The sequence below is a fragment of the Stegostoma tigrinum genome, chromosome 9 (genome assembly GCF_030684315.1).
Source record: "Stegostoma tigrinum isolate sSteTig4 chromosome 9, sSteTig4.hap1, whole genome shotgun sequence".
NCBI lineage: Eukaryota > Metazoa > Chordata > Chondrichthyes > Orectolobiformes > Stegostomatidae > Stegostoma > Stegostoma tigrinum.
In genome coordinates, this window is record NC_081362.1 from 1,717,427 (window position 1) to 1,848,439 (window position 131,013).

The 131,013-nt window shown below is 41.9% G+C and overlaps 2 protein-coding genes across 7 annotated transcripts; both read right to left on the minus strand.

Annotated features, from left to right (window-relative positions):
* Positions 1-2,417: 2,417 nt before the first annotated feature.
* Positions 2,418-77,316, minus strand: vps54 (VPS54 subunit of GARP complex). 4 transcript variants are annotated; one of them, XM_048536377.2, is made up of 24 exons: positions 77,256-77,312; positions 72,236-72,287; positions 67,910-68,078; positions 66,318-66,559; positions 63,088-63,175; positions 61,131-61,165; positions 59,456-59,596; positions 56,176-56,561; positions 53,718-53,841; positions 51,183-51,290; positions 46,234-46,289; positions 45,168-45,264; positions 44,346-44,689; positions 41,692-41,821; positions 27,457-27,620; positions 25,168-25,280; positions 23,569-23,632; positions 18,821-18,926; positions 17,947-18,034; positions 16,061-16,182; positions 14,169-14,249; positions 12,746-12,853; positions 6,075-6,169; positions 2,418-3,362 (listed from the first exon to the last, which is right to left on the minus strand). In XM_048536377.2, the coding sequence occupies exons 2-24, from the start codon at positions 72,272-72,274 to the stop codon at positions 3,257-3,259; spliced, it is 3,006 nt and encodes a 1,001-aa protein (XP_048392334.1). In that variant the 5' UTR covers positions 72,275-72,287; positions 77,256-77,312; the 3' UTR covers positions 2,418-3,256. The 4 variants fall into 4 exon arrangements, with proteins under 4 accessions (XP_048392334.1, XP_048392332.1, XP_048392336.1 ...); XM_048536375.2 differs by having other exon boundaries at positions 27,457-27,638; XM_048536379.2 differs by lacking the exon at positions 72,236-72,287 and having other exon boundaries at positions 27,457-27,638; positions 77,256-77,316.
* Positions 77,317-89,455: 12,139 nt separating this feature from the next.
* Positions 89,456-127,335, minus strand: LOC125455089 (E3 ubiquitin-protein ligase pellino homolog 1). 3 transcript variants are annotated; one of them, XM_048536638.2, is made up of 7 exons: positions 127,211-127,335; positions 103,215-103,378; positions 97,279-97,408; positions 95,018-95,119; positions 92,479-92,676; positions 92,195-92,383; positions 89,456-91,842 (listed from the first exon to the last, which is right to left on the minus strand). In XM_048536638.2, the coding sequence occupies exons 2-7, from the start codon at positions 103,289-103,291 to the stop codon at positions 91,279-91,281; spliced, it is 1,260 nt and encodes a 419-aa protein (XP_048392595.1). In that variant the 5' UTR covers positions 103,292-103,378; positions 127,211-127,335; the 3' UTR covers positions 89,456-91,278. The 3 variants fall into 3 exon arrangements, with proteins under 3 accessions (XP_048392595.1, XP_048392593.1, XP_048392594.1); XM_048536636.2 differs by having other exon boundaries at positions 103,215-103,381; XM_048536637.2 differs by lacking the exon at positions 127,211-127,335 and adding an exon at positions 122,892-123,007 and having other exon boundaries at positions 103,215-103,381.
* Between the last annotated feature and the right edge of the window lie 3,678 nt (positions 127,336-131,013).

Here is a 131,013-nt window from a genome sequence, read left to right on the forward strand (position 1 = left end):
TCACTTAAATGTTGACATATTTAGTAGCTTTGGGCACGGGGCTTTTACTTGGCAATTGAGAATATGAAAACCAGCAGCCTCTATAGGAATTTGCATTGAAAACAAAAATTCACAAAATCTAACTTATTGATTAATCACTTTTTGGAATCCTTCTGGAATGCATTTTTAAAAGCAATTTAAACTTCAGATGGTCGACTGGGTTGATGATGAGGTCAATATCAGCAGAGAGACTGTCCCCTGACACATCACATGAAAACCGGAGCCACATCACGATAGATTTCCGACGAGATTAAAATTGAAATAGCTTTTCACATTAAGCTTTCAGCCACCTACAAGTCAGCAGTTCACTTTGCTGTTTGGCCACAAAGACTGGACATAGAACATTACAGCGCAGTACAGGCCGTTCGGCCCTCGATCTGCGCCAACCTGTGAAACCAAACTGAGGTCCGTCTAACCTATACATTATTTCATTATCATCCACATGTTTATCCAATGACCATCTAAATGCCCTTCAACTTGGCGAGTCTACTACTGTTGCAGGCAGCGAATTCCACGCCCTTCCTGCTCTGAGTGAAGAACCTACCTCTAACATCTGTCCCATGTCTGCCACCCCTCAGTTTAAACAGACATTGGTAAACACAAAAAATGGTAAAGCTGACAGGAGTAAGGAAGGTTGTGAACAGATACAGCAGGATATAGATGTTTTGCAAAGCTGAGCACAAGTTGAAGCGATGCATTTTGAGAGGTCAAATGCAAAAGGAAAGTATACAGCAAACAGCAATACCCTTTAGGAGCATTGTTATACAGAGGGTTTTTGGGCTGCAAGTTCATCGCTCCCTGAAAATGGCAGCACAAGTGGGTAAGGTGGTAAAGAAGGCATTTGGCATGCTGGCCTTCATCAGTCAAGGCACTGAGTATAGAAGTTGGCAAGTCATGTTGCAGCTGTATAAAACTTTAATTAGACCACATTTTGAGTATTGTGTGCAGTCCTGGTCACCACACTATAGGAAGAATGGAGGCTTTGGAGAGGGTGCAAAAAAAAAAGGTCGACCACAATGCTGCCTGGATTGGAGTGTTAGTTGTAAAGAGCGACCGGTCAAACTTGGGTTTTCTTTCACTGGAGCAGGGCTTGAGGGGTGACCGGATAGAAGTGCAGAAAATTATGACAAGCATGGATAAAGTGGAGAGTCTGATCCTTTTTCCCAGGATGCAAATGCCAAATACAAGGGGACGCAGGTTTAAGGTGAGAGCGGGTAAGTTTAAAGAAGATGTGTGAGCAAAGTTTGTTTTTAAAAGACAGGGTGGTATTTGCTTGGTACATGCTGCCAGAGAAAGTGGTGAAGACAACTTTGAAACAGCTGTTAGACACACACACACACACAAGAGCAGGCAGGGGATAGAGGGAAATGGGCCATATACAGGCAGGTGGGGTTAGTTAGAATAGCATCATGGTCAGCACAGACATGATGGGCCAAAGGGCCTGTTCCCATGTTCATTTCTGAATGTGTAATTATAAATGAACTCTTAACTTGAGCACTGAACTTTATTTCCAGTCTGGTAGATTAGATTGGATTCCCTACAGTGTGGAAACAGGCCCTGTGGCCCAACAAGTCCACACTGCCTCTTGAAGAATCCCACCCAGACCCATCCCCCTATAACCCACACACCACTGAACACTACGGGCAATTTAGCATGGCCGATCCACCTGGCCTGCACATCTTTGGACTGTAGGAGGAAACCGGAGCACCCGGAGGAAACCCACACAGACACAGGGAGAAAATGCAAACTCCAGTCGCCCGAGGCTGGAATCGAACCCAGGTCCCTGGTGCTGTGAGGCTGCAGTGCTAACCACTGAGCCACCATGACACCCCAAACCAAAGGTCAGATTGCAGACTTGAAGAGGAAGTAAACTTAGTTTCTTGCTATGTAAATACTGGTCAGGCAATTTTAATTATCAAATCAGAGATTTGCAGACTACGAAAACTTGTATATTCAAAGTGGGAACGAAAAATCATCTTGTTACAAAACTGCAAAACAAAAATCAAAACTAAATAACTTCCATGTAACTTTTATTTTGAGATTTCAAATTAAAAACATCAGGATTGGAGAAATATTACTATTAGATATCAATAAACCCCTCAGCAAGCTTGGATTTAAATTAATTTGTAATAGCAACACTAATGGAGATATGGTTAGTCTTCAGTGCCACCAATGTTTTATTAGGCACTCTCAGAAAATAAGGACCTCACTCCTCACAGCCCAAACTGTAGCTTGTTGCGCTGTAACAGAAATCAGCTGAGGCACTTGACTGTATTGTAGGCATTTACTGCTGACTCTGATTACCAATGGTGCAAACCTCCCACACAACTGACAGAAAATAACCTCAATCCAACACAATTTTATGGAAAGGTCCGAAACAGATAAAATAAGCACATTTTAATCAAACCATTACATAAAAACCCAGTGAGGCATTTTAAACAAAATACTTCCTGTAAGCACATACTTCCAAAGAGAAACTAGAAGCTGCCATTCGACAAAAGAAAATTTGTTAATGTGCCCCAAACAGGGAAATAAGCTTTTATTACAAATATAACATAATTGCTGACTTCTGTTGTTTTAACACAGGTGCACTGATGACAGAGTAGTTAAAAATAAACCCTGAAATACTTTGATTTTAAAGTTGGGTTATCAGCAAGCTGTGGGGTCCAGGAAAATGTACATCTGATGTGCAACCACCACTCCAAAAGATTTTTAAAATCCATAGAAAGGTCTGTAAAAAAATAAAGCTCCTAGATAATTAGCAACCCCACATGGATAAGAAACAACCAATCCATTTTTATGAATTGTTAATGTTGCAAGAATTTACAACTGTTTAAAAGGTATTTTATAAACGGTACCATCATTAGCTATGCTTTTTTTAAACATATAGTGTTATGATTGCACATGAGGTTTAACATACAAATAATCTGATGCAAAGCATCGTTTAGTGCTACAAAGTCTGTCTTCCAGTAAAGCCAGAGGTCATGTACAGTCCTGCATTTGGTCCACAGAAACTTGAGCCTAGGTTGAAAGGTTTGAAAAATGATGACTGATTAGTTGATCCCTGCCATCACAAGGACATTTGCAGCAGCACTCTTCCCAACTTGGTCTTTCGAGATGTGGTTTCAGTGAAGGACTGTCATTACGATTCTCAGGGTAGAAAACCCTAGGATCATCATGAGATACCTTTGTGTGCAGGGTAGCGTTCTTCACAATGTCACCTCTTCGGTTCCCAAATTTCTATCACATTAACGTCCAAATCCTCAAGGCCTTTTAATGCTTGGATGTTTCCAGTGTAAAAAGCAAGATCTGAAGCAACTAGCCTGCAGATAAAACAAATTAAATTCCTGATCATCCTGCCTGTATACAATTCCCACAGCTAGTACATTGTTCAATAATAAATCTTAGAGTGACTCCTCTCACTTCACTTGTGAGAAAATTACCACAATAATCAGGGCTGATTTTAATCTATATGTGAGAAACAGGACAAGTTAGCGAGGGCAGCTTGGATGGTGTGTTCATAATGTGTGTTGGAGACAGTTTCCTGGAGCAGTGTGTTCTAGGGTTGACTGGAGATCATGTTGCACTAGATCAGGTCATGTGAATGAGACAGGATTAATTATGAGGGCATTGTAAAGGCACTCAGAGGGAGCAGACTTCATAAAATGACCATGTTTTCATTCACTTCGAGGGACAGAAAGTGGATCACTCTCAGGTGTTTTAAACTAATGCAAAGCCTGAGCTGGCTAGAACAAACAGGGAAATTAGGTTAAGGGATAAATTTTGTAGAAACAGTGGCAGACTTTTAAAGATATATCTCGGAATACTAAGAAAGGATTTGAGTGAGAAAAAAAGATTCTAAGGGAAGGATGCACACATCTGATTCATCTTGGAAGGGTGAATTTGAATGTCAAATACAGGGTTAATGGCAGGATTCTCGGCAGTGTGGACGAACAGAGGGATTTTGGGGTCCACGTCCATAGATCCTTCAAAGTTGCTACCCAAGTTGATTGGGTTGTAAAGAAGGCGTATGGTGTGTTGGCTTTCATTGGCAGGGGAACTGAGTTTAAGAGCAGTGAGGTTAAGCTGCAGCTCTATAAAACCCTGGTTAGACCACACTTGGAGTATTGTGTTCAGTTCTGATCACCTCATTATACGAAAGATGTGGAAGCTTTAGAGCGGGTGGAGAGGAGATTAACCAGGATGCTGCTTGGAATGGAGGGCAGGTCTTATGAGGAAAGGCTGAGGGAGCTAGGGCTTCTCTCATCGGAGCGAAGGAGGATGAGAGGTGACTTGATAGAGGTGTACAAGATGATGAGAGGCATAGATAGAGTAGATAGTCAGAGACATTTTCCCAGGGTGGAAATGACTATTGCAAGGGGCGTAACTTTAAAGGGATTGGAGGAAGGTATAGGGGAGATGTCAGAGGTAGGTTCTTTACACAGAGCGTGGTGGGCGTGTGGAATGTGCTGCCGGCAGTGGTAGTGGAGTCAGATAATTTAGAGACGTTTAAACGACTCTTGGATCGGCACGTGGAGGATAGTAAAACGTAGGGTATGCAGGGTAGGTTGATCTTAGTGGGATAGTAGGTCGGCACAACACAGTGGGCCGAATGGCCTGTACTATGCCGTACTGCTCTATATTCTCTCTGTGGCCAATGGTAGAAGTTAAGGTTGTATTGAATCAACAGAAAGTTAGTTTAGAGAGTGTCTCAGAAAGTAATGACGGTAAATAAGGAAATGAGCTAATATTTCACATCTTTATCAGTGCAGTGGACACAAAGAACATTAGAGAAATAATAGAAAATCAGAATTAGATCAGGAGCGGGGAACTTTAAACAATTCTAATAACCAGGGAAAGGGTACAGAAAAAAATTATCAGCACGAACATTTGACAAGTCTCTGGCCCTGTTGAATTTCAGATTCAGATGTTAACAGAAGTAACTGCTGAAAGGCTCCACAGAGTAGGCTAGGAGTTTACCCACTGGTGTTTACAAGAATAAGAGGTGATCTTATTGAAATGTAAAAAATCATCAGCTGGTTTGACAGGGATGTTTCCTAGAGTTTCACAGCATGGAAAATGCTCCTTCAGCCCATTGTGTCCATGCTGGTCTTTCTGTGTGTATCTAGAATTAAAGGATGTGGTTTAAAAATACAGTTGCCATTTAAGACAGAAACAGGCAGGAATTCCTTCTCGGAGTTCACTGCACTCCCAGAGCAAGCACTAGAGGCTGGCTTGTTGAATATATTCAAGACTGAATTACACAGGCTTGTTATCAGCGAGGAGAGTGCAGATCAAACCACATTCATATCAGCCACGAACTTATTGAATAGTAAAATGGTCTACATCTGCTCTCAGGATGTAGGTCACCTCAACACCTCTCCATGGCCAACCTTCACACACCCAGAAAAATAATGCTCTTCAATGTCAATTCTTAATTTCATCTCCTCTTATTAAGACATTACAATGAGGAACCCCTAAGAATTAAGTTGGTTCCTTTGGGTACGAGGATGCTGAACAGCATGTTTTAAAAGTTTTCCAAACGTTACTTTGGATTTACTTAAATACCAAAGGCTGGTATCCCAATATAACGAGTAAATCATTCAAAATTAGTTTGTAACAGATGCTGAGCTCAACACTGACGAATTTATTTTTTGTGATAAATCCATTTTCAGTTGCACTAATTGAGCTAAACCAAATTATCACACAAATAGATGGGTGAACTTTTCCGTAACGCAGTAAATTGTATTTTAGTTATTTCTATAAACTGGCCAATTGAATTGGTTCCGGACAGATGCTGCACTCAATGGGATAAGGTTCAAGAAGCAGCTCATTGCCACCTTCTCGAGCACATTATGGGATGAGCTAGGAATTCTGTCCCAATCGGCAGTGTCTACATCACAAGAATAAATTCACTTTAAAAAAATGAGTAAGTTTCAGTTGAAACTCGAAAAAACAACACATCTCAAACTGGAACAAACAATCATCAGTTAGAGTCAAACCAGACACCTCCAAAGCAACATAACTGCACAAACCCATGCAAAGGTCCTCCATCATTCACAACATTTAAACGTGTTAGCTGTCTCTTCAGGTGAAGTTTAAAACTTGAATTGATTCTCAAAAACAGCATCTGGGGAAGGAGACAGATAAAAAGTAGTATGTATTATAGCGATAACTACTGTCAAGAATACTAAGTTAAATCTTTTGCAGAAAGATAGAGTCACACAATTGAGTAAATCCTCAGCATAATATTTGAGATGAGCCGTACCTCCCTCAATGGATATTTGTTGTGTTAAACATTCCTAAAGCAGTTCACCAAAGGACAATGACACATTTAAAACCAATGCCACAATCTTCAGGTCAGCATTCAGCGGATGTTCCTGAACGGCCACTGGGAGGCCAAATAGGAAATTTGTGCTAATAGTTCAAGTCAAGTAGACACTTTGACCCAGTAACACTTAACACCTGATGAAGGAGCGACACTCTGAAAGTTTGTGTTTTCATACAAACTTGTTGGACTATAACCTGGTGTTGTGTGATCTCTGACCTTGTCCACCCCAGTCCAACACCAGCCCCTCCACATCATTTGCCCCAGTAAGCAGCAATGATTCTGAATTCCCTTAGAACTTATTGTAACTGCAGTACTTCAATACTACTTCAACTATTAATAACATGGAATTGGTCATTAAATCCAGAACAACTTTTAAGATTCTTAATCTATTGCTTTATAGTATTTCTTCTTCAAACTATCACGCAGCTTTGACACTGATTTAAAACAACTAAAAAAAAATGACTTACTACAACACATAGATTGTAACTTTCAAGACGGAATTGGAAATCCGGAAAAGGAAATGATTTGCAAGGATATAGGGAAACAGCAAGGGAGCACAACAAGAGTTTTCAAAGAGCTGGTAAAGGCAAAGGGGACGGACAGTTTCCTACACCTCAAATTCCTCTAATGTTATAGAAAATCATGCCTAGTGATTAGCTGAGAATTTTTAAAGCAGTGACACTGTCAAGGAGTTTTATTAAAATAACTGAGTTGATTGGCAGCCCAAGACAGAGAAGTCCTAGAATATTTCAGCAATTTAAGGGTTTAAAAGTTGTTTTGTGGACTAGCTATTGACCACCTGATCTCTACGAGGTTCTGAAACAACATTCAGAATGCCCAGAAATTATGTTATTAGTATAGTGCATCAGTTGAACTTGAATTTTAGAGATAACAAGGTGTGGAGTTGGGTGAACACAGCAGGCCAAGCAGCATCTCAGGAGCACAAAAGCTTACGTTTTGGGCCTAGACCCTTCATCAGAAAAGGGGGATGGAGAGAGGGTTCTGGAATAAATAGGGAGAGAAGGGGTGGCGGACTGAAGATGGAGAGAAAAGAAGATAGGTGGAGAGGAGAAGACAGGTGGAGAGGAGCGTATAGGTGGGGAGGTAGGGAGGGAATAGGTCAGTCCAGGGAGGACGGACAGGTCAAGGGGGTGGGATGAGGTTAGAAGGTAGGAAATGGAGGTGCGGCTTGAGGTGAGAGGAGGGGATAGGTGAGAGGAAGAACAGGTTAGGGAGGCGGGGATGAGCTGGGCTGGTTTTGGAATGCAGTGCGGGGAGGGGAGATTTTGAGGCTGGTGAAATCCACATTGATACCATTGGGCTGCAGGGTTCCCAAGCGGAATATGAGTTGCTGTTCCTACAACCTACGGGTGGCATTGTTGTGGCACAGCAGGAGGCCCAGGATGGACATGTCGTCTAAGGAATGGGAGGGGGAGTTGAAATGGTTCGCAACTGGGAGGTGCAAGAACTTTATTCAGTTTTATGCCGCTCCTCAAATCACTGATTCACTCCATAGTAGCTCAGACCCTAACAACTCTTCCTACTTGCTAACAGATCTGCAGACAGCTTCATCGTTTACGCTGCAGCCCCTCAGCAGCATCCCACCCACACCCCCGACATGCACCATAACCAGAGAAGGATTAGCAAGAATTTCCAGCCCAAGAAATTCCTTAATTCAGGTTTATTGAATACTCGTTGTGTCTCAACTGTATGTCAATGTCACACCAGGTAGTTCATCTGTGAAGCAAGGCTATCAAAGAAATACTTGCAGAGACAGAGATATTTCATATATTTTCCAAAATATCATCTATCACTTGTAGCCACTTCCTTTTCAGACTTCTAGGACGCAGTCATTTAAAGGTTGGGGTTGATTACCCTTCTAGTAGGTTATATCATACAGGCAATGTCTATTTGAGTGAAAGTGTTGATTTAACAAGACCCTAAGTCACAATGCTCATTTGGAGAGTCAGTATAGACAGAATAATAGCCTCCCATCCTGTGAATCTCTGAAAAATATGAGCACCAGTGGACTAAACAGGCTCTCCTGGTGACATGCTTACCTTCATTGCTCAGTCCTTTGAGTATAGGAGTTAGGAAGTCAAGTTAAGGATGTACAGGATACTAGTGAGGCCTCTTCTGGAATACTACTTCCAGTTCTGGTTGTCCAGTTATAGGAAGGATATTATTAAGCTGGAGAGGGTTCAGAAGAGATTTACCGGGATATTGCCAGGAATGAAGAGTTTAAGTTAGAAAAAAAGACTGGAGAAGCTGGGACATTTTTCACTGGCACATAGGAGGCTACCTGATAGAAGTTTATAAAACAATAAGGGGTACAGATAGAGGTGGTGGTGGTGTTTTCTCTTGGATGGGGATTTCAAGATTTTTAGGGAGCACATTTTTAGGGTGAGAGGAGAGAGAGTTAAACAAGACATAAAAGGCAAATTCTTACATAGAGGGTGGTTTCCATTTAGAATGAACTTCCTGAGGAAGTGGTAGATGTGGGCACAATTACAAAGTTTAAAGACATTTGAATAGATAGATGAATAGAAAAGGTTTGGAGGGATATGGGCCAGGAGCAGGCAGGTGGGACTAGTTTAGTTTGGGATTATGGTCAGCATGGACAGGTTGGACTGAAGGGTCTGTTTCTGTGCTGTATGACTCTATAACTGATTAATATTAATATCCCAGTTCACAGTTTGTCTGCTTCTGAGAAAACATTTCAGCAGCCTGAGCTGTTCACAGTTTTCTGGACTTTAGATCTTTGACGCTAGCTTCAAAGCCATCAAGGGCTCCTGTCTCTTTTTCTGTCGAACCGAAAAACTAAACACTTTCTGGGAATGATCTGCCTCTTCTTCTCACAAGTCAGTTTTCCTCTTTCTGTTTCTGACTGCTTTCTCCTTTTCTCTGTGTGTCTGTGCAGTTCACCCACTGCTATTATCCCTTCTCTGTGTCTGCTTCACTTCCATCATGTTGGTACTGTTTTCACATCAAGGACTGCTGGTGACAAACTGGTGTTTTTCACCTTCTAAGAAAATTTTAATGGTTACAATTGATGCAAACTATCAAAACCTCTTTACGAAAGTTAAAAATTAAAAAAAAAATTACAGATTCCACAAACCTTTCAATGTGATTATGCATTTTCCTACTATACAGCTTTCAGAGGTCATCATGATACTACCTGTTTTGGAAGTGTGGGTCTCACCCAAAAGAATGTAAACCCATGCAGCATTGACGTCCCAAGGAATGGGAAAGTAGGTGGCAGAAGATCAATTCTCTTTACCCACACTGCAATTTTCCATAAGTTAAATCACACACTCATCTGCAGATAAAGGTCACGTGTGCAGCAGTTTTGAAATGTGGATTTATACATAATGTAAGATCTTCTTACAGACATGTGCTGTGTTGCATCAGAGTAAGGCATTATCCTGAGTGAGGTACTGACAAGAAATACACAAATAACTCAAGGATAAAATATGCATCATACCAGCCCTCCTTGTGAATAGTGAGAGTTGTTACAGCGCCATACTAGGCTGAATTCGCAACTGCTGAAATTAAATCTTACAAACAAAGTGCATTTAAATGGCTAATTTGGAAAAATGTAAATGCAAACATGGAGACAGCTTTTACTTTGTAATAAAAATACCAATCTTGTTTATGAGAAATGAGAACATTTAGCTTATCTCCACGTTGTGTTATGGAATTCTGCAATTGAACAAACCTATGCTAAACAAATGGCCTCAGGTTACTAGTGTAGATTTAGAATAGTTTCTGTCAGTACAGATTTGATGGGCTAAAGGGCCTCTTCTGTACTGTATAATTTCTATGCATTATTCCATACCTGTGTATAAATATCTGCAACATAGGTATTTAAGGAATAAAAGAATGACGAAAGTAAGATTAGGCCCAATCAAGGATAGTAGTGGGAAGTTGTGTGTGGAGTCAGAGGAGATAGCGGAAGCGCTAAATGAATAGTTTTCAACAGTATTCACTCTAGAAAATGACAATGTCGTCGAGGAGAATACTGAGATACAGGCTACTAGACTAGGTGGGATTGAGGTTCACAAGGAAGAGGTATTAGAAATCCTTCAGAGGGTGAAGATAGATAAGTCCCCTGGGCCGGATGGGATTTATCCTCGGATCCTCTGGGAAGCCAGGGAGGAGATTGTTGAGCCTTCGGCATTGATCTTTAACTCATCATTGTCTACAGGAATAGTGCCAGACAACTGGAGGATAGGAAATGTGGTTCCCCTGTTCAAGAAGGGGAGTACAGACAACCCTGGTAATTATAGACCAGTGAGCCTTACCTCAGTTGTTGGTAAAGTGTTGGAAAAGGCTATAAGGGATAGGATTTATAATCATCTAGAAAAGAATAAATTGATTAGGGGTAGTCAGCACGGTTTTGTGAAGGGAAGGTCGAGCCTCACAAACCTTATTGAGTTCTTTGAGAAGGTGACCAAACAGGTAGATGAGAGTAAACCGGTTGATCTGGTATACATGGATTTCAGCAAGGTGTTCGATAAGGTTCCCCACAGTAGGCTATTGTACAAAACTTGGAGGAATGGAATTGTGGGAGATATAGCAGTTTGGATCGGAAATTGGCTTGCTGAAAGAAGACAGAGGGTGGTAGCTGATGGGAAATGTTCATCCTGGAGACCAGTTACTAGTGGTGTACCGCAAGGGTCAGTGTTGGGTCCACTGCTGTTTGTCATTTTTATAAATGACCTGGATGAGGGCGTAGAAGGATGGGTTAGTAAATTTGCAGACGACACTAAGGTCGGTGGAATTGTGGATAGTGACGAAGGATGCTGTAGGTTGCAGAGAGACATAGATAAGCTGCAGAGCTGGGCTGAGAGGTGGCAAATGAAGTTTAATGCAGACAAGTGAGAGGTGATGCACTTTGGTAGGAATAACCAGAAGGCAAAGTACTGGGCTAATGGTAAGATTCTTAGCAGTGTAGATGAGCAGAGAGATCTCGATGTCCATGTACACAGATCCTTGAAAGTTGCCACCCAGGTTGACAGGGCTGTTAAGAAGGCATACAGTGTTTTAGCTTTTATTAATAGAGGGATCGAGTTCCGGAACCAAGAGGTTATGGTGAAGCTGTACAAAGCTCTGGTGCGGCCGCACTTGGAGTATTGTGTACAGTTCTGGTCATCGCATTATAAGAAAGATGTGGAAGCTTTGGAAAGGGTGCAGAGGAGATTTACTAGGATGTTGCCTGGTATGGAGGGAAGGTCTTACGAGGAAAGGCTGAGGGACTTGAGGCTGTTTTCATTAGAGAGAAGAAGGTTGAGAGGTGACTTAATTGAGACATATAAAATAATCAGAGGGTTAGATAGGGTGGATAGGGAGAGCCTTTTTCCTAGGATGGTGACGGCGAGCACGAGGGGGCATAGCTTTAAATTGAGGGGTGAAAGATATAAGACAGATGTCAGAGGTAGTTTCTTTACTCAGAGAGTAGTAAGGGAATGGAACGCTTTGCTTGCAACGGTAGTAGATTCGCCAATTTTAGGTACATTTAAGTCGTCATTGGATAAGCATATGGACGTACATGGAATAGTGTAGGTTAGATGGGCTTCAGATTGGTATGACAGGTCGGCACAACAGCGAGGGCCAAAGGGCCTGTACTGTGCTGTAATGTTCTATGTTCATCTGATCCCTGAATACTACGGGCAATTTAGCATGGCCAATCCACCAAGCCTGCACATCTTTGGACAGTGGGAGGAAACCGGAGCATCCGGAGGAAACCCATGCAGACACAGGGAGAATGAGCAAACTAGACACAGACGGTGGCCCGAGGCTGGAATTGAACCTGGGTCCCTGGCGCTGTGAGGCTGCAGTGCCAATCACTAAGCCACTGTGTGGCAATATTGGTGGAGGCCAATAAATCCCCAGGGACAGGTAACCTACATCCCAGAGTATTTAAGGAAGTGGCCCTACAAATAGTGTATGCGTTGGTGATCATCTTTCAAGATTTTACAGATTCAAACAGATCCTATGGATTAGATGGTAGCTAATGTGACCGCATTATTTTAAAAAGGTGGTGGAAAGAGAAAAGGGAATTATAGAGCAGTTAATTTGACATTGATGATGGGGAAAATGCTAGAGTCCATCACAGATTTAACAGCAGAGCTCCATCAGTGGAGTGTCACCATCATTAGGGAAAATGAATCAACTATTTAAATTCTGGCATCCAGCAGGAACTAATAGACCAATACAACACTTTGTAAATTGTGTAAAGTAATAAAACAATAATTAAATCTTGCTTCTTCTTGTCAGAAATGAACCATTTGTTATGCTCTTATTTTATGAGCTGTTGTGATGTACAACATTTTGTTGTAGAATAGATACACTGACTACCGAAAAGTGACTGACCTGTGTTTGTTCTGCAGGTAAGACGTCATGTATAGCTTCGTGCATTTTAGCTGTTTGTTTGCAGACATTTCGGAAACAAGCCGATGGTACTGGCGCTTTCACTTCATACTGTAGGCAAAATACAAACAGAACCGTCACTCTCAAGTTAATGCAAATTTACCATGTCTAAGGATACAGGACCATGGAATTGAAATAATCTAATTAACTCTCAGATTTGTTAAACTCTCAGATTTGAAAGGAAAAATTAGCCGGTTTTTCCAGTATACATTATGTAAACGTTTCTCCCAGTCTATGTGCAATTATTCTGTAATCCTCCAGTTTACTGCAACTTCCTTTCTCATTGCGGAAGTGTTTTTACTTTTCCTGCCCACAGAATTTTTACTTCCATTAGTCATTAGAAGACAGCAAAGCTCAATCCTTGGACTGAATTTCCTGCATAGTCATCCTGCATCGTAGAATCTTGCACTCAATCTCATTGCAGTGACACTATTCAATCATACCAAAATAACAAAATATTTCTCAAGGATTCAGACACAAAGATATTGTAGAGTTGGAGGAAAACGTTACCAGCTCTCATTCACAATCTTTACCTGCCATTGCTGATTGGACATTCTCCGAAGGGAAATTTGGGCAAACGCTTCTTTATCCTCAGTGATTTCAAACCCCACTCCCCACAACAGCCCAGATCACATCAATTCCCAGTCTTTCTACCCCCTTCAATCTGTCCAACCTCACCTCCCACATGGAGGACTGCAAGAGTTCGAGGCAGTTCACCGCCAACTGCAACCTTGTCAGCGCTGCGCACTTTCAAAGAACAAATACTAGATTTTTCACCCTCATCGCCCCCCACCCCCAAACTGTACTGCCACAGGGTGCACTAACACTCCAGGTTCTTGCTCATTAATACAGCTTTTACCACACATCCTCATTACCCACCTTCCATATCACCCCAAAGAGCCCAGAACCTCCTGAAAATCACCTAACACTTGAGAAGGAAGGAAAGTAAGCTGCAATTACAGCAAAACCTCACTGGCCATAACAGCCAAGTGCCTAACAGAAATGGGAGTAATCGTGAAGCAGATTCACTGATGGCCCTGTCAGCTAAAGGAGAAAACAAATTAGAAATACCAAGTCTGACCAGAATGTCATAACTGATGCACCCTGTAACAAAAGAGAAACATGAACATATTTCAATTTCTTTATTGTATTCTTTCACAGGATGTGGGAGTCACTGGTTGCTGCAGAATTATGGCCCCCAATCCAAAACACCCTGCAGAAGGTGGTGATGGGGGTGGTGAACAAGTGTCAGGAACCTCTGCAGTCCAGGACTTGGTTTAAATAATATCTAATTAGAATCAAAGCAGACAGTAGATTCTTGAACATAACAAAAATACATCCAGAAAACTAAAGTTGCTAATTTTACCTTAGACAATGTTTTGTCACAGAGGCTATCCATGATTGCAACAAGCTTTGCCAAAATCTCAGATATATGGTCATTATAATCCTTAAAAACAAAAAAAAGTTTGCACTTATTTTACATACACAGATACCGTATGCATCAGAACTAGCTACACAGTGGGCCTAACTTTCTGTTTTGTTGAAAGAGGTCAGAACATCCAATGCTGCTTAGATTTTAGATAAATTTAAAATGGTAGAATGTTAACACATGCAGGGGTCTATGAGAACTACAGGTATACTGCATTTATTTCAACTTCCTCAACAAGAGCACAGACAGGAGACAAAGAGCATGGAAAATTAATGATAATCTGCAGTGAAAGGAAAGTAATATTTCCCTACTGCAGTGCAGTCATCGGAAACCGCAGCAGCGGCTGATCTCATAAACAACTCAAACTCAGTACTAATACTTTGACCTTGATTTCAAAGCAGTAAATACTTCTCAACAGCTCAGAGACCATTAACTGCAGTGAACCTGGAGAAAAATCTCAAGTGATATCAGAGTGTTACTCGTAGTCTCTCAAAACTTCATTGCTTTCCAAAGCCTTTTCCTATTCCTGATTGCATGTAATGTTTTTCTCCCTTCCTAACTCTATACCAAAAAAGAATCAACTTTACATCTTTCAGCAAATAATTTTGCACAATTTTTCAGGATTCCATCAAAAGGAAAAAACAGTTGACAGGCAACATGACATATTATTCAATGAGAAACGTGAAATGTGAAATTAATTTAACTAATATAGGGAAAGACACAGAATGAATAGTCTTGCTGGAAACGATCAATACATGAAGGTCAGAATTAGCTCAGAAGCTCTTGTTACACAATGCAATTCCCATTGGTCACGTGATGAGTAAGGGATAGGTAAGTTATAATTATGGAAAATTTCAATTCACCAACTTTAAACTGGATACAATGCACTGCAAGTGAAGGGGCAGATTCAGCAAATGCATCTCTTCTAAACAATTGCTTCTTGTCCCAATGGATCAGGAGTTTCATGAAGAAACAATCTAGACCCAAGCTTAAAAATTACTGATAGCTGTTAATCCACAAATGATCAAGGTGAACTAAATATTTGCAATATAATTCAAGACTATTACACAATTAGATAGATGCCTGGAAAATCTGTCATTCTGCATCACCTTCACTGTGAAGACTGTCAACTGATGCAATCTACACACTCAAGAATGGGGTACGGATCAACAAAACTATGTCACAAGGAAAAGTACCGAATTATCATGGGGAACCCTAGATACATACATTATTTTTAATGCACAATGTGAGAAAGCAATTAAAAAGTAGAAATCTGAACTACTGAGATGACTAAAATTATGTAAAGTACAATGCATTAGCCAAATCACACTTGGTACTTGTTGCATTCTCCATGAGATATTTATTATTAAACTTTGCAAATGACGTGTACAGACAAGAACAAATAGACTGACCACAATCTTAAGAAAAGCTTGAAGCACTGGGAAATAACATGATTAGTATAGGATCAAATTCAGCCATTAAAATAATAAATTATTATAGAAGTTACATCTTAATAATTATTATTATTCTATTGAACAAGGGGATAAAATTGTAGATGAGTGGAAACTAAAATTAGAATAAATTGTTCAGCAGCATATCAAAGTGGAGAATGTAATTGTCGGCCAGGTCAACCGAATAATATAACGTGAAAAATGCAAAATTAGAAAGTGCAAGTGTGTAGCTCAGAAAAGTCTTTCAGCTTTTCCAATGCTCTTCATTAATCAAATCCAAGGATAAACAGTTGTAAATAATTTTCTTATAACTAATTCCATCTAATATCAAGTTCATATTTAACACATTATGCTTTAGAAGATGCTTAACAATTTTACCTTTGTGATGTGATCAAAGTGCCTCAGCATATTGTATTGCTTTGGCTGTAGCCGAGCTTCAAAGTGCAGCCTAATTTTGGGAATGTAGTGCACAATAAGCTGTAAACAACGAGAGGCAAGAGCTACACAGATAAAATTAAAGAAATGCAAGGTTATTAATGGAAATGTCTAACATTTTAGTGGACATCAAGACAATTTCCATTTAATTCATCACTAATCAGAACCAAACCATTGGACTGAAACATCCAAGCTGGTTCTCGTGTGAAAAAAGTACCAGTCATAATGCTATTGGTTTGTTCCATTTTATTAGCCTTTAGCTAACTTTTGAGCCCATTCTTAAACATTGATGGTCTTGGTTTCACCAGTAATGCTCATAATGCATTCCTCAGGCTCTCAAACTTCAAAGCAAAAGATATCTCTGACTCTCAGGCCTCTTGGAAAACCACTTCTTTCGAAGTACTTTCTTTACTTCTTCATAACTTTTAAACTTCTCTATCAAAACCACTGAATGCCATCTGTCCTGACAAAACAAACAGGACTCGTTTTCCCATATCGTTCTTTGTATCTCCTCAGAAGTCAGCATTTTAGGACATCTACATTTCAGCTTTTGTCCTCACTTAATATCCTTCACATTGTGTTCTAGACAATGCACACAAAACCAATTGTGATTTGACTTCAATTTTATGGCTTTACTGTTGCATCTCCACTTAATACTCCAGACACTGTGCCATCAAACCCAGCTTTGCCCCCAACACACAGCCATCCTCACCCACATCACTTCCTCTCTTCTAAGGAGTTTGATCCACTTTCTCCAGTTCCAAACTTATAGTCTTCTTTGTCGTACTTTATCACAGGTATTGTGCTCAAAACCAAATCATGTGTTTGTCAACATAGTGCAATTCTCTCAGTCTCTGGTTTTTTTAACTTTATCCAGTAAAATGCAGTGTAAATTTAGTCTGGTATTATCTGACGTCTCTCATTCCGTCCAGAGTTACACCTCCCTAAATCTGATTTTAAGATTGGTGCACAGCAACACACCATACAATGTGCAGTAGGTAGAAGTGAAACAAGTCCATAGACATTATGACTTGATTAAATATTTGCATTGGCAAAAATCAGAAGGAATATCTTTCACAGACTGAAAATTGACATTTGTGCTCTGTCACCAAAAACTGACTGATGCGATGAGGTTCTATTAATATGCCTTAATCATACAGCACCTCCCTGTTAAAAGCACACAGTATTGAAACTTTTTGCTGTCGCACTGACCTCAAGGCAGACAAGTATCGTATTTTCTCCCAAATAACACTAAAAAAAAATAAAGGCTGTAGTCAGTGTGGAGGGGTTACAGAGAAGCCACACCAACAGAAAATGTACTGGAGTGCATAGATGACATCTGCTCTTCATAGTAACATGTGCTGTTCCCTTGGGTACTATCAGGACCTACATTAAAGTCACCGTTAGCACTGAGTGAGAATGCAAGAGGGTTAAGTGCTGCTCACTCATCAGCTTACAAGCTTCCCAATTAGTATGTATCAAAGCAAAGTGTGATGATCAGGGAGCTATGATGACAAGGGTCTTAATTATGGGCTTTCCCAGAAATGATAAAAAGTTAGGGAACAAAGGTCTAACCAGATTTTTTAAGCAAGTTCATTTACTGAAATTGAAGAAATGCTTTCTATTGTAAATGCTGTAATCTTCCTTTCATATTCGACATGTCAAAACCATGTCCTTTAAACTCTTTCAAAAGCTGTTCCCATTCTTGATTGGTGTTAAATAAGTGATTCAATGGATTCTGCACCAAAACAAAGCTTCAGTCAAGTCCACTGAATACTTAACAAAAACACAGAAAATCAGCTTGATCAGAGACAGACAAAAAAAAGTACCTAAATTTTTTGTAGTTATTGTTTTCAGTCCTACGACCTGCAATGCGCCTGCTCCGAGAACAAGCTGACAGCTTCGAGAATTAAAATGCTAAAACAAAATAAGTAAAACGCCATAAGTATTTTCTGGAATTGCTCTGAATTTTCATATTTATGCTAGGAACAACATTCCAGGTGGTAACCAATGATACATAAACTATTAATTACAATCCAAAATAATAATGAAGAATTACAAAAGAAAGTTTCATTATAAACATTGAAGAAGGTACAAAAGACCTATTCCAACACCTGTTACAATTGACTCACAAAGAGGTGAGAAAGTTATAAGGAAATATATTTAAGGAAACTGGATATCTGAGTTTGGCCCTCTGGGTTCAATGAACCCCGCAACAGAGGACTGGCATGTTTGTTTTTCTCTGTAAGGAGAAAGTCATCTCAAACTGCTTCCTGACGATCTACCTGTAAGTGGACAGGAATTAGCACTGTTGACTGGACTGAAAGAAAACAGCAGGATATCTCATTCAAGAAATGCAAAACAAAGTCACATCGTTGCCACAGATGCTCAAACTGAACAGAGAATGGTGTGGGTAGGGAAACTTTTAAATCTCTAGTCAATCCATGTTGCTGCAGCTGTGTATCGGTCATTAGCAATTGCAAGTTTTATTCCAGTATAAAGTAAACTTTAGATTAAAGAAAACAAAAGGATTGCCACAAAGAATCACTCTTATTTCTGTCACCTTACTTCTCCACTCTTGTGTACAGCAGCTCACACTTGCCCATGCTATCATACTTTACAAGAACATTGACAAGTTAATCATCCATGGATAGTCTCATGGCTAAGCTACATTATTACAATAAATAGTTTTTAGATAAATACCTTTAATAAATCTGAGAGGCGAGTAAGCATGTCAGTAGTAATGGAAGGAATGTCATCTACACACTGACAGTATTCAAATATTATTCTTATTAACAGCAAAACAGTCCTGTCAAGACAAAAAAATTAAAGAATTATGAACTTTATGTTTACAATCTTAATTGTATACTTTTATAACAAGTCTAACCACATATGTACACTAGACAAGTGTGGTACTATGTTGCTTTATAATCAAATACACCAGAACCCAAGCACGACAAACATACTGCATATTTTTAAGGTGAGAAGAGAGAGATTTAAAATAAAACATGATGAGCAATTTCTTTTTACACAAAGAGTACTTTGTGTGTGGAAAACCTGTCAGAGAAAATGGTGGATACAGGTACAATTACAACATTTAAAAGACATTTGGATGAACAGGAAAGGTTGAGTGTGATATGGGCCAAGTGCAAGCAGGTGGGGTTAGTTTAGCTTGGGATTACGGCCAACATGGACTGGTTGGACAGAAGAGTGTGTTTCCATGCTGAATGACTCTGACAAGGTGCTACAGTGATGCTTACGGACATAGGTTTAAGAATATTGCAGTTCTTAAATTTTAAAGTAGTCCCAAGCATAACCACAGCTGATAAGACGTCAATACATGTATGGTCAGAAAAAATATTCTAATTAGCACACAGTGAGTGTAGTAGCTATCACTAAGGAGAATGTGCTGGGGAAGGTGAAAGGTCTGATGGTGGATAATTCACACAGTGAAGATGGGCTACACCCGAGGTCTGAAAGAGCTAGCTGAGGAAACGGTAGTGGCATTAGTGGTGATCTTTCAGAAATCACTGGAGTTAGGGAGGGTTCCCCGGGATTGGAAAACGACTACGCTAACACCCCATTTAAGGAGGGTGGGGAGGCAGAAGACTCGCCAGTTAATCTGATCCCAGTCACGCGCAAAATTTTAGAGTTCATTGTTAAGGATGAGATTGCAGAGTACTTGAAAGTGTGTGGTAAAACTGGGCTGAGTCAGCAGTGCATTGTCAAATGGAGGTCATGCCTGACAAATCTGTTAAAATTCTTTGAGAGGGTAACAAGCAAGTTCGACAAAGGAGAATGTGAATAATTTGGATTTCAAGGCGGCCTTTGACAAGGTGCCGCACAGAAGGTAGGTAAACAAGAGCACATAGGTCAGTTGCAAGGTACTGGGATTGATAGAGGATTGGCTGATAGGCAGAAGGCAGAGTGTGGGGATAAAAGGATCTTTTCTAGGATGGCAGTCAGTGACAAATGGAGCTGCACAGAGGTCCCTGTTGGGACCATAACTAGTCACATTAAACATTCATGATCTGGATGAAGGAACTGAGGGTATTGTTGCTAGGTTTACAGATGAAGCAATGATAGGCAGGGGGACATAGGAAGTGGGGGTTGCAGATGGACTTGGACAGGCTGGCAGAGTGACCACAGAAGCAGCATGGGAATACAGCATGTTACAGACTACCACAGAGCACTTTTATCATGTTGCTTCTAACATGTTTTATCATGCTGTCATGTTACAGATAGAGCAAATTCAATTCAGGGGGAAAAAAGAAACATTTCTCGATATTGGACAACACGGATGGAAAAGGCCTGCTGCATCAGAAAGGATAGGCTGCTGTGACTCTGGGCAAGGAGCCGTGTTAAAGATTTCTAAGTAATCATTCAGAAGGATCATTTTGTATAAATAAAGCTCTGATAGAAACTTCCAAGACTAGGCTACAGATGAAGGAGGAGCCTTCATTTTATCAAAGATTTCCAATAAAGTCCAGGTTCCAGAGACTGAAGTATGAATAGTTGTTTTGTAATGGAGAACTTGACTATTACTGACAAAGGACACAGTTTGTTGAAGCTTTCTGTTTTGCACTCATCAGGACAATTCACACAAGAATACCAACGGAAGGGGAAGATCCACATTTGCATGCAAGAAAGCAGAGTACTGATTGTTGACAGCTGGTGACTCTGATTGGTGGAGGTGCTGCCATGCAGAATGCACCCTTTAATGCTGACTGACATTTAATTGCCAGGCTTTGATAACATTTTAAAATAGTTTGACTATGATTGGTCAGGGCATTGCCTTGAGAGATGAGCCAAAGTGGTTCAGCTATTTTGTTGAATTGAAACAGGCACATTGCGTGCACATGTTCTTTCTATCTGCATTTCTTGGAAGCTTCATATTTTATTATACAGGACTCTTTCCTTTGCAGACAGAAATAACACATTCTTACACTATGTCTGTTTCAACCCCAACAAAATAAATGACAACCATGTGCTGGTTTGATAAAACAAGTCTTTGTTAAGCAACATGCAGGTTAAAGTATGGCACAGTATCACACTTACACTTCCGACATATATGTTTTAAAAAGGTTAAATTTTCAGTTTTCCATACCTATGCTGACACCAAAGCAATTCCATTTGCTTGTGTCTGCTTCTTCTGAGAATCATGCTGCGGTACTCCAGCAGATTCAGCATTAAAGTTTCCCCAGCACAAGGTACATTCATGTGTTTGGAAAGGTGAAGATCCTGCTCTCTCAGCACCTCAACACACATCATGCTCCCCTCAGTCTCGCTCCTCCACCAACTTGCTTAGGTCCCTCATTTCATTGCTACTTAGCTGGCTGGGTAATCTATACTCAGCTTGCTGCCTGATCCTTGCTCTGTCATCACTTTGGACATTATAAACAACTCTGGTAAAACTGGGAGGCTGTTTCATTACAAATTGCTGGTGAAGTTTGCACTTCATAAGTTATGAACTCCTGTTGCAATAATGTTTAGTTGACTACTGGGCTACCTGTTTAAACTCATCTCTTTATTCCTCAAAAATGGCAATAGTTTTAATGATGTGGGCACTTGCAATAACTAATCACCTAATACAGTAAGACACTGACATTTTCGTGTGAACTATTTACCTTGTTAAATGTATAATATTTTCATCAGTCTGTTATATCTACATTAGCATTACTAAAATATCTTTACTATTTTGTCTGTGGATTATATCAAAAATATATCCAGTCAATCGTGCAGTACATCTCAGAGAAAAATTGTTTTGACAAATATTTTGCGATTGACAGTGAATGGTGGGATGAAAGTATGAATTCCAAGCCTGTGTCCAGTAGGACAATGATTGCTCCAGTTCTGAAGAGTCATACTGGACTTGAAACAATAATCTTGATTTCTCTCCACAGATGTTGCCAGACTTGTTGAGTTTCTCCAAGTCAATGAATGTATTTTAGGGCAGTTTTTAAAAAATTAAGTTGGCAACTGATTTTTGAAATCATAGCAAAGCGTCCCTACAGTGTGGAAACAGGCCCTTCGGCCCAAGAAGTCCACACGGATCCTCCTATAATCCATCCAGTCTACTTTTCCACTGTAAAATTTCAAAACAGCTCTGTGTGAAACATATGGATTGAATTGTGTGATCTGTTTCGGAGAATACAGGATCTTTGAGCCCAGGGTTAACCATTAATAGGCAAATGATGGGTGTTGACAGTACACAAATCACCATGTCAACAGAATGCTCTATGGTTTGCTCCAAACTAAAGACTTATTCACAAAATCTTGATTTAGCTCCATACACCAGGATATTGAATTCAAGCCTAATATAAGAACCACATCACTGAATGTGCAGAAAGTTTTAAAGGAAACTGTAGGAGTGTTGACATTTAAAGTGGTATATTAACCAATTCTGCATAGATTCAGTGATTGTTTTACACCAAAGCTTCCCAAACTATTTCACATTGTGACCCAATTTTATCCTTGAATTTGATGGGGCCCATGCCTAAGAGTGAGGGGCAGGGTGAAGAATTGGATGTAGATGAGAGGGTGAAATATGTGTGACAAAGGTGGTTATAGAATGAAATTATGGAATGAAGGACCTCAAGAGTAAGAAAGGGGGAATGGTAGCTGTTTAATCAGCTGGGAAGTTTAACCAAAAAGTCACTTTGTTTTCCACTGAATTTTTCAAACGTCCAGGATTGCGCAGGGAGGTGATGCCCACTACTTGAAAAACAGGGATTTGAAGGAATCTCGCTACTAATGTTGCAAGAGGTGACTCTTCTTCCAGTCATGATCACCAGTTGGGAAAGCCTTGTTTTACGCACTGTACAATGTTGCTTTTTGTGTAGCTTATTAACTCTGTGTATTACCGTACTCACAAATAAAACAAGCAATATTAGTTTTTTTTTAGAGTGTGGTATTCAGCATCACAATTCAGGAAAAAAGGTAGGGAAAAAAGACAACCTCCAGAGCTTTATATAGTAAATCTGGGGCACTGAGACATAGCAGATAATCCCACCCAAAATACAAATACTAGTTATGAACCTTACAACACCTGTTAATCTGATGGAAGAAAGAACAAAAATGGGGTGGGGGTCACACAATAACGAATTGTATTTACCCAACAACAGTCCGCTGTATAATGAATGCCAATTTACCAACTACTATGATCATGAATGACATTTAACCAATTACAGTTCTCAGTAAACGTGGTACATTTATCTGGCTAAGTGCCATTCATCATATGGAGGACTGTAACTGGGTAATAATTGGCATTTAGCCAATCACAGTCCACAATATAATGAATGGAAATTACTCAACTACAATGTACTACAATGAATAGCACTTACCCAATTACAGTTCACAGTGTGATGAACAGCACATACCCAAATATAGTGTATACTGTAACAACTGGCATTTACCCAATTACAGTTCACACTATAGTAAATGGCACTTACCCGACCACAGCGTATTTCTGCCCATCAACAGACAGAAAATCAGCAGGCTTTCTTTCTTGTGGAACTAAAGAGTAAAAAGATCGTTATTAATCCAAAGAAATGGTCATTTCTATATTTTCCAATTATCTCTACCTGTATGATAAATACCGATCATGCGAAATTGCTTTGTACTTTAAAAACTGCAAATGTTAGAAAGAGATACAAAGTTGAAGCTTTTTGCTTGGCTTGCTTCAGGACTAGAACAGAGGAATTCAAACTGAGAAATAGAGTGTCAGTTTAAACAGCATGAGAAAAGCATTTTGATTTGGTTACATCATAGTTGCCAGCGTGATGTGTCAGGAAGTTTGAACAGGCACTTTTTGTTGGTTAACTGAACTTAGACCAGGCAGGTAGACTCTGGCAGCATTCATTTATTTTTCCTCAATGAGAAAAACTGCAATGTACAGGTATATTGTTGGGACATAGAGCCACCGTACGGGTATATTATGGGACAGAGCCACCGTATGGGAATATTGTGGGACATACAGCCACCGTACGGGTATATTGTGGGACATAGAGCCACCGTACGGGTATATTGTGGGACATAGAGCCACCGTACGGGTATATTGTGGGACATACAGCCACCGTACGGGTATATTGTGGGACATACAGCCCTGCAACAACTTGGTCTGATTCATCTACAGTGTCCCAGCACAGAACATAGAACAGTACAACACAGTACAGGCCCTTCGACCTACGATGTTATGCCGACCTACTATCCTACTAAGATCAATCTACCCTGCATACCCTACATTTTACTATCATCCATATGTCTATCCAAGAGTCGCTTGAAAGTCTCTAAAGTATCTGACTCCACTACCGCTGCTCGCAGCGCATTCCACATGCCCATTACTCTCCACCACTCTCTGTATGAAGAGTTACAATATTAATTAAGTTGCATTATCCTCCAGGCCAGTCCCCCACATCTGTTTTCGTTCTCTTTTAAAACAAGCTGCTATTCAAAGTTTAACTCAACCTCAATTCTCAGTTCCAAACCAAAAAAAGGAGGAAAATAGTGTGTGTACACTTTTACAAATGCAAGGAGACAGATGATTTTACTTTCTTGTATGTGGCTCAGTCTAGTTGAATTCTCAAAATTTTCTAAGTTTTCACATGCTAGCAACAGACATTCAACACTTAAGCCACTTAAAATTCTATAATTATACAGAAATATATTTAGCTGTCTGGTAGCCAAAACGTGATAAGCACTGAAAGGTCAATATCGTGATCAATCAGAGTCAACCTGTGCGTCTGAAATCCAAAAGATCCCAGCAATTAACAATCAATCGTCAACTGCTGCATTCCCCATGGCAACAACTCTACCAATTACAGTCCAATTGCCAACCAATGAGTATACCACTCTCAGACAGTGTAAATGTTGATTTTCCGCTTTCTTGGCATTTCTTGTGAACTGTCTGGATAAGTTCAAGCTGAGAGCTCAATGTTTTTTCAGCAATACACAAAAAAATTCCTTTCCATATTTAGAAGTTTTAAGATTTCCTCCAACAAGAAAGATCTAACAGAAAGCTCTATTTTCTCTCTAATCCACAAAGCACTGACCTGTGGCTTTTTTCTCTGGTAAAGCAATCACTCCATCCTCAATGGAATTGACCAAGTCCTGAAACTCAGCTGGAACTTCAGCCTGTTTCCACCGCTCATTGTCCAACAGAAGACTACAACAAATCAAGAAATGACAGATCAGAAACAGATATATTAAGATTTCCATAATTACACATGTACCTAACTATTTCATAAAGTTATAAATCTGATCTCTATAGGATCATTGCACTTTGATATGACTTCATATATGAAAAGACCAGCTCACTGGAGTTGAGGGGAATCGGAGGATTGTCATAGAAACCAAAAAATTTAACAGAATTATTCAAGGAGGATGTTCCCAATGATGGGGAATCCAAAACCGGGGTGGGATACACAATTAAAGACTGAGATGAAGTGAAGAGAAATCTCTTCACCCAGTCAGTGGGGAGCCTGTGGAATTCTCCGCCACAGGAAGCAATTGAAGCCAGGACATTGGATGTTTTCAAGAAGGACGCAGACATACTTCTGAGGGCCAAAGGAATCAAATGTTTTGGGGGAAGCGGGGGGAAGCAGGAACAAGGTACTGAGTTTGAAGATCAGCCAGAATCATTTTGAATGGCAAAGCCGACTGGAAGGGCTGAATAGCCTATGCTGCTTCTATTTTCTATGATTCCCCGAGCTTATTCCCAGCATGGCAGGACTGTTCCAGGAACAGGGTAACTTTTTCACGTAGAGAGTGGTGCATGTATGAAACGGGTTGCCAGAGGTGGAGGAGGAGGTAGGTATAATCACAATATTTAAAAGGCATCTGCATGTATATATAAATTGGAAGGGTTAGGAGGGATGTAGGCCAAATGATGGCAAATGAGGCTAGGTCAGAGTGGAAAGTCAAGTTAGCTTGCATGAGTTGGACCAAAGGGTTTGTTTCTGTGCTCCAAGAGGGATTAGGCAAACTGGTCTTATACTCTCTACAATTTTTAAAAAATGTGAGATGATCTCATTGAAACTTAAAAAATACTTAAAGGGAACAGGGAGATGCAGGCAAGATGTTACGCTTGGTTGGAACCTGGGGACACAACCTAAACTTAAGGAAGATGCCATTTAGTTTCAAGAGGAGGAGGAATTCTGAGCCTTTGGAATTCTCTCCAATTGAGGGGTGTGGAAGCTCAATCTTTAAAAGACGTTTAAGGTAGAAACTGATAACTTTCTGATGACCAATGGCATACCAGTTTATGGAGTAGGTAAAATGTATTGAAATGTTGACGGGCTGAATGGCCTACTCCTGATCATGTTAATGTAAATAATTTTGAGTAAAAGTTAACAGATAATGGTGGACAGTGAATACTTAACATGAAAAACTGTGCCAAGTGAATCCTTCCTCTCCTACATTGTGCAATGTTCATCACTGAGGGCCAGTACATCGCCCCACTTGCGTTTTACCTGTCTGCTTCCTCAATTTGACATTCTGATTGATAATATTCCCATTCCCTGTTCCTCTTCCCTTACAAATCCATCACTACAGGCTTTTCCAAAAGTAAAGGCAAAATATTAATTTAACTTTGCTGTCATTTCTTTAACTTCCATAAGATCTCCTTTTACACCTTCAATGGATATACCTCTTCACTATTCAATTAAAAAATACCAGGTTTATCATCCTTTAAGATAGCTGTCAGCTCTGCTTCATGCTCTCTTTGCCTTTCTGATTTTTCTTTTGCTTTCCATTTTAGATCACTAATATTAGTTATAATCAGATGTCTCTTAGAACCATCAGAAACAAGAGCAGGAGTAAGCCATTTGGCCCATCACACCTCTCCAACATTTGATAAGAACATGGCTGATCTGAGTGCGCCCTCAATGTCAGTTCCCTGTCTGCCCCCCATAACTCTTGGCATATTTTTTTTAAATCAAAAATCTGCCTGAATGAGCCTTGAATATATTCAAGGAAATTCCCTTCCCCAGAAAGCAAAGACCAAGAACCACTAAGAAGCTCCTTCTCATTGCCAGCTTATATCGGAATTTTTTTATTGTATTCAATTGCATTTCCACATCCCCTCAGGATGTTCAATATCTCAATAAGATCACCTCGCAGCACCCTAGACTCCAACAAATATATAACGAAGTCTCACGTTAGCTTCTGAATTGAGGACGGATCTTCAGACCAATGCCCATGCCAACCTAATACATTTCAGTTAAATTTGTCGGCTCAGCCCTTTTTAGTCTGGGGCTCCTCTAACTTTCATCCAATTTGAAACTCATTTGCGTTGCTTCAGTAATCAGCTCAGACTGCTTTTCCATCCCACCAAGGTTTACCCAAGTTTTGTTTTCCGCTCTTCGTGGAACCGGTTGACAAACTTATTGGCCTGGCTTTGCAGGGCTCCCCGAAGGGACATGCTACGTCTGCTGCATATCTTTTCTGTTTCCTGGACAAACGTTTCCACTGTTCGTGACAGTGCCACAAACTCTGAGGAGTTCAGCTTTTCCAGAAAACCATCCTTAAAAGAAGGGACATTAAAAAAAAACCATGTAAACAACTGAATTAAACAAAGCAAAAACACATTACCACATAACTAACACAAATATTTATCTAATTCCTTCTTGAATTAGCTTCCATTCAACTAAGTTGGTTCTGAGCATTGTATTATCTTTATATGTTATTTAACCTCTATACAGTGGATGGAGCAGCACAGTGGGCTAGCATGATGTTCTTACCATCATAGAATTCCTAAACTGAGAAGAAAAGGCACCAACAAGGCTGAAAAGGTCAGCAAGAACAGGATGATAGCTAATGAATGAAGACTGAAGGTAGCCCCAATGAAATATGTTACCTGTTGGCTATACATGCAGGTGACCTGGAGAAATCAAAACAAACAAGGCTGTTACTGCTTCACTGAAGGTCAGAGAAAGATGAAAATGAGTTCTGAAGAGTCATACCAGACTCAAGATGTTAACTCTGTTTCACTCTCTGAGAAGCTGCCAGACCTGTTGAACTTCTCCAGCTTTCTAGTATCTGTAGAATTTTGCTTTTATAATTGAATATGTTATTTAGTCAAGTCACTGAGAGACAGGAGGGTGTGAGCATAGTGTTTGCAGTCTGAAAAATGAATCAGGAATGTAAAATGGATGACATAAGATGTTGAATAACAATCAGCAATGAACAAACAAACTGAGAGGAATGTGAATTCATGGGGGAATGGCCAGAAATGAGCATTAAAAAATGAAACTCCCTTCTCCACAATAATAGTAAAGTTTCATTGTGAAATGAGTTTAGATGTTTTCAGCCATGTTCTCACCATCTGTAGTTCTACAGTTCAGCACAATGTCAAATTCAATACCTGTAAGCTAATCTTAAACTGGAAATGTATGGCTTCAACTGGCCCAGTACTCAATACAATACAACAGAGGAACTCGTGCTATTTGCTTGTTACTCTTCCCTCCAAACCCCACCCCATCTCTTATGTCCCGGTTAATGTGCTGTCCTGCTCCTTCAGCTTCAATATATTGCTGAAACCAAAGTACGGAGAGAATTGGCATAAACAGAAAACAGAAATACTACTGATTAGTATTTTGTAAAATATAAATGCCCAGTTTTGATACAAAGGTTTATTGACAGGTGCATGTGCATTCTCAATGAAATCAGAAAATGTAGAATTGGAGCTTAGTTGTTTGCAAGTTAATGCAAAGGGTTGAATTAGTCTGAAAATGATCATAAACCATTATTCAGTATCATCAATACTGCAGAGGAATTGAAGAAATTTGCAAATGGAGAACACCAACATAAACAGCCTTAATGTTTTACAATGGGCAAGCACAATAGTGAAACAATATGATATGGCCTTTACCCATGAAGAAGAATATGACTCACTTCAACACAGGTTCCGAATATTTTGGACAATAAAAAAAAACTGTTCACCAGACCATTTAAGTCTAGTCAGCAAACAGAAAGGAAAAAAATAAAAATCTTTAAAAAATTTCAATTTGCAATTTTCCATCCAAAACCAATAGTTCCTTAACAATACATAAATTTGATTTAATTAAGATAAGAAGCACTTACACAGTTCAAGGAAATGAGGATCATTCCAGTAAGTCAATTAAGGAGAAAAGAAATAAGAGGAAGAACAATCTGAGTTTAATCTTCAAAAGGGTGTCTCTTTCAGCATCATTACACCTATCGTTGTTGTTTACAGCATCATCTGACCAGTTTAACAATTCATAAAAAGATAGTGATGATATTAACATTATAAGTGAACATCCCATGGCTAAGCAAGCAAGCAATACATCTCTATAGCTGTATACAGTGCAGGGTTATCCGCAAAACCAGTTTTAGGCAGGTTAGTGGCCTCAGGTTTCTTAGATACTGATAACTGCTTGTAGGATTCATTTGCCTACAGCACTTTCTTTTTATTCATTCATAAGATGAGGGTGTCACTGGCCAGGCAGCATTTATTACCCATCCCTAATTGCCCAGAGGGCACTTACAAGTCAACCACATGTAGGCCAGACCGGATAAGGATGGCCTTTTTCCTTCCCTAAAGGACATTAGTGAAGCCGATGGGTTTTTCCTAGTAATTGACAATGGTTTCATGGTCAACAATAGGCTCTTCATTCCAGATATTTATTAGCTTCAAATTTCATTATCTGCCATGGCAGGATTTGAACCCAGGTCCTCAGAACATTATCCAGGTCTCTGGATTAATAGTCTGGTGATAATACGAGTTGGCTATGGCCTCTCCCAGAAGGCAATATTTAACATTGTTAAAAAGGAAAAATAACGAGTGCAAACGCCCTGTCATCAACAAGAAACAGGAAGCAGGAGTACCACATTGGTCTGTCACTAAAAGTCTAGTTCTCCTGCTGCTCCTCTTTTGTGCTGAGTTGGCACACAGCCAGTATAAAGACCAGCTCAGCAGCTTCATCCTTCACAATTGGTGGAAATGGGTCGAGTGCGTGCCTGGAAAGTTTCAGGTGCATGAAGACAGACAGCAGTTGGGTTAATGAAGACACAGTGGGTAAAATGACAAAGAAAGCATAAAATGACCAATCTCCAAAATCTCAGTATTACCAACGCAGGTAATTTCAGGCCAGGATAGCAGTAGGGTACTTCAGCCTGAGCTCATCGACATTTCTTTTCTTTTTTTTTGTTCTGGTTGGTGTTCCCTTTCTTCTTTTCTCCCAGCCTCAGTGCAGACACAAGGAGCCTTCCTTGGCAGCCCCCTGGCCTGGTGTGGCAAACTCCCAGGCTCCTGCAATGACCACCCAGTGTGGCAGGGCAGCTCCAACCCCCGCTGCCCAACTGGCATGGCAGTCTAGAATGTTGTCCCAGCCTCACGATCCTCTGGGTGAAACTCGGCGTGGTCTGGAACCATGGCAGATTGGAGGTTAAGTTTGGTATGGGATTGGGAGATTGCTGTACTGAACGTTTTACTTCTCTACTCTCTAAGATCTTCTAACTAAAGAAGCTGTACCTAGGTGCCTTTAAAATGAAGATGGCACTGAAGTGGTGAGATACAAACTTTTGACTGTACTCATTGACAACATGTGACAATAAATGTTAAGATGAAGCCTGCTGTCAAAAACGTTTAGGCTGAAATCTACTTTTGTGTATTAGTCGCATAAATTCGGGACATTTGCATGAAGTGATCTTTTAAACTAAGTCAGGGAAAGAAATTAATCAGGAACAAAAACAGAAGTTGCTGGAAAAGCTCAGCACATCTGACAGCATCTGTGACGAGATATCAGAGTTAAGGTCTCGGGACAAGTGACCCTTCTTTATAAATGTTCCGAGAAAGGGCCCCTACAAACATAACATTAACTTTGATTTCTCTCCACAGACACTGCAGATCTGCTGAGCTTTTCCAGCCACTTCTGTTTTTCTTCCTGATTTACAGCATCCGCAGTTCTTTCAGTTTCTAAAGGAAATAATCAGGCAGTGTTCCAGGAAACAAATGAGGAAAGTTGTAGTTAACAGAAGAGAAGGAGTAAGACAACTCTTACTCTGGAGTCACACCGCACTTTTCTGGGAAATTTGAGGCCAGTAAAAGTACCTGGTCCATTCTAAATCAGGAAAGTGCTTCATTTTGACTATGGAGTCTACAGTATGAAATGATTACAACGCCCTGTAATATCAGATGCCCCACTGCAAGTTTCAGTGATATGCATGTGCTAACTTTCCTTTTCTCCTAGCCTACGCACTCTGCCCTTACAGAGTGTGTTGTTTTGTGTTACAACAGGAATTACAAAAACTACTCAATAAGTGCAAGATAATAAAATGTGAGGCTGGATGAACACAGCAGGCCAAGCAGCATCTCAGGAGCACAAAAGCTGACGTTTCGGGCCTAGACCCTTCATCAGAGAGGGGGATGGGGGGAGGGAACTGGAATAAATAGGGAGAGAGGGGGAGGCGGACCGAAGATGGAGAGTAAAGAAGATAGGTGGAGAGGGTGTAGGTGGGGAGGTAGGGAGGGGATAGGTCAGTCCAGGGAAGACGGACAGGTCAAGGAGGTGGGATGAGGTTAGTAGGTAGCTGGGGGTGCGGCTTGGGGTGGGAGGAAGGGATGGGTGAGAGGAAGAACCGGTTAGGGAGGCAGAGACAGGTTGGACTGGTTTTGGGATGCAGTGGGTGGGGGGGAAGAGCTGGGCTGGTTGTGTGGTGCAGTGGGGGGAGGGGATGAACTGGGCTGGCTGAGGGATGCAGTGGGGGAAGGGGAGATTTTGCAACTGCACCTCCCAGTCGCAAACCATTTCCACTCCCCCTCCCATTCTCTTGATGACATGTCCATCATGGGCCTCCTGCACTGCCACAATGATGCCACCCGAAGGTTGCAGGAACAGCAACTCATATTCCGCCTGGGAACCCTGCAGCCATATGGTATCAATGTGGACTTCACCAGTTTCAAAATCTCCCCTTCCCCCACTGCATCCCTCAACCAGCCCAGTTCATCCCCTCCCCCCACTGCACCACACAACCAGCCCAGCTCTTCCCCCCCACCCACTGCATCCCAAAACCAGTCCAACCTGTCTCTGCCTCCCTAACCGGTTCTTCCTCTCACCCATCCCTTCCTCCCACCCCAAGCCGCACCCCCAGCTACCTACTAACCTCATCCCACCTCCTTGACCTGTCCGTCTTCCCTGGACTGACCTATCCCCTCCCTACCTCCCCACCTACACCCTCTCCACCTATCTTCTTTACTCTCCATCTTCGGTCCGCCTCCCCCTCTCTCCCTATTTATTCCAGTTCCCTCCCCCCATCCCCCTCTCTGATGAAGGGTCTAGGCCCGAAACGTCAGCTTTTGTGCTCCTGAGATGCTGCTTGGCCTGCTGTGTTCATCCAGCCTCACATTTTATTATCTTGGAATCTCCAGCATCTGCAGTTCCCATTATCTCTCAATAAGTGCAATATGATTTTAATGAGTTAGCACAGCTTGAAGGGAGACCTCTGCTGGAGAACCCACATATTACATTCACCGTGACAGAAAACTGTTACACTTTAGAAAAGATGATATTGACCAACTTCTGAAGGGGTTAAATTTAAAAGAATGAAACATGCAGCAATTTTGGAATATTCAGAATACAGTACAGTATTCAAATACTTTTTTAAATCTTTAAATACCTTTCTGGTGATTTTGTTTAAATGTTTGTTAATACAACACAAATTACATTCCATAAAATAGATTTGTGCAACAATCTGACAATAGACAATAGACAATAGGTGCTGGAGTAGGCCATTCGGACCTTCGAGCCAGCACCACGATTCATTATGATCATGGCTGATCATCCACAATCAGTATCCTGTTCCTGCCTTATCCCCATAATCCTTGATTCCACTATCTTTAAGAGCTCTATCCATCTCTTTCTTGAAAGTATCCAGAGACTTGGCCTCCACTGCCTTCTGGGGCAGAGCATTCCATATATCCACCACTCTGGGTGAAGAAGTTTCTCCTCAACTCTGTTCTAAATGGCCTACTCCTTATTTTTAAACTGTGTCCTCTGGTTCTGGACTCCCCCATCAACGGAAACATATGTCCTGCCTCCAGATTGTCCAATCCCTTAATAATCTTATACATCTCAATCAGATCCCCTCTCATCCTCCTAAACTCAAGCGTATACAAGCCCAGTCGCTCCAATCTTTCAACATATGATAGGCCCGCCATTCCAGGAACTGATCTCGTGAACCTACACTGCACTCCCTCAATAGCCAGAATGTCCTTCCTCAAATTTGGAGACTAAAACTGCATACCATAGTCCAGGTGCGGTCTCACCAGGGCCCTGTACAGCTGCAGAAGGACCTCTTTGCTCCTATACTTAATTCCTCTTGTTATGAAGGCCAGCATTCTATTAGCTTTGTTCACTGCCGGCTGTACCTGCATGCTTGCTTTCATTGACTGATGTACAAGAACATCGAGATCTCGTTGTACTCCCCCTTTCCCTAACTTGACTCCATTGAGATAGTAATCTGCCTTCCTGTTCTTGCCAAAGTGGATAACCACATATTTATCTACATTAAACTGCATCTGCCATGCATCCGTCCACTCACCTAGCCTGTCCAAGTCACCCTGTATTCTCATAACATCTTCCACACATTTCACCCTGCCACCTAGCTTTGTGTCATCAGCAAATTTGCTAATATTACTTTTAATGCCTTCGTCTATATCACTAATGTATATTGTAAATAGCTGCAGTCCCAGTACCGAACCTTGTGGTACCCCACTGGTCACTCCCTGCCATTCTGAAAGGGACCCATTTATCACTACTCTTTGCTTCCTGTCAGCCAGCCAATTTTCAATCCAACTCAGTATTATGTCCCCAATACCATGTGCCCTAACTTTAACGGGTTAGTTGCTCAGGCAAATGTGAGTCACTCCTCAGCACTTATGTTCTTGACCCAACAGAATTTAAAAGATTTCAGAACAATATGCTCATTCTATACTGACAGCAGGCTGTCACAATGATTGTAAAGCTACAAAATCTACCAAAAAGTTACACTTCCCAAAACATTAACATTTTCAGTATTAGAAATCACCTCCAATGATGATTCTATATCAGAGGCCTACAACTGGAATTTGTATAGCCTTGGAGACCTGTCATAGCCAAATGTATTGACATAGGATGGTGGTACTGCCCAATACGCATCTGTCCAACTGCTAGAATTTTAGAATTGACATCAGAACTGGATAGTCAGGGGGAATACAAGAAAACAAGGTTTAGAGCTGGATGAACACAGCAGGCCAAGCAGCATCAGAGGAAAGCTCCTGTAATGCTGCTTGGCCTGCTGTGTTCATCCGGCTCTACACCTTGTTATTGCAGATTCTCCAGCATCTGCAGTTCCTACTATCTCTGAACATAAGACATTCAACATGTGAGCTGGATTTGTTCTCCAACCCCTACCTTTAATCCGGAATGCTGGCTGCAGAATGAAGCCACTCGGCAAATTATTTCTGCTAGGGGTAAGTACAACTGGAGTTTGAGCTTTTGTGCCATTGGAAACATGCCCAAGACATGCTGCAGCACAAACAAATTTACTTTCAAATAATATGGCACCTCCCTAAACAACAGCAGGTTGTACCAAGAAACCAAAATGTAGATGAGGCTGAGTAATGTAGAAAGATTGCAGCCAGAGCGATATAAAACATAGCACCATGCAATACAGCCACTCGGCCTGATGTGCTTGTTCTGGCTTTCTGAAACAGCTACTCAATTAATATAGCTCCTCCTTGCTCTATCTTATAGCCCCTGTAGTGTTTTCTCCTGCAAATAGTTATCTAATTCCCTTTTGTGTGTGCTAATATTAAGTCTGCTTCCACTATCTTTTCAGACAGCGCATTCTGGATCACAGCTCACTGTATCAAAAATGTTCAATTTTCTGTTTCTTTTGTCATTTACCTCAAATCTGTGTCCTCTGGTTACAGGCCACTCTGCCAGTGGAAACAGTTTCTCATTATTTATTCAAAATCTCAACTTTTAACACCCAAATCTCTGTCCGCCAAGGAGAACATTTTCAACATGCTCAGACTCTGCATATTCACTGAAGCTAGTCCTTCCTGGTACTGTTTTGTAAATTTGATTTGATTTATTGTTATCACATGTTCCCAGATACAGTGAAAAATTTTGTTTTGCATGCTAACCAGAACAATCATACCTTACATAAGGTGCATCAGGGTAATAGAGCAGAATGCAGAATATGTGACAGCTGCACAGAAGGTGCAGAGAAAGATCAACTCTAATATATGAGAGATCCATTCATTGGTCTGATAACAGCGGGGAAGAAGCTGTTCTTGAATCTGTGAATATTCATTTTTAAACTTTTCTATCTTGCCCGATGGAAGAGAGTATAACTGGGGTAGGAGGAGACTTTGATTTTGCTGGTCACTTTCCCAAGGTAGTGGGAAGTATAGATGGACTCAGTGGAAGGAAGGCTGGTTTTCATGATGGACTGGGCTGGGTTCAGAACTCCCCGCAATTTCTTGCGGTATGGGGCGGAGCAGTTGCCAAACCAAGCAGTGATACATCCGGCTAAGTTGCTTTCTGTGTTGCGTCTATAAAAGTTGGGAAGAGTTATTGTGGACATGCCGAACTTCCTTTACTTCCTCAGAAAGCTGAGGCGTTGGTGTACTGCCTTGACTGTAACATTGGCATGGATAGACCGGGACAGATTGTTGGTGGTATTTACCGAGGAACTTGAAGCTCCCAGCCATCTCCATCTCAGCACCATTGATGCAGACAGGGGTGTGCCCTACACTCTGCTTCCTGAAGTTGATGACCAGCTTCTTCATTTTGCTGACATTGAGACAGAGATTGTTTCTTTACACCAGGTCGCTAAGCTGCCTATCTCCTTCCGATACTCTGTCTTGTCGTTGGTTGAGATCCAAACCACTACAGTGGTGTCATCAGTAAATTTGTAAATGGAGTTAGAGCTGAATTTGGTCACACAGTTGAGAGTGGAAATGGTGTAAAGTAAGAGACTGAGTATGCAGCGTTGTGAGACACTGGTGTTGAAGATTATTGTGGGGGAGGTGTTGTCACCTATCCTTACTGATTGCAATCTGTGGGTCAGGAAGTCAAGGATCCAGTTGCAGAAGGAGGAGCAGAGAGCTAGGTCTGAGAGTCTAGAGATGAGTTTGGTTGGAATTGTGGCATGGAAGGCAAAATCTCCTTTGCAAGCTCTCCAAGGCTTTAACTTCCCTCTTAATGGGAGGTGCCCAGAATTAGGCTTAATATTGCAAATCAGGCCAATCAGTAGTTAATAAAGGTTTACTATCATGTCCTTTCTTCTGCTCTCTGTGCCTCTATTTCTAAAGCTCATGTGCATGTTCATTAGCTTTCTCTGACTTTGCATTATTACCTGAGATGACCTCTTTGTATTTCCCAAACATTCAAAATGTCTACATCAGTTGGATTCCTTTCATTGACATTTATGTAAAAACATAAATAGCACCTTAACTCAACTTGGAAGGAAAATTCTGAATGAAATATTTATAAACTTTTACTTTAGCAAAACCTATTAGGGCTGTAATGGGGAATTATGGTCTTGAAGGAAGCCAGCACGCTAAAGGCAAGGAATGTAACACTGTCATCAGCCTGAGGATTGCAGTACGGAGCCCAGAGTTGAAAGGACTGGATACAGGCTATCAACCAAAGTAATAAGAGGAAAGAGAGAACAGGGATATGCCCAGGAAATGGACCCAGCTACAAACAAGCATGGTCACCATCCCCCCAGACCTCTCACTAACTGAGGACGAACGGTCAGTCCTTAGTAAGGGGCTCACCTTTGTCCCCCTACAACCACACATCAACGAATACCAGTCACGATTGGACATAGAACAGTTTTTCCGCTGCCTTCGCCTCCAAGCTTACTTCTGCAACCGGGAACCAAACCCTCCCTCAACTGACCCATTCACCCGCTTCCAACACAAGTCCTCCTCCTGGACGCCACCCCCAGGCCTCCTACCCTCCCTCGACCTCTTCATCTCTAACTGCCATCGAGACATTAACCGCCTCAACCTCTCCACCCCTCTCACCCACTCCAACCTCTCCCCCGCAGAACAGGCAGCCCTCTGCTCCCTCCCCAACCTCACCATCAAACCCGCAGACAAGGGTGGCGCAGTGGTAGTATGGCGCACTGGCCTCTACATCGCCGAGGCCAAACACCAACTCTCCAACACCACTTCCTACCGCCCCCTCGATCATGACCCCACACCCGAGCACCAAACCATCAACTCCAATACCATTCACGACCTCATCACCTCAGGGGACCTCCCACCCACAGCCTCCAACCTCATTGTTCCCCAACCCCGCACGGCCCGTTTCTATCTCCTTCCCAAAATCCACAAACCTGCCTGCCCTGGTCGACCCATCGTCTCAGCCTGCTCCTGCCCCATCGAACTCATCTCCACCTATCTGGACTCCATTTTCTCCACTTTGGTCCAGGAACTCCCCACCTACGTCCGTGACACCACCCACGCCCTCCACCTCCTCCAGGACTTCCTATTCCCTAGCACCCAACACCTCATTTTCACCATGGACGGCCAGTCCCTATACACCTGCATTCCGCATGCAGATGGCCTCAAGGCCCTCCGCTTCTTCCTGTCCCGCAGGCCCGACCAGTCCGCCTCCACCGACACCCTCATCCACCTAGCCGAACTCGTCCTCACCCTCAACAATTTCTCTTTCGATTCCTCCCACTTCCTACAGACTAAGGGGGTGGCCATGGGCACCCGCATGGGCCCCAGCTATGCCTGCCTCTTTGTAGCTTACGTGGAACAGTCCCTCTTCCGCACCTACACAGGCCCCAAACCCCACCTCTTCCTCCGTTACATTGATGACTGTATCGGCGCTGCCTCTTGCTCCCCAGAGGAGCTCGAACAGTTCATCCACTTCACCAACACCTTCCACCCCAACCTTCAGTTCACCTGGGCCATCTCCAGCACATCCCTCACCTTCCTGGACCTCTCAGTCTCCATCTCAGTCAACCAGCTTGTAACTGATGTCCATTTCAAGCCCACCGACTCCCACAGCTACCTAGAATACACCGACTCCCACCCACCCGCCTGCAAAAATTCCATCCCCTATTCCCAATTCCTCCGCCTCTGCCGCATCTGCTCCCACGATGAGGCATTCCACTCCCGCACATCCCAGATGTCCAAGTTCTTCAAGGACCGCAACTTTCCCCCCACAGTGGTCGAGAGCGCCCTTGACCGCGTCTCCCGCCTTTCCCGCAACACGTCCCTCACACCCCGCCCCCGCCACAACCGCCCAAAGAGGATACCCCTCGTTCTCACACACCACCCCACCAGCCTCTGGATACAATGCATCATCCTCCGACACTTCCGCCATTTACAATCCGACCCCACCACCCAAGACATTTTTCCATCCCCACCCCTGTCTGCTTTCCGGAGAGACCACTCTCTCCGTGACTCCCTTGTTCGCTCCACACTGCCCTCCAACCCCACCACCCCCTGCAACCTTCCCCTGCAACCGCAGGAAATGCTACACTTGCCCCCACACCTCTTCCGTCAGCCCTACCCCAGTCCCCAAGATGATTTTCCACATTAAGCAGAGGTTCACCTGCACATCTGCCAACGTGGTAGACTGCATCCGCTGTACCCGGTGTGGCTTCCTCTACGTTGGGGAAACCAAGCGGAGGCTTGGGGAACGCTTTGCAGAACACCTCCGCTTGGTTCGCAATAAACAACTGCACCTCCCAGTTGCAAACCATTTCCACTCCCCCTCCCATTCTTTAGATGACATGTCCATCATGGGCCTCCTGCAGTGCCACAATGATGCCACCCGACGCTTGCAGGAACAGCAACTCATATTCCGCTTGGGAACCCTGCAGCCCAATGGTATCAATGTGGACTTCACCAGTTTCAAAATCTCCCCTTCCCCCACCACATCCCTAAACCAGCCCAGTTCGTCCCCTCCCCCCACTGCACCACACAACCAGCCCAGCTCTTCCCCCCCACCCACTGCATCCCAAAGCCAGTCCAACCTGTCTCTGCCTCCCTAACCTGTTCTTCCTCTCACCCATCCCTTCCTCCCACCCCAAGCCGCACCTCCATCTCCCACCTACTAACCTCATCCCACCTCCTTGACCTGTCCGTCTTCCCTGGACTGACCTATCCCCTCCATACCTCCCCACCTATACTCTCCTCTCCACCTATCTTCTTTTCTCTCCATCTTCGGTCTGCCTCCCCCTCTCTCCCTATTTATTCCAGTTCCCTCCCCCCATCCCCCTCTCTGATGAAGGGTCTAGGCCCGAAACGTCAGCTTTTGTGCTCCTGAGATGCTGCTGGGCCTGCTGTGTTCATCCAGCCTCACATTTCATTATCATGGAGTGGGATGCAGGCATGTTTAATATTATGCAAAAAGTTGTGGAGGCCCTGATATTTATAGATATGTAGCTTTCTAGGAAATAACTGATATCATTTTAGACTTTGCAGCTTTGGGACAACTCACTCACCTTAGGATTTACATCTTTTGACTCTCAGAAGCTTCCCCTCAGTTTAAAACGGCACAGTAACAATCATGCCAACTGCAGACTGTTTACTGGCTAAAGAGTAACTACACAATTTTTTGTTGGAGAGTGAAAGAGTTGAGCAGAAAGATTTTATCTAACTCAACTGGCGAACAACAGAAAGCAATCCGTTCAAAGGGAGAAAATCGGCAAGGCTTAAAGCTCATTCACAGGAGGGAAAACCAAAGTGGCTGATGTTCAGATAATGAGAGATAATGGGAACTGCAGATGCTGGAGAATCCAAGATAATAAAATGTGAGGCTGGATGAACACAGCAGGCCAAGCAGCATCTCAGGAGCACAAAAGCTTTTGAAAAGATTTTGAAACTGGTGAAGTCCACATTGATACCATTGGGCTGCAGGGTTCCCAGGCGGAATATGAGTTGCTGTTCCTGCAACCTTCGGGTGGCATCATTGTGGCACTGCAGGAGGCCCATGATGGACATGTCATCAAGAGAATGGGAGGGGGAGTGGAAATGGTTTGCGACTGGGAGGTGCAGTTGTTTGTTGCGAACTGAGCGGAGGTGTTCTGCAAAGCGGTCCCCAAGCCTCCGCTTGGTTTCCCCAATGTAGAGGAAGCCGCACCGGGTACAGTGGATGCAGTATACCACATTGGCAGATGTGCAGGTGAACCTCTGCTTAATGTGGAATGTCATCTTGGGGCCTGGGATGGGGGTGAGGGAGGAGGTGTGGGGACAAGTGTAGCATTTCCTGCGGTTGCAGGGGAAGGTGCCGGGTGTGGTGGGGTTGGAGGGCAGTGTGGAGCGAACAAGGGAGTCACGGAGAGAGTGGTCTCTCCGGAAAGCAGACAGGGGTGGGGATGGAAAAATGTCTTGGGTGGTGGGGTCGGATTGTAGATGGCGGAAGTGTCGGAGGATGATGCGTTGTATCCGGAGGCTGGTGGGGTGGTGTGTGAGAACGAGGGGGATCCTCTTTGGGCGGTTGTGGCGGGGGCGGGGTGTGAGGGATGTGTTGCGGGAAATATGGGAGACGCGGTCAAGGGCGTTCTCGATCACTGTGGGGGGAAAGTTGCGGTCCTTGAAGATCTTGGACATCTGGGATGTGCGGGAGTGGAATGTCTTATCGTGGGAGCAGATGCGGCGGAGGCGGAGGAATTGGGAATTGGGGATGTAATTTTTGCAGGAGGGTGGGTGGGAGGAGGTGTATTCTAGGTAGCTGTGGGAGTCGGTGGGCTTGAAATGGACATCAGTTACAAGCTGGTTGCCTGAGATGGAGACTGAGAGGTCCAGGAAGGTGAGGGATGTGCTGGAGATGGCCCAGGTGAACTGAAGGTTGACATGTCCATCATGGGCCTCCTGCACTGCCACAATGATGCCACCCGAAGGTTGCAGGAACAGCAACTCATATTCCGCCTGGGAACCCTGCAGCCTAATGGTATCAATGTGGACTTCACCAGTTTCAAAATCTCCCCTTCCCCTACTGCATCCCTAAACCAGCCAGGTTCGTCCCCTCCCCCCACTGCACCACACAACCAGCCCAGCTCTTCCCCCTCCACCCACTGCATCCCAAAACCAGTCCAACCTGTCTCTGCCTCCCTAACCGGTTCTTCCTCTCACCCATCTCTTCCTCCCACCCCAAGCCGCACCCCCATCTACCTACTAACCTCATCCCACCTCCTTGACCTGTCCGTCTTCCCTGGACTGACCTATCCCCTCCCCAGCTCCCCACCTATACTCTCTCCACCTATCTTCTTTACTCTCCATCTTCAGTCCGCTTTCCCCTCTCTCCCTATTTATTCCAGTTCCCTCTCCCCATCCCCCTCTCTGATGAAGGGTCTAGGCCCGAAACGTCAGCTTTTGTGCTCCTGAGATGCTGCTTGGCCTGCTGTGTTCATCCAGCCTCACATTTTATTATCTTTGATGTTCAGATAATGATGTTTTATGCAGTTTAGAAATGGCATCTTAAACAATTTGCAAAATGTGAAACATTTAGTAATCATCCCACCAAAAGACACCACACATTGTCAAATTACACATCAAAACTGAGCAGGCGATAAATCAGAACTAAACAGCAACTTACCTTAGCTCTTGCCATAAGAAATTTAACACATCGGTCATGGCAAATATCAGAAGCACTGCAGAGAAGTTCTTGAAGGTTATTGGCAACTCTGCCAAGTTCTAAATCTGTCAGTTGCAAATCATCACCGACTCTAAAAACAAACAGGAATATGGTCAATTCTTCATCTGTCTTCTCAATTGCCAAAGACTTCTCCTGGAGTTAACTCATCACACTCCCGCCTTTGAGACTGGAATATGGGACTGTCACACACATCAGTATTTCACCAGTACTGATATGAAACATCAAGCTGAATTACACATTTTCTCTCAAACCCAGAATGAGAGAGAATGAAATTCTGCAGAGATACAATTTGTATATCAGATATGATTTCAAGATGCAAACATTGAACACTTTTGCTTGGTAGCTTATACTACTTGTGAATGCGTTAAACAGTTTTATACCTTAAATAGTTTAATCATTATCACTAATTTATCATTCAACATTTTATTACCATATGGATCTGTGAAGCAATCAAGATAGAAAGGGGAATAGAGTGTAAACCACAGCCTCCGGTTGGGGATTCAAGCACTTGAAATCAGGGAAGAGAGGCGAAATGAGAAGAGGAGTGTAGAGAAAAAAAACGAGAGAAGGGGAGTATGAAGAGACGGTAGATTAATGGAGGTGGCAAGGAGGAGATGGAATGGGGTAGGGAAATAGCAAAGGGGGAGGCAGGCACTAGAAATTAGAGCCAGGTCCTGCGGGAGTGAATTAGTTTAGGTATCATAAAAACACCTTTCTCAAAAGCAGCATGACAAATCATCTCAGAAACACCTAAGTAATTATTGCGATCTTCGCTGTTAAGGCTGACTAAGTTGGAACAAACTCATTCAGCAACACTGGTAAAGAAATGGGGTTCTACTGCCCCCCTCTGGCCACCACAAATTCTGCACCACCTGGTGAAAAATCTGGAGGTGGGATTAGGCAACTCTGCCTATTCAGAATTATTGGCTTTTAAAGCTCCCCTCCAAGCTACTCAACATTCTGATTTAGAAATATGTCGCTGTTCCTTCAGCGTTGCTGGGTCAAAATCCTGAAATTCCTTCCCTAGCAGGACTTACAGCAAATGGACTGCAGCAATTCAACAAGAGACTCACCACTACCTTCTCAAGGGCAACCAGGGACAGACAATAAATGCTGAACTATTCAGTGATGCCCAAATTCCACAAGTAAGCAGCAAAAATATGCTGGCTCCCTAAATCAAATCAATGCCTTATGGCCTCTATGGAGCAAACTCTGCTCTCCCTGCAGAATTACTATTATCATATAATATGGTAGCTCCTACTAGTTTCATCATTTTAAATCATTTTGGTTAAAAAAATGCATGACATCCATGAGGTAACATTTTAAGCAAGTTAAAATTCTTAAATATATTAAAATTGTCCTTTAGAACATGTATATCATTAAAGCAAAGGCATGATAAACAAGCAGGTATTGTAAAATGATAAACCAATAATACCGGTCACCACTAAGTAAGAAGAAAAGTTGGCCGGGCAGATTGTAACAATGGACTTATAATGTGTTCCTTCAATCTTGTTACTGCAAAGCTACAGTAATCCATGAACTCTTTTAACTAGATTACCTTTCCAATATAAAACAATCCTTTTCCTAACATATGCTCATATGTTCAGTCATATACAATCAAAAAGTGACATTATTTGCCAGGGTTTCAGACATTATTGGTCACATGTCTCCTTGCTGGAATTGACTGGTTGGCACAGCGAGCTCAAGAAGCCCTCCAGCCTATTCTCACACGCAGGGAAATACACAGACATTCCCCAAGCTGCTCAGCCTAGTGACGACATGCACTGGCCGTGGAAAAGATTAAACAAGTGGGATTTGTCACCTTTTGACTGTATTTTTAACAGTTAATATCTTGCAGTGTCAGAGGTTGAGCAGTGGAAGAATAAAACTTAATTATAAATGATACAACTCGAAGCAAAATACTGCAAATGCTTGGGACTTTGAAACAAATTCAGAAAAGGCTGGGGTGTGCCCTCAGCAAGTTTCTACAGGGCTCAAAATTAGGTTAACTTCTATAAATTAATATTGTCGCACTGTTGCCATTTAAAAACCATTTTTAATACAATAACAAATAGTTTAATTTGAATTGGAATATTTGTAGGGCTGGGGGATAACAGCTGGAGGTGGGGGGATTGGGGTGATTAATTGAACGGTATTTTCAAAGAGCCAGCACAACTATGATGGTTTGAATGGCCTCCTCCTGACCAGCAACATTTTGTAAGTTATACTGTTTAGATTTCCATACGTGGCATCTTAAAATACCAACTGCAGAAACTAAAGGGAGCGAAAGTTAACTGTGAGGGAGTTTACTTGTACATGGTATACAAACCCATACAGGTCAAAACCGAAAATGACACTACTCGCCATAACGGACCAGACAGTATAAATTCCGAGCAAAGCTGAACAACATCGCTTCATCGGAGGCCTCACTGATGATGTCATCTAGCATGGTAATGAAACATCTGAACAAGAACAAGCCAGCTCAGCAAGCAAGTCAACAAGCTCACCCACAACTCGAGTTACAAATCTTTGCTAAAACGTTAACTGAGTTAACTGTTGCAAGCACTAACTCTTTCAATGCAGTGGCAACTTACAAGATTTCCAGCCCTCCTGGTGTGGCCGAAGATGACATTTGCTCCTTACTGGAGGAGGAATCAGTGGCACACTCTGCTTCCGATGTAGAATCACTGCCACATGGGTCACTATTTTGATAAGTTGTCCTCTGCGATTCAATTTCTACTCCAGGTGAAGATAGTTCTCTTTCATTGTACGCATCACTAATAAACATGCCTTCATGAGTCAAATACGCCACTTCTGTATCCAGTGTGTGACCCAAAACAGGAGTCTTTTGACTGGATACAACTTCCAGTTCTTTGCTTTTTTCCTTGCTTTTATCCAACACCAGGAAGACAACATTACGAATGGTACTTACTGTTCCCTGCAGAAAGTTTTAAGAGACAAACGTACAAAAATTAACACACAAACAATTGCATTATGGATTCCTCCAAATTACTTAATTTGGATTAAAGTTAGTATAGAGCAGGTATTCATTTTTCACAGTTTGAAAATAAAGTTCCAAAACTGCCCTCAGATGATAAAAATATGTACTTGCAAAGGTTGCAAATTTAAAGTTTACTCAATTACTGTCATCTTCAACAATTGAGAACCACTGAAACGAAAATGTTTACTACTTAAGTAGTCTTCATCACATGTTCAGCCTTACCAAACTACATATTTAAACAACTAATTGCTCAAAATATGACAGGATTGGGTGGAAGAAAGATTGCAAAGTTTAGTGCCACGCTGTAAAGGAATAACCCCAGTAAGGTACTTCCCTTCCTCAGCTGTGCTGCCTAACATGACTTGCAAAGACAGCTTTGGAGTTTTGTAACATCCTAAATGTAGTCAAGACTTGCCTTAACCCGCTTCAGAAAGTTAATAAAACTTGTAAAGATGTTTTTCAGAAGGTCCAACCATTGAGGAAAATTTAGCATTCTCATCTGGTCAGCAAGCCTTAAAAAAGTAAATAGAAATAGATAAATTACTGGCTCTTCTATTTAAACACATTTGCACAGACACAGATTACATATTCATATGCAAATTAGGCCTAACAGCAGGCCATTCAGCCCCTTGAGCCTGCTCTAACATTCAACAGAATTATGGCTGATCTGATCATTTCACGAACTCCAATAACCTTTCACCTCCTTATCACCTCTGCCTGAAAACTATTCAAAGACCGGTTCCAACGTCTTTTGAAGAAAGTTCCAAAGACCCACCACTCAGTGAAAACAATTCTCCTCACCTCTGTCACCAATGCCTTATTTTGAAACAGTGAGCCCTAGTTTTAGATTTTCCCATGAGGAAACACCCTCTCCACATCTATCGTGTAAAGACCCCTCAATATTCTGTATATTTCAATTAAATCACCTTTTATGCTTCTAAACTTAATTGAAAACAGACACACCTGGGCAGTATATTTCGCTGCTTAGAACAGTTAGAATCAATAAGACAGCAAGGAGAAGCAGCGTGGTTTGGGTTAGTTTGTTGACTTTTAGAGCAGCAGCACCACCTTAGACAACAGAATATGGGGGGTACACACCTGGAGTACTTGCTTCCATTCTGGTGGTTACTATCGCTGACTGCAGAGTGCCAAGCAGAAACAAGCACTAGAGATGTTGTAATAGGGTGTTTACAAGTTACTACAACAGGATGAGCAGAGTTAAATAACATGTTGCTATTCCCATTTCCATTTAAACAGTTATACAAGCCTGTAATAAAAGTATTTGGTTAAGTTTATCATTATAAATTATGACTTGCAAACTGTGAAAGGGGTAGCTTTACTTTTTTTTTTAAAACAACTGCATCTACTTTCTAAAATGTTATCATGTAGATGGGAAATCATTTAAGCATTAATACATTTATTGTACATCTTTGCAAACTAGTGTTACAGTATTTTTACAAAGAAAATGCAAATAGACTCACTTCAGGACAACTTCTGTATCAATTTCTTCCATTTGCGCAATTGTTTCAATCACACACTGTAAAACGAATAGGAGAAAGTGTGAGGCAGAAAGCCAGTGTAGTCAAATATTTCCAAATGTAACTTTAGGACACGTCCAGTCATTGTAAGAAGTACCAACACAGATTAGGATGTGATTTCTCCAAGTTCTCATTCTGTTTTATAATACTTGCGTGTTTATTCTCATACTCTACTATCCAAGTCTAATTTTACAATAATTTTTTTGCTGTCTTTTCCCACTCTTCTGGCTTGCTACTAATTCTCTCAGAGCGGTATCCTTATCTTTCAATTTGATCCCATCCTTATCTTCCTCAGTTATTCACAGGTGGTTCATCCTTCTCACAATCCTTCTTCCTCAATGGAACAGATCTTTGTCAGGACTAATGAAATATCTCCTTAAGAGTCTGTCACAGCTTAACCACTGTCTCACCCTCTAAGTCATTTTTTTTGGTCCATTGTAACAAACTATGTCTATACACTTTGGCAACTGTCTTTATTTAAGTTTAAGACACTAATTTCAGATCCAGGTTTCTTAGCCTCAAACTGAATGCCAAATTCGATCATGTTTCAACCTGTCACTAGAGGATCCTTAACTAAATAAACAGAGGAGCAAGAGAGGCAGGAGTGGGGCAAGAGAGATCAAGAAATGGAAACCTTTACTCCAAAGGAAAATTAACTCTCAGGTTTGTACAGCAGAGATCATTATTAACTTTGAATGTGGCTTTTGCCATTTTCCTGACATCACACTGAGTTTAACATTACAGCCATTTAAATTTAAGGGTAAACAATCTCCATACAAACCTTATACTTGGAGAGAATGGAGATCCTGCCCATAATGTGTAGGTAGCCACAGAATTCTGTAAAACTACCTCTAGAGGGAGGCAACAGCCTAGTGATATAATTGTTAAGACTATTAATCCAGAAATTCAGCTCATGTTTTGGGGATCCGGGTTCAAATCCTGCCATAACAGATGGTGGAATTTAAATTCAATAAAGAATGTGGAAGTAAGGGTCTAATGATGACCATGAAACCATTGTCAATTGTCAGGAAAAAAGCATCTGGTTCACTAATGTCCTTTAGTAAAGAAAACTGCAATCCTTACCTGGTCTGGCCTACATTTGACTCCAGGCCCACAGCAATGTGGTGATTTTTAACTGTCCTATGGACAATTAGGCATGGGCAATAAATGCGGGCCTGTCCAGAGCCACCCACACCCCGTAAGTGAATTAAAAAGACACAGTGGCACAGTGCAGAGAATTCATTCAAACCACTCTGTTGTAGTATCTATCCTCAACAGAAGACGCTATAAATGATCTAGGCACCTCACTCACTTCAATAGAAAGCTATCATGCTGAATGATTTTAGCACAGCTAGGTTTTGGAATTGGTTTTTGGAAATGAAAAGCAAGTCTGAATGCTCAATAAAGAGCTCAGTTTACGGCTGCTTTTCAGGCCTAGCTTATTGCTGACACATAAATGTGCAGCAAAGGTGAAATATTCCGTAAAATTTTCAACAGAAATAAATGCAGATGCGTATATGGATTTATTTTGCAATTTCAAACAATGTTCCAAACAATGGATTCATCAACTAAACCTCCTTTTCATGGTCAAAGGTATGGGTCATATGTTATTCTAAATGAAAACAAAAGAAAAATATGAAATCAGATCGAGCTACATATTCCTGATGGATGAGAAAGAAAGATTGGATTGTTGCATGTCCAAATACGGTAACCTCTAAATGCCTCTACTGGTGAACCGGACAGATTTAACACAAAATAAAACATAAAATGCTGGGATTACTCAGCAGGTCAAGAAGAATCCTTGGAGATAGAGCAAAGAGTGAATATTTCAGCTCGATGACCATTCATAGGATCTGGATTTAACACTGGAAACAAAAATGTAGATATTTCTGGTGCCAGTGGAAAGCAACATTATGCGCTGGCTAAACCAAATATAAAATCCTAGATATATCCTGAAGCACCAAATCAATTTGACATGAATAAAACTTACAACTTGCATTTATATAGCACCATTAAGGTAGGAAAGAATCCCAAGACTTCACAGAGTTGAAGGAGTTAGAAATCACATTAGCTAAGCTGCTGATTGCTGCTCCTGCCTGAGAATGAGTTAGAAACAAAGTTAACAGTGATTACAATAAGAAGGACATCTTCAGTCCAAGCTCCACAGAATCCGAAGAATGTTTATAACTTGCCAATACGTGTTCACTCCTCACTGCACACACAGCTGTAAAGCAATTCAGCAGGATGCAAGATCAGCAGCTGCAGGTTGAGGTCAGAACCTGTTATCTTCTAAAGAGTACAAGCTCAAAATGCTGACAGTGTTCTGCCCACAAATACTTGTTTGTTGTTCCCTTCCCAACAGTTGTTCCCAGTTTCCTTCAAGAAATGGAACTAAGCCAGACGAAGTTAAGAATTTTGAATGTAGCTTATTTCTGTTCAAAATAAAACGACAAGAGAATAAGAAAAAAAGCCCATATGGCAATTAAACTGGACATCACAACAAGTGCCTGCAAAAAGAGATAGTAAGAACTACCGATGCTGCAATCAGTGATAACACAGTGTGGAGCTGGAGAAGCACAGCAGGCCAGGCAGCATCAGAGGAGCATGAGAGTTGACCCAAAATGTCAACTTACCTGCTCCTCTGATGCTGCTTGGCTGCTGTGCTCTGCCAGCTCCACACAGTGTTATCTTAATTTATAACCGCCTACAGAAAGCTGCTAGGGGAAGCAGAAGACACTTGCTTGCTGTGCAGCTACCTCAACACACATCCTGATAACTGGACAGTGAAGGGCTAGAGTACTGTGTGAATGGGCATGGTGTTGTGATCTCACCAGATGTTCACAAAGAACAGAACAAAATGGCATCGCCCATCATCTGATCTACTCATACTCACAATATTCAGAAAGAATAGACTTGAGTTGTTCATGTTGTAAACACTGAAAACTCAGAACAATTATGTATTTGCATTGTAGATTAATATTATGCTTAATTGAGTGTGTTAAACAGGCCAGCTCTAAGCACATGGCTTCATGCAGACAGAAGCAATCACAACATAAAACTAAATTGGAGGAGAAACTCAGCAGGTCTGGCAGCATCTGTGGAGACAGAAGCAGAGTTCAGTGACCCTTATTAAGAACTTCTGCAGGAATCACCGGACACAAAGCTTTAACCCTGTTTTCTCCTCCACAGATGCTGCCAGACCTGCTGAGTTTCTCCAGAAATTTCAGTTTTTGTTTCAAATTTCCAGCATCCACAGATCTTTGTTTTATTAGCAAGTAAAGCTGCCAGGATCTCAAAGTGTGTGGTCATGAGAGGGTATTTTACTACTTTCAGAGCACAAGATATCCATCAAATACATTTTAGGCTTCCCACCAGCTGCACATGACCCACACACTGGCAGTAAGTACACACGAAACTCAACCTGGTTTTAGAAGTCATGTTAGTGTGCAGAGATGAAGATATCAACCAGATTTAGGGAAAGACTTTGGAAATTTGAAGCAGAAAGGGACTTAGGAGTCCTAGTTCAGGATTCTTTTAAGGTTAACATGCTGGTTTAGTTGTCAGTCAGAAAGACAAACACAATGTTAGCATTCATTTCAAGGGGGCCAGAATACAGGAGCAGAGATGTACTACTGGAGCTTTATAAGGCTCTGGTCAGACAGCATTTGGAATACTGAGCGCAGTTTTGGGCCCGATATCAAATCAAGAACCATACTGGCATTTGAGAGGGTCCAGAGGAGGTTCACGAGAATGATCCCGAGGCTGAAGGGTTTGTATACAAGAAGCGGTTGAGGACTCTGAGTCTTTACTTAATGGCGTTTAGAAGGATGGAGGAGGGGAACCTGATTGAAACCTACAGAATATTGAGAGGCCTCGATGAAGTGAGCATAGAACTGTTTCTACTAGTAGAGGAGAGACTAGAACCCAGGAGCCTCAGAATGAAGGGACAACCCTTTAGAACTGAGATGAGAAGGAATTTCTTCAGCCAGAAGGTGGCAAATCTGAGGCACTCATTATTGCAAAATGCTATTGAGGCCAAGTCACTGAGTGTATTTAAGACAGAGATAGATAGATTATAGAGTCACAGAGATATATAGCATGGAAACAGATTCTTCAGTCCACCTCGTGCATACAGGCCAGATATCTGAAATAAGTCTAATCCAATTTGCCAGCATTTGACACACATCTCCCTAAATCCTTCCCATTCATATACCCATCCAGTTGCCTTTTAAATGTTGTAATTGTATCAGCCTCCAACACGTTCTCTGGCAGATCATTCTGCATGAAAAAGTTGCCGTTTAGGTACCCTTTTAAATCTTTCCCCTCTCACATTACACCTGTACCCCTCTAGTTTTGGACTCACCCACCCTGGAAAAAATACCTTGTCTATTCTCCCTATCCAAGCCCCTCATGATTTTATAAACCTCTATAAGGTCACCCCTTCGCCTCCTTCACTCCAGGGAAAATAGCCCCAGCCTATTCAGCCTCTCCCTATAGCTCAAATGCACCAAATGTGGCAACTTCCTTGTAAATCCCAGGTTCTTGATTAATAAAGGAATCAAAAGTTACAGGGGTAAGGCAGGAGAATGCGGCTGAGAAACATATCAGCTATGATTGAATGGTAGAGCAGACCCAATGGGCCAAATGGCCTATTTCTGCTCCTATATCTACGGTCTAATCATCATTTCCTACAAAATTGCTTTATTTAGTTTTGATTTTGAAGATCTGAAAATCAAGCTGCCCATTATGTTTTCTTACGGAAGAGTCTCCTTCAATGAATTGGATACACATCAATTAATGTAAAAATGATACATTCCACTAAAAGCCTGATCTAAAATACTACAAAACTAGAAATTCCACGATAGCATGATACTTCTGGAAATATAGCGTACCTGTTTAATTATGTTCTTTGCAGCTGCAGTCATCTCTTCATGATAGATGTCCAAAAAGTCTAGCTTCCTTTGTCTTAGTAACCCAAATACCAAAGACATCAACCGTTCCTTAAAGAGAGAATAAATATATTGACACAGCAACTTAACCTTTCCTTATTGTGAACAAACTGTTCCGGAAGGTTCTCAATCTAAATGCTACGCTCAGGCTAGTATATAAATTTACCCTAAATTTATTAGCAGCAAAGGTATTTAAATAATTATGGTGAAAGGAAGTATAGTGAAATGCTCAATATTTGCAATGTGACTGCATGAAAAGCCAGAATTTATACTTTGATGAAATTTGTAAAATCTCAAGTTGAAACTCATGTACAAAGAAAAGAAATTCTGAAACCATTCTATTCTGGTCATTGCTGACCTGTCCATCCTCCCTCCGCTCCCGGCATCAGCAAACGTGCAATCAGGTGTAAGAAGGCCCCAACATATGCTGCCTTATGGGATAATGCAAGTTTTAAAATCATGTAATTACAAAATTTCATTAGAAATAGCTTGTTTAGTGGCTTATTTGATAAATTATTAGACACAACCACCACCAGTCATACACTGTCAGTTAATGGAGTGAAATTGAGGAAAGCATCAGCTGCATTGTAAACAGAACACCTCACATTCCCTGTGTTTACTTCGGCTACTCACAGGTTAGGTAGACAGCAGGTTACACAACAAATAAAACCACCCACGTTCTATTGCTGACCATGTCTCTTAAATCGAACCTCAGGACAAACTCTATTTACTGCAACAACATTTTTCCTCATACGGCACATAGAATTGTTTTTAATCTCTGGTATCTTATTTTCAAATCCCAAAAATTACTCAATTTGAAAATCGTAATTGCCTGCCCATGATGAACATAAGTCTATAGCAGGGTCATAAAGCTTTCAAACTGTCCCCCTTCACATGAATGTTGATCATTAAATTATATCCTTGTTACTGTATCCATTTCTTGAAGTCAATGATTGTAACAAAATACAATGACATTTTTGACTATTTTCCAACATTTCTACCATGTATTTGTCAATGCTGCTCCAAATTACTATCTGTCGCAGCAATTCTATTAATCTCACAACATGCCTATTGGATTCCAACCCAGCAGGCTGAACCACTCATGTGGAAAAACCCTGAAACATAACTGAAGACTTAAAATATGACTGAACGTAGCATTCCCTTCTGATTGCAATTGAAAATGATCAATTGCTAATGACAATGCAGAGAAATTCAGGTAGCTGAATTTGTGATATCAGGGCCTGAATGAGGGAAGACTGCGAAAGCTGGTACTCAATGACCATCAAACCATTGTCGATCGTCAGGAAAATTCGTCTGGCTCACTAACTTCAGGAAAGGAAATTGGCCATCCTCACCTGGTCTGACCTACACTTAACTACAGACTCACAGCAATATGGTTAACGCAAATACCCTCTGAAACGGACTCACCAGCCACTCGGGTCAAGGGCAGCTAGGGACAGCAAATAAAATGCTGGGCAGCCACCGTGCCCATGTCCCCGAAGTGATGAATACAAAAACAAAATGAGAAGTGATCTCATTGAAACATATTGGCTTCTTAACAGACTTAACAGGGTAAATGTTGAGGATTTTTCCCTGCATGGGAGAATCTAGGCATGGTCTCAGAATTCAGGGGCACCAATTTAGAATGTGCAGGCTTTACTACTCTTAAGAGGGTTTGCATGCCTTTTGAACTCCTTACCACAGAACTGTGTTGGCAGAGTCCTTGTATATATTTATGGCTGAGATAAATAGATTTTTGATTAATAAGGGAAATCGAGGATGATGGGGAAAATGCAGGAAAGTGGGTGTGAGGAATATAATATCAACCATGATTCTATTGAATGGCACAGCAAGTTTGAGGGGCCAAACAATCTACTCCTGTTCCTATTTCTTATGGTTTTATGTGTATTTATCTCCTGTTTTTTGTGAAATAAGCTCAGCATTCAGTGGTATCTATTCAAGCACCCATTTTTACATCAGCTGCCTAATACAGTGGCACGGTAGCAGAGTGCTTAGCACTGCTGCCTCACAGCACTAGGGACTCAAGTTCAATTGCAGCCTTGGGTCAATGGCTGTGTGCACATTCTTCCCATGTCTGCATAGGTTTCCTTCCACAATTCAAAGATGTACGGGTTAGTTGAATTAGCCATGCTAAATGGCCCATAGTGTCCAGGCATGCATAGGCTAGGTGGATTAGCCATGGGAAATGTAGGGTTACGGGGACAGGGTAGGGGATTCGGTCTGGGCGTGTAGGTCTTCAGAGAGTGGCTGCAGACTTGATGGGCCGAAAGACCACTTTTCACACGTAGGGATTGTATGATTCTAAAGCTACTGAAATATTAATAATGCATCTCTCAGTGAATGCTGAATTTGCATATTCACAGACTAAAACTACACAGAATCTGTACATTTAGTTGTAAAATCAAACATTTAGTGCGACACTATTGTAATAAAATGAGAATAAGTACTTTCACATACCTCTTCTAACAACTGATCATCTTCCAAAGGCCTATTTAAGTCACTATGAGCATATGTAGAAAAATCTGCTATCATCATCTTATCTATAAGTCTTTCCAACTCACACAGTTGTGAACCAAGGTGCCTGCAAAATGGAATTGTAGAAATAGAAATGTCTGAAACAAACATACCTCAAACGCAAATAAATGCACTCAGTGATTATAAAGGAAACCTCACTGTATAACATTTTCAGTAATAATTCAATAACATATAACAGAAAACAATTTACTTTGTGATCAGTGTTTTAGAAAGGGTGTTTTGGCCATGTCCATTACAGTTACAAACTATTACTGGTGTAACAATATTTCTATTGAAAGCAGTATTTAGCATTTTACAATGGGCTATTATATTCAGTGGATATACAGAGTATTCAGATCAATAAACATGTACAGATTTAATACTCCCTCAGCAGATGTGAGGTAACTGTCACTGCATTGATGGAAATGAATGACTACTGGGAAGCTTCCATTATGAGGACCATTGGCAAAAATTGAGAAACTTTTGATAAACACGGGATTAAACAATTTATTAGAATTTCGGATTTGTTTTATTGGATGATCAACAAAATAATTATAAATGAAGCAGCCTCAATGATAACAAGCAAGGACCAATGCTTTCCAACTCTTTTCCTTAATTTTCAAATGTGGAACTGAAGGAAGGATATTAATATTTGATATTAATAATTGGCAACAATCTCTTGGAAATAAACACATCTATAGATCTGCACAATTCAAAAATAATCTATATGAAGTAGGATGTAAACAGCTTTTGAAAGGAAAATGTATTACTGTATGAAAGGTAAGTAAGTATTAACAGATTAGGAGGGGCAAGGAGACCTACTCGAAAGTTTTCAGAAACTGCACAACACAAAAAGACAAGATAATAAAATTTGAGGCTGGATGAACACAGCAGGCCAAGCAGCATCCCAGGGGCACAAAAGCTGACGTTTCGGGCCTAGACCCTTCATCAGAGACCCTCTCTGATGAAGGGTCTAGGCCCGAAACGTCAGCTTTTGTGCTCCTGGGATGCTGCTGGGCCTGCTGTGTTCATCCAGCCTCACATTTTATTATCTTGGATTCTCCAGCATCTGCAGTTCCCATTATCTCTCTCCAACACAAAAAGACAATTGGTCTCTTCCTGTGCCAAAACATCCTGAGTCAAGATACACAATGCAGTCTCTTTCTTACTTATAAACACCATTCATTCCAGATAAACTCTGCAAGGTGAAGTGCTGGCCTAATGATAATATCTCTAGATGAGTAAAACAGAAGTTAATGTCCCATATGCAGGTTCAAATCCCACAACACAACTGGTGTAACATAGATTCAATTAATGAAAGTGAAAACTGGTCTAAGTCATAGGGTCATAAAACATCTACTGTTTTCAAGTCACAAAAGCCTGTAATGGAAGGATAGCTGTTCTTACCTGGTGTACATATGAGTGTTATATAAAACAAAGAACTGTGGATGCTGGAAATCTGAAACAGAAACAAACTGTTGGAGAAACTTAGCAGGTCTGGCAGCATCTGTGGAGAGAAGGTTCTGATCAAGAGTCACTGGACACAAAACACTAACTTTGTTTTTCTCTCCACAGGTGTTGCTAGACCTGCTGAGTTTTTCCAGCACATTCTATTCTTGTTTGATGTTGATTTTTAACTGCCCTCTGAAATGGCCCAACAAACCACTCAGTTCAAAGGCAATTAGCGTTGGGCAACAAAAGTCAGCCAGGCCAGCAACATTTCCAGTCCATAAAAAGAACCCGGGGAAACCCAAAAGGGAAAAACAGTAAGAGATGATTGTCATATTCTGCGGACAGCTGCTCAGAACTCCCCTGAAGATATTATAGAACATACAACATTAGAGCACAGTACAGGCCCTTCGGCCCTGTATTGTTTCAACTCTCAATACTCAACAAGTAATTGCACCATTTATTGGTCATCTGTTGTATTCAGACACACAATCTAGGGAGCTGATTCCAAATTCCAGATCTATGGTGAGTTAATCTGAAATTAGGTTGCTACAGACATCCAAAGTGACCATCTGATAGAAAATAATGAAAACTGAAGTTACTCAGAGATCCTGAACTGATCATTATTCTGTTACAAAGTATGTACATGTATGAAAATAATCCGGTTCTTCTGTAATACTTCCAGTCAAAACAATCTCCCTCCAGTTTTTAAATCAAATTATTAGGAGACTTCTCCAGCCAGGCTGAATTTTTCTCGGGAAGAAGTCTCAAACTTGGACTGTTTATCAGCCTCTCTCATTGAAATGCTAATAGCCTTGCTTTGCATTCTCAACATTTGCCTTCTTTAAATCAGAATTTCTGTTTGCAGATTTTCACTTCCAAACATCAAAGAACCAAATACAGAGAAAATATCGGCAAGTTAATGAAAAGTGAACTGCGTACCATTGCTTACCTGAAACTATGAATCCCCTGAAGCTCCTGTTGTAGCACCTCCTGTGTTGTTGCAATGAGGTCCAGTGCCCCAACAAACTCCGAGGTTGACAATAATAATTGTACTGTAGGCTGCGTTTGGTGAACAGTGGCCATTAGCTTTAGTTTATTGTACATTTTTACGCAGTTATTTCTAGTCACAGCAAGTCTCAAAATTTGCAAAGATCCTTCACACATTACTTTGTCAATCTGGGCAATTTTATCACGAAGCATTTTTACGGCTTGAGAGGTTTTGGTGAGGTAGTCCTGCAGTTCATGTTGAGAAGTCATGGCATGAAAAAAGGCATCAGAACGGAGAGAAATCTGGTGAGCTATGTTCACTTCCACAACGTCCAAATAATGTGTTAGCTGCAAAATAAAATCCATTAGGAACTTAAATCGCAAAATTTTACAATGTGGATGTGACCATTACTTTAGTCACAATTGTGTTCAACAACTCTATGCACTGCCACACTCTGCTACAAATGTTTATTTTGAACTATCTATCCAGTTTATAGATCCTCCTTCGATTTCTGATTCTATCTAGAACTGTCAATGGTTCTCCTTCCTCATTATCACCCTCCATTTTTGTCATTTTGGTCCAACTCAAATCTATTCAGGAGTACAGATTCCACACCTGCTAAGCAGACCAGCTAGTATACAGTCTTCGACGCACAAATACATGGAAATAACTGTGGGATGCCCATTGAAAGATTTACAAATATACACTCTTTGTAATGGGTAACCAAAGAGGTGAAATAAAACAAGTATCTCCTAGATACTGGACATCTTCCACTACACATCATAGGCAAGGTGACAAGTTCTGCTGAAAAAGGACATCCTCCAAATTTAAGCCAAAGTCCTTATTTCAAAGATGCATATAAACCGACATTTTCCTCGCTACCATCTGTTCTGAGGAAGAGTCACCCGACTCGAAACATTAACTCAACTCTCTTCACAAATGCTTTCAGAGCTGCTGAGCTTTTCCAGCAACTTTTGTTTAGTCCTTTATTTCAAAGAGGTGGGTCAGCACGATCTAAGAAAGCATAGAGAGAAACAAAACCAGAGTTTCTTGAATTTCTAGAGTGTATATTGATCTCGAGAGAAGTACCATAAATTGGTCTTGCACCACAGCTAATCAAATTACAAGCATCACTGGCAACAGAAATAAGTGCAAAGTCATTTTTGAATACCTACTAAATCCACTGGATGGACTTGTTGCAAGTCCACTAGCACAATGACTTATAAAAATAACCAAATAATTCCTCAAATATCTAATAGAATATACATTTTGGGAGGGCTGAATCCTTAATGACAGGCAAAGACAAACACTTGCCTGCACTCTGAGTTTAAACTATGCAATTGAAGTTCATTAAACGTAACGCAAAAACTGAAGTAGATGACATCATTTAAACCTCCTCTACCTACAAACAGCATACTCATTCCAGTATAATGAAAACAGAACACTGAAAATACCTGCATGGCATCCAGCTATGCCTGCCTCTTTGTAGGTTATGTGAACAGTCCCTCTTCCGCACCTACACAGGCCCCAAACCCCACCTCTTCCTCCGGTACATTGATGACTGTATCGGCGCCGCCTCTTGCTCCCAAGAGGAGCTCAAACAGTTCATCCACTTCACCAACACCTTCCACCCCAACCTTCAGTTCACCTGGGCCATCACCAGCACATCCCTCACCTTCCTGGACCTCTCAGTCTCCATCTCAGGCAACCAGCTTGTAACTGATGTCCATTTCAAGCCCACTGACTCCCACAGCTACCTAGAATACACCGACTCCCACCCACCCTCCTGCAAAAATTCCATCCCCTATTCCCAATTCCTCCGCCTCCGCCGCATCTGCTCCCACGATGAGGCATTCCACTCCCGCACATCCCAGATGTCCAAGTTCTTCAAGGACCGCAACTTTCCCCCCCCAGTGGTCGAGAACGCCCTTGACCGCGTCTCCCGCATTTCCCGCAACACATCCCTCACACCCCGCCCCCGCCACAACCGCCCAAAGAGGATCCCCCTCGTTCTCACACACCACCCCACCAACCTCCGGATACAACGCATCATCCTCCGACACTTCCGCCATCTACAATCCGACCCCACCACCCAAGACATTTTTCCATCCCCACCCCTGTCTGCTTTCCGGAGAGACCACTCTCTCCGTGACTTCCTTGTTCGCTCCACACTGCCTTCCAACCCCACCACACCCGGCACCTTCCCCTGCAACCGCAGGAAATACTACACTTGCCCCCACACCTCCTCCCTCACCCCTATTCCAGGCCCCAAGATGACATTCCATATTAAGCAGAGGTTCACCTGCACATCTGCCAATGTGGTATACTGCATCCACTGTACCCGGTGTGGCTTCCTCTACATTGGGGAAACCAAGCGGAGGCTTGGGGACCGCTTTGCAGAACACCTCCGCTCGGTTTGCAACAAACAACTGCACCTCCCAGTCGCAAACCATTTCCACTCCCCCTCCCATTCTTTAGATGACATGTCCATCATGGGCCTCCTGCACTGCCACAATGATGCCACCCGAAGCTTGCAGGAACAGCAACTCATATTCCGCTTGGGAACCCTGCAGCCCAATGGTATCAATGTGGACTTCACCAGCTTCAAAATCTCCCCTTCCCCCACCGCATCCCAAAACCAGCCCAGTTCGTCCCCTCCTCCCACTGCACCACACAACCAGCCCAGCTCTTCCCCTCCACCCACTGCATCCCAAAACCAGTCCAACCTGTCTCTGCCTCCCTAACCTGTTCTTCCTCTCACCCATCCCTTGCTCCCACCCCAAGCCGCACCTCCATCTCCTACCTACTAACCTCATCCCACCTCCTTGACCTGTCCGTCTTCCCTGGACTGACCTATCCCCTCCCTACCTCCCCACCTATACTCTCTCCACCTATCTTCTTTTCTCTCCATCTTTGGTCCGCCTCCCCCTCTCTTCCTATTTATTCCAGAACCCTCAGCCCATCCCCCTCTCTGATGAAGGGTCTAGGCCCGAAACATCTGCTTTTGTGCTCCTGAGATGCTGCTGGGCCTGCTGTGTTCATCCAGCCTCACATTTTATTATACTGAAAATACTCAGCTGTACAGACAGAATCTGTGGAGACAGAAACAGAGATGATGTTAAGTCTGTGACTATTTAACTTGAATGATTGGGCAAGGTGGAATCACTCTTGATTCTTACTGATGCAAATTTCCACATCTGAAGTAAAACAGGGCAATAGCACAGGAGAACCTCTCAGATACCTTTTCTTGCAATAATCTTGATGATGCTCCATCTCGAGCCCCCTTTCCACTGGCTCCATGTTGGCCACTGAAATGTGACCAGGGCAAAACAGTAGAAAACGTTAATGGATCTTCCAGAGCAAAGTCAGACTTCAAAAATATCTGTAGAGTGAGATGTAAAAGAAATAAATAAATTATTCTCAAAATCTTTTAACCCAATAGTTCAGATTCTGTTTAAATATCAAATAAGACAGCTAGGAGGAGTCCACAGCCAAAAGTGAAATAACTATCAGGTGACACTATATCGAAATACAATTTATCTTTTTGAATTTAAAAATATCTTTTCTCCCCCTCTCCAGACACATAACTTGCTTCTTAACAAAGCCTTCTCAATGCTGACTATTTGGTGAGTAGTTGCTCTATCAAATCACTGGAAAACAGTCATTTGGCAATACAGAATTTCAGTTTCAGCTGAATAAAAGTTATTTGTCAAAGCTTTTCATTTTCCAAGCCTCAATCTTGCATTAGCAAGAAATTCTATAATATACAGAAGACAATATTCATGCCATACAAGAGAACAGTGGTGATTAGTTTTTAAGTGGCACTGTGGCTCATTGGTTAGCACTGCTGACTTTCAGTGCCAGGGGCCCAGGTTCAATTCCACCTTTAGGCAACTGTCTTTGCGGAGTTTGCATATCCTTCACATGGGTTTCCTCTGGATGCTCCAACTTTCTCCTACAGTCCAGAGATGTGCAGGCTACATGGATTGGCCATGCGAAATGCTGAGTTACAGAGATAGCATGGGGGGGTGATCTGCTCTTTTGGGGGGTTGGTGTGAACGTGATGGGCCAAATGGCCTGTTTCTGCACTGCAGGAATTCTATGATATCTATGAAGTGACCTCTGGTTGCCATGGAGAATGCACCAGTTAGATGATGACTGACAGCAACATTCCCTCTAAGCGATAGTAAGAACTGCAGATGCTGGAGTCAGAGATAACACAGTGTGGAGCTGGAGGAACACAGTAGGCCAGGCAGCATCAGAGGAGTAGGAAAGTTGATGTTTTGGGTCAGGACCCATCCTCAGAAAATTTTGTGACCCAAAACAGCAACCTTCCTACCCTTCTGATGCTGCCTGGACTGTGTGTTCCTCCAGCTCCACACTGTGCATGCCCTCCAAGCTGTGCATATGCACAGCTGCTCCAAGGCACTATTCATGGTGAATGGTATGCCAATCATGGCATTGGCTTTGGTTCTGGAACTTGCTGCTGGACAGAAGCCTCAGAGGCCCATGTAGCCAGAAATAAAACTAAAACAAACACTGATTGACAGTTAACTGCCAATATTTGATTACAATTCTAAAACTGGCAGATTAACTCTAATTAGTTAAGACTTTGCCCTATGAAATAAGCCACAGAATGGATGTCATCTACTTTGTTGAGTTCAAACAGGTACAGTGTGTGTACGTGTTCTTTCCATCTGCAAAGAAATGTAGCTTCCAGTTCAGATAATAGCGTCACACTACAAATTCAACCATCCAGTCAGCATACTCAAACAAAGTGCTAGTAATTAATTCACACTTGATTCAATGCCAAAGGGAGCATTAAGATGACATGATTGTACTTATGAAACGTATTAGTCATGTTCGCTTGCACATATTAGAGAAACAAGAAAAGGAGAACCTGGATATTGTGTTACCTTAGGTACTTGATCCAAATCTGTTCTTGATCTGTCTGCAATGACATGAATCAATTCAATTAAAATCAAAGTATATTATGCAGCTGAATAATCACAAAAATGAAAATACTAATTGCATTGGAAACAATATTCAAAGAATTCAGATATTTAGTACGTGTCCTTACGTCACTCAATACTGTGACATTGATTTGCTGATAATACGCATTCACACCAAAGGTAGAATGAGATTCCCCACAGTAACAAAACATATACTGGGGGTTAACACAAGTGCCCGGAGTAATACCGCTGTGTTACATAGTAAGAATCTGTCATCACTCATCAGTTTCTGCAGCTTTCTGAACTACTACCTGAATGAATGCTTGACCCTAGACCTACCAATATCCTATTGAGCCAAACTGTATTGACCTTCTGGGAGAGGTCAATAAACAAGACTGTGACTTGTTTGAGAAATAAGGAAGTGAAAATTCTTTATTTAGTGTTTAAATGTGCAACTTGCTACCATGGAAAATAGTTTGGCAATACCGTGGGTCATTTTAAGAGGAAACTAGATGAGTACATGAGTGAAAAGGAAATGAAAGATAGGCTGAAAAGCTGAGAAGCGGATGGAAAGGAAGGAGATTCGTATGGAGTACAAACACCAGCAAGGTTCTTGGGCCAAATGGCCTGTTTCTATGTTGTAGACCCAAAACAATTCAGTGTAATTTGAACAACCAATCATCTAATGACAGAAGAAGATTTACAAAAGTTTAAACTATTTAAACTCAGAAGCAGATCAAGGTAAAGGGAACAGTAGAGTGAAGTCAGATTAAAGGAAAACTTATCTAATATCCAGATCTTAAGGGACCAACAACTCTAGAGAACAAGAAATAATATGAAAGCAGTAGTAAATGAAGTTAAACTTCAGGCACACAGAAGGAAGAACATGTCTAAGCAGTTAAAACAAAACAAAAAGAAAACAAGAAAGTACTTTAAAAAGCACAGAACAGGCCCTTCAGCCCACAATGTTGTGCCGACCATTGATCCTCATGTATGCACCCTCAAATTTCTGTGACCATATACATGTCCAGCAGTCTCTTAAATGACCCCAATGACCTTGCTTCCACAACTGCTGCTGGCAACGCATTCCATGCTCTCACAACTCTCTGCGTAAAGAACCTGCCTCTGACATCCCCTCTATACTTTCCACCAACCAGCTTAAAACTATGACCCCTCGTGCTAGCCATTTCTGCCCTGGGAAATAGTCTCTGGCTATCAACTCTATCTATGCCTCTCATTATCTTGTATACCTCAATTAGGTCCCCTCTCCTCCTCCTTTTCTCCAGTGAAAAAAGTCCGAGCTCAGTCAACCTCTCTTCATAAGATAAGCCCTCCAGTCCAGGCAGCATCCTGGTAAACCTCCTCTGAACCCTCTCCAAAGCATCCACATCTTTCCTATAATAGGGCGCCCAGAACTATGAAGGAGTTATCAGGTTTAGTAGAAGAAATACAATAATTGGAAGGGGTAGGAAATTAAACATTAATTCACAACTAACAGATCAAATAGTAACTGGAACAGCATGAAACTCATACAGAAAAATATGAAAATGGCACACCAGTTGAAAGGATTTGATCCGCACCGCTGTTTCATTAAAACCTGGCTAGTCCCAAAAGGTGTAGCACAGGCAGTCGTCCAAGAATTAAAGATTAGCCTGTGTTAGAAATGAACACTTCCTCAGATTATGATTGAACTTGCCGTATTCAAAAATTGGCTATTTCAAATAATTTGAACACAATCAGCACACCACGGGGATGCTTCACATTATTTCTAACAATAGTAAAGACATAAAATATTCAACTATGTCTCACTTTTCTGCAGCTGAATTCTTGCTTGCAGAAACAGCAAGTTCATAGCCATGAAAAGCAAATGTACTGACATTTTCAACTATTTGACAAAAGACTTCATTAGACAAGTTCTTACCGTGGCTGTGCACAACAGGTACAAGTGTTTGGTTTAGTCCATCCTTCAGTGGGCAGATTTTCTTGCACTTCTCATGAATCTTTTGTCGCTAGAAATAAGAACCACATTAAATGAGATTAAACAGTTCCACAAAATAATGCTCAAAACTTAAATTCTTGTTAAGGTAAATATTACAGACAGTATTGTGAAAATTAAATTTTGTTTCTGGTTCCAGAATTGAATTGTTTGAGAAAATCACGGAATTCAATTCTGTCATACAAGCTGTTTTCATTAATATTCTGCAAGCTTTTTTTCAAAAACATTGCTTTCTCGAAAGAATATTCAAGTGGGTGTGTGCCTACGATATCTAGTGGATAATTGCTTGGTAGCACAAATTTCAGTATTGCTGAAAAACAATATTTTGTTTAACCTTTTTTGAATCAGAATTCCTAAAGTGTCAAAACAGGCCATTCAGTATGCCGAGTCTGCACCGGTCCTCTGAATAGCATCCCACCCAGACCCAACCCCCACAGTCTATCCCCGTTACCACACATTTACCATGACTAATTCACTTAGACTGCACATCCCTGGACACTGTGAGGCAAGTTAGCATGGCCAATCCACCCTAACCTGCACACCTTCGGGCTGTGGGAGGAAACCTGGCAGATACCCATGCAGATATGGGAGAATGTGCAAACCTTACACAGACAGTCAATGAGGGTAGAATCAAACCCCAGGGTCCCTAGTACTGTGAGGCAGCAGTGCTAACCATTGAGCCATTGTGCCACCCTTTTGGTTGGACATCAACCTGTTTCGACATTTTCAGAGAAACACAGAGATTTACAGCACAAAAAGTGCCTTTCAGCTCACTGCATCCATGCTGGTCAAAAACAACCACCTAACTATTCTAATCGATTTTCCAATACTTGGGCTGTAGCCTTGTATGCCTTGGCATTGCAAGTGCTCATCTAAATACTTTTTCAATGTTATGAGGGTTTCTGCCTTGACCACCCTTACAGACAGTCAGTCCTTGATTCTCACCACCCTCTGGGCGTCCTCACATCTCCTCTAAACCTCCTGCCTTAAATTCATGCACCGGCCGCCCACCCCCACCCCCACCCCCACCCTGGTCTTTAATACTTCCAAAGGGGGAAAAGTTTACTCCTGTCTATCTTATCATGCCCCTAATTTTACACATCTTAATCATTTCCCTCCTCAATCTCCTCTGCCCCAAGGAAAACAATCCCAGTCTGTCCAATCTCTCTTCATAAATGAAAATGTCCAGCTCAGGCAATATTCTGGTAAATCTCCTCCACACCCTCTCTGTTGCAGTCACACCCCTCCTATAATGTGGATTCCCGAACTGCACACAATACTCTATATTTGATCTAACCAACGTTTCATATAGCTCCAGCATGACCTCCCTACCCTTAAATTTTACACCTTAACTAATAAAGGCCGGTATCCTATATGCCTTCTTAACTACTTTATTCATCTGCCTTGATACCTTAAGAGACTGGTATACATACGCGTAAGGCCCCTCTGATCCTCAGAGCTACCCAGGGTTGCACCACACATCATGAATCCCCTTGCCTTGCTTGTTGTGCACAAGGGCATTACCCCACACTTACCTGGATTGAATTTCATTTGCCACTGATCAGACCACCTGACCAGCCAGCACATATCTTCTTGCAGTCAACGGCTATTCTTCTCACTATTTAATCATCCCACTAATTTTTGTATCATCTGCAATCTTACTGATCAACCCTCCCACGTTCAGGTCTAAATCCTTGAGTTAAAGAATGAACAGCAAGGGCTCCAACTGGACACAGACTTCCACACAGAAAAACACCTCTCAACCATCAACCTCTGCTTCCTGCTATTCAGCCAACTGTGGATCCAATTTGTCTCATTTCCCAGGATCAAATGGGCTCTTATCTTCACCACCTGTCTTCCAGGAGGGGTCTTATCTAAAGTGTTGTTGAAGTCCAAGTAGACTACACCAAAAGTGCTGCCTTCATCTACACACCTGGTTTAGCCCTTAAAAATTCAATCAATTTGACATAACCTCCCCTTAATAAAACCATGTTGACTGTTCTTGATTAATCCCTGCCTCTCCAAAAGCAAATTAATTCTGTCCCTCAGAAGTGATTCCAATAGTTAACCCAGTGCTGAGGTGAGACTAACACACCCGTGTGACAGGTGGGACTTGAAGCTGGGGTGCATTCTGGACCACAAGAGCCTTTTGTCTTGCATTCATCAGCGCAACATGCAAACAAAAACACTGTAAAGATGAACCAACATTTCACACTATATTATAGCACAGTGATGACTGGCTGGCAAAGGGATTCTGGTAACATAGGTGTTGCATGGAAAATGCAGTAGTTAGATGATTACTTACAATTAGCTGCCATGCTTTGTTTGAAACGAGACAGATTGACTCTGATTGAGAAAAGAGCCACTGAATGGCTGTCACCTGCAGTGCTGAGGTGCAACATGGCACAAAGTACATTTTCTTTCAGTCTACAGAGAAGATGTGACTTTCTATCTACTGCACAGGCCTCAGAGGTCCATGCATGGCAGAACTTCCGGAGAGAAGCTAATACAACCATACGCATGCCGATGTCAATCAGCATGCGCAGAAACTTGGACCACGCAGCTTAAGGAGGAATGCTGGCTCTGTGTATTAACATATGCAGCTTCTGGCATGTGCAATTGTGCCATACTGTCAGCCCCACTGATAATCTTAAATTGGTTGTCAGTGTTATTCTTAGCACACCCTAGATTATTCTGCAAATTTTGTCCAATTGCACAGTCATACCTAATGCTTGATAGTGTGTTTGTAAGCATGGGCTACTTGGGTATGGGTCAGTACCAGCCTGTTGTGAATAGGTAAAAGGATATGCTATTTGCTACAATCTGCCAGTTTTTGAGAACATGTGGCTTACATGACATTGAAATTAGTTTGTGAGATATGCAAATGCCTTCTTGGCTTGATGGTTACAACCTGTCAATAGCAAACTGGTACATACTCCATGGCATTGCCTCAACCAATCAAAATCAACCTTGCCAATCTTGCACTCTCCTCTCATACAATACAAAATGTTTTCTCTGTACATTGATATTTCTTATGAATTTCCCTGATGAATGCAAAGCACATAACTGCAACAAAATGTGTCTTTTTCAGCAGTACTCAAGATGCAAGTGTTGCATAAAGCTGAAATAAGATTCTGTCTTCTATTAATCCTTACCAAAGTCATATCTTTTAGATAGGGTGCAAAGTGTTCCTTGGTGATTGGTGGGAGGTAGAAGGAAGGCATAACTTCGGTCTCCACAAAATCTAGTCCCCATGTTTTTGTGAAGAAATCAGATTCCCTTTTGGACAGTCTTGGATCATTCAGTGCTGCTGGTAGGTTCACTTTGGAATGATACACAGTCCACCGATGCTGATCTGCCACAACTGATGGGCTGTCACATAAGCTGCTAGAATCACCTGAAAAGAGAGAATATATTACTAACATTATAGCAAATTAAGAACTTGGATAATATTATAGAAAGCCATTGTCAGAGAATGAAACCATCACTGCACTCTAACAAGAAAATTGCATGCTTCAAAATACTTTTTCTCCCTGCATGGTAGCATTCACTAGTTAGGTAGACAGTCTGGCTTATGGCCAGATATTAAGAAAGACTAAAATGGACAGGAAAATGAGAGGAGAGGAATGAATTCACATTACTTCATCGGAAATTAGTGATTTTTATTAGTGACAGATTCTTACAAATTTGGAAACTAATGAGCTATAATTCATAAACTATGCATATTGTTATTAAACTAAAACAATGACTTAGCAACAATCAAAATATTTGCATTTGTGCAGAAAATGTTAACGTCAGGCATCATTCATATAATGGATTGAAAATTGCTCCAAATTTAATTGAAGTAGGGAATACCATCGTTTCAAACATGATCTGATCAGATCTCTCACTCAGACTGGTTCTTGAAGTAGCAAGTCAATCACACATTTAAGACTGCTATCAAAGAAACGAGTTGTACATCTAAATTCTCTGAATCCTCAAGGTTTCTGTCTTGCAGAGTTTGAGGAACATTGTTTTTCCTCCATATAAGTTCATGTAAACTACACAGAGTAAGCTTACTAAATATTCATGACAGAACTGAATTTTTAAAGTGTGTACATATTGTACTAGAAGAACACACCAATAGAAATGATTTGCTGATTTAGCTCATTGTGCCTATGCTGATTTAAACCAACAACACAGCCTGGTAGCTTCATCCTGATCCTTTGCCAGCTGCCTGAAAGAGATTTCTTCTTAGCGAGTTTTGAGAAGATTTGTAGCTCAGGTTGAGTTTCTGGATGTGAGTTTGCTCGCTCGGCTGGAAGATTATTTTTCAGACGTTTCGTCAACATTCTACGTAACATCATCAGTGAGCCTCCGATGAAGCTTCATCGGAGGCTCACTGATGATGTTATCTAGAATGGTGACGAAACGTCTGAAAACTAACCTTCCAGCTCAGCGAGCAAACTCACATCCAGATTTCTTCTTATTCTAATTCCCCTACTCGATTCTCATGTCCTTTTACAAACCTCTGTGAAAAATACAGGTTTATGTTGGAGTACCCCAAATTTTCCATATGATTCAAAGTGTGCTTTCAGGACATAGCAGACACTACAGAATGCAAAGGGAATCGTAAGATTTTTTTAAAAAATGAAATGATAGGGTGTGCATGTTGCCAGAAAGGCCAGCTTTTGTTGACTATCCCCAATTGCCCTGGGGTAGTGGTGATGGTAATCTGCCTTCTTGAACTACTGCAGTCTTGGGTTACCTGTTGGTTCCTTGGGACAGACATCTGGTAATGATCGAACAGTTTTAAAAGATTTTTTAGAAGGATCCATTTCCTTTTTGAATTTTCCATCACTGCTGCTTGGTTGGAGCACTGGTGGAGAACTATGGCTGGAAGCCATTGCACTACGGCATTGCAAGAAGGTGCCTAGCTGTAGACAGAAAAGAAAAATAACTTAATTAAAAATAACAAACTTATTTTGAATTTAGAGTTTCTCTTGATAGCAATTCTCCTGATAAACACAGTAGATAGGAGCTGGAGTAGGCCATTTGACTCAAGCCTCCTCCACTCTTCATTATGATCATGGCTGATCACTGAGCTCAACGCCATAATCCTGCCCTCCATCCCATTTTGCTCGATCACCTTAGCCACAAGTGCTAAATCTGCCTCCTTCTCAAGTGGACTCAACCATTTTCTACAGTAGTAGGCTAACCACACTCTGGGTGAAGACATCCAAAGTGAAAACCTTTGCTGAGTGTGAGAATCTTATTTTTCCTTTCATTTTCATCAAATGACATGAAATAGTATTTATTTTGATCACGTTTAAACAGAGGAAGTCAGTGAAGCACAACTGAAAAGGCCCTTACACTCCTCTTGTGAAGATGACAGCAGTTTCAATCATATTGCAAACTTCAAAAACGTGAATCATGTTTTCAAAATATTGATAGGTTTCAATCATTTGGTTCATCACACCAGCTGTACAAATGGGCAGTTTTAAGTGAGGTGTTCATTGACTTCAACTCTAGAAATAATTGAATACAGACATTTTAAATGGAGGAAAGTACCACGATTTCTGAAATAAGAAAGAATGATCTCCCTGTATGATATTTGGATTGAACCACAGAAAATTTACAACATTTACAACACATAGGAAGATATTTGCAGGGCAGATGATAAAACCAACCAACGACAAGACTGGATTAGCAAATCCAACCAATGACCAGTCTTGAAGTGCATCTGAAGTTTTTTTGTTGCACACTTCTTTAAAACTAAATATGTAACTGCAATCAGACCACGATTCTTTGACAATAATGATTGACTGTACATTCCTCTGCATCCATCACATGACGTACAAACAAGGAGAAAGAGTAAGTCATTCAGCCCCAAGTCTGCTCCGCCATTTGATGAAATCATAACTAATCTGAATGTAATGTGGTCAGAAATCACAACACCAGGCTGTAGTGTAACAAAGTTTATTTGGAAACACAAGCTTTTGGAGTCTTACTCCTTCTTCAGGTGTTAATGTAACCTGAAATCTGAATTTCCATCTAGCTCTGGCACTTTTTACACCCTTGCTTCACAAGAAACCATCTACCTTCGCCTTAGTAATATTCAATGCTTTCTACCAGCTTTTTAGGAAAAGAGTTCCAAAAACATATGATGCTTAAGGGAGAAAAAGCTTCTGATCTCTGTCTTAAATGGATTATGGGTTTGAAGTGCTCAGCATCTCTCCAAAAGAAGCTGCCTTGTTTGGTTTAGCAAAAGCAGAAACTCAATCAAACTCAATGTAGCACTGACATAAAAGGATAATAGGAAACAAACACTAGTTTTGGGTTTCAGACAGTTTAGATACATGCTACAATCAGGCAACCTAAGCTATAATTGTAGCCTCATTTCATTGCTGGATCTATACTCCTTCACAACAGGAAAAGTGCCAATAGATATTTAATGAGAATGTGGAACATACAAATTTACAAAATCATAAATTGACCAAAATGCAAATCATTTCGTTTTAACATCTGCTAGTTTTTGCATTTTATTTGTATATATATATATTGATAAAATTAACAGAAAGAATTTAGAGATAGTAGGAACCGCAGATGCTGGAGAATCTGAGATAACAAGATTCTGAGACATCACCTTGTTATCTCAGAAAGAATTTAGTTTCACTTTATTACTTCACATTTACGGCAAACCAACAAGCTATTTCACCCAAATAGTGTTTATGCTCCATATTAGTCTCCCAACACTATTCCTACTCTTGGCATTTGTTCATCTAACAGCTTCTTAACTACCTTATCAATTCTAACTACCTAAATTACTTTCTGTGGAAGTGAATTGCACATTTTCACCACTGTCTGGGTAAACAGGTTTCTCCTGAATTTCTTATTGGACTTATTAGTGGCTCTCCCATATTTTTGAGCTCTGGTTTTGATTTGCCTGCAAACGGAGACTTTTTAAAAAACCCTTCATAATCGGAAATATTTTAATCAGGTCACCTTTCAGCCTTCTCTATTCTACAGAACAGAGCTCCAAACCTGCTTGATATCAGGTGATAAATATGGCCTCTCAGTTCTGATATCATCAGTTTGCATCTCGCCCAAAACTTTTTCATAAGATCCCAAAACAATTAAAAGTACCTTTAATGCCTGACTCTCTCTGTCCATACAGCAACTCACAAATTGAGGGAAGCCAAACTACACTTGGAAGCTATTTTACATCACTGATCTTGTCTCAGTGACAGAGTAGGGACTTTTACAAACAAAAGGGTTTCAAAACAACTTGCCCAGGAACCTGTTGGTTGCTTCACTACCTTCCCAACACATACCAGCATGTTTGATAATTAATCTCAACAGGGAATTACATGAAACTAAAAAGTCATATTTAGTATCTTCGAAGAAAAACGCACTTGTAGCAACAGATTCTAGAACAAGTCACTGAAAACAAAATCTAATGTAGCCAAACATAATCCTACCAAAAGAAACATTAAATTCTAAGTAATTTTGTTTGACAGTTTATTGAAGTTATTTTTTACTTCAGAAACATTTCCTGGATTTTCGTAATCTGCTAAATTAATAATGAACAAAAGCCAAGTTCATGCAAAATTAAAATGATAATATGATACAGTTAGACATGTCCAGTATACTAAACACAAAACTGTCAGCCAAACTGAAACCAAAACTACTGGAAGTCAGCCGTCAACACATATGAAATTGACAGTGTCAATACTGTAAACTGTGACACTGTTGCTGTTTTGTCGAAGTAAGCTGTGAGGAAGACCGGCAATCTCTGTTGGGTCCATTCCTCTTCTCAGTTTACGTGCATTAATAATTTCAACTTGCATACTTGGTGAAACATATCAACATTTACAGAAGTCACACAAATAAGAAACATGTTTCACTGAAGCAGATTGTAAGCAATTTCAGGAACATACTGACATCTCAGCCAGTCAGGCAGACAGATGATTAAATTAATTCAGGGAGTGATAATAAAAGCAAAATACCGCTAAAAATCTGAAATAAGAACAGAAAGTGCTGAAGAAATTCAGTGGATCTGTCAGCAGCTGTGGAGAGAGAAACAGGGATAACCTTTTGAGTCCATAATGTCTGCTCTTCAGAAGGGACAGTGTTATGTCTTACATGGGAGATTAAAGAAACGATGAGCAATCTCAAGGATACGACTTTAAAAGCGGGAGATGGTTCACCAACTAAACCTTTAGCTGGAATGCCAGATTGGTAAAGCTGTTTAAAAGGCTTATGGGATCTTAAAAACAAATATACTACACCAGCAAGTAATGCTAAACCTATAGAAATCATTGTTAGGCTTTATCTAGAATGGTGCATTGATAGAAAATGATTCATTACCTCAGTGTAAATAGTTTTTGGTGTCTTACTTCATGAAGAATGAAAAGGTCATTGAGAAAGAGTCCAATAGGATGTTAGCAGGAATAAGAGGCACTGGGGCTTTGTTTTTTTTAGAACACAATAAATCTATGGCCTCAACTGCAGACCTCTAACATATTTCATAAGTCTCACTGGAAATCTGACAAGACATTATGTAAAACATTGGCAGAATTCCAAATAATTAATAACTTATTAAGAATCATACCAAAACCAACAGACTACCTGATGTTTGCCACACTGGTAGCACCCCTCAGAACCATCCCAGTTCTTGGCTGCCATATTGCCACATGGATTCTGGCAGATTGCAGAATGGCACAATCAACATTCCACCTCAGCTATAGGAACTAAAGGTCAGGGTGACCTCCACACAAGATTCAAAATAAGAAGTCAGCCCAAACAGCTGAATAGTCTACTCCTGCTCCTACGTCTTATGTTGTGTTATAAGTTACATACACGTCAAAACTCACAGTAACAGAAGCAAAATGCGCTGCCCCAATCCTCTTAATAGAATTTAATGCCTGATTCAAGCTAAGTGTTAATTTTACAAACAACATCTACAGAATTATAGTACCTTTATCAATCATTGTCATTTAAAACACTTTTAAAAATCAGAAAATTTAAATTATTAATAATACATTCACCTCACAAGGTTGTCTGAAAATAAACAGGATTAGCATAGGATCACCTTGTGATATCTGAATGATATGGCACAGCGGACAGCCATTCAGCCTATCAATCTTGGGCCAGTAGATGGAAAATCAGTCCACATCAACCATAAGTTTAGAGAAACCCAAAAGAAGAAAGATGTATTTTAACAAAAACTTTTCTGGACACAAACGTTTATCCATTACAAGTTCACAATACAATGTTTAAATTAATTCTTGAATCACATATAGAGTCAATAGCCAGAGACTTTTCCCCAGGGCAGAATTGACTGCCACGAGGGGTCATAGTTTTAAGGTGTTAGGAGGAAGGTATAGAGGAGACGTCAGAGGGAGGTTCTTCACCCAGAGAGTTGTGAGCGCATGGAATAGTTTACCAGTGGTAGTCGTGGAAGCGGAGTCATTAGTGGCATTTAAGCGACTGCTGGACATGCACACAGACAGCAGTGAATTGAGGGGAATGTAGGTTAGGTTATTTTATTTTTGGATAAGGATTATTCCACAGCACAACATCGTGGGCCGAAGGGCCTGTACCGTGCTGTACTTTTCTATGTTCTATGTTCTATTCATATCATCAGAGAAACAGCCAACTACCTTTCTGTAACAATATCCAACTCCTCCCAGTCTCAGCTCATCAGTGACTTAAATCATTCTATGACTTTCACACCTCTAGACTCATCTATTCCAACACACTCCTCTGACTTTCCAGACCTTGAGGTCACCCAATGCTCATTGATCATTGTGAAGCTTGCAGGTAACAAAAAGATAGGTGGAGGGACCGAAAGCGTGGAGGAAGCAGGGGGGCTGAAGGAGGACTTGGACAGGCTAGGTCAGTGGGCAAAAGTGGCAGACAAAATACAATGTGGGAAATTGTGAGGTTATGCATTTTTGTTGGAAGAGTAAATGTGTAAACTATTTTCTAAATGGGGAAAACCTTCGGAAATATGAAGCACAAAAGACTCAAGTGAAGAGCGTATTGAACCTGAGGATCTCATTGCTACAGAAGACTGTGGACACCAAGTCACTGAGTGTCTTTAAGACAGAGACAGGTAGGTTCTTGATTAGGAAGAAGGTCAAGGGTTCCAGGGTGAAGACTGGAGAATGGAGTTGAGAAACATACTAGCCATGATCAAATGAGTTTGACTGCCAATGGGGTGAAATTAAAATCAGGATGTTCAAGCCATGTTGGGCTAAAGGAGATTTCCATGAAAGGGAGGGTCAAGGCGACGGATGGATTTGAAAACAAAGGGGAGAATTTCAAACTAAGACATTACATCATCAGGGATAATGGGAACTGCAGATGCTGGAGAATCCAAGACAACAAAATGTGAGGCTGGATGAACACAGCAGGCCAAGCAGCATCTCAGGAGCACAAAAGCTGATGTTTCGGGCCTAGACCCTTCATCAGAGAGGGGGATGGGGTGAGGGTTCTGGAATAAATAGGGAGAGAGGAGGAGGCGGACCGAAGATGGAGAGAAAAGAAGATAGGTGGAGAGAGTATAGGTGGGGAGGAGGGAGGGGATAGGTCAGTCCAGGGAAGACGGACAGGTCAAGGAGGTGGGATGAGGTTAGTAGGTAGGAAATGGAGGTGCGGCTTGGGGTGGGAGGAAGGGATGGGTGAGAGGAAGAACAGGTTAGGGAGGCGGAGACAGGTTGGACTGGTTTTGGGATGCAGTGGGTGGAGGGGAAGAGCTGGGCTGGTTGTGTGGTGCAGTGGTGGGAGGGGACGAACTGGGCTGGTTTAGGGATGCAGTTGGGGAAGGGGAGATTTTGAAACTGGTGAAGTCCACATTGATACCATTAGGCTGCAGGGTTCCCAGGCGGAATATGAGTTGCTGTTCCTGCAACCTTCGGGTGGCATCATTGTGGCACTGCAGGAGGCCCACGATCGACATGTCATCTAAAGAATGGGAGGGGGAGTGGAAATGGTTAGCGACTGGGAGGTGCAGTAGTTTGTTGCGAACTGAGCAGAGGTGTTCTGCAAAGCGGTCTCCAAGCCTCCGCTTGGTTTCCCCAATGTAGAGAGAGCCACACCGGGTACATTGGATGCAGTATACCACATTGGCAGATGGGCAGGTGAACCTCTGCTTAATGTGGAATGTCATCTTGGGGCCTGGGATAGGGGTGAGGGGGGAGGTGTGGGGGCAAGTGTAGCATTTCCTGCGGTTGCAGGGGCAGGTGCCGGGTGTGGTGGGGTTGGAGGGCAGTGTGGAGCGAACAAGGGAGTCACGGAGAGAGTGGTCTCTCCGGAAAGCCGACAGGGGTGGGGATGGAAAAATTGTAGATGGCGGAAGTGTCGGAGGATGATGCGTTGTATCCGGAGGTTGGTGGGGTGGTGTGTGAGAACGAGGGGGATCCTCTTTGTTCCTGGACCTCTCAGTCTCCATCTCAGGCAACCAGCTTGTAACTGATGTCCATCCCACCCCACCAACCTCCGGATACAACGCATCATCCTCCGACACTTCCGCCATCTACAATCTGACCCCACCATCCAAAACATTTTTCCATCCCCACCCCTGTCTGCTTTCCGGAGAGACCACTCTCTCCGTGACTCCCTTGTTCCCTTCACACTGCCCTCCAACCCCACCACACCCGGCACCTGCCCCTGCAACCGCAGGAAATGCTACACTTGTCCCCACACCTCCCCCCTCACCCCTATCCCAGGCCCCAAGATGACATTCCACATTAAGCAGAGGTTCACCTGCACATCTGCCAATGTGGTATACTGCATCCAATGTACCCGGTGTGGCTTCCTCTACATTGGGGAAACCAAGCGGAGGCTTGGAGACCGCTTTGCAGAACACCTCCGCTCAGTTTGCAACAAACTACTGCACCTCCCAGTCGCAAACCATTTCCACTCCCCCTCCTATTCTCTAGATGACATGTCCATCATGGGCCTCCTGCACTGCCACAATGATGCCACCCGAAGGTTGCAGGAACAGCAACTCATATTCCGCCTGGGAACCCTGCAGCCTAATGGTATCAATGTGGACTTCACCAGCTTCAAAATCTCCCCTTCCCCAACTTCATCCCTAAACCAGCCCAGTTCGTCCCCTCCCACCACTGCACCACACAACCAGCCCAGCTCCTCCACTCCACCCACTGCATCCCAAAACCAGTCCAACCTGTCTCCGCCTCCCTAACCTGTTCTTCCTCTCACCCATCCCCTCCTCCCACCCCAAGCCGCACTTCCACCTACTAACCTCATCCCACCTCCTTGACCTGTCTGTCTTCCCTGGACTGACCTATCCCCTCCCTACCTCCCCACCTATACTCTCTCCACCTATCTTCTTTTCTCTCCATCTTCGGTCCGCCTCCCCCTCTCTCCCTATTTATTCCAGAACCCTCACCCCATCCCCCTCTCTGATGAAGGGTCTAGGCCCGAAACGTCAGCTTTTGTGCTCCTGAGATGCCGCTTGGCCTACTGTGTTCATCCAGCCTCACGTTTTGCTGCATTACTTCATCAGGAGCCAGTATCCATAAGATCATAAGATACAGCAGGAGAATTAGGTCATTTGACCCATTTACCTTGCTCCACAATTCATTAACATTATGGCTGATCCGGTTGTGATCTCAGCTCCACTTCTCTGTTTGTGACCATACCCCACAACTCCCTTGCTTGTCAAAACTCTAACTCAACCTTGATTAAATTCAATATTCCAGCCTTCACTGCCTTCTGTGCAAGTGATATCAACGGACTAATAGCCCTCAGAGTAAAAAAAAATCTTGTCTGTCTTTAAAAGGGAAATCTCTTGGCTCTGAAGAAGTCTTTGGACTCAAAATGTTTCTTCCTCGCCACAGATCTTGTCAGGCTTGCTGAGTTTCTCCTGCACTTTCGGCTTATATTCCTTGTTCTGAAACTGTGCTCCCCAGTTCTAATCTCTCTCTGACAGAGGGAGTACAGTCTGCAAGCTTGTGATTTCAAATAACCTGTTGGGCTATAACCTGGAGTTGTCTGATTTCAGGGGCGGCACAGTGGCTCAGTGGTTAGCACTGCAGCCTCACAGCACCAGGGACCTGGGTTCGATTCCAGCCTCAGGTAACTGTCTGTGCGGAATTTGCACATTCTCCCCGTGTCTGCATGAGTTTCCTTCGGGTGCTCTCGTTTCCTCCCACAGTCCAAAGATGTGCAGGCTAGGTGGAATGGCTGTGCTAAATTGCCCATAGTGTTCAGGGGTGTGTGGGTTATAGGGGAATGGGCCTGGGTGGGATGCTCCAAGGGGCGGTGTGGGCTTGTTGGGCCGAAGGGGCCTGTTTCCACACTGTAGGGAATCTAATCTAATTTCTGATCTAGTCTCTCCTGGGAAGAGGAAACATCCTTTGGGTGCCCACCATCATGCCTGAGTGAATGCCTCTTCTAAAGAGCCTGCACAGGTATGATGGACCAAATGGTCTCCTGTGCATTCTAGCATTCCATTCAGACATTTTGATAAGAATAGCTTCCAAAGAATCCAAACCAATACCACATCCCCACAAATTAGGAAGAACGCAGAATATAGCACTTGGGGAAGGAGATACTAGCACCTGCCCAGAGGACATGAAAAATAAGAAACAGGAGGCAGACTTTAGGAGGGGAGGAAGAGTGTGACCGGAACCAAAACATTAACTCTGATTTCTCTCCACAGATGCTACCAGACTTGTTGAGCTTTCCCAGCAATTTCTGTTTTTGTTGTTGATCAGGGAAGGGGGTGGTGCTAGGACAGGCAGAGCGGGCTGAGCGGTCATTATGCTTTGATTCTGCGAACCCGGTGTATGTCTCACACTCGGGAAGAGCACGGCGTTAAGCGGGGTGGCGGTGGTTTCGGGGATCAGGAAGCGGCGGCCGCTGACACTGTCCCCCGAACCCGGAGAAACAGAAACCCCAGCTCCGCGGCCTAACGTACCGGCCCGGTCCTATCCGGAGCCCGGCCCCGTAACCAACAGGAGGTTTGGGGTGGGGGGGGGGGAAGTGATCGAGTCAAGAACCAGCCCCTCATCTAGACACCCGTTTCCCTCATCCATCTGTCCCACACCCCGGAGCTGCGGACAAACTCTCACCCTCACCTGCTCCCGCTACCGCCTGGAGCCACCATCGGACCTCCCAGTCCTCCCGGCCCGTCCCGACAGGCACTGCGCGGTCTGCTGGGGCGGGACCCGCGCTCCCCACATCACCTGATCTGATTGACGGCGGTTCTAGCCAATTAGAGTGCAGGCATGTCGCAGGTTTTATGGGTGTAGGGGGGGTGAGGGCCGGGGCGGAGAAGGTGTGTGAGTCTGCGCGCGCGTGGGAGAAACGGATTTTCAAACCGACAGAGGGGCGTGTGGACCGTGCTATGAAAACCGAAGTAATCTGTACGGCTCGTCTGTGTGTGTGAACACAACCGAAAAAACAAGACTGATGTGTCAACTCTGTAATCAGATCCTGCTAACAATGACCATTAGGAATCCGAGATAGAGATAGTAGGGACTGCCAACGCTGCAGAATCTGAGATAACACAGTGTGGAGGTGGACGGACACAGGAGGACAAGCAGCAGCAGCAGAGGAGCAGGAAAGGCTGATGTTTGAGGCCTAGACCCTCCTTCAGAAATTGGAGCGGGGGGGGGGGGGGGTCTGAATTAAATAGGGAGAGAGAGCGCGGACCGGTTGTGCTTCAGTATCTGCACCCCCCCCCCCCCCCCAGTCCCAAAGGATTCATGTCCCTCCTCCCTCCCCCAAAGGCTATTGAAACATGAGATTCTTAGTGTGTTTAACAAGGTGTGGTGTGTGAGAACGAGGGGGATCCTCTTTGTTCCTGGACCTCTCAGTCTCCATCTCAGGCAACCAGCTTGTAACTGATGTCCATCCCACCCCACCAACCTCCGGATACAACGCATCCGACACTTCCGCCATCTACAATCCGACCCCACCATCCAAGACATTGTTTGCCTTTATGGGAGAGACCAGGACCAGATGGCAAATTCTCAAACCCAGGGTTCACTTATTTAAGACAGGGATAAGGAGGAATTTCTTCTCTGAGGGTGATATATCTGTGAAATTCTTTATTGCAGAAGGCTGTTAAGGCTACGTTGTTAAGTATATTCAAGGCTGAGATAGATCAGGGAAGGAAGCAAGAGTTAGGAGGCAAGGGCAGGAAAATAAAGTTGAAGATTATCAGATAAATCATAATCTCATTCCAGTGCTACACAGTTCCCATTATCACTTACATCTTCCTCTATGTTTTCTGATAGGGCGTAATCTCAGAATAAGGAACTGCACGGTTAAGACAGAGATAAGGAGGAATTTCCATCAGAGGATAGTGAATCTGTAGAATTTAGAGTTCATTCTTAAGAATGAGACTGCAGAATACTTGGAAGAACGTGATAAAATAGTGTTCAGTCAGCATGGTTTTGTCAAAGGGAGGTCATGCCTGACAAATTTGTTAAGAATTCTTTGAGGAGGTAATAAGCAAGTTCGACAAAGAAGAGCAATGGACACAAACTATTTGGATTTCCAGAAAACCTTCAGTAAGGTGCTGTAACAAAGCTACTTAAATAAGTTAAAAGCCCATGCTGTTAAGAATAAGGTACTGGCATAGATAGAGGATTGGTTAACTGGCAGAAGGCAGAGAGTAGGGATAGGGGTTTTTATCAGGATGGCAACCAGTGACTAGTAGAGTTCCACAGGGGTCAGTGGTGGACCACAAAGGTTCATGTTACACACTAATAATCTGGATGATGGAACTGAGCACATTGTTGGTAAGTTTGCAACTGACACAAAACTATGTGTAGGGAGTGCTGTGGAAGCAGGAGGCTGCTGAAGGACTTGGTTAGTCTTGGAGAGTGGGCAAAGAAGTGGCAGAGGGAATACGACGTGGGAAAGTGCAATGTTACGCACTTTGGTAGGAAGAGGAGACTTGGACTATTTTCTAAATGGGGAAAGGCTTCAGAAACCTGAAGCACAAAGGGACTTGTTTAGACTTCTCTTCTGGTTAATACGCAGGTTCAGTTGGCATTTGGAAGGCAAATACAATCATGCCGTTAGTTTCAGGAGGGCTAGAATACAAGAGCAGAAATGTACTGCTGAGGCTACGTAAAGCTCTGTTCAAACCACATTTGAAATATGATGAGGAGTTTTGAGCCCCCTATCTAAGGAAGGATGTGCTGGCATTGGAGTGATCCAGAGATGTTTACCAAGAATGATCCTGGACTGAAGGCCTTGTGAAACGAGGAGAGGTTGAGGACTCTGCATCCGTACTTGGTGGTGTTTAGCAGGTTGTTGGGGGTAAGTGGGGGGGGGGGGGGGGGGGGAGGGGGTGGAGGTGGGGGAGATCCGAATGAAACTTACAGAATATTGAGACGCCGAGGTAGAGTGGTAGGTGGAGAAAATGTTTCCATTCGTAGGAAAGATTAGGAGCCAGGGGTACATCATCAAAAAATGAAGGACAACCCTTTAGAATTTCTCCAGCCAGAGGGTAGTGAATTTGTGGAATTTATTGTCACAGAGGGCTGTGAAGGCCAAGTCATCGAGTTTATTTAAGTCAGATATAGATTCTCAATTAGTACGGGATCAAGTCATACAGGGAGAAGGTAAGAGAATGAGGTTGAGAAATATAATCGGCCATGACCAAACAGTGGAGCAGACTCAATGGACCAAATGGCCAAATTCTGATTCTATATCTTGTGGGCTTCTGGTAATTCTTTCCCACAGAAGGTGATTGAGTATATTCAAGGCTGAGAGATTTTTAAGCAGGAAGGGAATCTAGGCTTACAGGGAAAAAGCAAGAAACTGGAGTTGAAGCTCATCTTGTTGAGATGTACAGCAAACACAGTGGGCTGAATAGCCATCTTCTGGTCCTAAATCTTATGGTCTTACAACTCAACTACAAAAGCTACACACTGAATTACTGAGGGAATTCTGCACAGGAGTGCTATTTCCTTATGCTTAATGCCAGGGCAATGGAATTTAAAAGTATGCTACTGGTGCATGGCACATCTGGAAGACAATTAACAGTTTTGGTTGCCTTGTTTAAGAAAATATGTATAAACATTAGAAGAAGTTCAGAGAAGGTCCATTTGAAAAATTTCTGAGTTGGGGTTTGCGGAGATGAGCTTATGAGGAAAGTTTGGATAGACTGGGCCTGTTATCCATTTACGTTTGGAAGAACGAGAGGTGGTCTTATTGAAACATATGAGATGCTGAGGGTATTTGACAGGTTGGATGCTAAAGAAATATTTACCTCATAGGAGAGGCATTGGAACAGGAGTGGGCCGTTCAGCCCCTCAAGCCCATTCCACCATTCAATGAGATCATAGCTGATCTGGAGGTTAGAAGTAGAGGATACAGTTTAAAAATACATTTATAACTGAACTAAAGAGAACTTCTTCTAAGGGTCATGAGTGTTTGGAACACTCTTCCCAACAAAACAATGGAGATGTGTCAGAGTATTTTCTATGGTGTAGACATAGATATATTTTTGACTAAAAGGAGTGAAAAGTTATGGTCAATGGAAATATGGAGTTGGCTGGGGTTGGAGTTGACAGTTCCAACTCATGAACTCTCTTTGCAAATGGCAATAAGACCATGCAGGCTGCTTGTATCAAATGATCACTTGTCAAGGCACTACTGTGTTGACTGTCACATCAATAGGAATAGGTTTCATTTGATTGAGGAAGCAACTGTTGTCTGTTCTTTATACTGTTTACTTACCAGCATGTCCATGAAACCAGACAACCAGCAGGACCAAACTGCTCCAAGTTCAGATGCAGATGTTTCCCACCAGATCTTCAGCAGATTGAGCTCCTTGACATCAGACACCAGGGTTACCGCAGATGCCTTCATTAGACTCTACACCTCCTGGAGTGTATTTAGTGGGAAACCAGCAGCAATGTGGGTTGAGATTCACAAGGCAGACATTAGGGGTTTTGCAGATGTCGGAGTTGTTACTGATCATAAATGGATCAATTTGTGAAATCAGTATATATATTTTCAAACAACGGAGGACTTTTTTTCAGTTCCTGTTGCTCTTTAAAATCCTCACATTGGCGCAGAGACACCTGTGAAGTTGACTCCAAAAAGGATATTGGAATAAAAAACAAAGTTGCTGGAAAAGCTCAGCAGGTTTGGCAGCATCTGTAAAGGAGAAAACAGCGATAACGTTTAGGGTCCGGTGACCCTTCCTCGGTACTCAGGATATTGGAATAATGTTTCTAAGATCTGGAACATGGAAAGGTGGAGAGTTGGTCCTTATCCAATGGATAGTTTTGAGGAATGTCCTCAATTTCCTGTCTCCATATTTGGCAGCTCACATTATTGCTCTAAGACAGCATCCTCGACTTTCTCAACCCCATTTATCTCTTGGGGTTCCACAACAACTAGTTATTGTGCAAAACTGTTTAGCAAGCAACAAATGTTAATGAATTTAGATTTAGTCATGTGCACCGGTGCAGAAATACAGGGAACAGTGAAAAGTGTACTAGTCACCATTCTCCGATGCAAGAGACAGGATTAAAAACAGAAGCAGAAATAAAAGAAACAGCCAAAAGGAGACATCCAGATCACTCCCCCGCCTCCACCATGAGTCCTCATCACCAGAAAAAACACAACCACAAAGTCCATCCCTTAGTCTGCAAACTCTCAGGTGCCTGAGTCCCTGCACACCGCTGCAGTTAGAATGCCACCACCTCTGCCATCAGGTACCCAGGTTCCACCTCTCCAGGTTGGAACCAGGTCACCATTCTTAGCACCATTTTGTCTCTCCTGACATCATCACCATGAAGCTGTGTTGGGCCCTGGATGATCTCAGTAAGAGGGCTTGTCCTGAAAGGATCAGACAGTGGATTTTATTCCAAGATGCTCACACTTTGTTCTGAGAGCTTTGAGCATTGTATGATTCGGGCTAGATTCCTGCTCTGAACTATTGCCCAAGTTTATATCAAGCTGCTTGAGCCAGCTGATGATGGGTTAGACTTACATAAAAGCAGTTTAATGAGCTGGGTGGAACTGGGAGGATACTGAGGGCCAGTGCAGTGTGAGTGCACCACAGCTACAATCAGGAAACTGGGCACAAACCTGCGTAGCCCTTTGTCTGAGAATACAGATTAGCTGAATATAGTATGAATGTTCCAGTCGAGAAACAGCTGGTTCCTGACTGCACCCACACAGAGTTCTCTATGGTGCATTGGATTCCTGCAGGAATCCAATCCAATCATTTACACAAACTCCATAAACTATTTCTGCCTGCTTGTCAGGTTTCACAGGCATGTGAATAAACTGTTCAGAAAGCTGTCCCATCCCATTGTGTATAACTAATTCTACAGACACTAATTTGATAATCCTTCATAAGAGCAAGCTGATAAACGTGGTAATACAAGTGTTACTGAAAATTGAGTAACTGGCTCATGTCGTCATTTCTAAAGATATCAAACTAATATCCATCATGTGATGTATTATGCAAAAACAAAAATGCCTGTTTACGAAACGCCAATCAGCTTTTGATATTCAAGTTTAAATGTCTCGTCTTCAGTTCTGGATTTCAAAGAATAGAGCTGCCAGCATTTGTGTATTGTTCTGGAATATTATTGCAGTTCCACAGAAGCCTAAACATGACTTAAGCAACACAAGAATTCAGCAAATCAGGGTCATAAAGATATGAAAAACTTCATTAATATTTGCACACAAAACTCCAAATGTTCACACTACAACTTTAGAGTTTCTGCTTCCATATTCTTGTGTGTTGACAGCATAATAGCACTCACTCACTCTGAATCCTTGCATATATCATCAAAATAATTTTCCAGTCAACCTTTCCTTTTACATTGAAGATACAGCTCAGAAGTGAATCATTTAGCCGCACTCATCAGTGATAGGACATACATTCCACCTCAGTCTCATATAATTCTATCTAACTTGTATCAATCTTTCAGCTCACCCTCTATTCCCTTTTCACTTGTGCATTCATTTAGTTTTGTTTTGGAAGAATTCCAGCTACTTGCTTTGACAAATTTTTGTCACTCGCACCCCTCCCCTTTTCAGTCTCATAACATTTTTGTCTGTACTTTCTCTGCTTCTCCCATTCTTTCAGAAACTCTCCTGTGCTTTCTCTGTTTTTCTCGATTAATTTCTCTCTCTTCAATCAAGTCATCCTCTGATTGCAATGGCATTTAATGTCAGCTACAAAAGTAGCACTTTTACTACCCATTTACTTCAATGTCAATGGATCAGTTTGGAATTTTAAAATATTTGTAAACATTGGAGAAGCATTCGGGATAAACTACGATAATGGGATCTTTTTAATTTATCAGTTCTTCAAATGCAGTCAACTCCAGTAAAAATACATAATATTGTCCCCAAACAAACCAGTATCATTGGGCAACCATAACATCATGACCTAACTGGAAAGGGTATACCGATAATTGTCCCCACTGTTTCACAAGCTGATTCATATATTTTGTATGTATAAAATCACAATGAAACCAGATTGCCAATTTGCCAGACTGACTGCTACTCAGGACAAAAGCAATTGTTACAACATACTTTAAGGGGGAAGTGGGGCAGGGAGTCACTTACTTCAGATGGCTGGTTTTTGATGCAAAGTGATGCCACCAGAATGGGTTCATTTCCTGCACTGGCTGAGGTTGCCATGAAGGACTTGCGTTTTCAACCTCTCCCCTCACCTGACTCTCAGATTTAAACACCACCAGTCATCTCTCTCTCTATTGAGAGAACAGCCTTATGGGTTGGCAGCGCTGTGGTGTTACTTTAACAAGAAAATTTACATAACTTCATCCACTTCCATCTCCCACCACACAAAAGAACAGACATTAAGACAGACACCAGACAAATAGCATAACACTCGTGGGTGGAACAAAAACGTAAACAGGGCAAAAAAAATTCTGAAACTCAGAAGTCCAGATCACAAAGATGCTGTTGTCTTTGTGGTGATGGTTGTGTTCCAATTTAAGTGAATTTAGAATTCATACAAGAAAAGACCTTTTAAGCTTTGCTAGTTTAGAGAAATAAGGAGACTTTCTGTCTGCAGGCTCTGGATGTGTCTTTCAGTCTTAAGCTCCAAGAGCAACATTGGAGGGCTGTCATCAAGCAGAATTGCCTTGACTCAAGATTCTCAGTACTATTGAGTCTCAAATTCTCCCTCTTATTGCTTCCAAAAAAAAAATTACATTGCACAGCTCAATAAAGACAACACAATTTTCAAGTCGCAAAACTTTCTTGCTATTCCAGTTATAGCAGCCCAACTTACTTTTTGTTTTTTTAAAATTATAAACTAAAATGTATGGCCTAACTTTAAGGGCATTTAAATAGTCATTGGATAAACATATGGATGATAATGGAATAGTGTAGGTTAGATGGGCTTCACAGGTCGGCACAACATTGAGGGCCGAAGGGCCTGTACTGCGATGTTATGTTCTATGTTCCATATATAGAAATCTCCACATTGGAGAAAACTGTCTGCAGCTCAAACTGTGCAAATTTGGATTTATAGAATCACAGAATGACCAAAACACAGGAGACCATTCAGCCCATCATGTCTATGTCAGCCTTACGGCTGAGCAAATAAAAACCAAAAGAACTGTGGATGTTGTAAATCAGAAACAAAAACAGAAATTGCTGGTAGTGTCTGTGGAGAGAAATCAGGTCCAGTGACCCTCAGAACTGGGTTCCACTGTTGGACTTTTCCAGCAATTTCTATTTTCGTTCATTGTTGAACAACTTATCCCATTCCCCTATCCTGTCTTTTCCCTGTATCCTTGAAAACTGTTTTCATCTTCAAGAGTATTCACCATAGTACACAGATTTCATTTTTAAAAAAACACAAGGCCTGTTGATAGATTTTTAAATAAACATATGTATAAGTGGGAGGAGGTCACTCGAGGGTGCTTTACCATTCAACAAGATCATGGCAGATCTGATTATTCCAAATTCCACTGAGCTCTGTAACCTTGCAAAACCTGAAACTAGGGTTGCATGTTTCAACTAGTCAATTCTTGTTGCAAATAAATTTTTTATCCGCATAAAAAATCCCAAAGACTTGTGGGTCATTTCAAACAGAATGCTTTCCATTGTTTGCAACAACCAAGATACTATCTGTACCCAATCAGCTAGCGTTTGCAAAACTTGCAAGTGTCCAACATTAGATAGATTTGATTCTACATTTGGACAACATTTGCTAGATATTCCTAACTATGTGAAGAATTACGTTGACAACTAATTTGGGATTGTCAGTCAAGCTTGCAATATGGTGCAGTGTGTGTATTGGAAACCCCATGCAGTAATAAACAGGGTTCTGTTATTGACAGACAGAAAGAACATCTCCACACACTGCATCTGTTTCAAACAAACAACATAGGCAACAGGAATTAGTTGATGCATTGCTCAGAATGCCTTGACCACAGTCAATGCCCAACAAAATAACTGGTACTTCTCCATAGCAACACCTCTACCAATTAGAGTCTGTTTGCCATCTTATCAGCACTTTCTTCTCGTAAGTTGAAATGTTGGTTTTCTCTTTAAATTGACATCCATGCAAACTGTCCAAATGTCTGTTTGCATTAATATTTAACTCCACATCATTGTGTGCAAGGTACTGAATTGGGTTCAGCCATGTACAAAGCCCAAGAAAGTTTTAGCATTAAGAATATCTCTCAGTGAAAACAAATGCACGAGTCTTGCGCTACAAACCAGAAATTTATAATCACAACTACTATTCATGTTTAACATGGTGTGAAGCTGGATGAAACAGCAGGCCAAGCAGCAGAGGAACAGGAAAGTTTGATGTTTCAGGTTGAAACCCTTCTTCAGAAATGGGGGAGGGGAAGGGGATTCTGAAATAAATAGGAAGACCATTTCAACTCCCCCCTCCCCCCCACCGACCCCTCGGATGACATGTCCATCCTGGGCCTCCTGCAATGCCACGATGATGCCACCTGAAAGATGCAGGAACAGCATCTCATACTTTGCTTGGGAATCTTGCAACTCGAGGGTATCAATGTGGGCTTTATAAGCTTCAAAATCTCGCCTTCTCCCGACCACATCCTAAAACCAGCCCAGCCAGTCCCCAAGAAAACAAAGTGTGGGGCTGGATGAACACAGCAGGCCAAGCAGCATCTTAGGAGCACAGAAGCTGATTTTTCGGGCCTAGACCCTTCATCAGAAAAGGGGGATGGGGAGAAGATTCTGAAATAAATAGGGAGTGAGGGGGAGGCAGACTGAAGATAGATAGAGAAAATAGGTGCAGAGGAGAGTATGGGTAGGGAGGTAGGGAGGGACCAGGTCAGTTCGGGGAGGATGGACAGGTCAAGGGGGTGGGATGAGGTTAGTAGGTGGGAAATGGGGGTGCGGCTTGTGCAGCTAGTCCCCACCTCCTTAGCCTTTCCTCCCACCTCAAGCCCCACCCCCATCTCCTATCCACCAACCTCATTCTGCCTCCTTGACCTGTCCATCCTTCCTGGACCAACCTATCCCCTCCTACATTCACCTTCACTGGCTCTAACCCCACTTCTTTGACCTGCCTGTCTCCTCTCACCCTATCTTCTATCTAACTCCCCCGTCTCCCTATTTAAGGATCCCCATCCCCTCCCCCATTTCTGAAGGGTCTCGATCCGAAATGTCAAACTTTCCTGCTCTTCTGATGCTGCTTGGCCTGCCATGTTCATCCAGCTTCACACCATGTTATCTCAGATTCTCCAGCATTAGTAGTTCCTAATATCTCTGCTATTCATGTTTGTTATCTTCAGAATTTTAGATTCCACTGCACTTCTGGTTGGTCTTCACAAAATTATATTCTGCACAAATACGAGTCATGAACACTCACCTGTCCACCAGTCCACTGGTCCACTATCATGCCTGTGCTCGCTGGCCTATGGCAACGGTTTGATTTCTGCAATACTCAGCCCTGCTTTCAAATCACCTTAAAGCCTCATAGATCCCTATTTTAAAACCCCCCTCAATTCCACATCCCTCCAAATGGGTGCTGCACTAATTCTGGCTGCTTGTCTGTCCTCAACCCTCCATGAGTGATGGTCACAGCTTCAGTTGCAGGGCCTCAAACTCTGAATTCCCTTCATACACCTCTCTAACTCTTTTTCCTCCTCTAATTTGGAGGTGCTGTCCTCTCACTGCACCTGACAAAGGGGCTCTGCTCCCAAGGATTGAGATTTCAAATAAACCTGTTTTCATGTGATTTTGACATATTCCTCGAAGAACTTCCATAAAGCCTACTGTTAAGATTAGCTGAACATCTGACCCAATACCTTGTTCTGAACAAAAAAAAAGTTTCTGGAAAAGCTCAACAAGTTTGACAGCATCTGTGAAGAACAGTCAGAGTTAACATTTCAGGTCCGGTTACCCTTCCTCAGAACTTAAGTTAAATGTAGTTGTAACAGAAAACAAGGATCGCTGCACGGTGGTGCCATTTCTCTTAAACTGAAGCACACTGGAATCCGAGACAATCAGCAACAAAATAGAAATCAGTTTCACCACTGGTCTGATCAGATTGTGTGTACATTGCTGGTCTACATGTAGTAATATTTTAGAATTACAAATCATAAAAGGTGGAGTCTTGTGGCCTCAGCAGAAAAGCTTAAACACTGGAAACTGCTGACTGGCCAGATGCACCGCTTCTGCAACAGTGGTACTATTTCACCATGTGCATTAATTAGAAGATACTATACAGAAAGTAGAGCTAAAACATGTTTTCTGAACAGTTGCCTGTCACCATTCACTACAAAAACATCTGAATTCCAAACTTTGGTAGACATGTATTTATCGCAGCATATCGTACAGCCCCATCAGGGCTTTTCTTTGAAGCCAAAATCTGGACTGCATTTGACTGCTCATGGTTGCAGAGCATGTTGATAGACAGGAAATTGAGCAGACTCTCCCCTGCTCTTCATCCAGACTCGATTGCCAGGATGTGCCTTTCAGGAGCTGCTATTTGTGTAGAGTGAATGGACAAGAAATGATCAAATTGTTGCACTAGTGCTGGTTTCAATAGTATTGAAGTCCAACATTTTCAATCTGTCACATACTACTTCAGCAGATCACCAGTAAACAGCATCTGGGGACCGAAGCGAACACTAAGAAAGCATGAGCACTTTGTTCTCTTGCAATTTTATCACCATACACACAGGTTGAAACGCACATGGGCACACCTTTCCAATTGGCCACATGTGACTATTGGACAACACTGTTTACATAAAATGGTGTAATCAGTCCCAAGATTGGCAAACATCAGAATAAAATGAAGCACTATTTCTGCAGTACGTTATTATCTTGATTGAAACTGTGCAATTGGTCAAAGATGGCAGGTCAGGGTGGAATGGAATGTAGGCAAGGAATTAAAACAGCCGGCCACATGGAGGTCAAAATCAAAACAAAAGCACTAATTACATCTTAAGACCATATCATGGGCAAAACAGTATATTATAAATTAAGGAAATACATGTAAATGACTGCCTCTCATGCTTCAAGTGTGAAGCTGTGGGAAGAGAGAAGGATTCCGCTGAACAGTCTGAAAAATAACAACATGAGGAGGATTTGGCAAAACAAAGACTTTGATAGCCAGCTGGAAACTTTAAAAAAGAAGTGACAATGGAATAAGTAGCAAGATATCAAATCCCAACCCATTCCACCAAATTCACAGACAGGTATGAATCTACCAGCGCCTGATTTTAATCAAGCTGAATGGCAAATAAAACAGCCACATTTCATTTCAGTAACGTTCTCCTATCAATTGTTCGTTTAGAAATCTTCAGTTTACACTTTAAAGAGGGAATGGCAATGCAATATTTAGAACATCACTTGTCCAATTCTTTATTATTTCTTTTAATTTTTTGGAAGTGTGCAGGAAGTGGAAGTTTCCACATACTTTATGGTTCCAAGGTGGTAAAAGAAAATATATTCCACAAGCTCTTTCAAAGAGTTACCCATGAGCCAACAAGCACAAACTATTACCCTATTAGAACAATACATTTACTGACTGCATTTCTAAAACCCTTGATTATTAAGGGCTAATCCCTGCCTCTAACTGGTTATGATCACATCAAATGTTGAGCACTTGATGTCACATGTCACAAGTTTAGTTTCAAGTGCAGCTAGTTCTATAGATTAGCACCCCCATTTCTTAGTAACATGCAACTTCTACTGTTTAACGAATGCTACATTAAAAGAAGAGTGAATTACGCAGTGCATTTTGGCCTTACATGTTGATGGATGCCACATTATTAATACCCTTGGCAGACTGGCCCAATTGTAATAAGAGAACACCATCTTGTTGAACTTTGTCAAAGAAGCAGAAGCTTCCAAAAACCAGATTTATTTCCTTAATAGGACTGTTAAAGTTGAATATGCCAACAGCAACAAATAAACATGACTGCAATTGAGAAATTTTTTTAAATCCATATATTTGTGCAACATAGAATCACTTACCAAATTTCTGCTCAAACAGAATTCATGAATGAGTACTGAATCCACATCTTAAACCCTGAGACAGATTAATGTACTGTCAGTATTAATCAGAGCTAGGAAATGTTGTATTACAAGTAACGGGTCACATAGTGGCCACATTTACATATTTGTTCCATTTTCTGCAGTGGGTGTAAATTGAGAGGGTGAGAAAATAAATAAGGGAGTCAGAAACAGGTAGAGAACACAAAATTTTTTAAAAACTAGTCAAGTAAATCAGCTCAAATTTGAGAGACTGTTTGACTCATCTACGGTAACAAAAGGATTTTGTTAACACCAATATGCTGCAATTGTTTTCTTCTAAAATTTGCTTTGTAATGAGGTTTATTCTATACAGCAAACTAAGTTAAAGGGTAGCAATAATACCAAGTTAAATGGACAAAGTTAATCAATACTCAGGGTACAAGTTAGTTGACCAGAATCAGAGAGCAGTTTTGCAAATCCCAAGATAATATGACTCCACAAAATCAAGACTTTATAAGTTAGCATTCCACATATGCTAAGCATCCCCTACAAACACCTAAAGCTACAAACATATCAGGCAATAATTTAGTACAAAAGACCCTACAGAACTTGAAAGCTGCAATACAGTAAAATAAGCCAACTTCACGCATACTCAGTTACAGCTGAGAAGTTGTTTAGCAGGTGAGATTGTGTAAACAATTAATGTTATTCAAGGTGGTGCACCTTTATCACTGAGAGCATGTCAAATTATTTTGGCACAATGGCATGCACTGGCCATCATTGGGATGTTAAATGCAGACAGTTGCACAGTTAGCTTTTATGCTATTACATTACAGTGGCACGTTATTACTTTGTAGTAAATAGCTGCAAAATATGTGGTGTGCCCAATTCATATGAATTCTTACCCCCAGCCTGCTGCTACTGAATAAAACACGAGGCTTTGTGAAGCTGCATCTACCTTGGGTCTCAACTGTAATCAACAGATCAAAAGATCTGTTAATGTTACCTGTAATTAAATGCTGACTTTCCTTTGGAAGCTATAGGTAATTATTCTGCCCAAGATAGAAAGATCACTGGCTCCTCTTACAGATACTACAAGTGCATCGCAGTATCTGATAATGATAGCACAAAGTAATAAATCAAACCTTTTGTTCCTAAATTTCAGGATTCTTAAATTCTTTACAAAAATGTTGTTGAAACAAGGTATATTTTACTGGATCATACTGCAGCTTTTATGACTAATAGACTCTCAACAAGTTGCATTAGATTTATTCAGCCCATTACAAATTAGGTTGAATCAGCTAAAAATGAGTCCACATTTTATTAAAACAGCACAGTCTTCAAATTTTGTAATTGGTACTGTAGTGAAGAGGACCAACATTAACAGAGGTTTGTTTATTTTAAATATTTGGGCAATAAGTTTCTGTATTTCAAAATACTTGTGTTTAAGAAATGCAGACATATCAAAAGCAGTTCTGAAGACAACATCAATGAAAACAACGAGGTTTCTTTCCTCAAGAAGGACTACACAAGTCAGGTTATGTTCCAGAACAGACAAAATCCAAAACCCATGGAATTCAGTATAGAAAACTAGCTTATAATTCTCAATGATATCAAATGTCTTTCTACGATCGGTTTTCCCCTGCATTTAATAAAGTGGTGTCCTTAGTCAAGAGGTCCCTGGAAAATAAGTCTAACATATCCTTGTTCCCCACTGAGTTGTGTGGAGCAGAAAGGACAAGCTGCATGGAAAGTGTGGGTGCCATGAGGAAGAGGGATTTGGGACCAGTAAGTGGTAGTCTTTTCTGAGCAAACATGTCCACAAGGGCTGAACGCATGAGTTGGAGGTCCTGCATCAACGTAAAATCCAGCCTCGCTCCCCAACCACAGTGGAACATATGGGCCTAGTGATCGGCACATCGGGCACTCCCTCTCTTTTCCATCTCTCTCATCCTTGTTTCCCCAGTTATGAAAGCCATGTACATGTCCACAGTTAAGATACACCCACGGTTGTTTCTCATCTACATCTTTCCTTTTCATACTGGGGAAGGCCAGTGTATTAAACCCAACCGGACACTGTGGCCTGGCTGCGTTGATCTCCTGACGAAGGGCTTCCAGATGTTTAACAGTCGGAGTGTGAGAGAGTCCCTCTGCAGTGCGCCAAAGTAGAGTTGCTCCACACAGATCAATTAAAGAACCATCCTGCAGGACATTGGTTTCATTCTCAACCTAGGAAATAAAAATAAAAGTGAATCGGAAACATGTATTGTGTGAAGAAGTAATTTGTCATCTCACATTCAGACAAAGATACTGTTTGTAAACTCAAAACAGCAAACAGCTAATGTTAAAGTTAGAATGCATCCAGGCTAATGAAAACATTCCGTATTAAGAAATCGCGGTTCCCCAGCCAGTTGTATGCTGGCAAATAAGAGGCAGAACCTGCTTGTGAATTATTCAAGTTTAAAATGCTACTACTTTATCCTTAATTAAGTCAAAGATTCAATGTTAAAAAGCATCACAATGCAAGATATCCTCCTTATTGTCTCAATATCTTTTTATATGCTTTTTCTGGGTAACTAACCATTCTCCCTCGCTGTTGCGCCGACCTAGTTTCTCTCAGGGTGAAAACATTGCCACAGACCGATATTTCTCTCCAGACTCCTGGCTTGGAATCTTCTGTAAAACCAAGTCTTGGATGCATAACAAGGACACCATTTGTGGTTAAACCATCCATCTGACCATCAGAAGTTTTCCATTTGGCAGCCTTCTCCTGAAAGAGGAGAAAACAAAAACGAGCCTCCAGTGGGCAAAAGCACTTCAAACCAAATACAATAAAGTCAACAGCTTACTTCGCATTTGACTTACTCCGAGGAAAATATTCTTAAATGAGTCAAAACCAGCTGCATATATCCTGGCAGTGTAGGGAAGATTCCTTTCACATATAATACGACAGGCAAATCGGGATATGGTGCTCTGAGCAGACTGAGTATCGGCATTACTCTGACTTCCCGGCACAGTATCCGTCACCACAAAATCAATTGGGCTCTCGGTTGAACGGCCAATCTAATAAAAGTCAACAAGAGACAAAACATTTTGTGAAATACAATTACCTCCATCACCAGTCCTTGTTATTATTTCACAAACTTGTTAGCATTAAGTATTGAACTGATGGAAGCCACTAGTTTATTCCGAGTAGTGCGGTTCAAACTTAGTTAAGTCATCAGTGTCCCTTACATGCTTGAGTGGAGGAATGATACTTGAGATTTGGGGAGGTACATACAAAACTAAGGTAAAGCACAAGGTCATACTGAAGATAGATTGATTTTCTTTTTTAAAAAACATTAAACAGAACAAAAACTTAAGCAAAAATATACAGCAAGACATAACTTGTGAAAACAAAAATGACAGGTTACATTGTGTGCAGAGTATCCTGCCGAAGGTTCCATCCATACGTTTTCAAATTATTCTCATTTTCTACTTTGTGATTAAAATGGTTATTCTTCCAAAGCAGAATAAACAACCGAAACAGAGCGCGGGCTCCAACCCACTTGCACCACGGAAGTGCAACACCAATCTGAATTGAATCTGAACTGCCGTTCCCAGATTTCCCGTCAAAATGAAGAACCTATTCAGAAAGTCCAACTGGGATCAGCCACCTCAAAGAACAAGTTTGAATTTAGGAAGCAATAGTTTGGTAAGCTTAGAAGTTCCTCATGATAATTTTGATACGATATTTGGCACTGCAAGGTCACTGCCATAGTCTATTCCAAAACAAAACTATGTCAAGACTATACTCAAGAAGGATTTGGAACCAAGATCCAGGACCCAGGCCATGATGGAATTGCGTGTTTGACAAACAATCCAGAACACTGGGTTTTGCATGGTTGAAATGGAGCACCACTCAACCAATGTTTCACTAGAAAGTATTTAAACACACAGAAGTCAGAAGAATCTTATTGTTGATGAGCATGCTCATCACCAGATGCAACAAGCATGATTTACTGTCTGCACAATAAATGTGAACTACTTTTAATTGAAGACCCATTTAAAGTTACATCTCAAAGGCCGATAACCAGTCTTCTGAATGTAACGTTTGAACCTATTTGGAATTTTTCTGGTGAACGAAAGCTCTTTGTACATGAAACTTTGTGATCAAGTCATTGTTTTGCAACACATGAACCTATTAGTTGCTTCGTAATCCAGCTTTTTAACGTTCTCGCGTTACAACTTACATGGAATCTTTCATTGAATTTGCTTTTTAAAAAGCCCAATGCTATATACTTCAACTACAATTACTTATAAACGTAGCCACATGAGAGAGTGTGGTACATTCCCATTTACCTTTTATCAACATCAAACTCGACCAAACCTCACTGGCATAATGCAACGGTGCACACAACAATTCAAATCCCCCTACACTCACAGGAACAGGGCAGTAAATTGTCAGTGAGCTGAAAATTTTACACCATTCATCAAATAAATAACTGACTGAACAACAGAATTAATAATTAAGATAGCCATTTTATAAAACACCATAGAAGTTGGACTGCTATATAGCTGAAATACCAGGACAGTTTTGCAAGATCAAGTGCTGCATATTTTTAAGCTGTGAAATACAATGTTGCTTTTTGATGCAGTAGGAGTAGAATTCTAGATGCAATCCTTTGAATTTAGGAAATTCAGTTTGATGACCAACCTCTGATTGGTTGGGCTGCAGCATTAAAAGTTTAAGTGCCCATACCAGCAGAGAGGGAGTCATTTCAGGATTGTTTGTGGAAAAGTGGAGCATGATTATTGGCACACTTTGTAGTTAAGTTGTAATACATTATCCTCTTTACCTCCCTATAGCACTGAAAGCAAACGCTGACTGACTGTACATTTCAGACCAAAATATAAATCAAATCAAATTTATTGCAAGATAAATTCACATAAAAGTGAAAAAAATGGTTGAACAGCAAGTTCAACAAGATACACTCGTCTTCACAACATTCAATGTCTTTGATCAAAAGTAGGTCTTTTACAATCAGACGAGCTCATTTCACAAACAACTTAAAACTTCTCGGTAATCAATACTTTCATTCTCATCACCTGGACGCACGGCAGAGAAAATACCACCATTACTACAATATGATGAGCTACTTATTACATCTGGTATCCTTATAAATGCCAGAGATCAGCTCATTCTGTGCCATGAAGATGCATTACCTTGAATCTAAATTATGTACTGCCTTTTAAGATCCTATTTTTAAAACATTAAAAGTATTGCAGCCTAGTTGATTCAAATGAAAATACATTAAAGATAACCACTTATGGGATTTTAAGTAGGCCAAAGTCACATTCAAATAACTGTACTGTTTCACTTGTATAAGAACATTAATGCTTAATAAAACAGAACACAAGTTACCTGGAACATATCTGTATTGTTGTCATGTGTATATTCTACCACCACTGTCTGAGCACGTGACAGTGTATATGAAATACTGTGTTGGTCCTTGTTATTTATCGCCTATTAAAAAATTAAAGAAAGAGTACATTAAACAAAAGGAAAATGATTCAAGGAAGACATTCCCAGCAAATATAACCATTTTCATGCAACCTTTAAAGATACCTCAGATTTTTAAGCTTTCACAATACCTAACCATTCCAGTTAGACTGGGATGATCCTATCCCACAGATTTACAACAAACGCACATCCACTAGGTTCACTGGAGAAATGGAAACAGGACTGCAATTTTACCAGCCACTACCTTCAGTCCATCAGCAACTGCCAAACAATACATTAACCATCAATCTCTTTCTTAGTAATTGTGCTCATTTCGTTCATAAACTCTAAAATGTTAACAATGGTTTTCATCTCATTTGGGGGACTGTGTGGAGAAACTGGAAGCACAGACACGTTGGTGCCCTGATGATTGGATTCCATTTGCTCCCAATTATTTTAATGGTGTGAAAGTCCTGTACCTTTCAATGAAGAGCCAGAGTTTTCAACACAACTGAGATGCATCGTGAGCAACTCCTTCCTTGCCCAAGCATAGGCTTCAGGCATTGCTATGGCACATAGAATGCTAACACTGAGAAAATAAGTGCTTTAAGTGCATCTGCTTATTAATTAACAATTTAATCATGGGAGGGCATCACAGCCAATCTTGAATTTGACCCTCTGACATCCTCTCATACAGTTGAGAGAGGGTAACTGGACTATTTCTCCTCTGCAGCCCAAGATTCACCACACATCCTTAGATAGCACCTTCCAAATGCTCAGCCACTTCCATCTAGAAGGACAAGCGCAGCAGATACATGGGAACACCACTGCCTGCAACTTCCCTTCCCAAGCCACTCACCATCCTGACTTGGAAACATATTGCCATTCCTTCAGTGACACTGGGTCAAAATCCTAGAATTCCCACCCTAAGGGCATCACGGGTCAACCCACAGCTGGTGGATTGCAGCAGTTCAAAAATCATCTCACCACCTCCTCTAAGGCAAATAGGGATGGGTAATAAATGCTGGCCAGCCAGAGACACCCACGTCCCACAAATGAATAAATAAAAGAATAATGAAGCCTGATCTTTGAACTCCATAATCTAGGCACAAACCAGGAATGTTACAGATCCGTAATATGAATTTGCACAAAAGATTTTAACATGTACTTCCTGAACCAATGGGGCATCTCTTCTATCGCTAGTCTCATAGGAAAAGGGGTGAAAGTTAATTTATAGCACCATTTCAACCACTCTCCTCCACACCCCATGCCCGCAAAACAAACTGATGTAGGAAAAGCTTTAAGATTTCAGCAGTATCTATAAAAAGCACATCACTCTTCTCTTATGAAATCCACCCACATTTAATTTATGTGGCATCAGAGTGAGGGCCATACATATCTTTAGGTTTTCAAGTCAGCATCATTAATTAAACTTGAAAAGAATTTCTCTGATCACTGACCTGTTACAAGTGACAGATGTTACCCTATAAACTTGCATTCAAATCAAATTTAAAAACAAACAAAAAAAAAGTCAAGCTTACAACACATTTTCTTACCTAATGTGCGTATTGGGAAACAAGGTTTCTCAGAGATATCCACCCAGGGAGAGCTGACTCCAAACAATAGCTCCACAATCCACTCAATTTCTAGACATGAACTTTGTGACATTTGGATCTTTCTACATTAAATTTATTATTTTTGACCTCAATCTCTTTTTACTGGCCCTAGTGTTTTTTTTTTTAACTCCAATAGAAAGTGTGTGCACAAGACAGACTTGGTTCTAGGTCCGAAAATTGTTATCAAATTTCTACCATTGAAAATGGTGCACGAGTTCTTCAAATACAGCATTGGAATTAATATGAAATAAGACTCCAGTTGTGCAGAAATTATTCTTTCCATAATGCATTAATAACTTAAACAGTGGCATAAAGTTTCATCTTGTGTTCTAAGGCCACTGATTTCTTTACTACAAGTTGGAAACATCTGTCCAGTGAATCTCCTGCATCCCCAGTTTTTTCCTCCCTAAAGCAAAAACCAAATACAATACAAAGAAATAAGACCCACTAAGAGTGAGTGGTTTTATTCTAGCTCACTATGCCTTTGTAGTGCATGCAGCCTAAAAAGGTTCAGGATAAACAATGTTCCAGTGTATTAATCACTAGAAACTTTGTTTGAAGAAGTACCTTCTCTGCTTGGGGAGTACAGGTAACATGCACTGTACTTGGTTTCACACCATTTGGCTTTGGTCTTTTAAATAAAGCAAATCTGCTTTTTCTTCGTCCTCGGTCTCCATTTGGGAGCGATCCATTGTACCTTACAAGACAGAAGGAGAAATCTTACACTTGAAAATACTGCAATTAAATATTTACAATTCAAGCTAAACCCCAAACTCTGGTTACTGTAAATAATTAAACTCTCTCCTGTTTTCACAGCAAGTTTCATTAGATATATTAACTCTACAAGTACCAAACTTTCACATACATGACTTTTTGGTTCACATTTAAACCATTCCAGGTAATATCAGCAATATATTGCATGGGCCCAACTGAAAAGTGCATCTTTTATCATGACTGGCCAAATTATTTAACTCAAAATACTTTCAAGGCATGTTACATCTGGAACAAGGTGGAACAATGGTCAGAAGTCAAAATCAATCCACATCCCCAACGTGTCCCAAGTAATAGAACTCATCATCTCCATCCTAACATCTGCATGAGCCACATACGAACATCAGGCATTTAACTTATTCTATAAACTACAATCTTAATTATATAAATAAAAGTAATGGCACTGCAAAAATACAGAAGTGACTCAGTTAGTTATTGATCAAACATCAATGTTAATAGGTGGCAAGAAGTGAAGTTGCCTGTATCAAGTCTTCATTTCATAGGAGAACTACCCCACGTCTCTCAAATCAATAAACATAAATGGGAATCCACTGAGTGACAAGTTCACATTCCCAAAAAGCACAAGGAAAATGGAAAGAGACAAGTTGGAAAAACTATTATACTTTTTAGTTACATGTTGAAACTGTAGATTTTTGTTAGTACTATTTAAGTTAATACACTGATTTCTCAACCATTGGCCTTATTTTCTGGACTAGTGGACCATGAGTTTGCCTGAACTTAGGCTTTTGAGGAAATCCAGATTCAGTTCCAGCTTTTTGGCGCAGTCTTGATTTGTTGTTAATGTTTCATAATGTTTAATTAGGTTGTGTGATCAATTAGGAGCACTTCACTATTTTAGACGATTGAGGCAGGTAAGAGCATCTGTGGAGTGAGAGTGGGGTTGCGTGTGCATCTGAATATTTTCACAGAATGCCAGAATTGATAGTGCATAAGGAGACCACTTGGCCATTGTACCTGCACAAGTTCTGTGACCACTTCCAAACTTGCACGTTTCCCACGCCCTGCACGCTCCAATCCAAAAATTCATCTGGTACCATCTTGAATTCCTCAATCGAATCTGCTTCCAACTTATTTCCAAGCATGACGTCCTATACTCTCAACTGCTGACTGTGTGAAAATGTTCTTTTTCTTGCATCACCCTTGCTGTATTTGAACATCACTTTCTCATTCTTTTTCCTTTTTATAATAGGAGCAGCTTCTCCTTATCTACTTTATCCAACCCACTTCTGATTTGAAGCTGTATCAAATCTCCCCTCTGTCTTCTCTTCAAGGAGCATAGTCACAACTTCTCCAGTCTGTCCTCATGACTGAAGTTTCTCATCCCTGGAACCATTCTTGTAAATTGCTTCGGTACTCTTTCCGATCGCCCTATTATAGGAAAGATGTGGATGCTTTGGAGAGGGTTCAGAGGAGGTTTACCAGGATGCTGCCTGGACTGGAGGGCTTATCTTATGAAGAGAGGTTGACTGAGCTCGGTCTCTTTTCATTGGAGAAAAGGAGGAGGAGAGGGGACCTAATTGAGGTATACAAGATAATGAGAGGCAGAGATAGAGTTGATAGCCAGAGACTATTTCCCAGGGCAGAAATGGCTAGCACGAGGGGTCATAGTTTTAAGCTGGTTGGTGGAAAGTATAGAGGGGATGTCAGAGGCAGGTTCTTTACGCAGAGAGTTGTGAGAGCATGGAATGCGTTGCCAGCAGCAGTTGTGGAAGCAAGGTCATTGGGATCATTTAAGAGACTGCTGGACATGCATATGGTCACAGAAATTTGAGGATGCATACATGAGGATCAATGGTCGGCACAACATCGTGGGCTGAAGGGCCTGTTCTGTGCTGTACTGTTCTATGTTCTATGTCACCATTTTCCAGACAAGAGTGAAACCAAGACATTGATTATCTACAAATCACACTCAAGCTACAAGTGCTACCATAGCAAGGGATCTTCACCAGTCATTAGTTACAACAATGTTTCAAACCACAGGAAAGCTCTGCCCTGCTGTGCTCTGTTATCAGGATACTACATTGACAGGATGCAAAGATGGGCTGAGAGGTGGCAGATGGAGTTCAACCTGGATAAATGCGAGGTGATGCATTTTGGAAGGTCGAATTTGAAAGCTGAGTACAGGATTAAGGATAGGATTCTTGGCAGCGTGGCGGAACAGAGGGATCTTGGTGTGCAGATACATAGATCCCTTAAAATGGCCACCCAAGTGGACAGGGTTGTTAAGAAAGCATATGGTGTTTTGGCTTTCATTAACATGGGGATTGAGTTTAAGAGTCGTGAGATCTTGTTGCAGCTCTATAAAACTTTGGTTAGACCGCACTTGGAATACTGCGTCCAGTTCTGGGCGCCCTATTATAGGAAAGATGTGGATGCTTTGGAGAGGGTTCAGAGGAGGTTTACCAGGATGCTGCCTGGACTGGAGGGCTTATCTTATGAAGAGAGGTTGACTGAGCTCGGTCTCTTTTCATTGGAGAAAAGGAGGAGGAGAGGGGACCTAATTGATGTATACAAGATAATGAGAGGCATAGATAGAGTTGATAGCCAGAGGCTATTTCCCAGGGCAGAAATGGCTAGCACGAGGGGTCATAGTTTTAAGCTGGTTGGTGGAAAGTATAGAGGGGATGTCAGAGGCAGTTTCTTTACGCAGAGAGTTGTGAGAGCATGGAATGCGTTGCCAGCAGCAGTTGTGGAAGCAAGGTCATTGGGGTCATTTAAGAGACTGCTGGACATGTATATGGTCACAGAAATTTGAGGGTGCATACATGAGGATCAATGGTCGGCACAACATTGTGGGCTGAAGGGCCTGTTCTGTGCTGTACTGTTCTATGTTCTATGTTCTATGTTCTATGTTCTATAAGGAACAGTAAGAGATGGCAACCACGAAAACAAAATAGTTATGAAGGAGAAATGGAAGAGGGTAAAGCGCTAACTTGCAAAATGCTTTGCACCTCTTTCCATTTCAGGGCCTCCTTAAAACCTACTTCTTCAAGCTTATGATTGCCAAAATTGAAGACGAGCAAAGGAAAGGAGGAAGAGGAAGAAGAGCAAGCTAAAATGAGAGTAAGAGGCACAGCATCATCCCAGCTGTCAGAAGTGAAACCTTATCCTATTTAGTCTGTTATTAAACAAAATTACTCTGATCAAATCGTGCATAATTTTGAAGAGATCAACAAACCAGTGCCAAATCTGAAATATCATGTGGATAAACATGAGACATTATAATCATCTCCAGCAAAAAATTGTGCCATATTGTACCAAGGAACTATTAAAAAGTGTAAGGGAATTCTAAAACAGAACAAACAAAGGCAAACGAAGAAAGAACTGAGGATGCTTCAGGTTTGAAACAAAAACAGAAATTGCTGAAAAAACACAGCAGGTCTGGCAGCATCTGTGGAGAGAAATCAGAGTTAATGTTTTGGGTCCAGTGACCCTTCTTCAAATTTCAAGGCTTTATATCTTAATGCAGAAAGCATTCGTATAAGGTAGACAAACTGATAGCACAAATCAAGGAAAATGTATATAATCTCAATCATTATGGAAATATTGTTACCAAGACATCAAAACTGGAAACTTAAAGTGCAGGGATATTTGACCTTTCAGAGAAAGGGGAGTACAGAAACTGATAGTGGGGTAGAACTGTCAAGAGTTGAAATGAGGACAGGTAAGACAGGCAACCTCAGCTCACATGTTGTAAAGTCAATTTGGATGGTGGAGGTAGAAAACAACAAGGGAAAAATGACATTGGTAGGAGTAGCATACAGACCCCAAATAAAGTCAACATCCTTCTCACCAAGGCATTCATTATGGAAGCAGATATGATCAACATAAAAAGTAAGAGAATTGGCTGCGTACTGATGCTGCTCAATATGCCCTCCTTTTTCCATGGCAACATATGGGGAAGGTCAACCTAGGATAAGGCAAGATCCGGACTTTTGATATTCATAGTAAAGTCCAACGGGGTTGTGTTCTGGCATTGAAACTCTGACATATTCTCCTCTTTGTTGCTGTGACAGATCTTAGGTCATTTGTAGATGGTGCCCACTTGTAACCAAAACTGAAAGAAAGCTGTTCAGCCATGCTCATCCGAGATCCAAATCAAAGGTGTGTCTTGTTGTCAAAGATCTGCTCGGCAATGATGAGCAGTATGAACATTTGATACAGAAGAGCAAATGTACCAACTGTCCCTGTCCTAGAAAGAGTATGGTTTGACCCACCAACATCAGGATCCAGGGTGCTTCTATCAGCATTGGTACTGTGGTGTTGAAGATTACTGAGAACTTCACACATGTCTGCTCCAAAATCACTAACAATGTCACTTGATGCTAAAAATCAAAACAGGACAATTTTTGCAGTGTGGAAGATGTCCAAGTTGTGGAACAACAATAACAATCCGACTGAGAAGACAGAAGTCCAGCAAATTAGCATGCTCAGTCCACTCTTCTACAGTGCTGACAGCTGGCAATAGGCAAAAGACAAGACTGAATAGCTTTCACATTCACTGCATTGGTTTAACAGCAAGTTTATGTTGCCGGAGTTTGTACACTTCAGGATCTCGAGTTGTTGCCCTTGTCCTGCTAAGAGATATTGACGGTGCATTTGAGACAGTGAAGGTATCAGCTATATCATCAGCATCTCTTAGCAGGACAAGGTCAACAATTCGAGATCCTGAAGTGGACTAATTCCATCAACATAAACTCGTTAAACCAACAAATAGACACATTCATTGGATAACATCCTAGGTATAAAACCAAAGACCTCATATAATGGAAGGCTACCAAAGAATTACCACCTATTAATCTTACTCTCTTCATCACTTGTACCAAGTTTAATGATTTAACCCCAGGACAGAGACAAAGAGAAGGACAAGCACAAGCACCTGCATTACCTTTAAAGGGAAACCTTTTAAAGGGCTTCAATGTGATAATTTCAATTAGACTATCCTTTTGGTAACTTCATAAACAAAGTAGCTTCACAGATTTTTTTTTAAAATATGCTGCTTCTCTTTAGATTTAATAGCAAGGAAATTGCAGAATTTGGCAGTAATTTCTCACTGGCAAAGAGATCCAAAATGATCCCAATCTAAACCACTTGCTCCTCAACTTAAACACGTCCCGTCTGAGCTTAAACACATCTACAATGGAAAAGGATCTTCTCTGTCTATACATCTCGATTTTGTATACCACAATCAGATTCCCCCCTTCAGCCTCAGGGTATGGGACCAAGTGCAGGTCAATGGGATGAGTGTAGTTGGTTTGTTGGTTGGCATAAACATGGTAGGCCAGAGGCCTACTTCTAAGCTGTATGACAACAAGAATATTTCAGAACTTTGGGAAATCTATCCAGATTGAAATTACCAGTAAAAGAGGAATGCAACTTTAGAAAAAGAATAACCTGTAAACATATGGAGTTTCTCCAAAGCCAAAATGAGATCAAATCATCTCAACCAACAACTTCCATTTGTAATACTTAAAAGTACTCTATGCATTATAGACATTCAATTTTAATAAAAAAGCTGACAGGTCAAAGGAGCAGATGTCGTGGCTACTAAGAGATGAAAAGCTTGGGCAATTTTAAAGGACGACTACTAAAGGAGTATTTTATTAATAAGAGGTTGTTTAAATGTATACCAAAAGTGTGTTTTGGGACAAAACGTTTAATAATCAATAATTCCTTTTATCTCTTCATTAGAGAGACTTGCAAACGCTTACCCTAACACAATGATTTCTCCATATTTAATGGGTGCTTTGGTAGATGAAGAAAGATTTTCTTGATCAGGAGAAAACATGAGCTGGGCGAGGTAGTTGAGCACACTTTGGACTTTCCTTCAGAGTTTGGAATCTTGACACTGATTTTTCATTATTTGTTTTCAAAGCTTCTGTAAATAAATAAAACAGAATTTACTACAATTCAGATGGAGAGTTTTATAAAAAAAATTTATATCATGTAACAAAGGTTTCAACAAACAAACATTCACAGATACATAGGGTGCAGAATGATGAGTCAATGATAATAAAATCACTGGTATGAACATATAGGACCCCTTAAAATGCTGGGCAAATTCACAACGAAATCAATTAGTAGAAATGTTCATGCAGTAGTAAGGCGGTTCCCTATTGAATTGTACATGCCTTTAACAACAGCAAAGGGAAAATGAGAAACATCTGACCTCTTTGCCTTCAATCATTTCTCTTAGATTAAAAATTATAGAATATAAATTTAACTTTTAACTCAGCAGTTAAGTGGATAATACAGAGCTGGATTCACTTTTATTTCAGATTGCTTTTCTAGTGCTATTATAACATGCATATGACTAAGCAACCTATTTAAATTTCATCTTGCCTACATAGACATCATCCATTATTCACTATTTGCCTCGTCTTGAAAATTGAGGAACACATTGTTACAGGAAGGATGATAAATTGTAATTCTGAAGTGCAGCTTCCTTATAGTATGCATTCAGTAAGCCAAAAAAAAACCCCAGAGCAGTAAACAGTACATTTTTACATGAACATCGTAACAATTAGATCATGAAAATGCCCACACATTTATAGTAAACTTTCTCAGACATAAATTCCATTTATGTTAGTGTACTCCCAGCATATCTCCAAATACAAAACATGCAGGAGAAAATTAAGGGAGTGCACTTGTGCTCTCCAGTTAAATATGCAGTTAGCAAAACACTTAAAATGTTCAAAACTGGCACCCATTCTTTTGCCAGAGGTTTTTTTTTCAAAACCTCTCTTTCATTCTTCCTCTGCTCTCACCATGATATCTTTTATTGCTTTATAAAATTGTACAATCTAAAAAAATTTCATATTGGTCCTGTTAAAAATGTTACCTAAAATTTTCTACCAACCTATTTTCAATAAACCTCTTTCTCACTAATCCAGAATTTGGTACCGATTAAATTTAGAACACATGTATGCAGTCTAGGAACTGTTGAAATAGTTTTCATATTTCCACATTAACGATGCCATAATTTTTCAGTTTCAGAGACTGAACTTTTTTTTTCTAATCCCAAGAGATCATCAATTACCACAAGAGCCTGGGAGCTTTAACAGACAATACTGCCTTGCTCCACATCCAATTTATAACAAGTTAGAGTTAACATGGAGTTTCAGCTTCCAGGTTGGAAAACTACACTGAAATTTAGTAAGTGCCACTGAATAGAAAACAAGTCCATACCTAACATAGTACAAGGTTTATACGCAGCAGCAAAATTGCCATTAGACATACTGGCATCAAAAAGGCAACAAACTTGACATAGAAAGGCACTAATACAACTAATACGTAAAATATTTTAAATTTAGTCACCTCAACTTGCTTCAACTGCTCACCAATTACAGTAACCTGCACCAACACAATGCAAACTAAGTTCTCCATATTCATCCCATGGGTTCAAGCTATGCCTGCCTCTTTGTAGGTTACGTGGAACAAACCCTCTTCTGTACCTACACTGGTCCTGAACCCCACCTCTTCCTCCGTTACATTGATGACTGTATCGGCGTTGTCTCGTGCTCCCATGAGGAGCTCGAACAGTTCATCCATTTCACCCACACCTTCCACCCCGACCTCAAGTTCACCTGGACCATCTCTGATACCGTTCTCCCCTTCCTGGACACTTCCGTTTCCATCTCTGGCAACCACCTAGCAACCGGTAGCCATTTCAAGCCCACGGACTCCCACAGCTACCAAGAATACACCTCCTCTCACCCACTTTCCTGCAAAAATGCCATCCCCTATTGCCAATTCCTTCGCTTCTGCTGCATCTGCTCCCAGGATGAGGCATTCCACTCCCGTACATCTCAGATGCCCTCATTCTTCGAAGACCACAACATCCCACCCTCAGTGGTCGAGAACACCCTCAACCGTGTCACCTATATTTCCCGCAACTCATCCCTCACAACCCCTCCCTGCAATAACAACCAAAACAGAATCCCCCTTGTCCTCACATACCACCCCACCAACCTCTGGATCCAATGCATCATCCTCCGACACTTTCACCATCTGCAATCTGACCCCAAAGACATTTTTCTCTCCCCACCTTATCTGCTTTCCAGAGTGACCACTCTCTCCGTGGCTCCCTTGTCCACTCCACACGCCCCTCTAGCCCCAGCACACCCTGCACTTTTCCCTGCAACCGCAGGAAGTGCTACACTTGCCCCCATACCTCCTCCCTCACTCCCATCCCAGGCCTCAAGATGACTTTCCACATTCAGATGTTCACCTGCTAACGTGGTATACTACATCTGCTGTTCTCACCGTAGCTGCCTCTACAGCAGGGAAACCAAGCAGAGGCTTGTGGGCCGCTTTACAGAACACCTACACTCTGTTCTCACTAAACAACTGCACCTCCCAGTTGCAAAACATTTCAACTTCCCCTCCCATTCCTCAGATGATATGTCCATCCTGTACCTCCTGCAGTGCCACAATGATGCCATCTGAAGGTTGCAGGAACAGCAATTCATATTCCGCTTTAGGAACCCTGCAGCCCAATGGTATCAATGTGGACTTCACAAGCTTCAATATCTCCTCTCCACCTACCGCATCCCAAAACCAGCCCAGCTCATTCCCACCTCCCTAACCTGTCCTTCCTCCCATCTATCCCCTCCTCCCAACTCAAGCCCCACCCCATCTCCGACCTACTAACCTCATTCCACCCCCTTGACCTGTCCGTCCTCCCTACCTCCCCACCTACACTCACCTTTACTGGCTCCATCCCCGCCTCTTTGACCTGTCTGTCTGCTCTCCACCTATCTTCTCCTCTATCCATCTTCTATCTGCCTCCCCCTCTCCCTATTTACTTCAGAACCTCCTTCCCCTGCCCCATTTCTGAAGGTGGTCTAGGCCCGAAATGTCAGCCTTTCTGCTCCTCTGTTCTTATTAAATATACACTGCAGGGTCTTTATTTTAGCCATTTGTTTGGCCAGAAAGTGTCATATTACAATTTATCAGTCAGAAAAACCTATCCACCAAGAGCTAAGCAATTTGCCCTATCATTCACTTAAATTTTCAACACATTTCCATTTTTTAAAGGTATTATGGATTCTGTTTCTACCACTATTACTGATAGGACATTAGACCTCATAACCACCCATATTATATAAAATGAAATTTAACCCCTCTAGTCAGCCTTCTGCTGATCTTCTAATAGTCAACTTGACTCGATAATATTCTTGTCTTTGAGTAGCAAAGAGCTGGGTCACACCACAATGCAGAGTTTCGGGTATATAATCTATATTTGCTCTTGGTAAGTGCCACGTTGCAGCATCTTTTAATTGATGTTAAACCTGTCTGATCATGTGGATTTAAACAAACCCCTTTATTTGAAGGCCATTTACTGAACAACATTCATTTCTCAACCATTACAGCCATCAAATTACCAGCTCATTTATGTCAATCTCAAAGAATATACTGCATGTTTAATTGCTGTGCATGACAGTTTACAAAGGATGCACTTCAATAGGAATTCATTTGCTGTGAAATGCTTTGTGAGGTCTTGACAACACAACAGAAGCTATATAAATGCAAGCTTCACTGGTTGCATTACTATTCAGCCACCACTCCTACTTATACAAGCAGTGACGGTCAGGTGCTATTTCACTTTGTTTTACCAATTTTGCCATGTCTATGTTATTATTTTATCTCAATCCCTCACTTTCTCCTTTTGTACCCTTTTAGAGATCCATTATTATTCATCTGAACTTTGAAAACCAAGGCAAAATATTAATTAAACATTTCCAATTGGTTCTACCCTCGAATTATTCTTTTACCATTCCCGTTTAGATTACTTGCCAGTCTTCTGCATATACATATGTAGTCATAGAAAGTCATACAGAATTGAAACAGATTCTTCAGTCCAAACTCATCCATGCTGATCAGAAATCCCAATCTGACCTAGTCTCTTTTGCCAGCATTTGGCCCGTGTCCCTCTAAACTCTTCCTATTCATGTACCTATCTTGATGCTTTTTAAATGCTGTAATTGTACCTGCCTCCACCACTTCCTCTGGCAGCTCGTTCCATACACGTACCACACTTTCTGCTTGAAAAAGATACCCCTCAGGTCTTTCTTAAATCTTTCCCCTCTCATCTTAAACCTATGCCCTCTAGTTTTGATATAGTAAGAACTGTCGATGCTGGAGTCAGAGGTGGCACAGAGTGGAGCTGGAGGAACACTGCAGGCCAGGCAGCAGAGGAGCAGGAAAACTGACGTTTCAGGTCGGGACCGTTCTTCAGAAATGGGAAAGGATCCCAACGCAAAATGTCAGCTTTTCTGCTCCTCTGATACTGCCTGGCCTGCTGTGCTCCTCCAGCTCCTGTAGTTTTGAACTCTCCCACTACTGGGAAAAAGACTTTGTCTATTTACCCTATTCACGCCCCTCATGATTTTATAAACCTCTAAGGTCATTCTGCAGCCTCCAATGCTATAGTGAAAATTCAGCTTTTCCCCATAACTCAAAGCCTCCAATTCTGGCAACATCCTTGTAAATCTTCTCAACCTGTGAATTACCAGTCTATTTTTGTTTGTTTCTCTCCAGTGTTCAATTCAATAATGACTTATACCACTTGTCTTAGGTCACTCCTGGACCACACTTTAATTTCTCAACTTCGGCCAATGATCAACAATTTGTGCTGAATTTTAAATTCCAGTGAGATTGTCCAGTCTGTACCCAAATAATCACACAATTAGAAAATAATTAATACACAGTCCTGTTGAACAATTTTCTTCTCAGTTTACCTGAGCCAGCTCCCTTTTTGACTTATCAGAGCTCGAGACTTGCACAATTCAACTCTGCTACTGAGTGCAAATCACATTCTATTCCACTTAGAATTCAGCTTGCAAGTGTTTCTTTTAAATAAATGCTGACAATATGTTTAAAGCATCAAAAGACCTGAATATCACAAACAGAGCTTCAAGCTCACTAACTTCGCAAATGAAGGTAGCTGTCTCATTAAATTTCACCAGCTCCTTGTGCAGGTTCACCAAGTTTGAGAGAAGTCAAATTTGAAATGTTGTCCTTACGCTTACAAATCCATCATACTAAATAGTGAAACAACAAATTAAAAAGCTAATAAATTGGATACCAATTCTTCAGATTGTTATTCAAGGGTTTTTAGTTAAAACCTTAAAGTATCAGTGGGAAGCATAGAACAAGCCAGTGGGATTCTGGATCAAAAACTATATTGACTGAGCTCGGTCTCTTTTCATTGGAGAAAAGGAGGAGGAGAGGGGACCTAATTGAGGTATACAAGATAATGAGAGGCATAGATAGAGTTGATAGCCAGAAACTATTTCCCAGGGCAGAAATGGCTAGCACGAGGGGTCACAGTTTTAAGCTGGTTGGAGGAAAGTATAGAGGGGATGTCAGAGGCGGGTTCTTTACACAGAGAGTTGTGAGAGCATGGAATGCGTTGCCAGCAGCAGTTGTGGAAGCAAGGTCACTGGGGACATTTGAGAGACTGCTGGACATGCATATGGTCACAGAAATTTGAGGGTGCATACATGAGGATCAATGGTCGGTACAACATTGTGGGCTGAAGGGCCTGTTCTGTGCTGTACTGTTCTATGTTCTATGTTTCAGTAAATCGAATATTCAAAACAGCAGCCAAGGATACATTAAAAGTCAAGCTGATTGAGCCAGAAGTAGGCTTAAGATGCCACAAAATAGGTAAGTAAATCCAAAGTTTTCCAACAGTTCAATTACTCTAGGAACTGCAATACTCCTTTTCAAATGTCAAGAGTTTAAAGTTTAAGATCAGGCCTCAAACTAGAAGCTCAACAACCAAGTACAAAGTTTGAACTTTCACTTTAGTAGTTTAAAATGCCTCAAATTAATTTAGTTTTCTTTTAAAGTATCATAAATGCCAGTCAAATAACAGCTGTGAAGGGAGAACTTGTTCTAACTGTCTGACATACTTTAAAAAGACAGGACACCATACACAACAGCAAGGCACCAGGAACATATGCACAAAGGATAAGTAAAATGAAATTGGCCCTTTGCTAAAACAGCTGGGGAAGAGAAGAATGATCCATTATCAACCACTAAGCTTAAAAGTAACTTCATCCAAAGTTAAATGTAACTGTTACTTAATAAACACCCACATCAAGAATGCCTTCTTGCTGATAATAGTGATCTCAATGGGCCACAATTCAGAAGACATCTTTTATTAAGAAGGCCATAAAGGAACAACAACTGTGAGTGGAATTAGTAAGAATGACCAAGTGTACATAGAAAGATGCAAATTAGAAGCAGCAGAAATTCAATCAATCCATATAGATGGCTTCAAAGACAGAATGAAACAAGCAGCTCATAACCATTGAACCTCTTCAGACATTACAATGTTCACAGCCACGCAAATGAAGAATGTGTGTTCGAGGATGGGGCCAGCTGGAAGACTGGTTTAGCAAAGGCAAAGTTGTATTTTAGTGCAACATACGCTAAATTTCTGAGTTCCTGGATTGTAGAAATCTAAAAAAAATAGGAGCAAGGGTAGTCTATTCAGCCCCTCAAGCCTGCTCTGTCTTCCCATCAGATCATCTAACTCAATATCCTGTTCCCGCTTTCTCCCCACACCCTTTTGCCTTTTCACTGCTTTACCTCTTAAACTAATCTCTTTAAGGGATCAAAGAAAAAAATCAAAACCAGTTGATGTACCTATCTACTTTAAAATAGAATATGATCTTTAAAATCCATTAAAATAAAAGGCAAGATACTGGAGGTCTGAAATAACAATAGGAAGTGCTGGTAAAAGCCAGGTTTTGCAGCAACTATGGACAGTGAGAAGAAAAAAAATTCCAAGATTTTCTGTTTTTACTCCAAATCGCTTGCCTTATAAAGGAGGATCCCAACAGAGCTGTTAGCAAAATATGGTGTCTGGTACACACCTGGTTGACATCAGATTAGTGTGTGGGGAAGGGAACATGGTATGCCAATAGCATGATCCACAAAGAAATAAGGAAGATAGCTACAAGTCTGAGGTCCTGAAACAGCTGGTTTAAATTATATTGTGTATTTGTGTGGTGGCTATGGATTATAATGACCTACAATTATGTGCCTAGATGCTAGATTGACAATGCAGGTTAATTGGAGCATAAGCCTGCATCCATTAAAATAATGTACAGACCATGAATTATGTGGAGACACCTTCTTTAAAATGCCCAGAAAGAGAGATGTGTTTGCCCAAACACCTGTCAAAAAGGAAAAGCTAAAAGACTACTTATTCACAAAAGAAGTCTAAGCAGCACTACAAATAGAAAGAAGAGAGTTAAGTTGACTGCACGAAAATACAGATTGTTGTGTACCTGTAATGTTATTATTGAAAAGCTACTTGAAATTTAAATAAATCTGTTTTAAGTCATCAGATTACAAAAAATCTCAGGAGGAGTACTTTGAATTCAGCTTTGATTTCATGAAATACCTGTCAGGACTCTATACAGTGTGTCAGAATATGGCCAGGTGAAGACAGCAACTGTTGGTTATTTCAAACAATAACGGAAACCCTTCCAACAGATTTAAGCCAATTCACAGCAGCCTATCAAAAAAGTATTCAACTGATAATAGGAGAACTGAACAGGATACCTAAATGTCAGATATTTGGCACAGTATTAAACATCTTCAGTACCTCTAACGTGCAGCATTCAGAAGTGAACGTCCTCCCTCGTAGATCAAAGTATGAATAAGCTAACACTAAGTGCAAAAGCAAAAGACAAATGATTCAAAGAAAGTGTGTGCTTTGCTTTGTGTAGAGATTACAGCCCAGTGTGCTCATCTGTTTAATCCTATATATAAAATTAAAAACCACACCACCCTGGTTATACAGGGTAACCCTGGGCTGGAATGGGAATGCTCTTGATGCATAGTTTCACATGGACTACACCATACACCTCAACCAAAAGTGGAAATCTTGAAGCTTATGCTGAATTAATTGTTCTTAGTCCAAGCTGCAGCAGAAGCACTGCGGCTGAACTCAACATTCAACTTACAGTGAAGAGGGAGGTGGGCAATAGTAGAATTAAAAAAAGAGAAAACAATTTCTGCTCCCAATCTATTGGGCATGTGTAGATGTGGACATTGCTAACACTCAAAGCCTACAATGATATGAAGATTGGGCACTCAGATATGACACTGGGAAGCAGCAAAAGATTGTTCAGCAACAGATCAATACTTGTGATAGGAGTGAGGGAAGAAAAAGGATAAATTTAAAATCTTTCTTGTCATTTGTTAAGTGAACTGGGAAGGGTTTATAAATTGTGTTTAAATGTCTACAATGCAGATTTAGTGGTAGCATTCACAATCTACACACAATGTGCATTTCCAAATCAGTTTGCAGTAACTAACCTAGAATGCGCATTTTAAATTTTCCTTCTGAGGGGAAGACCGAATTCACAACTACTTTATCACTAGCAAACGCTAGTATAGCTAATCTCACTCCAAATAATTCCAGTGAGTGAACAGCACAAATATTCCTTTCAAAAACGTGAACTATTTTACAGACAAAGATGGACATGAATATTTCTGAATATTACTTAAAGTGAACAACAATAGTACAACAGGCTGCATTAACATTGTGCTACACAGTATATATTAGCATCAAACCAGATCATTAGGTGGTACATACATTATAAAATTCAACAGCAAAAGGCAAATCACATCTATGCAACAGGTTTATGTCTGAGCTTACTCAAAAGCATACGACTTGCACATATACAACTGCATGGTTACAAAGAAACCACCAACACAATGAAAAATTTGACAAGCAGGAAACAATCATAACCCATACACAAAATTTCACATGAATTTCTAAAACAGAACAATGAGAAAATATTACATTGTTGTACATCTGTTTTTCATTACTCGTGATCTAATTCTAGGATAAAAATAAATCACCTACTGCACTGTGCTGCTTTAAAATGTTCATGCAAACTGGTTTTAAGTTGACTTTAATGTGATAGCAACAGTGTAACTCAGTAGCACACAAAAGACAGGGAATGTGATCAACTTCAGGAGGCAAGGTCTTAAGACTGTACATTGTGCTTGGAACTTTGAAAACATTTCAAAACAAACTTTTCATTGTCACGAAAGAGTCCACATTCTCCCATCATTAAGGTTCAGCACACATGCATACGCTCACACACTTGTACGCATGAGCACAGTCCATTTGTCATCAGGTAGGCTTCAATTGAAGGCTGCCAAATTAATCAATGTATAGAAAATATTGGCAAAGCTCAGCATCTCTTTAATAATACATTTAATATTTGATAGGTACCATTCGTATACACAACTTTAAGAAAATATAGAAAAAAGATTGGAAAACCTTATGTCTTAACCTACAAACATCTTTAACTGTTGCAAGTCATCTGCTTCAGCCACAACAGAATACTGCTTAAACGATTAAGGCTTTAGTGACAGCCATGATCAAAACGTGAAAAGTAGCAGAAATCTTAATGAGAAAAAACAATCAGCATTGCATTTGGTGCTAATGAGTCACAGGGTAGAGAAAAGAAGAGATGGTAAACAATTGGAAACAAAGCTCATTAGTATCCCTTTGAGTTTCAGTTTAGACAAGGTATGGCAAGTACAAGAGTTGGCCTGTGTCTGATGTGTGCATTCCTGGTGTAATTATCTTGTTGCAGTTCTTGCTCACAAAACAGCTGTTTTAACCTAGCATGAATTGTTATCTCAATAGATTTTTAATTGAGCAAACTTGTAGCTTGGGTTTATTCAAATTTAAATCAGTGCTATTAATCTGAAAATTGCCAAAAACAGAATCAATTGTTGGAATATTACATCTACCAACATATTTTACAAATTGAAGCATCTCTTCTTTCATACAGTCAATAAGAAAGTAATTTGCACTGCAATTATTAATGTAGAAATCTTGGTTAGATGCAAATTCATTGCAAGCATCTAGTTCAAACCTAATTTCACACCTCTAACATATAGAGTTCTCACGGGTTCCCACAGACATCAAAATGATGTTAAATCTGGAGGGCAAGGAAATAAAAGTGACAACATTCATGAATAAAAGGCACAACATCTACATGGCACCTTCTCCCCTTCTCCTATTTTACATCCTTCCCTCTTCCTTTGTCTCCTATAAATGGCCATTTTTTTAGAAAAAACACAGAAATACAAAGGTCATGAGCCAATCTATCTTCAGATAATATGTACACGCACACTATTTATTCCTGCAAGCTTCAATCATTCCAAAGACTGGCAGGAATGCCAGATAATTTTCATTTCTCCTTGATGGGAGAAGTAAGCCCCATTGTGACATAGCTCATATCCCAGCTGAACAAAATTCACTTACTTGGGAAAACTGAATTTATACCATCCCAGACTTGAGATCAGCTACTCACTGCCTGATTCACTGAGGAAACCACTGGCTGTCCATTTTTGATTATGATTCAAATATAGATCCAAGATAAGTCTGCTTTTCCCATAGGAATATATTGTTTGCGTTAAAATATTGGTGTAGGTATCAAGTAGATTATTTATTTATTTTTCATTTCCTCTTTCCGAGAAATGCAGAACAAAATCCCACCAGTGGACTGAAAACTCAAATTAGCTGGTAATTCAATCTATTATTCAGGAGGTTCCAAGTAGACAAAGGCAAATGCCTCACAGAGATAATGGGAACTGCAGATGCTGGAGAATCCAAGATAATAAAAAGTGTGAAGCTGGATGAACTCAGCAGGCCAAGCAGTATCTCAGGAGCACAAAAGCTGACGTTTTGGGCCTAGACCCTTCATCAGACAGCGGGATAGGGAGAGGGTTCTGGAATAAATAGGGAGAGAGGGGGAGGAAGACCGAAGATGGAGAGAAAAGAAGATAGGTGGAGAGGAGAGTATAGGTGGGGAGGTACGGAGGGGATAGATCAGTCCAGGGATTACAAGAGAGTTGCAGTGGGAGAGAGATTCCCTGAGGTTGGATGTCCTGTTGCAGTGTAATGGCAAATTCAAAAATGTCACCTAATCCAGTATTAAGTGGGGTGTGGAGAGCACATAACAGACAAATGTGCAAGGACATACAGAGCGAGCTTGAACTCAAAGTTTGAAGAAAGTGGGATGCAAAAAGTTAATAAAGCAGACAAACTCTAGGCTTTACATACAGGGAGAGAGATCAAGAGCCATGAAGGCTCACTGGACATATATAAAACATTTGTTCAGCCTCAGCTTGAGTCTTGCTACCACTAATAGGGAATACACTTAAGGAAACTAGTACTGTATAGGCTGGAGATTAAATGGAAAAGATTTACGAGAATTGCTCCAGAATGGGCGATTACATTTACGTGGATAGACTGAAGAAGCAGAGCTGTCATCAACAAAGACCAGACTGGGAAGAGACAAGAGTTGATATGGAGAGACTATTTTAATAGGTAAGGGTTAATAAACATAAGGCATAGAGCTGGAGTTACTGGCAAGAGACACTGTGGGAATATAAATAATAGCTTTTCAACACAGTTAGTTAGGAATTGGAGTGTGCAGCATGGATACCAATTCTGTGATACTGTTTGGGAGGGAATTGATAAATGCTTGAGGCACAGAACCGCATGTGTGTGGGGAGGAGGCAAGAGATTGCTCTGTGGGGGAACTGGCATGTACTCAATGAAATGTAGAATTATTCTATAACTAAAAATGACAATTATTATAAAATAGAAAATAAGAACAAAGGAGAAAGTAAGGGTATTTTGTCGCATTTACTACGCAGCATTGTCCACTGTAAAAACTGAAAACAGAAACACCAACAGGACAGGATTAAAATCAGTTCAATGTTTTCCTTGGTTGGAAGGGGTGTAAACAACCTCCAACCTCTGGGCTCACAGGAAGCAAAGGCCCAAGTAAGACATATTTAACCCATGCCACATGTACCTTCGCTAAGAATGTGAACATTTAGAGTTATACAGATTCCAAGGGAGATTATAACAGCACAAGTAAAATAGTCAGTCTGTTTTACAGAGTCATACAGCACAGAAACAGACCGTTCTGAAGTACGTTTTTGCTAAAAAAAAAAGTTAGTTTCAAATCAGGTACTTTGGTAACAGGAATTACTCAAAGTAGAAACTCAGACAAAAAAATTCAGAAATCCCCCTATGCACAGAAGCTGGGATGAAAAGACAGCCCTCATCTATAGAGTTCTGTCCAATTCTCCAACCAACTGTAAAACATTTCTGTATTATAAACATACCACATCCCTCGACACAGGTGGTGGAGGTGGTGTCATGGTGGTAACATCACTGGACAAGTAATCTCAAATCCCAGGTTAATATTTTAGGGTCATGGGTTTGAATCCAACAAGGAAGAATTCAATAAAAATCTAAAGTGTGAAAAACAGCTGGCAAACAGCAACTATTCTACTATTGGCAGCTGTCATAAAACACATTTTAGGGAGGTAACTCTTCCATCCTTACCTCGACTGGCTATATGAGAATCCAGGCCCATATCAATGTGGCTGATTCTTAATTGGTCTCTGGGCAATTAGGGATAGACAATAAGAGCTGCACAAGCCAGTAACACCTTCATCCCATAAACAATTTTTTAAAAAAACATGAGAATAAAGTTGCTGAACACTGAAAACAAGGAAAACATAACTGTTTCTGTATTGAAACAAAACCAAAAAGATCTCAACTGAAACCTTAGCTAAAAGGTCTGAAATGTTTTTTTTTGGAAATCACCTGAAATAATACAGGAAAAATGAACTTATATTTACAAATCTACATATTTTGGAGAATAAAAAGTTGTGGTTAGAAAAACAGTACAATTTTCTCATATTTGCATTAAGGGGAATATACCCCTCTGACTTCATACCACCTAAAACGAGGCATACAAACTGCAAAGATCACTCCAAGTCTGCATTACTCAATACTAACCCACCTACTGCTTTCATTCAAAAATTGTAGAGCTATTATTTTCCATTTGCAACACAAGATATTTTGAGTGTGGTCTTTGCCACTTTTAATTGAAGTTTATGATCAGCTAATGATGTCAATTATTCCGTATGTAGATTTTGGCAATCACTTAAATCAAGAAGCAATAATTTACATTTTTAGCTTGAAACAAAATTCAAAATTCATCTGGAATGGATTCCCGTTAGGTTATTAGATCCATAATGTTGCTCCATTGAAAAAGAATATAAATCACTTGGTATGAGAATTAGACAGGCTGCAGTATCTACGCCAATCACTTTAAATGCGGAAAATAAAGGCAAAAATAGCATTGTTCCTGAAAAGGGACACTTCGATGGCTGCAGTATTTTAAAGTTTGTACACATTTAGCTCAGTGTCATTTGAGCAGAAACAATGAAAACAGTGACATGTATGCCTTAAGGAAGTTACACCATACAAGACTACACTTACAACAGACCATAATTTAAACAATTCTTTACTGACATTACAAAATTCAATGCACTAATGTCAGCAAGAAAACCACAAACTAAATGAAAGTTAAAAATAATTACACCTTAAATTGCAAAATTTTAAAGTTGAGCTGAGAAAACTAGCTGTGCAACAATACTGGTTATTGAGCAAACTAAAATCCTTGTGGAGATGACGACACACACACACACACACACACACACAGAGAGAGAAACCCTCCATCGTGTTGTGTAACACTAACACCATGCTAAATGGTCAAGCTTCGAACAGATCTAGCAACTCAAGACTGGGCATTAGGAAGCACTGTGGACCATCTACAGCAGTAGAGTTGTACTCTAACACAACGTGAAACCTCATGGCCCGGCACATCCCCCATTCAACCATTACTATCTAGCTAGGGGACCAACAGTGGTTTAATGGAGTGTGCAGGAGGGCATGCCAGGAGCAGCACCAGGCATTCATGAAAACGAGGTGTCAACCTGGTGAAGCTACCAAACAAGACTAGTTGCCTGGCAAACAGCAAAATCAGCAAGTGATAGACAGAGCTAAGTGATCCCACAACCAACTGATCAGAGCTAAGCTCTGCAGTCTTACCACATCCAGTTGTGAATGGTTGTGGATAATTAAACAACTCCCAGGAGGAGGTAATTCCTCAAATATCTCCATCCTCAAAATGATGGAAGAGCCCAACATATCAGTACGAAAGGCTAAAGCACTTGTAGCAACCTTCAGCCAGAAGTGCCAACTGTTTGATCCCTCTAAGCCTCTTCCGGTAGTCCCCAACATCATAGAACTAGTCTTCAGCCAGTTCGATTCACTGCACATGATATCAAGAAAGGGTTAGAGGCATTGGAGCCTGCAAAAGCCACGGGCCATGAAAACATAATAGTACCAAAGACTCATTCTCCAGAACTTGCCGCTCCCCTAGCCAAGCTGTTCCAGTACAGTTACAATACTGGCATATACCCAACGCAAAAATTTGGACAAATTCAACACGGCCAATTACTGCAGTCTAACATCGATCAGTGAAGGCATCTCCAACTGCGCTATCCAGCAGCACCTGCTCAGTGACACCAGTTTGGGTTCCACATGGGCCATTCAGCTCATTACAACCTTGATTCAAACAAGGACAAAACAGCTGAATTCCAGAAGTGACTTCAGAGGGACAGCCTTTGACATCAAGGCCACTTTCAACTGAGTGTGGCAATAGTGAGTCCGAACAAAACTGGAATCAATGGGTATTCGGAGCCAAACTCTCCATTGGTTGAAGTCATACCTGACACATAGGAAGATGGTTATAGTTGTTGGAGGCCAGTCATCTCAGCTCCAAGACACTCTGCAGAAACTCCTCAGAGTACTGCCTAGACTCAAACATCTCCAGCTCCTTCAATGAACTTCCTTTCATCATAAAGTTCAGCAGTGGGGACATTCAGCACCATTTATGACTCCTCAGATACTGAAGCAATCCACGTTCAAATGCAACAAGATCTGGACTGACACACCATACAAATCTCATCTCCAAACAGAGACAGATTCAATCTAACCACTGCCCCTTGACATTCAACGGTGTTGCCATCACGAACGCCCACCATCATGGAAGTTACCACTGACCAGAAACTCAACTGGACTCGCTGTATCAATACAGTGGTCAGAGGCTACGAATACCATGCCAATCAACTCAACTCCTGACATGCTAGAGCTTGTCCAACATCTACCAGGCACAAGTCAGGAGAGTGATGGAAACTCCTCACTTGCCTGGATGGGGACAGCAGCTCCCACAGAAGAAACTTGACATCTTCCCGGACAAAGTAACCCACTTCATTAATGCATTTATAAACATCCATACCCTCCACTACTGATGCTCAGTAGCAACAGTATGTGCTGCTATTTCTAAGATGCATTGAAAAAATTCTCTAAAGGTCTTTAGCCAGCACTTTCCAAACCCATAACCACTTCCGCCTAGAATGTGGGCAACAAATATATGGGAACGCCACCACCTGCACTTCATTGCTGGTGGATCAAAATCCTGGAAATCCCTCCCTACTGGCAGAACATCCAACTGCAGCTGTTAAGCAAGGCAGCTCAACACCACCACCTTCTCAAGGGCACTAGGGATAGGCAATAAAGGTTGGCACAGCCAATGATGCCCATGTTCCACAAGTAAATTACAAAAGAAAAGAGGTCATGATTTCTACATTTGGGAACAACTTGCTTTGTGTAAAACCTGCTTTTGCTTTTCACCTCTATTGCTCGATTAACCCTCTCCTACACATAACTTTATTTGTATTCATTCACAAATATAGTCATCAGTGTTCATCAGCCAATGGGAAGAATCAACTGAACATCTTCTGCGCACACAGATAAATCCAACAATTCCTAGCATTGGGCAAGACTTCATAGTACTCTACCAGTACACCAGTCATTGTGGGCCAAAGGGCCAATTCCTGTGCTGTACAGTATATTATGCCTGTTAGCGGAGAATGTGAGATTAGACTTCTACTTCAGTCAGAAAAAAAAACTATATGTGGATGCTGTAAATCAAAGACAAAAATAGACAGTGTAGGAAAAGCTCAGCAGTTCTGGCAGCATCTGTGCAGAGAAATCAGAGTTTTGGGTTGAGTGACCCTTCCTCAGGACTGACCCGAAATGTTAACTCTGATTTCTCTTGACGGTAGCCATGATGTGAAGGTGCTGGTGTTGAACTGGAGTGGACAAGGTCAAAATTCACATGAAACCAGGTTATAGTCCAACAGGTCTTCACCTGATGAAAGGGCAGAGCCTCAGAAGCTTGTGATTTCAAATAAACCTGTTGGATTATAATCTGATGTTGTGGTTTTTGACTTGTCCTCTGTTCGCAGATGCTACCACACCTGCTGAGCTTTTCCAGCAATTTCTATTTTTGTCTCTACCTCAGTCATTCCTGATCATTACAATTCAAAGCATTGATTCTAAATTTATGCTTTATCTGAAACACTCACTGGCTTCCCTTTTGTATTTTCTAAAAGAAGACATAGAACATAGAAAAGTACAGCACAGTACAGGCCCTTCGGCCCACGATGTTGTGCCGTGGAATAATCCCAATCCAAAAATAACCAAACCTAACTTACATTCCCCTCAATGTCCATGTGCATGTCCAGCAGTCGCTTAAATGTCACTAATGACTCCGCTTCCACGACTACCACTGGCAAACTATTCCATGCGCTCACAACTCTCTGGGTGAAGAACCTCCCTCGGATGTCTCCTCTATACCTTCCTCCTAACACCTTAAAACTATGACCCCTCGTGACAGTCAATCCTGCCCTGGGGAAAAGTCTCTGGCTATCGACTCTATCCATGCCTCTCATTACCTTGTACACCTCTCTTCCTCCTTCTCTCCAGAGAGAAAAGTCCGAGCTCAGTCAACCTCCTCAACCTGGTAAACCTCCTTTGCACCCTCTCCAAAGCCTCCACATCTTTCCTATAATAGGGCAACCGGAACCGGACACAATATTCCAGTGTGGTCTCACCAGGGTTTTTGTAGAGCTGCAGCATAACCTCGCGGCTCTTAAACTCGATCCCCTTGTTAATGAAAGCCAAAACACCATATGCTTTCTTAACAACCTTATCCACTTGTGTGGCAACTTTGAGGGAGTTATGCACTTGAACTCGCATTTATCCAGGTTGAACTCCATCTGCCATTTCTCAGCCCACCTCTGCATACTGTCAATGTCTTGCTGAAGCCTGTAATAGCCCTCAATACTATCAACAGCACCTCCAACCTTTGTGTCATCAGCAAACATACTAACCCACCCCTCAACCTCCACATCCAAGTCATTTATAAAAACTACAAAGAGCAGAGGCCCAAGAACAGAGCCCAGTGGGTCACCACTCAGCACTGACCTCCAGGCAGAATATTTACCATCTACAGCCACTCTCTGCCTCCTATCAGCCAACCAATTCTGAATCCAGACAGCCAAATCACCCTGATTTCCATACCTCCTGACTTTATGAATGAGCCTGCCGTGGGGAACCTTATCAAATGCTTTGCTGAAGTCCATGTACACCACATCCACTGCTCGACCCTCGTCAACCTGTCTCATGACCGCCTCAAAGAACTCAATAAGATTTGTAAGGCATGACCTGCCCCTCACAAAGCCATGCTGACTCCCTTTAATCATGCTCTGTGCATGTGCAACAGCACATCCACATGAAATTTGACAGGGCAGGTCCTCGTCTTCCTGAAACAAATTTTCTGCTGTCTGGATGACTCTGGGGAGGCTTCCAGCGCTTGGCAGGGGTAGCAATTGACATAGTTGCATGATTGGGACTGCAGTAGGTGAAAATAAAGGCATTACCTACTCACTAACACGCAGTTGGGTTTCTACCAGGGACAATCAGAGAAGATCTCTGTGCTGTATGATTCTATAACTGGACAATAAACAAATTCAGCATTTCACTTCAAGCAGCAAAGCAGCCAGTTTGGGCAGTGTTTAGAACATAGAACAGTACAGCATAGAACAGGCCCTTCAGCCCACGATGTTGTGCCGACCATTGATCCTCATGTATGCACCCTCAAATTTCTGTGACCATATACATGTCCAGCAGTCTCTTAAATGACCCAAAATGACCTTGCTTCCACAACTGCTCAACGCATTCCATGCTCTCACAGCACTCTGTGTAAAGAACCCGCCTCTGACATCCCCTATATACTTTCCTCCAACCAGCTTAAAACTATGACCCCTCGTGTTAGCCTTTTCTGCCCTGGGAAATAGTCTCTGGCTATCAACTCTATCTCTGCCTCTCATTATCTTGTATACCTCAATTAGGTCCCCTCTCCTCCTCCTTTTCTCCAATCAAAAAAGTCCGAGGTCAGTCAACCTCTCTTCACAAGATAAGCCCTCCAGTCCAGGCAGCATCCTGGTAAACCTCCTCTGAACCCTCTCCAAAGCATCCACATCTTTCCTATAATACGGCGACCAGAACTGGACGCAGTATTCCAAGTGCAGTCTAACCAAAGTTTTATAGAGCTGCAACAAGATCTCACGACTCTTAAACTCTATCCCCCTGTTAATGAAAGCCAAAACACCATATGCTTTCTTAACAACCCTGTCCACTTGGGTGGCCATTTTAAGGGATCTATGTATCTGCACACCACGATCCCTCTGTTCCTCCACACTGCCAAGAATCCTATCCTTAATCCTGTACTCGGCTTTCAAATTCGACCTTCCAAAATGCATCACCTTGCATTTATCCAGGTTGAACTCCACCTGCCACCTCTCAGCCCATCTCTGCATCCTGTCAATGTCCCACTGCAGCCTACAACAGCCGTCTATACTGTCAACGACACCTCCAACCTTTGTGTCGTAGAGAGAGGGATGGTGAGAAAGTGGGCTAGTGGGGTAGGGGGGTCAGAGACACAAAGGGGTGGAGGTGGTAGCCTGGAGCAGGGCCAGTGGTGTTATTTTGGTTTGAGTGGGTGGTGGAAATGGTATGTGGATCAAGACCGACTCTTGTAGAGGTCTCAGGGCCAGAAGAAAGCAGGTGTTTGGTTGGGGAGGGGGGTTGGGTGGGCAGAGGGATGAGAGTGTGTCGTGGGTGGGGGGGGGGGGGGGGGAGAGAGGGGGAGGGGTGTGTCGATTGGCGGGGGAGGAGGGTGTCGGTGGCGGGGGGGGGGAGGCAAGGGGCTGTGTTGGCGAGGGACGGGGAGGGGTGTTGGTGCGGGTGAGGGTGAGTGTCAGTGGGGAGGGGAGGGTGTCTGTGAGGGGGGGGTGACTGAGGGTGGGGAGGGGCGTGTCGGTGGGGTAAGGGGAAGGGAAGGGGGGTTTTGGTGAGGGGGGGGAGGCAAGAGGCTGTGTTGGCGAGAGGGGGGTGTGGGGGATGCGGGGTGTGCTGGTGGTGGGGGGGGGCGGGGTGTGCTGGTGGGGTGCTGCCCGGGTCCCGGGGTTGCCTGATGTCTATCCTCACTCAAAGCGGCGGGGACGGTATAAAATGTGAGGGAGCGGGCGGACGGTGAGGGTGACAGTGAGCTTACCGCCGCGCTGGTCCAGTCCCTGTGCAGATCGACGGACAATGTCAAAATTTAAAGGCGCTCAGCAAAGACCCGGCCCCAAGCTGCCATTTTGTTTTAGGACCCGACGTCAACACTAACGACACACGCCTCCCCGCCCACTCCGGACATGTGACCTCTAGGCTCCGCCCCATTCCCTACCAGCTGAAACAACAGCCCATGGTCTATCAATGAGCCATCCACTTTCCTGTGTGCCTACAAAACCCCCACAAGGAGCACAGAATCTGTTATAGGCCTTTGAAACGAAGATGCCAACAATTCCACGTACATAGCGTTTTGCTGAAAATTGCAAAGCAAAAGCAAGCTGAAAAGTGATACTCAGATATGAAAATCCGTGGCTCAGAGGGCTACATGAAAAGCAGTGGGAAGGGGTTGACCAGGGTGACAGCAGTTAGTTGCCACAATGATGCCACCTGAAGGTTGCAGGAACAGCAACTCATATTCCGCTTGGGAACCCTGCAGCCCAATGGTATCAATGTGGACTTCACAAGCTTCAAAATCTCCCCTTTCCCCACTGCATCCCAAAACCAGCCCAACTTGTCCCCACCTCCCTAACTTGTTCTTCCTCTCACCCATCCCCTCCTCCCACCTCAAGCTGCACCTCCATTTCCTACCTACTAACCTCATCCCGCCTCCTTGACCTGTCCGTCTTCCCTGGACTGACCTATCCCCTCCCTACCTATCTTCTTTTCTCTCCATCTTCGGTCCGCCTCCCCCCCCTCCCTATTTATTCCAGAACCCTCTCCCAATCCCTCTCTCTGAAGGGTCTAGGCCCGAAACGTCAGCTTTTGTGCTCCTGAGATGCTGCTTGGCCTGCTGTGTTCATCCAGCTTCACACTTTGTTATCTATCACAGCAGTTACAGAGTGGTTCCAAACCAATTCCACTGATGGGTGAAAACGGTGCGAGGCAGAAAATTGTGGCTGCGTAACTGCACACCTCCAGGTAGATAGAGGCTGCAATTGGCAACAGCACAACTCTCTGCTTTTATGGCATATATTGCAATAAATTCACCCAAATTCAGTTACCAGACACATTGAGATAACCCCAGATACACACTATTCCCATGGGATGTGGATGTCTCTAACTGGGCTAGTATTTATTGCCCCAGAGAAGGTGGTGATGAGCCACCTTCTTAAGCTGCTGCTGTCCTTGTGGTGCAGGTACGTCTTTAGTCAGTTAGAAAAGATGTGTGTACATATTGATATCTTTTCAATGTTTGTTTGAAATATTTATTCAACTAATAGAAGTGCATTTTTTTAAAGTATGAAATTCTATCACATCACTTACAGTTGACTGAGGTGATACAGCAGACTAAATATTTGGGTCTGCAATTCTGTCACCAATCTACAAGATTTAACACTACAAAGCCTTTAAATAAAAGAGAATGCTGCATATACTTCACAGGTCTGGAACAACTATGGAGACAGAAACAGTTCATGTTTCAGGTTAAAGACACTTTTTGACAAACGCTTTCAGCACGTGCAATACTTCTCTATATCAGCTGGAAGTTGATTCACCTACTGCAATCCTTAAAATTTCACTATTAAAGAAAGTTTAAAACAAAATCAATACTTTTTAGAACTATAATAAAACTGGACACAATGAAATGCAGGACAGTTAGCACAACAAAAAAAAGTCATATTATGCATATTATGACAGCAGTAGAGGCCCATTCAGCCCACTGTAAATAAATAAGGAATGACAATAAAATTGTTCATCGTATTTCTCTTCTAGCTGCTGTACAGAGGTGATCATACCATTCGTAAATCTACCAGTTCTGAAACCACATTGAGTTTCAGGATGGATGCATTCAACCAGGATTTACAGTCTGGCAAGAGCAACACTTGAAAATACTTCTCCCACAAGGAACCCTGAAGAAGGATCACATGGTCAGAAACATTAATCTGCTTTCTCTCCACAGATGCTGTGAGATCTGCTAAGTCTTTTAAGTAATTTCTGCAGCCATCCTTGTTCTCATATACATTCACAATCTTTGTATCACGCATCCTGCAGCACTGCCTTCTCCCTCCAGCAGCAAAAGAAATCCACATAGAAGCTGCAGAAATGCTAGGTTCCCATGCTCAGTGAACTCGGCATTGCCAACTGGAACTTCGACCGTGGTAAGTGAAAAACAGCTTTGTTCAGCTTCTGTGCTGTGGATTGTGGTCCATCCCTGCCATGACAGGCCAACTTCCTTCAGTGACTGTGTTCTTCCTACAGTACAAGTCAAGGTAATGTTCCACCCATCTCTCCAAATGTTTAAAGCATTTTCAACAGAGCAGTTTTCTTTGCTGGTGGACCTCTTGACTTTCTGATTCCATCAACCATGCCTCTGACCTTCCTAGTGTTGAAGGACATGGAATATTTTGGCAGTTGTACCCAGTAGTCTTTGGCACAGTCCCTCGAACTTTACTTTGAGCAGCTCTTACTGGATTCAGAGTTTCTCACTTGGATCTCTCTTGCAATTAATGAAAGCAGACTGTTTAGCTTCTATGATGTATTCTGTGACAATGGTTTGAAGTTAACATCAGTCAGCATTTTCTACTCATTTCCCACATGATGACAGTGCATAGTGTCTTGAAGTATGCCCCATTTTGCTACTTCGCTCTGTGTGGGAATGCCAGACAGTGCCTGTTCTATTAAGTAATGGAACTGTCGGTTTTTGTTCTGGGTCAGCAGTATGACTGACATTGATACAAGGACAGCATTCCTGCTTTGAATGGAAAATCCTTGAGGGTTGCAGCCTCATCGTGGTGCACAAGCAGGGAGTGAACTGTGTCACAGTCAGCTTTGTGGTAGCAGCCTGTGCTGGGAATGCTGCTCAGAGTCATGTCTGGTGATGATCAGATCCAGCTGGTCCCAATACCCTGAACTCAGATGTCTCCAGACACCCTGTGACATGGCTTGATCTAAAAGAAGGCGTTAGTTACACAAAGCTAATTACAAAGATCAAGTAATGTCTTCCATTCTCATTTATTTTTCCCAGACTAAAGTGTCCAGTAGGAGGGGGCCATACCTCCAGTGATTCAGGCACTGGGAAAATTGGAATCCAGGCTCAGCAGGTAGCATGCTCATCCCTGAATCATAAGGATCTGGGTTCAAATCCCACTCCAGGTTTTCAGCAAGAGACTGACCTTCCAGAGGAGCAACTGAGGCAGTGGCAAATTGAGACCGTCGCCTGATCAAACAGATGTAAAGGATCTTGGCCTGCTGTGTTCATCCAGCTCCACACTTTGTTATCTTGGATTCTCCAGCATCTGCGGTTCCCACTATCTCAGATGTAATGGATCTCATCGCTTCTTCAAGAAGATCAGTTATCCCTAACTGCCCGAACCACCCTTATTAGCCATAGGTGGATATCCTATGCTGGCTGAAAAAATAAGATACCCAGACGGATCCCATTTTACCAGCACTGATTCTTAACCCTGAGGTTCTGTGAATTCAGATGAATATGAGTTGAGGGTTTCTGCCCCAGTCTGTTACAGACCCTACCACTCTCTCGGTGAAAAATGGTTTCCCTTAAGCCTTCTACTGATTCCTCTAAATCTGTGCTGCCACCCCACCTCCCCGCACCCGCCTGAGAAAAACAGGTCCTATTCTCGCAACTGCATAATAACATTATGTGGTTATAATTGTTTGCTGTTTGGGATCTTGCTGTGCGCACGCTGGCTGCCTCGTTTCCTACGGAGAGGGCTACTACACTTTAGAAGGCATTCCGTTGACTGCAGGACTCTTCGACACGTGATAAGCGCTATAAAAATGCAGGTCTTTTTAATTCGCTTCTTGCGGCCGCTGTGAATCGTTAGGCTTTTTACTCAGTCCCGATACCGACTGGATCGGAAGCTCGCTTCCCCAGCGCAGCGCCGTCTGTGGGTGCCCGGAATCGCTGCTGTTTCTCGGTGTGGACAGTGTCTCTGGCCCCGGGACTGGAGGCGCCTCTTTGTGTGGAGCAGCAGCCGGAATGTGCTCTCTACTTCCCACCTCCCCCCCACCCCCCACTCCCCACTCCCCAGCCACACACAGGGGGCCAGCTGGAGACAGAGAGCGAGAGAAACACACACACTCACAACCGCCTTGTACAACCCCACACACACACACAGTACTGTACAAATCACTGTCCTCGTCACATAAAGCCAATCAAGAAAATGAAAGCTTCGCTCCGAACATGGGGCTTCAGCTCGGAGCCGAAATGCAATCACTAAAATTCCCAACACATCCAGGCTGCAACATCCCGTTCTCCCCCCCGCCCCCCGAGAAAGCTACAAAACAACTTTCTCTTACCAGGTTCGGTTTTGCTTTGTGTGTGGCTGGTTTCTTTCCTTTCTGGTTAATGCGCAAACCCCAGCCGCTCGTCAACTGAAACCTCCGGGACTGTGTCTGCCTCCCTCGCTTTCCTGCAACCAGGCTCTGCCTAACCCCTCCCTCTATCCCTCCCACAGCGGAGCCCGAGTCAGCTTCAGCGGACAGCATCCTGGGAGCTCTAGTTCACAGAGTGAGCCAGCTCCCCATTTCCCCCACCTCTCCTCATCCACCTCTCCTCATCCTCCCTCCTCCCGTTCAGCCCATTTGTCTGTACCAGCCCTCCAAACGAGCATCATTGCCTAATACCAATCTCCTGGTTTTCCCCCATTTCTTGCACACCATTTCATCGGATGGCCTCTGCAATTCCTAACTGAACCTGCCTCCACTATGATTCCAAACAATACTACTCACTGTGTGAAAACCTCTCTGATGAAGGGTCTAGGCCCGAAACGTCAGCTTTTGTGCTCCTGAGATGCTGCTTGGCCTGCTGTGTTCATTCAGCCTCACACTTTGTTATCTTCCTCACATCACACTTGCTTCTTTTGTGGTTCTTGTTAAATGTAGGCCCCTATACAACTGGAAAGGGTATGTAGTGTATCGAGCTCACTCATAATTTTGAAAACCTGAATGAAGTGTCCTGTTAGCTTTCTTCTCTCCAAGGAGAAATGTTACAATTTAGATTCATAGATTTACACAGCATTTTATCAATCTAACCTCATCACTGAAGTTTCTCACCCCTAGACCATTCTTGTAAATTGTCCACTGTATTGGCATCTTTATTATAATGTGACACCCACAACCGTACACAGTACACCAGCTGAGGTCCTACAAGTATCTTGTACAATTTCAACCTCACCTCCTCGCTCCTGTACTCTATGCCCCTCTTAACAAAGCCAAGGACACTGTGTGCCTTACTTGCTGTTCCCTCTATTTGTTCTGTGCACTTAGACAACCAGGTTCCTCTGCTCCTGCACCTGTTTAGAATTGTACCCCTTATTTAAGTCTTTCAATGTTCTTCTGATCAAAATGCATCACTTCACAGTTCTCTGCATTGAACCAAACATGGCAGCCATCTGCCCACTCCGAGTCCACATTTTTCCGCAGTTCTGCACTACACTAAGGCCACTCACCAGAAACTGCAAGGAGACTTCATGATCAGAGAGATTATGAATTTATCACTTAAAGATAGAAGGGGAAATTCCAGACAAAACTGATTCACAATCATCTGAGTGAGAGGTACAAAACACAGACAAGATTCTTGTCTTCACAAACAGAGGCTTAATCTGGCATGCACTGACTGAAAACCTGGGGAAAACACAAGCAGGAGCAAAATCAAAAAAGAGAATTGCAGGTACTCCTCCGATAACGTGATAGTTGCATTCTTGTGTGACCTCATGCTATAGATAATCACATTATGGGGAAATTGCTAAAAGAGAATCTCTTTACCTGTATAGTAGAAAGTTCGCTTTACCCGAACAGTGTACACTATTTATCAATTGCCTTACAGCCAATTTGCATTAATATCTGTACATTACATAGAATTAAATAACATTTACAGCTCGAATGGGCCACTCAGCTCAACTGGTCTGCGCTGTTTACTTCAACACTAACCTCTTTCCACCCCTGACTGATTTGCTCTGTCTGCACTGAGATAACCATTAGTAAATCAGTCCCCTTGGGCTAGACTGACACATGGTTCACAGGTAAGGGCTGAGCCCTGTCCTGAGGAGGCTGTTCCCTTATCATGAATTGTCTCCACTTTGAGACTGTTGTATCTCTGCCTCTATGCCACCAAACTCTTTTACATTACACTGATCCCTGTAACACAGCCATCTTGCATGGATTATTCCTTCCTCACAGAATCACAGTGGCATGTAACTGCTGACGTCAATTTTACAGCACTGTATCCATCATTATGTTATTAATATGTGCATTCTCTTTCTGCTCCAATTCCTACTTCTCCATCTGTCAGTTGTCCATGTATTCCTTTCTCCCAACTGTATTTTCTAAACATCTCTTTATAGGTGTCAATTCTATTTATATTGATCACTTCCTCTGGTAAAGATTATTCTCTGAGTACAAACTTTTCTCTTGAATTCCCAGTTGGATTTATTAGTGATTGTCCGACATCACCGTTTACATTTTCAAAGCAGAAATGTTCCTCTGTATCAGCCTCATTCTTTTGTTCATTACATCACAGTCTGTGGAATTCTGCTCCAAAACTACTTTTCCTCTTAGTTTCAGAAACTATTTCAAGTTTTTTTCCCATTGATGGCTTCCTTGTTTTAATCACCTTGTTGAGCATACTTGAACTGGAAGTGCACATGAGAAAGAGAAATAGGAGAAAACATGATGGAATTGAATTACAAATATGTCACCTGCTGTCATATCTATTAAAGAAAAGGACATCTTTGCTTTAAAATTCTGCACATTGCTTCTAAGTGAAACACGTCCGTTCAAGTTGGAGGCCAAAGTAGACTGTGTCAGTTAAACAGTGGACTGTTTCAAAGCCAATTGAACAGTGCGCCAATCTCAAATAACAAAAGAGAGACTCTTAGAATGCATCTAGACCTGGGCAACATGACAGGTCCTTCTAAAATGCAAAGTAGTGTTTCCTGCCTCAATAGACATCAAAGTAGGGGAATTTGAATCTTCAACTATGGCATGTAAAAAGCTGTAACAGTCATAGTCAGAGAGTCAGACAGCATAAAAACAAACCCTTTGGTCCAACTTGTCCATGCCCACCAGATATCCGAAACTGATCTAGTCCCAACCCTTCCTATTCTTATACCCATCCAGGAGCCTTTTAAATGCTGTAATTGTACCAGCTTCCACCACTTCCTCTGGCGGCTCATTCCAAACAGGCACCACCCTCTGTGTGAAAACATTGCCCCTCAGGTCCCTTATAAATCTTTCCCCTCTCATCTTAAACCTATGCCCCTCTAGTTTTTGACTCCCCTGCCCTGGGGAAAAGACCTTGGCTGTTCACCCTATCCATGCCCCTCATGATTTTATAAACCTCTATATGGCCACCCCTCAGCCTCCGAGACTCCGGGGAAAACAGCTGCACCCTCTTCTGGAATACTGTGTCCTGTTCTGGTCATCCAATTATAGGAAGGATAGTATCAGCCTCTAGAGGATTCAGAAGAGATTTACCAGGATGTGGGAAGTGGCTGGAACGTCCCCCTTTCCCAGAATGTGAGTAGTGGCTGGAACATTCCCCTTTCCCAGGATGTGGGAAGTGGCTGGAACGTCCCCTTTCCCAGAATGTGAGTAGTGGCTGGAACATTCCCCTTTCCCAGAATGTGAGTAGTGGCTGGAACGTCCCCCTTTCCTGGGATGTGGGTAGTGGCTGGAACATTCCCCTTTCTCAGGATGTGGGTTATGGCTGGAATGTCACCCTTTCCCAGGAGGTGGATAGTGGCTGGAACATTCCCCTTTCCCGGGATGTGGGTTATGGCTGGAATGTCACCCTTTCCCAGGAGGTGGGTAGTGGCTGGACCATTCCCTTTTCTGGAATGTGAGTAGTAGCTGGAACATTCCCTTTCTCGGGATGTGGGTAGTGGCTGGAACGTCCCCCTTTCCTGGGATGTGGGTAGTGGCTGGAACATTCCTTTTCCCGGGATGTGAGTAGTGGCTGGAGCATTCCCTTTCCTGGGATATGGATAGTGACTGGAATTTCCCTCTTCCTGGTGGGGGTGGTGTGGGGCTCAGTAATGGTGGGTTGCTTTGCAGAGATGACAGTACCAGCAGGCAGCAGCAGTAATGTAACGGTATCAGCT

Bases quoted from the DNA above. Each gene is read 5' to 3' on its own strand.
- vps54 (XM_048536375.2), bottom strand. From the start codon at position 72,274: ATGGCTGTCCGCTGTGCCATATCATTCAGATATCACAAG. The intron at 46,290-51,182 runs GTACGCTATATT...TTCGTTTTACAG, and splicing joins CAAAGAACATAATTAAACAG to TGTGTGATTGAAACAATTGC. The intron at 41,822-44,345 runs GTAAGTTGCCAC...GTTTGTTTTTAG, and splicing joins CCAGGAGGGCTGGAAATCTT to AGTCGGTGATGATTTGCAAC.
- LOC125455089 (XM_048536638.2), bottom strand. From the start codon at position 103,291: ATGTTTTCTCCTGATCAAGAAAATCTTTCTTCATCTACCAAAGCACCC. The intron at 97,409-103,214 runs GTAAGCGTTTGC...CTGTCTTGTAAG, and splicing joins GGAGAAATCATTGTGTTAGG to GTACAATGGATCGCTCCCAA. The intron at 92,677-95,017 runs GTAACTTGTGTT...GACTTTTATTAG, and splicing joins ACAATACAGATATGTTCCAG to ATTGGCCGTTCAACCGAGAG.